General features: G+C 42.1%; 4 protein-coding genes, 2 long non-coding RNA genes and 1 pseudogene across 21 annotated transcripts; 1 reads left to right on the top strand and 6 right to left on the bottom strand.

Annotated features, from left to right (window-relative positions):
• Positions 1-1087: 1087 nt before the first annotated feature.
• Positions 1088-9659, bottom strand: LOC109892697 (uncharacterized). 7 transcript variants are annotated; one of them, XR_004211322.1, is made up of 15 exons: positions 9219-9659; positions 8849-8875; positions 8217-8528; positions 7374-7682; positions 6723-6785; positions 6530-6583; positions 6263-6310; positions 4627-4719; positions 4446-4464; positions 4306-4337; positions 4091-4195; positions 3749-3777; positions 3575-3631; positions 3286-3326; positions 1088-3141 (listed from the first exon to the last, which is right to left on the bottom strand). XR_004211322.1 is itself a non-coding variant. In XM_031834567.1 (15 exons), exons 3-15 carry the CDS (start codon positions 8496-8498, stop codon positions 3049-3051), a joined length of 1125 nt encoding a protein of 374 aa, XP_031690427.1. In that variant the 5' UTR covers positions 8499-8528; positions 8849-8875; positions 9219-9659; the 3' UTR covers positions 1088-3048. The 7 variants fall into 7 exon arrangements, 6 of the variants coding, with proteins under 6 accessions (XP_031690427.1, XP_031690422.1, XP_031690423.1 ...); XM_031834567.1 differs by lacking the exon at positions 3749-3777 and having other exon boundaries at positions 8217-8311; positions 8383-8528; XM_031834562.1 differs by lacking the exon at positions 3749-3777 and having other exon boundaries at positions 8217-8311; positions 8383-8528; positions 8717-9659.
• Positions 9660-10597: 938 nt separating this feature from the next.
• Positions 10598-54786, bottom strand: LOC109888117 (uncharacterized). 6 transcript variants are annotated; one of them, XM_031834436.1, is made up of 18 exons: positions 54603-54780; positions 54241-54267; positions 51085-51372; positions 18434-18715; positions 16672-16983; positions 16474-16530; positions 15916-15978; positions 15723-15776; positions 14538-14585; positions 14293-14346; positions 14046-14102; positions 13838-13930; positions 13658-13676; positions 13516-13547; positions 13369-13409; positions 12594-12660; positions 12175-12215; positions 10598-11933 (listed from the first exon to the last, which is right to left on the bottom strand). In XM_031834436.1, exons 1-18 carry the CDS (start codon positions 54658-54660, stop codon positions 11844-11846), a joined length of 1683 nt encoding a protein of 560 aa, XP_031690296.1. In that variant the 5' UTR covers positions 54661-54780; the 3' UTR covers positions 10598-11843. The 6 variants fall into 6 exon arrangements, with proteins under 6 accessions (XP_031690296.1, XP_031690315.1, XP_031690304.1 ...); XM_031834455.1 differs by lacking the exon at positions 14538-14585 and having other exon boundaries at positions 15723-15746; XM_031834444.1 differs by lacking the exon at positions 14538-14585 and having other exon boundaries at positions 54603-54779.
• LOC109892739 (uncharacterized) lies at positions 23426-26533 on the top strand. The gene is made up of 3 exons (XR_004211348.1): positions 23426-23918; positions 25624-25741; positions 26217-26533. It is a non-coding gene; the product is annotated as an uncharacterized LOC109892739 (long non-coding RNA).
• LOC109892728 (uncharacterized) lies at positions 32914-43752 on the bottom strand. 2 transcript variants are annotated; one of them, XR_002255678.2, is made up of 7 exons: positions 43293-43752; positions 42923-42949; positions 42421-42602; positions 41646-41699; positions 41019-41412; positions 33666-33722; positions 32914-33394 (listed from the first exon to the last, which is right to left on the bottom strand). It is a non-coding gene; the product is annotated as an uncharacterized LOC109892728 (long non-coding RNA). The 2 variants fall into 2 exon arrangements; XR_004211345.1 differs by having other exon boundaries at positions 42923-43752.
• An 11471-nt stretch (positions 54787-66257) lies between the features above and the next one.
• tmcc1b (transmembrane and coiled-coil domain family 1b) lies at positions 66258-84157 on the bottom strand. Of its 3 annotated transcripts, none has more exons than XM_020485503.2 (8): positions 84046-84157; positions 81212-81386; positions 77538-77581; positions 74980-75772; positions 71513-71938; positions 69688-70169; positions 67627-67762; positions 66258-67526 (listed from the first exon to the last, which is right to left on the bottom strand). In XM_020485503.2, the coding sequence occupies exons 4-8, from the start codon at positions 75589-75591 to the stop codon at positions 67212-67214; spliced, it is 1971 nt and encodes a 656-aa protein (XP_020341092.1). In that variant the 5' UTR covers positions 75592-75772; positions 77538-77581; positions 81212-81386; positions 84046-84157; the 3' UTR covers positions 66258-67211. The 3 variants fall into 3 exon arrangements, with proteins under 3 accessions (XP_020341092.1, XP_020341110.1, XP_020341102.1); XM_020485521.2 differs by having other exon boundaries at positions 74980-75248; XM_020485513.2 differs by lacking the exon at positions 84046-84157 and adding an exon at positions 83082-83156.
• Positions 84158-96406: 12249 nt separating this feature from the next.
• Positions 96407-102226, bottom strand: LOC109869500 (proline-rich transmembrane protein 3-like). 2 transcript variants are annotated; one of them, XM_031834084.1, is made up of 5 exons: positions 102021-102226; positions 99958-99969; positions 98950-99782; positions 98729-98830; positions 96407-98602 (listed from the first exon to the last, which is right to left on the bottom strand). In XM_031834084.1, exons 3-5 carry the CDS (start codon positions 99767-99769, stop codon positions 96750-96752), a joined length of 2775 nt encoding a protein of 924 aa, XP_031689944.1. In that variant the 5' UTR covers positions 99770-99782; positions 99958-99969; positions 102021-102226; the 3' UTR covers positions 96407-96749. The 2 variants fall into 2 exon arrangements, with proteins under 2 accessions (XP_031689944.1, XP_020315317.1); XM_020459728.2 differs by having other exon boundaries at positions 98950-99969.
• An 821-nt stretch (positions 102227-103047) lies between these two features.
• On the bottom strand, positions 103048-105069 carry LOC116376193 (uncharacterized; annotated as a pseudogene).
• Between the last annotated feature and the right edge of the window lie 3709 nt (positions 105070-108778).

Here is a 108778-nt window from a genome sequence, read left to right as displayed (position 1 = left end):
TCACTCTGACAGAGCACCAGAGTTCCTCTGTGGAAATGGGAGAACCATCCAGAAGGACAAGCATCTCTGCAGTACTCCACCAATCAGGCTTTTATGGTAGTGGCCAGATGGAAGCCACGGCTCAGTAAAAGGCACATGACAGCCCGCTTAGAGTTTGACAAACGGCACCTTAACGACTCTCAGACCATGAGAAACAATATTCTCTGGTCTGATGAAACCAAGATTGAAGTCTTTGGCCTGAATACCAAGCATCACGTCTGGAGGAAACCTTGCACAATCCCTATGGTGAAGCATGGTGCTGGCAACATCATGCTGTGGGGATGTTTTCAGCAGCAGGGACTGGGAGACATGTCAGGATCGAGGGAATGATGAACAGAGCAAAGTACAGAGAGATCCTTGATGAAAACCTGCTACAGAGCACTCAGGACCTCAGACTGGGGCGAAGGTTTACCTTCCAATAGGATAATGACCCTAAGCACACAGCGAAGACAACACAGGAGTGGTTTTCAGACAACTCTTTTGAAAGTTCTTATTGTGGCCCTTCCAGAACCCGGACTTGAACCCGATCAAACATCTCTGGAGAGACCTGGAAATAGCTGTGCAGCAATGTTCCACCTCCAACCTGACAGAGCTTGAGAGGTTCTGCAGAGAAGAATGGGAGAAACTCCCCAAATACAGTTGCGCCAAGCTTGTAGCATCATACCCAAGAAGACTTGAGGCTGTAATTGCTGCCAAAGGTGCTTCAGCAAAGTACGAGTAATGGGTCTGAATACGTATTTAAATATCAGTTTCAGTGTTGATGTCTAAAAATCGGTTTTTGTTTTGTCATTATGGGGCATTGTATGTAGATTAATGGTGGGGGGGGGACTATTTCATCCATTTTAGAGAGGCTTTAACGTAACAAAATGTGGAAAAAGTCAAGGTGTCTGAATACTTTCTGAATGCGCTCTATATGGACTGAAAGAAACATTTAAGGAAAATAGCACCTTGATCTTCACCAATGGCCAGAAAAAGGTGACATAGACAACCATAGTTTTTGCATTATCTTGAAAAATCAAGATCAAATAATGTAAAATACTAACAAAGATGAGGGAATGGTCAAAGTCAATTTATTCTGCTTAATTTTTAGTTTTACAGAAGAGAGCATTTCAAACAGAGAAAAGAAACATTTGTATTTGCTGTACCTTAAAGGTCTTATAGAAGAGGGATTTATTTATTTATTTTATTTCACCTTTATTTAACCAGGTAGGCCAGTTGAGAACAAGTTCTCTTTTACAACTGCGACCTGGCCAAGATAAAGCAAAGCAGTGCGACAAAAACTACAACACAGAGTTACACATAAACAAACGTACAGTCAATAACACAATAGAAAGATATATGTACAGTGTGTATATGGGAGGTGAGCGGGGACCCACCCCTTTTCAACAAACAAAGCCATCCCCCATAGCATAATCGACCACCCTGACCGCTGGGCTCAAGTGTGCATCAAAACAGAATGTAAGCTCATATTAACTGGAAGAAAATGTAATGAAGTTGTGTTCTCACACCATTTACATCTGAACCACTCCGCAGTCATTGGACTTCAACACTACACATTGTAGGAGCGACTGAGGTGCTGAGTAAGTTTAAATTAAACTGGGAACTTGGAAAATAACAAGTTAACATGGAGAAATGTTGAGATTTGAATAACATTTGGAAATCTATATTTTTCAGTTTTGATGATCTGATGTTGCCAACAATGTAAACATTTTTTTTAAACGAAATGTTATATTTTGTAGCTTGTAACAACGTATGTGGGCAATATCAATACTTTTGCTATAAGATCAGGCTTTTGGGATTTGCTAACCTTTGCTGCAAAAAAATTTCAAATAACATGAGACATTTCCCCCAGATTTTTTGGGTGCATCTGGTTTATATTATAAGCATATTTCAACACACGATGAATTTCACCAAGAAAAATGTCTTAGCAATACCACTTTGGATCTTAATGACTTCATTTTAATTAATTAATCTTAATTGCCTATTTACCTGTTTTTTGCATTATGTGTGAATATGTTATATATTTCTTGATTTTTAATTGTCTGTAACTATCGATTTTGATCAAAATATATTTTATTTAGTAAACTGTATCAAACTGTTTTATGGAAGGAGATATCACACAGATGACAGAATAGATATAAATACAATATATATTTACTTGGGCATTTACTGAAAAATATTTAAAGGGGAGTATGCCCCGGACCCCTCCAAACTCCAGGCCAGGTGTCAATGTGTGATACAGTAAATTACGGCAGTTCCAAGCATTTTGGGGACCCTAAACGAGATTTGCCCACCTCACCGACAAAACATTTTAATGGCCCCGCTCATGGCGGCAAAGAGAAACATTTGGAGCTTTAAAGTTAATGTCCTGCAATTCTACTCATTTTGCCATGGGGCGGAGAGAACTTAATGTCCTGCAATTCTACTCATTCTGCCATGGGGCGGAGAGAACTTTGCAGTTATTAAGCAAATTTCCTGAAATTCAACACGTTGTGCCATTGTCGTTGAAATAATAAAATTCAGTTTAAAGCTAATATCCTGCAATTCTACACATTTTGCCATGACTTATGCCATGTTCATTTGATATCTGAGTGTGAGTGACTAACACAATCATTGGGGGCCCCCTAGAAGTCAGGGCCCCTGGGCAGTAATTTGGCCATTACGACAAGACTTAGATAGCTGGCTAGACTAACTTGCCTAGCAATCTATAAAATCTTAGCTGACATGGGATAACTGAGTGACTGTCAGTGACTGAAATAACAAGAGAAAAACTTCTGATGTAGAACCACATTTCGAAACTGCACGTTGTGTATTCTACTATCCTACGGTTGTTTTTGGAGGGGGGAGGGGCCTCTAGCGGCTGCTTACTGTATGTCGCTTATAAATAGAAACGGTACTGTAGTAGATGTTTTAGCTACTTATTTAAAGTAACATGATGTGTGATAAATAAAGGACATCCTGAAAGAAACAGTATTTCTGTGAGACACACAGAGAGCCAGTGGTGTAGTTTCAGTGTGTCTGTAGAAGCCTGTAAAACCCATCCGGCTGGGCTGAGGTTGCTGGTCTGTCGGGGATTGAGCTGTATATGTGGTACGTATCAGACTAGAGAAAAGAAACAGACAGTTTAACTTCAGTCCTTTAATTCTACAGTACTGTAAATGTAATGTAATTTAAAAGGATGTAAAATCAATCTGAAACTGAGAGCCATTCACAATCACCAAACACACTGGGCTATTCTGAACTTACATTGTCGTTTTCAGATGACTTTCCATTTTCTTCAAAAGGACCTGCTCAACACAGAAGGAGCCTGCGTGTGTGTGTGTCACTTTGCTGTGCTTAATGTCCCTTCACACTTCTCCTCCTGACTGAAACCATCCAGTAGACCTACAGCTCTATTCTCATGCTCTAACACATTATCTGATGTATAACTTACTGATATGACTACCTCAGACCAACATACAAGCCTAAACAACTTTGAGTCCTATAAAAAGCCCTACATGATATGGATCTATGGGATAGAGTTAAATAGACAAACCTGGTGGTACAGATGTGGATGGTACAGAAGTGATCAGGATGTAGATCCCTGCATTCTCTGAATCAGGAGGAAAGAGAGAGAAGAAAGATCTTTATTATCCTTCAGACTGTCTGTCTTTTTGTACGAAAACAAGTTTGTATCTATATCCAAGGCTATTATTTTTGCTCTACTCACATCTTAATTTGAAGATACCTGCACAGGACCTGCATCTCAAAGAGAGAGGCAAAGCTACAAGTAAGAGGCTGTGTGTCTGTGTGTGTGTGTGTGGGGGGGGGGGTCAGAAGAAGTGAAAATAACAGGGCTTGATGTCACTTCACACTTCTCCTCCTGACTCAAACCACCCTGGAGACTTACAGCTCTGTTCTCACGCTTACAAGATGCTCTGATTTCAAAATGTATGTTTGTAAGGTTGGCATTGAGTGATTAAGCGTTATTAAGCGTTATTGTGCTGAGGGTCCCAAATTCACATCCAAGGTCAGGAAGACAGAGACAGAAGACATTCTGTTACGAACTCACCTGAGTGCAAAAACGTGGACGGTACAAAGGTGATGAGAGAATAGATCCCAGCATCCCTTGAATCCAACATGCCTGCACTACTCATAGCTCCCATCACCAAATCATCTAGAACAGAAAGAAAATGAAACTGAAATTAGATTATGTGGTTGTACATGCATGTGTGTAGTTGTGTTAGTAGTGTGTGCAGTGTTTGATGTATTTTGTTTGGAACATACATTGTCTGTGATCATCCTGTCTGGCTGTAGGTCTGTACAACACAAAAGTATCAGAAGGTTGTGGTAAGAACATATCATCATGGACAATACAGAACTAAAGGTTGATGCAATCTGCATCATATTCACAAGGGAATTCTTACCTCTGAGAACTGGTTTTCTCTGAAAAACAAATTAGGCTAAATGAATGATATTGAACATAGCCTACACTACACAATATCACCAAAAGGAGTTGAAAGATGAAACCATGTCAAAGGCACTTACATTAATATGAGAAGGAAAATGTTTGCAAACTATTTGTTATGCAGAATCAGAAGTACTCACTGGTCCTCCTGCAGAGACAGACAGCTGTCAATCCCATCCAGAACACACCCACTCCAGAAGCCATACACACTGCTGCCTGCCATAGTTGCACCACTGTTTGGTGACATGATGACATCAGGAGAGGTCATTAGCTCTTAATCCAAATGTAAATACTTCAATTGTAGACAGGTGTTAGAATACCACTTTATTGGTAAACGTTTCCGTTTTCATAGATGTGAGAAAAGACAGCTAGTCAGTTAAGCTTTTTACATTTGAGTCTGTGAAGGAAAATGTTATGTATGTGCTTTTCTAATAACCAATTTGACTGGGTCCATGCAACTGACTGATTGATTGTGACTGGGAGGAATCCTCACTATCAGTATAAGCAATTTGGCAGTGTGCCAAGAACATTGTTTTGTAAACCGAAAGGGGTGTCTCAGTTTCAAGGTCTCAGCTTGAAGAGAAGAAGCCTTGTGAGGTATTGGTTGGTCACATGCATGAACCAAATATTAATGATGACTTAATTATGAATAATGAATAAGCTAAATCTTGCAAATATAACTTGTCTGTTTAAGCACTAAATAAGAGAACTAATGGGACTTCCCGGAAGATTTCCCGACCAACGTGTACTATGGTACATTAAGATTGTTGGAACCTCTCCAGCTTGCTGATAATAAATAATGATGAATTTAATATTGACTTCAGATGTCCCTGATGGACATTTCCATGACAAGTCCATGACAATTTAGCAGAGGCTCTTTTTCAGAGTGACTTACATCAGTGCATTCATTCAAAGATAGCTTGGTGAGGCAACAACATATCACAATCACAACAAGTTCATTTTCCCTCAACAAAGTAGTTATCAGTAAAGTCAGTGCTAACAGGAAAAGACAAGTGCATTTTTGCTGTGGAATTACTAAATAAGGATACTTACCCAAAACTATTTTTCGACTGTTTGAATTCACAATGCTGAAATTGAACTGTTTGGTCATAATGACCATCGTTTTGCACATGCGCAGAATACAATAGGTGTTACAATACAACCTTACCATGAAACACTTACTATCAACAATGTATTTTTTTTTTATGTAAGAAAATATTTGCTACCTAATTTTTAAAATAAATAATTAAAAATGAAAAGACTTTTAAAAAAACAACACAATAAAATAACAATAGCGAGGCAATATAAAGGAGGAAATTCAGGTAATATGTATATGTAGGAAGGTGTAAAGTGACTATGTATAGGTAATAAACAAAGAGTAGCAGCAGAATTAAAAAAGAAGCTGTTAAGGAGCCTTTTGGACCTGGACTTGGCAATCCAGTACCACTTGCCATGCAGTAGCAGAGAGAACAGTTCATGACTTGGGTGGCTGGAGTCTTTGACAATTTTAAGGACCTTCCTCTGACCCCGCCTGATATGGATGTCCTGGATGTCAGGAATCTTGTCCCAAGAGATGTACTGGGCCGTACACACTAACCTCTGTGGTCAGATGGCGAGAAGTTGCCAAACTAAGCGGTGATCAATCAGTCAGGATGCTCTCTATGGTGCAGCTGTATAACTTATTGAGGATCTGAGGACCCATGCCAAATCTTTTCGGTCTCCTGAGAGGGGATAGGCATTGTCATGCCTTCTTCATGATAAAGATGACCAACACACCTGATGTAGGATTCACTGCCGTGCTGGGGGTCAAAGGAGAGGTCAAACCTGGTGAGAGGAGATTACACAAGAACAAATGTAAATTATTTTAGTATCTAAGGTCATTCAAAAAGCAGAAAGCACATTTTCTACAAATCAGATGGACTAAAAATACACAAATCTGGACTGAAATTACAAGCATGGGTCAATTCATAAATCGGATGGAGCTTTAGTGAATTATTGTAATAAAAAATATACATGTAAGTTAAAATTAGTGGATCTACTTACTGGTAGTTGGTGTCACTGTGGTGTCTCGGGTCGAAGTAGAAGTAACAGTCGAAACTAGTGGGAAGCAATATGATTGCACAAGAATAAGGTGTTACATTAAAATGTTGTTCACTTAATTTTACAGGCCTGTAATCTAAACCATTGACTGTATAATTGGTATTTGCAGAGATGGTCATTTAGAGACCCAACACACCTTCTGTAGGACTCACTGTCGTGCTGGGAGGCAAAGTAGATCTAGGACCTGGAGTTAAAACCACTGAGAAAACACATATTAATGAAATTAGCATTTTATTAATGATTGTATTAATGATCATCATGGGGTTGTTGTCCTTTTGAAATACCTTCATGACTTGTCTATTCAAAGTGGGAAAAGTAGGACTATAAAATCACTACGGACAGATTGCTTCCTGCCCTGGTAGATTATATTTCTCCTCATTATAGAGACGATAAGACCAGTTCATAAGGTGATCGAGTCTTTCAGGACAGATAAGGTGTTGATTGTTGTCGACAGCTTCCTAGAATAAGGTCACCATGTGTCTAACAGCTGAAGCACAACAGCGCATAGATACAATCTAAACGCTGAACCAGTTCAACAAAGAAATTAAACTTCTCATCCTGGGACTCAACACCAGATCAGCCTGGGATCTGGCCCAGATTAAGACAGTGTGGAGATCCATATGTCAAAGTGCTATGCTCCAAGGAGCGAGCAACAATTAGTGAGTCATTGAGTTAGTGGGGGAGGGAGGGTCAGAATTAATATAGTCCTATTACACAAATCAAAGGGTAGTCAGACCATGAAGACCTGCAGCACTGATAGATTCTTACTGTATAGATAATGACTCACCTGCAAAGCTGTACCCATCACTGCGTGGTGAGAGAGAGTTTGGTCCTGAGCTCACTCTGTAGTCACAGCTCACCTCCTTATGGCTCACTGACTGTAGACTTCTGATAAGATTTTTCTCATCCACAGAGAATTGACAGAACCAGCATTTGGAATCTGTGTGTTTCTTCTTCCTGATGTGTGCTCTTATGAGACACTTACTCTTCTCTCCAACATACAGGTTACAGGTGGTGTCATTACTGACAGAGCCAGGAATTAAACAGGTGATGATGAGGTTCCCTTTCAGACTGACTGTAATATTTGGTTTCTGACCTGTTGGGAGAGGACAACGACTTAATGAAGTACAAGGCACACTATTCAGCATATAAAAATATATAAAAGAGCCTATAGTATTTAACAATGCAAGTTCAAATCATGATGGTCATAAACATGACATGGACTTTTTTTTTTGTATAACTACTTTGAATTAACTTGGACTGTGATTTAAAAACATGTTAAGTTAGCAATAAATTAAGCATTTGCCCAATGAGCACAGACATCAGTTCCACACCTAGTTTTGATTTACATTAGATTGAGTTGTCGACTAATGTGAATTCAAAGTGAAATCAACAACATTTCAGCCATGTCAATGGATTTAGGTTCAAGTTGGGTGAAGAAAAGACCAACATTCCCTAAATTATTTTGGCATATCCAATACATTTTCCACACTGATTTAATGTCATCAGAAGGGTAAACTATTTTTTGTTGAAAAGACGTATAAACAACCAGTTTTTGCCCATACCATTCTACACTTAAAAAATGTACATATAATACATATTTCTGCATTTGTTTATGTAAGTATCTTACCTGTAATTATGTATTTATTACTGCGGGGAGACAGAGAGTGTGATCCTGTGTTCACTCTATAGTCACAGCTCACATCTCTCTCCAACTGCAGATGCCTGAACAGATCATTCTTAGTAACACTGAAGGTACAGAATAGTTTGGATGATGCTGCGTTAAATCTCCTCACCCAAGCCTCTTTGTAGGCCTGAGGCTGGTCTCCAGTGTACAGGTTACAGCTATGACCATCACTGACAGACTCAGGAAGTACACAGGCAATAGTGATGTCATGAGATGATTCGTCATTGACACTAATGTCTGGTTTCTGCATTTTACCTGTGAGGAGAACACATCAATAACTGTCCATACTGTAGGTTAATGAGAATACACACCTCTTTCTGTACCAGATAACGAAAAGAGTAAGAACTAAATAGTCTGTATATGTTAGCATGACATTACATATTCCAATCTGATTACAGTGAGCCAATCAGATCAGTGTATTCATAATAATAATACTATTTTACCAAGAATAGTGATAGGCGCAGGATGACTGTGCATCGATGGATAGTGAGTCTCTACTGTGAAAAAACATCTCATACCATGATTATTATTATATTTTTACTGGGTAACTAAAAACTCATAATAATGATACTGACCTTGGGCTTTCATGGATTGGAACGTATCTAGAAATTATAAAATAGATTATCATCATCTGCCATTCAAAAAGTATGTTTTAACAGGAGACACCTGAACACTTCACACAAGTTGGTAAAGTAGCGTAATCTACTGTAATGCATTAATGGGGATCAAGCAGTGGTCATTCTTAACTCAACAAATTGTAAAATAATGATAGAGAGAAATAAATAAGATGATTAATGGAATAAGATACAAGACACTCATCATAGCCATGAGATTCAGAAATATCAAGAGTTCCTCAATTAAAAGACAAAAAGAGGGGAGAGAAGAAGAGGAATATCCTGTAGCACAAACAGATGATGAAACTGTAGAAATGTAGAAATAACTCACCAAAAAGGAGGATGACCAAGAACAGATGACCAGCCATATCAGGGATGAACAATGCCATTTGTCAGTCAGCTACATACTGTTAGTCTGACTTCACAGTAAGGTGTGTGACTGAGTCAGAGGATTGTTTGAATAGAGACGTAAATGTGGAGCTTGTGCACAGCAAAACCACAGAGAGCAGAAACCTAAACAACAGTCTCATACAGCAAGTGTGAGCTAATGTTGCAGGGGTAAGGGTATCTGAACAATCAGAATCATTTATCGGTCATACACTCCCCTCCATATGCATTTGGACAGTGAAGCCCAAAAAATATGTATGGCTCTATACTCCAGTATTTTAGATTTAAGATAGATTTAAGACTATCCTACCGATCCTCGACTTCGGCGATGTCATCTACAAAATGGCTTCCAACACTCTACTCAGCAAACTGGATGCAGTCTATCACAGTGCCATCCGTTTCGTCACTAAAGCACCTTATACCACCCACCACTGCGACTTGTATGCTCTAGTCGGCTGGCCCTCGCTACATATTCGTCGCCAGACCCACTGGCTCCAGGTCATCTACAAGTCCATGCTAGGTAAAGCTCCGCCTTATCTCAGCTCACTGGTCACGATGGCAACACCCATCCGTAGCACGCGCTCCAGCAGGTGTATCTCACTGATCATCCCTAAAGCCAACACCTCATTTGGCCGCCTTTCGTTCCAGTACTCTGCTGCCTGTGACTGGAACGAATTGCAAAAATCGCTGAAGTTGGAGACTTTTATCTCCCTCACCAACTTCAAACATCAGCTATCTGAGCGGCTAACCGATCGCTGCAGCTGTACATAGTCTATTGGTAAATAGCCCACCCTTTCTCACCTACCTCATCCCCATACTGTTTTTATTTATTTACTTTTCTGCTCTTTTGCACACCAATATCTCTACCTGTACATGACCATCTGATCATTCATCACTCCAGTGTTAATCTGCAAAATTTTAATTATTTGCCTACCTCCTCATGCCTTTTGCACACATTGTATATAGACTCCCCCTTTGGTTTCTACTGTGTTATTGACTTGTTAATTGTTTACTCCATGTGTAACTCTTTGTTGTCTGATCACACTGCTATGCTTTATCTTGGCCAGGTCGCAGTTGCAAATGAGAACTTGTTCTCAACTAGCCTACCTGGTTAAATAAAGGTGAAATAAAATAAATAAATAAATAAAATAGAATGTTTTATATAAGGCGACAGTACAGAATTTCCCCTTAATTTGAGGGTATTTTCATAAAGTACTCAAACCCCTTGACTTATCACACATTATGTTGTGTTACAGCCTGAATTCAAAATGTACTAAATAAATAAACAATCTCACCAATCTACACACAATACAATACACAATACAAATTGAAAACATGTTTTTTGTAATTTTTTGCTACATTTTTGAAAATGAAATACAGAAATATTTCATTTAGATAAGTCTTTACATCACTGAGTCAATACTTTGTATTAGCACCTTTGGGAGCGATTACAGCTGTGAGTCTTTCTGCGTCTCTAAAAACGTTCAACACCTGGATTGTGCAACATTTGGCCATTATTATTTTCAAATTTCTTCAAGCTCTGTCCAATTGGTTGTTGATCATTGCTAGACAACCATTTTCAGGTCTTGCCATAGATTTTCAAGTAGATTAAAGTCAAAACTGTAACTCTGCCATCAGGAACATTCACTGTATTCTTGGTAAGCAACTCCAGTGTATATTTAGCCTTGTGTTTTAGGTTATTATCCTGCTGAAAGGTGAATTCATCTCCTAGTGTCTGGTGGAAAGCAGACTCGACCAGGTTTTCCTCTAGTACTTTGCCTGTGTTTAGCTCCATTACATTTATTTTCTATCCTGAAAATCTCCCCAGTCCCTTAATGATTACAAGTATACCCATAACAAGATGCAGCCATCACTGTGCATGAAAATATGGAGAATGGTACTCAGTAATGTGTTGTATCCTATTTGCCCCAAACATAACATTTTGTATTCAGGACAAAAAGTGAATTGCTTTGCCACAGTATTTGCAGTATTACTTTAGTGCCTTGCTGCAAACAGGTACAAGCTTCCTTCTTTTCACTCCGTCATTTAGGTTAGTTTGGTAGATTAACTACAATTAAAGTAGTCAAGCATGATGTATTTTGGTCCTATATTCTTTGCACCCAATAAATGCATCAAGCTTGTGACTCAACAAACTTGAGTTTGTATGCATTTGCAGTTTGTTTTGGTTGTGTTTTGGATTATGTTTTGCCCAATAGGAAATTAATTGTATCCAACTGTTATGGAAGAAGGTATCAAACAGTCAACATAATATACTTAAATACAGTAGATTTAGCATTTACTAGGGAGAAGAAATAAGAAAAATGCTCAAAGGGGAGTATGCCCCGGACCCCTCCAAAATCCCCAAAATATAAATATTAACACAGTAAGAGATATTATGGATAGACATGTAACAGAAACCAGTTGTCCATGTGTAATACAGTAGACATATTACCTGTTAATCAACTTATTTACAGTAACTGGATGAGTGATAATAAAGGATGTCATGTGAGAAAGAATGTTTTTGTGTGAGATGTGTGAGACATAGATACAGAAAGCCAGAGGTGTAGTTTCAGTGTGTCTGCAGACTGTACAACCCATCCGGCTGGGCTGAGGTTGCTGGTCTGTCGGGGATTGAGCTGTATACGTGGTACGTATCAGACTAGAGAAAAGAAACAGATTCAGTTAAGGGCTTTGAATCTACAGTACAGTAAATGTAATTCATAAGTGGTATTTTATGAGGATGTAAGACCAATCATAAACTGAAAGTCAAAACACAGTGAGAGAAAGAGAGATACTTTTATCCTCGAGTCAGTCTGCCTGTGAAAACAATGCTATATATAATTATAATAATATAACAATATAATATAATACAATGAATAGGACATTTGTGCTGTACTTACATGTTTATTTGCAAATGCCTGTGAATCCACATCAACGGGACCTGCACATCACAGAGAGACAATTCCATGAGTAAGAGGTTGCATGTATGTATGTATGTGTGTTTGAGGGGGATCATGTGTATATTACATGTCTACATTGCATGTGTGTTATTTAGTCGAGTTTGCCCTATTCCATTAGTAACAGCCAAACAGAAGAAGTGCAAGTAACAAGGCTTGATGTAATTTCACACTTCTCCTCATGTCTCAAACCCCCCTGCAGATCTACAGATCTATTCTCACACTGCTGATGCTCTGACACGTTCATCTCTGTTTTAAGTGTTATATATGCATTTTGATAAGGTTGATAAGGTTAGGCCCAAAGTTTAAGCATGTACAGCAGCTGTGCACTTGCAGATGGTCCCGAGATCTGAGGGACAAACCTGAGGGCATGAACGTGGACAGTACAGAAGTGATCTGAGAATCGATTCCAGCATCTCCTGAATCCACCTGTAGTAGAGAGAGAGGGAGAAGAAGAGAAAGAAGAGAGAGACTTTTTATCCTCCAGTCTAAAAACTGTATGTCTATTCTACTCTCTAACTCGTGACATGAACGGCACCCTCCTTTGTATCACAGGAAGTGTTAGTCGGATTTGTGTAATTTGGAGGTCTACACGTCATTCTGAAGTCTACACATGTCCAATGCAATCAAAAATAGTTTATATGACTAAACTCTGTACCTACTTAGGAACACATTTACAAGGTTTAACATGAATTAATGCATTAAGATATTATTTCTGGTGAAGAACATCTTATTTGGTAATAAATACAAATACAAATATAAATAATAAATCCATCTTTATATAGTAATTATAAATATTACCATATAAATACCGCTGTTAGTTTGATACTTTGAACATTCATATGTTGAAGCACTACTAATGTAACATTAAGGTCTTGATCCTCAGATCAGACAGACAAAGGGCAGAGGATGCTGGTGAGAGGAGTTATAGGAGGACGGGCTCATTGTAATTGTTGAAATGGAATGAAGAGAATGGAGTCAAACACATAGTTTTGATGTGTGTGATGTGTTTGACTCTGTTCCGTTAATTCCATTCCAGCCATTACAATGAACCCATTCTCCTATAACTCATCCCACCAGCCTCCTCTGTCAGAGGGGTCCATGTGTACAGATTCCACTGTAATGTAGAATAATCACCATGACTCCGCTGCTCACCGCTCCCATAGACACCAAATCATCTACAACAGAAACACAATGAAAATGGGATTACAGTGTTTGTACATGCATGTGTGTAGTTGTGTTAGTAGTGTGTGCAGTGTTTGATGTATTTTGTTTGGAACGTACATTGTCTGTGATCATCCTGTCTGGCTGTAGGTCTGTACAACATAAAAGTATATAAGAAGGTTGTGGTAAGAACATCTCATCATGGACAATACAGAACTAAAGGTTGATACAATCTGCATCATATTCACAAGGGAATTCTTACCTCTGAGAATTGGTTTTCTCTGAAAAACAAATGAGGCTAAATTAATTATATTGAATATAGTCGAACCTATACAATATGATCAACATGAGTTGATAAATTAACCCATTCCAAAGGCACTTACATTGATGTTAGCACGGTACATTTTCAAATGATTTGTTTTGCATAATCAAATGTACTCCCTGGTCCTCCTGCAGAGACAGACAGCTGTCAATCCTACCAGGAACACACCCACTCCAGAAGCCACACCCACTGCTGCCTGCCATAATTGCCCCACTATTTGGTGACATGATGACATAAGGAGAGGTCATCAGCTCTTGTTCTTCTAAGAAAATGTGCACAGTTCTGTTTTCAAATGTGTGAGAAAAGACAACTAGACAAGGATACTTACACAGAATGCTTTCTTGACTGTTTGATTCCACTTCACTTTCTGTGGAGCTTTGACCTCCTGGTCACATGTAAGAGAGAAGGACAACTTAATAACAGAGTTATTTAAATAGTTCTAAGAAGAGACAAATTGTTTGATTAATCCTAATGCCTTGACTGAATTTACATTTGGCTATATTTGCAAAATTGGTTTATGCTTTAAAAGACAAAAATATTTAGCAAACTTAATTAAACCAATTGGCTAAACTTACTTTCAGTTGGACTTGCTGGGGTGTCAGTGGTCAAAGTACAGCAAATAGTCGACCCTGATGCAAAGCAAATCATTGATTTGATTATACAAAAATACATTTAAATGGGTTGATTTTAAACAATCAAATATCAACCTCTTTTTGTAATGAGGCAATTTTGTGATGTGGAAAAAAACAAAACATGGAGAAGATAAAGCTACTCTATTTGTTTTACTTATATTTGCTAACTAGAAAGATGACTAAGAGACCTGATGAAGGATTCACTGCCCTGCTAGGGGTCAAAGGGGAGGTCAAACCTGGTGAGAAGATATTACTCATATTACACAAGAACAAATTAAAGTTATATCCTTCCTGTTTTGCCCTGTCCGGGGGTGTCCTCGGATGGGGCCACAGTGTCTCCTGACCCCTCCTGTCTCAGCCTCCAGTATTTATGCTGCAGTAGTTTATGTGTCGGGGGGCTAGGGTCAGTTTGTTATATCTGGAGTACCTCTCCTGTCCTATTCGGTGTCCTGTGTGAATCTAAGTGTGCGTTCTCTAATTCTCTCTTTCTCTCTCTCTCTCTCTCTCTCGGAGGACCTGAGCCCTAGGACCATGCTCCAGGACTACCTGACATGATGACTCCTTGCTGTCCCCAGTCCACCTGGCCGTGCTGCTGCTCCAGTTTCAACTGTTCTGCCTTATTATTATTCGACCATGCTGGTCATTTATGAACATTTGAACATCTTGGCCATGTTCTGTTATAATCTCCACCCGGCACAGCCAGAAGAGGACTGTCCACCCCACATATGCTCTCTCTAATTCTCTCTTTCTTTCTCTCTCTCGGAGGACCTGAGCCCTAGGACCATGCCCCAGGACTACCTGACATGATGACTCCTTGCTGTCCCCAGTCCACCTGACCGTGCTGCTGCTCCAGTTTCAACTGTTCTGCCTTATTATTATACGACCATGCTGGTCATTTATGAACATTTGAACATCTTGGCCATGTTCTGTTATAATCTCCACCCGGCACAACCAGAAGAGGACTGGCGACCCCACATAGCCTGGTTCCTCTCTAGGTTTCTTCCTAGGTTTTGGCCTTTCTAGGGAGTTTTTCCTAGCCACCGTACTTCTACACCTGCATTGCTTGCTGTTTGGGGTTTTAGGCTGGGTTTCTGTACAGCACTTTGAGATATCAGCTGATGTACGAAGGGCTATATAAATTGATTTGATTTGATTTGATAATGTAATATCTAAGGTATTTCAATAAGCATGAAGAGAGAAGTACACTACACATTACCTACTAATCAGATGGACTAAAAGTGGTTAAAAATCTGGACTGAAATTACAAGCAGCTATGAATACATCTATTAGTTAACCGGTCAGAGCTTTAGTGAATGAATGTGAACAAAGATATTGTATTTGCAAACTAAGTTAAAATTGGTGGATCTACTTACTGGTAGCTGGTGTCACTGTGGTGTCTGGGGTAAAGGTACAAGTAACAGTGGAAACTAGTGGGAAGCAATATGATTACACAAGAATAAGGTTTTACATTCACATTTGGGTCACTTAATTTTACAGGCCCGTAATCTAAACTCTTGACTGTATAATTACTCTTTGCAAAGATGGTCATTTAGAGGCCCAACACACCTTCTGTAGGACTCACTGTCGTGCTGGGCGGCAAAGTAGACCCAGGACCTGGAGTCAAACCCACTGAGAAAACACATGAAAATGAATTTAGCATTTTTTTAATTACTGTTGTTGGCCTTTTGAAATACCTTCATGACTTGTCTATTCAAAGTGGGAAAAGTAGGACTATAAAATCACTACGGACAGATTGCTTCCTGCCCTGGAAGATTATATTTCTCCTCATTATAGAGATGATAAGACCAATTCATAAGGTGATCAAGTCTTTCAGGACAGATAAGGTGTTGATTGTTGTTGACAGCTTCCTAGAATAAAGTCACCATGTTATCTAACAGCAGAAGCCTAACGGCGTATAGATACGATCTAAACACTCGACTAGATGAGCACAGACATTATAATACTTGTGCTGATGATCCCAGGCGTTGGTGTTGAGGCTGGTGTCATATCTATAGAACAGCTTCATTATCTAACAGAACAGCTTCATTTACACATTAACACAACTATTCTTATTGCTATAAAATAACAGCAGTGACACCTTAAAAGCACAAATGTGTAGTCTACCTGCTATAGAAGGTGTCTGTATAGTTGTTGGATCGCTGATGTGAACTCCCACCAGATCTAAAATCATTTGGGATTGAAATGTGGTATTTAGTTTGTTGGTCAGAATTAATATAGTCATTCTAAGAAGATGCTAAAATCAAACTGAGTCAGATCATGAAGACCTGCAGCACTGATAGATTTGTTTAGATAATGACTCACGTGTAAAGCTGTACCCATCACTGCGTGGAGAGAGAGAGTTTGGTCCTGAGCTCAATCTGTAGTCACAGCTCACCTCCTTACGCCTCACTGACTGTAGACGACTGATCAGATCACTATGTTTTGGAGTGAATTGACAGAACTGCTGTCCAGATGCTGAGGTGGCTTTTCTCTTCTTGATCGGTGCTGTGAAGGATGGCTGACTCTCCTCTCCAACATACAGGTTACAGGTGGTGTCAGGACTGACGGATCCAGGAATCAAACAGATGATGTTGAAGTCCTCATCTAAATGGACTGTAATGTCTGGTTTTGGATCTGTTGGGAAAGGACAGAGACTCATTTTTGCATCACTCTATTTGAATGTAATGTATATGTCACAAGTGACACTCTTACTAAACTAGAGCCTGCCATTCTCTTTATAATACGTATCAGCATGTCTTATTTGATATCATTCCTATTTATGAGTGCCATTTTAATTTATCTTTATTTAACTAGGCAAGTCAGTTAAGAAAAAAAATCTTATTTTCAATGACGGCCTAGGAACAGTGGGTTAACTGCCTGTTCAGGGGCAGACAGACAGATTTGTACCTTGTCGGCTGGGAGATTTGAACTTGCAACCTTTAGGTTACTAGTCCAACGCTCTAACCACCATGCTACCCTACCGCTCCTGCAGTGGTGCTGTGTGCTGTGTGTTTTTCAACGATTGCCTTTCTCTTAATTCCTTAACATTCTCACATGTGAAATCAAATTGAATCAAATTGAATCGCATGGACAATTTTGCTTGCTTGTATGGTGTGCAGTCATTCCACAGATCTCCCTCTCCCTGCTCGGGAGGAAGAGCCGAACCCTGTTCGGGTAGAGCCAAACTAATCCTGTTCGGGTAGAAAGGAATGAACAAACCCTGCTCGGAAGGACCCGAATGAACATTGGCCACCGATCGGGAATCAACTGCTGTGTTAGTTTGGCCCGTTGCTTCTAGTTAGCCTACAGCCGTAAATCCCAGCCTATTTATACATTTCTAATAGGACCGTAGTGATACTGTGTATTACTGAGTTGATAAAGAACCTTTGATTGTACTTTTGCCTCTCTGTGGTTGTTTGCTGTGGGATCTTAGAACTCTACTTTTGACATTTACATTTCAAATATTTATTGTCTTCACAACAACTATTTTGAAATTACATAGGATGAGATTGTGACTTAAACAGAATCATTCAAGATAATCTGAATATAACATTTCTTACAAAGAATAGTAAGAGAGACAGAACCACTGTGCATCGATGGATAGTAAGTTTCTACTGTGTAAAAACATCTCAGTTTGATCTCAGCAGATGAACTTTGACCTGCCAATGAGAGCAGCTCAGTCCCCGTGAGTGACTTTGTACAGGGTGAGTGTTTAGGATTTTTCACCTCTGTGTAGAAGTAACACTGAGACACAGAGCCAGATGGAGGAGTCTGAAGGCTCAGCCGAACTGAGTCTCTCTCTCTGATGACTGTAGAACTGACTGTCAGCCTGGGAGGAGGTGGGTCTCGTTGAACGTTGCATTTAAAAAACATTACAGGTAATCCATCCATACTAACAGTATGGAAAATCCATTAATAAAATGTTCAACTATGTCAGCATTTATGTTTGTATAAAGTACAGTAATTAATATCATTATGTGCAATGAAGACGTTTCAGAAATACGACAGAAGATCTCATTTTCAGAACGAGCATAATTAATACGGTATAACAGTGAAGTGTATCATTGTTAAACCACCTACTTACCCAGAACAGTGACTGAGACAGGGTCACTAAAAGGAGATGTGTGAGACTTCCATACAGTGTAGTAACACGTCACTTTGACCACAGCTGGAAATGTTGGACCAGACCTCTTGAGCAGCTCAGTTCCTGTTATTGTCTGAGTACACAATGAGTCTGGAAGATTCTTCCTCCCCTCTATGTTGAAGTAACAGTGAGACACAGGCAGAGATGGAGGAGTCTCACAACTCAGCTGAACTGATTCTGTTTCTCTGATGACTGTAGAACTCACTGTCAGCTGAGGAAGGTCTGTGAGAATAGGGGAATTTAGCATTTAGCATTTTGTGGTTTTGAGAAATGTACTGACAGACTAATCCCTCCTTGTTATTTCAGGCTTAAGGATCTTGAGTCAATATCTTTATGCAGCGACAGTATGGGAAATTAAGGAGATATAATATATTGCTTGATTGTTTCACGTAATAGATTATGAGAACACACAGTATGATAACATATCACAAGAGGAACGTGGTAATGATGGCACATCAGTACATTGTTTACAACCATTCAAATAGTCTTCTTACCCTGAATTGTGACTGTTGAAGGCTCACTGTATATGGATCTAACCTGTGAACCTGTAGCACTATACTGACATTGGATTTTGACCTCAGCTGGTGAACTCTGACCTGTCCACCTCACCAGTAGTGTTCCTGTGAGTGTCTGTTGACAGGGTGATGGAAGGGTGAATTCCACTTGCCCAGCCATTTTGAAGTAACACTCAGAGACAGATGGAGGAGTCTGACAGTTCAGCTGAACTGAGTCTCTCTCTTTGATGACTGCAGGAATCACTGTTAGACTGGGCTGAGGAGGATCTGTGAGATCAGTGGGATGATGGAGTGTTTTTTAAAATTGAATTATAAATTCCTTTTCAATGTTTTAATGTACAACTTAATATTATATGAGTTTGAAAGAGAAAACAATTCAGACACTGTTGTCTATTTAAGCAATAAATAATGAGAGCCCATGCTAGGAACAGCCCTTAGGAGGGAGTTATCACACAATAATCCTCGGCTTCGATGGCCATTTTGATTTTGTAAAACGGTTGCCAACATTTAAACTAAACTAATGATTAAGGACCTGTCTTTCATTCAAGACGTATTATTGTTCTGAGTAAATGTGTTTTATTTACATCCTTCCACCAGGACATTTGCTCATTTTGGAACGTTGCTAAATGGACACAGCCAAACAACAGAAGTGATGGATTTCTTTCTGACCAGAACTGTCCCAGAGCTTGGGGAGGTGTGTCTGCGCTTGTGCTGCAGCGACAGGTGCACAAGACAAAACTTTACCAGCATCACACATATCGGTGAATCACTGTGACATATGAAATACAAGTGATAGTGTAATCAATCTGCAATAACTACGTAAAAAAGTAACAGACGTGTTAATTTATTATGTGACGTACAGTCATATCTAGGTCCTGATTGGTCAACAAGCTTATTTGACGCATCAAACAGTGTTATTTCATGTGTATCTTTTTGGAAATGCAACGACCCAAATGGCGTTCCATACTTTTACAGATGCACAATCGAGAGCATCCTGTCGGGCTGTATCACCGCCTGGTACGGCAACTGCTCTGACAACTACTGTAAAGTTCTCCAGAAAGTAGTGAGGTCTGCACAACGCATCACCGGGGGGCAAACTACCTGCTTTCCAGGACACCTATACCACCCGATGTCACAGGAAGGCCATAAAGATCATCAAGGACAACAACCACCCGAGCCACTGCCTGTTCACCCCCCTATCATCCAGAAGGCGAGGTCAGTACAGGTGCATCAAAGCAGGGACCGAGAGACTGAAAACAGCTTCTATCTCAAGGCCATCAGACTGCTAAACAGCCACCACTAACATTGAGTGGCTGCTGCCAACATACTGACTCAACTCCAGCCACTTTAATAATGGAAAATTGATGTAAAAAATGTATCACTAGCCACTTTAAACAATGCCACTTAATATAATGTTTACATACCTTACATTACTCATCTCATATGTATATACTGTACTCTATAACCCTACATTACTCATCTCATATGTATGTACTGTACTCTATAACATCTACTGCATCTTGCCATCTTTATGTAATACATGTATCAATAGCCACTTTAAACAATGTCACTTAATATAATGTTTACATACCCTACATTACTCATCTCATAAGTATATACTGTACTCTATAACCCTACATTACTCATCTCATATGTATATACTGTACTCGATACCATCTACTGCATCTTGCCTATGCCATTCTGTACCATCACTCATTCATATAGCTTTATGTACATATTCTTTATCCCTTTACACTTGTGTGTATAAGGTAGTAGTTTTGGAATTGTTAGTTAGATTACTCGTTGGTTATTACTGCATTGTCGGAACTAGAAGCACAAGCATTTCGCTACAATCGCATTAACATCTGCTAACCATGTGTATGTGACAAATAAAATTTGATACTTTCCAGTGAACGACACACTGACATCACGTACAGATGCGCGTGACTCTTGGCTGCAGTAAGAAAGCCATGCCATCTGCTCACATTCAACATAGCCTAGATTTAAATTTTTATTATTCTAAACAAAATAACTTTTGGGGGGCTCTCCTAACGCTTACAATGATGTGTTGATTCTTGCTTGAACAGTCACTAAGATTATATTTTGGTTGTGATCTTTGTAAAATAACTATTTTGGATGCAGCAAGTTGTTAGCTAGAATGCTAAACACTCACTGACATGGCCATAGGCTGCAGCAAAAGATAGCCAAAGAGACATTTTACTGGTTGAAGTTGAAGTTATTTTTAAGTATAATGCATTTGATTTGCAATGATGACACAAACATTATATTAAGCAGGACATTCGTACGAGCCTTAAACTCCAATTATAATCCAAAAGTAGTGTGAAATTCACTCATAGGCAACATGTAAATAGAGGCTATTTTTGTTGGCGTTCTGTTCTCTCACCATAGTAGATTGAGCAGTCAAATGGCATAGTGAATAGACCATTTTTTTGTGTTTGTAAACGTTGCCGCAGGAGGGCGATGCGCGCAACGTTTGCAAACACTAAAAAAATGATCTATTCACTATTCCATTTGACTGCTCAATCTACTATCTCATCAGCCCAGCCAGGCAATTTATTATCTTGATCTCCACTGTAAAAAGCATTTAGATATTATATCCCATATATTTTAGACTGGCATTTGGTTTTCAACAGCGGAGATTTGGATTAATCTTGCTGTCTGTCTCATTCCACAGGGATGCTGACCCATGTTGACTCCAATCCTTCCCACAGTTGTGTCAAGTTGGCAGGATGTCCTTAGGGTGGTGGACCATTCTTGATACACACAGGAAACTGTTGAGTGTGAAAAAGCCAGCACTGATGCAGTTCTGGCACCTTCTACCATTCCCCGTTCAAAGGCACTTAAATATTGTGCCTTGCCCTTTCCCCCTCTAAATGGCACACATACACAATCCATGTCTTTAAACTGTCTCTTCCCCTTCATCTATTTACTGATTTAAGTGGCTTTAACAAGTGACATCAATAAGGGATCATAGCTTTCATCTGGATTTGCCTGATCAGTCTATGTCATGTTAATGTTTTGTATACCCAGTGTATACAGCAGCTCATGGAAGGATGAAATCGTATGGATGAATTCATCAAAATTACGTTTTTATTGAAAATATTTCAATCATTATTTGAATATTTTGGTAACCCGTTGTTTTGTCTGGTAGCCCAAAAAGTTACATATTGCAGCTTAAAGTCCATAATAATGATACTGACCTTTGGCTTTGAGGAACTGGAAGGTATCTAGACATAACAAAATGGGTCATTATCATGCTCTTTTTGCCATTATGAAAAATAAGAAAACATGAGATGGGAACACTTTACACAAGCTGGCGAAGCAGAACAGTCTGTAATGCATTCACAGCCATGTTATCAAGCAGTGGTCATTCTTATCTGTACAAAATGTAAAATAATGACAGAGAAATTAAAAATCAATAGGATGATCAATGGAATAAGACACACTTATTATAACCATAACATGTTGAAATATTAAGAGTTCCTAAAGTAAAAGACTAAAAGAGGGGAAAGAATAATGGAATATCCTGTCGCACAAACAGGTGATGGAAAGGAGAAATAACTCACCGAAAAGGAGGATGAGCAAAAACAGACGACCAGCCATATCAGGGATGAACAATGTCATTTTTTAGACAGCTACATACATACTGTTAGTCTGACATCACAGTAGATGGTGGCAGTGACTGGGACAAAGATGAAATGTTTCAATAGAAAAGCAGATGTGGAGCTTGTTCACAGGAAAACCACAGATGTCTCATATGGCAACTGTGGGCTAATGTCATGTTGCAGAGGACGAGGCTGAACATTCAGAATCATTCATCTGTAATTATTTTTAGGTTCTAAAGCTACCTGTCTTCAACAAAATGTGTTTTGTATCATTATTGCAGGCAATTCCATTTCTAAAACAAACTAACTAACTTGTCTTTCTGAGAAAAATATTTATCTTCGACCTTTTGTTTTAAGTTTTTAACAGCACAATGTTTAACTACAAAAACCCTGCATTTGTGGTTGAGAGTTTTAGAATCTCTAAAATGTAGAAGGGTTTTCATATTTCATTTATGTTTGGGCGAGTCACGTTTAATAATATGCCAGAGCAGTGACGGTAAACTGATAAGCGCAGTAAAGGAAAGGATGGATGGAAGGAAGGAACGGAGGAGAGAAGAAAATGCGAGTTCACACTACTGTTTGAATGTTAAATGACGAGACAGAGGCATTGATGCGAGTAACCAGTCTTGTTCGGTACATCACAACACATCCAGGTATCTCAAGCACCCCGGTAAAACACAAGAGTTGCAGTAATGAACATTTACCAACAGATGGAATCAGTGTGCCATTTTACACCCATAACTACTGCTCAGACTGATCAGTTAACCTTTAATGCTCTGTCTGGTACCTACATTTCAGCTCCCGTTCAGATAAACCGCGTGCTTTGCTTGAAGTGCATAAACATTGAACGTGTGTAGGCTGAGAATGCAGTTGCTGTTTTTAAACGAAGGTTTTTATATAGCCTAACTTTGATATTAACCATTTGATCATGACACCTTAAGAAAGCAGCAGCCGCCAAAGAAGTAGCGGCTATTTGGTTAGATTACGGTTGGTTGATACATTTGTCAATTTCATTGTTAGAATCCAGCAAAGCACCTGCTGTGGCACGAAAAACTCCTCTTCATCCACCCACGATGGTGTTGGTTAATGAAGCGCTGAAGGAGTTGGACTCTCGATTCGTCTCTCATCTCAGGCCATCCGTGGCGACAAAACAGGGAAATATCCATCTGTGGACCTGATGAGGTTGAAGTACATGACACGCAAGACCCTGAAAATAGGAATCGAGGGCGGGGTATTGGTGAGGACATCAACTCGATAGCAAACGGCGGACAGGGGAGGTTTCGGGTAAGTGACCCATGCATGTCTAAATCTTATTAAAGTACTCACATAATGATGAAGCCACCATGGACTTCTACTCACGGTGATGGCCAATGCGCTCCTCTTGGCAATAGCCTCTCTCAAGATGAGCTACTTTGAAAAACAGTGCTGCTGGTCACAAAAAAATGGGAGTTGAGAATTATATTGGTTCTAGAGACAGTCTTCTATTTTCAGCAGTAGACATTTGCTTTCCAAACTATTTTTTTCCCGCAATTTTTATATTTAAATATGCAAACAGACAGCTGCAACCAACTACATATCATCCATGGATGGCAGTTCCAGTTCAGATCAGAACTGGCAGCCATTGCTAGTGTACCCATGAGTTTCCACTCAAAATGCCAGGATAAGAGGATCCAAAAATCGATGTATTATGTCTATGGCCACAACACAACAAGCTGTACATTTGGCATGTATGCTGCCCAAATTGCAGCCTTCCAGACTGTAGGCAACCTGTAACTACCAAAATCTATGCCAAGGCGCATTGAAGCTGTTCTTGCTGCTGGTGGAGGCCAAACACAAACACTGCATGCTCTTGTGATTACATTTAATCCAATTATTTTTGAGAAGCTATTGAACCTCTGTGGCTAAATATGTTCTCTGGTGTATTTTGAACATTGAGAACAGGTTCCCTTGGTTGGTTAAAAAATAATTCATTTGTTGTTTTGCCTCTTGGGCCCAGCCCCTGACTCACATAATTGACCAGTCACATTTAGTTATTATGCAGTTTATTTTTTCAGTTACCCAATCAAGGCAGGGCCCCCCATTTACCCAAACCTCTCCTCCCCCCATCTGAAGATTAGCAGAGTGGCAGTAGGAAGCTGTCTACACTCATTGAGAGCAGGCTCCTGAATCCTTCTGTGGTTTGCGGTTGCAGTAAAAAATATATACTACAAATCTAATATGTACTGTAAAATGTATGTATACATTTGTGACCTTTTTTCTGCCTTCTGGGCCCAGGGGCTTCAGCCAAGGGAAGCACCTTTGTTAATCTTGCCCAGGGCGTACCCCAACAATAGAATGGTGTGGGCATATACCTGTTACAAAAAATATTAAATCAAGTATTCTGTTGATTGGCCAGCTCAGCCAATATGATATCATGTTCAATGAGGAAATGGCAAGCATTATCGAAACAGCCTGTTTTGTGTTACAAGTTTAAGTGTTTTTTTTGTTTTTGTTTTTTCAAGTTATGCTTTGGCTACAAATACAAGTATAGGATTAGTGATGGGGAAACAAAGCTTCCTGGAGCGTTGAGATTTTCCAGCTAATTGTCTGAAATAGGTTAATTACTCAAGGCTTTGATCAAGTGCACATCAAACATAACATCACTATACCGGATGAGTCCACAACATTATTTGGGTACAAATTAACAGAATATACTTTTTTTTTTAAGTGAGATCTCCACCGGACAGTTACTTTAATAGGCTCCTTGTGGCAACTAGGCTTTGTTAACCCAAGTAATTAAATCAAGAATAATGTGATCCAAGGCGAATGGACTTCATTTTCTGAATGTGGTTGTAGCTTATCTGGAAAATGAGCCAAACTTCATGGTACCAGTTTTGAATTTAAAGTGGTGTGTTTATTAGATAAGTCAACATTATATGACAAACATATTGAACATGGGTTTGCTGTTCAATATAATGTAGCTCAATATGTGTTCACTCTTCCTTGCCAGCTGGCAGTCAAGGGTAGGGTCAAGGAGCCAAAGGCCACTGAGAACACTGATCCCAATGTGGAGAAGGCTCCAAAGGCTGCCAAGGTTGGAGCCAAGAAGACTAAGGACAAGGAAGCCGGTAAACTGAATCCACTGAATTGATTGTGCTCATCACTCCTAGGATTTAGACATCACCCTATAATCTGCCCAATTGTATGGGATCATTGTTATTGAGCTACACCCATTGCAATGGAGGACATTTAACATTGCTCATTCAATGACTTGTATGGGTATCTCTCTTCACCTCATTGTGTCCATGACTGCATGCATACACACACATCACTAACTCTTGTCTCTAGAAGCTGAGAAGAAAAAGGCTACAGCCAAAAAGCAGAAGGAGAAACCTTCAGAGACAAGTGTGGTTTCAGTTATGTTCTGACTATTGGCATTGTTCAAGTGGTTTTGGGTTATAGGGACTTTTTTTACACTTTTGTCATGGGTACTGTTCCCTATTTGGGCTTTACCATGGTTGAATTGAATCTCAAATTGAATCTCATGTTTTAAATACTACCACAAACTAGCAGCATTGCAAACCTGTCATTTTCATCTTTCAGGATGAAAACTCAGGAAGTCCGCAAAAGCATCTGCTTCCAAGGTGGCCCCTGCTAAGAAGCCCAAGTCAAAGAGGACAAAGGGGCAGAGAGGACAGCTGAGGATCAACCCAAAGGACAGAAGACTACCAAGGGTGAAGGGGCAGCCAAGAAGGGTGCAAAGGCCAAAGCTTTCCAGAAGCCTGCAGAGGGTGATGAAGGGGACACTGCTGCTCCTGAAGCTAAAACCACAGGGAAATGAGACACGAGGGCAGCAGCAGAGTGACTGCACTCCTTTTATCCACATTGTATGTTTTTAAATAAAGCAGTTTTTTGTACTACATGTTTGTGGCATTTAAGTGTAGACCGAGCTGCTGTAAAATGTCATCTCCACTTTTCCTGTAGAGAAGTGTTGGTGGTAGCTAAGGCTTTGTAAAGATGTTTAATGATTCACTGATGCAAGTTTATATAATATATATAGATATACACAGTATGTTAAGTTCTTGTTTCTTGCACCTGCTTAATCAGTACCCTCTTCTGCCAGATTAGTTGTATCACTAGTACAGTGACTACCCTGTTCCTGGAAAATATTGATGGTTGATGGTTGTTTTCTACACAGTCAGGACTTTGTTGTTCATCCATCATAGGTTGATGACCATGGCACGATTCGTTGGGGAAATCTGGTACAGTGAGTGTGCAGATGGTTGAGATCCATCTGAGCCTGGAACACACTGGACATGATATCTTGGTACCAGTCTCCTGAGGGACGACCCTGATACTGGTCTTTCACTGTTCTCTCCACCAAGGAATTTTTGATGCTGCTGGTTTGTGGTAGCAGTCTTTCTATACAGTTAGAACTAGCCATCTCAAAACAAACATTTCCCATAACTATGAAGCTATGGGAAGTTATTCAAAACTTTTCTGTTATGGGTCAGTGCCCACAATTGTGCAATGCAACATGTTGTACCACTTCAGTTTGTCTACAAGGGGGTGCAATAACTAATTGGGTCTTCAGTTTGGTATTCAAAGGTACCCAACCCAGAGCATTGCTGTCCGCTCGTGCTCCTTGTTCTTTATTCCCTGGAAGTTTAACCAGCTTTTACTCAACCACCCCTAAGGAGAAGAATAAATCATTAATGCTGTGGACCTCAAGGCCTGGATTTGAAAAAGGATACACATGAAGAGAGCATAGGCAACGCCATTGAATGTGGGGTCTATCTTTTATTTTTTATTTTTTTATTTCACCTTTATTTAACCAGGTATGGTAGTTGAGAAGAAGTTCTCATTTACAACTGTGACCTGGCCAAGATAAAGCAAAGCAGTGCAACAGAAACAACAACACAGAGTTACACATGGAATAAACAAGCGTACAGTCAATAACACAATAGAAAAAAAGAAAGTCTATTTACAGTGTGCGCAAATGGCATGAGGAGGTATGGCAATAAATAGGCCATAGTAGCAGTGTAATTACAATATAGCAGATTACCACTGGAGTGATAGATGAGCAGATGATGGTGTGTAACTAATGATATTGGTGTGCAAAAGAGCATAAAGGTAAATAAAAACAATATGGGGATGAGGTAGGTAGATTGGGTGGGCTATTTACAGATGGTCTATGTACAGCTGCAGCGAACAGTTAGCTGCTCAGATAGCTGATGTTTAAAGTTAGTGAGGGAAATGTAAGTCTCCAGATTACGCCATTTTTGCAATTCGTTCCAGTCACTGGCAGCAGAGAACTGGAAGGAAAGGCGGCCAAAGTAGGTGTTGGCTTTGGGGATTACCAATGAGATGTACCTGCTGGAGCACGTGTTATGGGTGGGTGTTGTTATCGTGACCAGTGAGCTGAGATAAGGCAGAGCTTTACCTAGCATAGACTTGTAGATGACCTGGAGCCAGTGGGTCTGGCGACGAATATGTAGTAAGGGCCAGCCAACTAGAGCATACAGTTCGCAGTGGTGGGTGGTATAAGGTGAGTTGGTAACACAACTGATGGCACTGTGATAGACTGCATCCAATTTGCTGAGTAGAGTATTGGAAGCTATTTTGTAGATGACATCGCCAAAGTCGAGGATTGGTAGGATAGTCAGTTTTACTAGGGTAAGTTTGGTGGCGTGAGTGAAGGAGGCTTTGTTGTGAAATAGAAAGGCAATTCTAGATTTGATTTTGGATTGGGAGATGTTTGATATGAGCCTGGAAGGAGAGTTTACAGTCTAGCCAGACACCTAGGTATTTGTAGTTGTCCACGTATTCTAGGTCAAAACCGTCTAGAGTAGTGATGCTAGTCGGGCGGGCGAGTGCAGGCAGCGAATGGTTGAAAAGCATGCATTTGGTTTTGCTAGCGTTTAAGAGCAGTTGTAGGCCCCGGAAGGGGTGTTGTATGGCATTGAAGCTCATTTGGAGGTTAGTTAACACAGTGTCCAAAGAAGGGCCAGATGTATACAGAATGGTGTCGTCTGCGTAGAGGCGGATCAGGGAATCACCCGCAGCAAGAGAAATCGATGATATATACAGAGAAAAGAGTCGGCCCGAGAATTGAACCCTTTGGTACCCCCATGGACACTGCCATCCGGACAACATTTTACACACTGTACTCTATCTGCGAAGTAGTTGGTGAACCAGGCGAGGCACTCATTTGAGAAACCAAGGCTATTGAGTCTACCAATAAGAATACAGTGATTGACAGAGTCGAAAGCCTTGGCGCGGTCGATGAAGACGGCTGCACAAAACTGTCTTTTATCGATGGCGGTTATGATATTGTTTAGTACCTTGAGCGTGGCTGAGGTAACCCGTGACCAGCTCGGAAACCGGATTGCATAGCGGAGAAGGTACGGTGGAATTCGAAATGGTCAGTAATCTGTTTATTAACTTGGCTTTCAAAGACTTTAGAAAGGCAGGGCAGGATGGATATAGGTCTGTAACAGTTTGGGTCTAGAGTGTCATCGCCTTTGAAGAGGGGGATGACCGCGACAGCTTACCAATCTTTAGGGATCTCGGACGAAACGAAAGAGAGGTTGAACAGACTGGTAATAGGGGTTGCAACAATGGCGGTGGATAGTTTTAGAAAGAGAGGGTCCAGATTGTCTAGCCCAGCTGATTTGTACGGGTCCAGGTTTTGCAGCTCTTTCAGAACATCTGAGATCTGGATTTGGGTGAAGGAGAAGCTGGGGAGGATCGGGCAAGTAGTTGCGAGGGATGTGGAGCTGTTGGCCGGGGTTGGGGTAGCCAGGAGGATAGCATGGCCAGCCGTAGAGAAATGCTTATTGAAATTTTATTGATGAATTAGATTATCATGGATTTATCGGTGGTGACCTTGTCGCCTAGCCTCAGTGCAGTGGACAGCTGGGAGGAGGTGCTCTTGTTCTCCATGGACTTCACAGTGTCTCAAAACTTTTGGGAGTTAGATCTCAAAATTCTGTTTGAAAAAGCTAGCCTTTGCTTTCCTGACTGACTGTGTGTATTGGTTCCTGACTTCCCTGAACAGTTGCATATCGCGGGGACTATTCGATGCTATTGCAGTCCGCTACAGGATGTTTTTGCAAGAAAATGTCTTCCGTGTGTAAACAATTTCACTGGCTCCTCATCATCCTCCTCCTTTCCGCTAAGCCCTCCCTGTGTTGGCCTGGCTCCACCACATGCATCAGAGGCAGAGTACGGGTGTGTTAGTCAGTCGTCCCCCGCCCCTCACACCAGGCCCCGCCTCTGTCCCTCATTGTTCCGGTGAGCCCCGCCGTCGCCTCCCTTCGTCACTCATTGAGAGAGCCCCACCCCTGTAGGTCAACTCGGGACATCAGGAAGCAACCCAGTTACTGCGAGATGACCTCCCAGTTCCTCCACAGGAAGGCGAGGAGGACGACGAAGAGCAGCATGGAGAAGGTGTGGCTGCGCGTCATTAAACTCTGTTTTAAAGTCACCATTGGCCTCATGGTAAAATCTCTGAGCGGGTTTCTTTCTCTCCAGCAACTAAGTTAGGAATGATTCCAGTATATTTGTTGTGACTGTTTATATTGACACCCCATCCAAAGTGTAATTGTGTAATTTTACCAATAAGTGTCCTTCTTTGTGAGGCATTAGACAACCTCCCTGGTATTGTTGTTCGAATATGTGTTTGAAATTCACAACGCGACTGACCGACTTTTCAGATAATTGCATGTGTGGGGTACAGAGATCAGATAGTCATTAAAATCATGTTAAACACTATTATTGCACACAGAGGGAGTCCATGCAAAGTATTATGAGACTTGTTTAGCAAAATTTTACTTATTTTGGATTTCCATAACAAAGGTGTTGAATACTCATTCACACTTTTGTTGTTGACATTATTCCACTTTGACATTATTTATTTTAATGTTTTATTTGACCTTTATTTAACTAGGCAAATCAGTTAATAACAATTTCTTATTTACAATGACAGCCTAGGAACAGTGGGTTAACTGCCTTGTTCAGGGGCAGAACAACAGATTTTTACCTTGTCAGATCGGGGATTTGATCTAGCAACCTTTCGATTACTGGCCCAACGCTCTAACCAATGATGAGTCAGACCACAGAGTGAAGGAAAAGCAGCCAACAAGTGCTCAGCATATGTGGGAACTCCTTCAAGACTGTTAGAAAAGCATTCCAGGTGAAGCTGGTTGACATAATGCCAAGAGTGTGCAAAGCTGTCATCAAGGCAAAGGGTGGCTATTTGAAGAATCTCAAATATAAAATATATTTTGATTTGATTAACACTTTCTTGGTTACTACATGATTCCATATGTGTTATTTCATAGTTTTGATGCTTTCACTATTATTCTACAATGTAGAAAATAGTAAAAATAAAGAAAAACCCTTAAATGAGTAGGTGTTACACTACACCGGTAGTGTATACAAATCATTTACTTTGCAATCTCATGGTAATTTGTTATAATTAGTATTACCCTATGGCATTCTTCTACCATGTTCCAATGCATCATTATATATTACAAGATAGGTAATCATTTAATGTAATTCAAACAATTGCAGTGCTGCTTTTCACATGTATTCTTATAACAAGACATGGGCTAGTTGTAAAACACAGTATGTAATGTGACTGACGCAGAACCAACATTTCCATGCAAATGCAACTGGTATCTTAGTGGAAGACACACAAAGAATGCAGTTTGATCTCTGCTTCACTGTCAGGAATTACACTGCTCTTTAATTAATAATATACATGAGAAGAATAGTAAACTAACAAATGAAAATGGCAGACACTGCTCTTTGCTTTGGTATTACCCTGCCATTTGCAACATATCATGCCAAGGAAGAAGGCAGTAACTGCTGTTTAAGGGTCAACGGTCATGTCAGAGGTCATATTCAACATGAATATAATATTAACTAATAGTAAGGCAACAGATCACCACATCTCAAATGATCTCCCCAGAATTCATTTGACTCAATACCAACGATATATCTGTACACAGTGTATATATACTAGTGCAAGAGTTGGATCAGAGGAATAACTCACAGCAAAGGAGGATGATCAAAAACAGATAACGAGCCAGATCAGGGGTGAATAATGCAATGTTTCAGAGAAACAGACTATCACAAACTACATAATAAGTACTGTGTCTGTGACTGAGAGAATTCTATTAATAGAGAGGAAGACGAGGAGCCTACTCACAGGAAACCACAAAGAAAGTCCATCAACTGGTGTGATTAGAGGTAAATATCTCCTGCTCCTAACATGAGCCAAAACCACTTGCTTATCTGTCAGAGGAAATAACTATATTTTATTCAGGATTTCTTTTTAACTACACTGCACAATAAAAAGCAGGTTTCATGTACAACTACAGTATATATTGCCAACATCCAAAAGTAAGAAACAAGAAACAGTCTTGCTGTGTCTTCATATGACTCTCCACATTGTGCATTAGAGGCAATATTTTTCCTATCTACTGTAGTTATTATCTTAATAAGATAGAGGTGCAGATACATAAGCAGTAAACTACAACACTGAACATTTCCATGGAAATATAACATGACAAGTGGTGCTTGTTGTAATGGTCAGAAGCATGAATACATTTCTCAGAATGGTGATTTTGGGGTATGAATTTAGTTGAGTTTTTTTTTATATCTTGCTAAAATTGTCAGGTAAAGTGGTTGAATAGTTTCAGTTAGATGTATCTGAGGTTTGGTTCAACAGTACTTCTGTCAATCTCCTCAACACAACTAGTCTCTGAAATGTGATGGGCTGAAGTTTCAGAAGGACAGGATGTGGCAAGAGTCTCGTCTAACTTTCCACCCTACTGTGGTGTGTGTGTGTGGGTGCGTGTGCATGTGTGCACTCGTGCACCTGATTGCAGGTGTGGATACGTGGCAGCACACACTTACTGGTTGGTATGTGATCTGTAGACTGTGTGACTGCTGCAGGAGAATGCAGGCCAATTTGCCTCCCTCGCAGTAGAACCAAACCACAGTACACATAATCTATAAATTGTCCTTTGAATAATATTTTTAGTCCAGGACTAAGCATTATCTGTCTCTGGGAAAATCAGGGGAAAAGGGCCTTGGTCCGAGAGGTGACCAAGTACCTGATGGTCACTCTGACAGAGCACCAGAGTTCCTCTGTGGAGATGGGAGAACCATCCAGACAGACAACCATCTTTGCAGCACTCCACCAATTAGGCCTTTATGGTAGAGTAGCTAGACAGAAGCCACTGCTCAGTAAAAGGCACATGACAGCCAGCTTAGAGTTTGCCAAAAAGACAGCACCTAAAGGACTCTCAGACCACGAGAAACAAGACTCTCTGGTCTGATGAACCCAAGATTGAAGTCTTTGGCATGAATGCCAAGAATCACGTCTGGAGGAGACCTTGCACAATACCTATGGTGAAGCATGGTGGTGGCAACATCATGCCGTGGGGATGTTTTTCAGCAACAGGGACTGGGACACTAGTCAGGATCGAGGGAAAGATGAACAGAGCAAAGTACAGAGAGATTATTGGCGAAAACCTCCTCCAGAGTACTCAGGACCTCAGACTGGGGCGATGGTTTACCTTCCACTAGGATAAGGACCTTAAGCACACAGCCAAGACAGGGCAGGAGTGGCTTTGGGACAAGTCTCTGAATGTCCTTGAGCGGCCCAGCCAGAACCCGGACTTGAACCCGATCAAACATCTCTGGAGAGATCTGATAATAGCTGTGCAGCGACGCTCCACATCCAGCCTAACAGAGCATGAGATGTTCTGGAAAGAATGGGAGAAACTCCCCAGAATTATTCATTTAATATTGACTTCAGGTGTCCCTGATGGTAATTTCCGTGACAAGTAATTTAGCAGAGGCTCTTATCCAGAGCGACTTATGTGCATTAATCTGAAGATAGCTTGGTGAGGCAACAACATATCACAATCACAACAAGAAAATTTTCCCTCAACAAAGTAGTTATCAGCAAAGTCAGAGCTAGCAGAAAAAGACAAGTGCATTTTTGCTGTGGAATTACTAAATAAGGACACTTACCCCAAACTATTTTTTGACTGTTTGAATTCACAATGCTGTCTGTGGAGCTTTGACCTCCTGTGCACATGCAAGATAGAGACAGTTTGTTAACACACATTACAACTTAAGCTACACCAATAAACAAAAATTTCAGTTGGACTCTTTGGTGTGTCAGTTGTCAAAGTAGGACTAACAGTCAAATATAGCGCAAAGCAAAGTCATTGGATCTGGTTATACAATAAGGTATCTTAATGGGATGTTTTAATCAATTCAATATCAACCTCACTTCTAGAAATTAGGCACATTTGTGATTAAAAAAATTCATACAAAGACCTGGGTCTGACAATAAGACAATAAGTGGCAGCTAATAGGCCGGTGACGATGACCGCCGAGCGCCACCCGACCGGGAAGGGAAACCACCCTCGGTCGGACTCGTGACAACAACCTTACCATGAAACACTTACCTTTAAAACACTGCATTGCTGAAAGTAAGAAAATATTTGCTAAAAAACTCTAAATAAACAAATAAAAAAACATTTAAATAAGTAACAATAAAATAACAATAGCGAGGCTATATACTGGAGGTAACTCAGGTAAAATGTGTATGTAAGAAGGTGTATGTGACTATGCATACAGTTGTAGTCAGAAGTTTACATACTTCTGTTTACATACTTCTGACTTCAACTGTATGTTGGAGTCATTAAAACTTGTTTTTCAACCACTCCACAAATGTCTTGTTAACAAACTATAGTTTTGGCAAGTCGGTAAGGGCATCCATCTACTTTTCCAAAAATTGTTCACAGACAGATTATTTCACTTATAATTAACTGTATCACATTTCAAGTGGGTCAGAAGTTTACATACACTAAGTTGACTGCGCCTTTAAACAGTTTGGAAAATTCCAGAAAATTATGCAATGGCTTTAGAAGCTTCTGATAAGCTAATTGACATCATCTGAGTCAATTGGCGGTGTACCTGTGGATGTATTTCAAGGACTACCTTCGAACTCAGTGCCTCTTTGCTTGACATGGGAAAATCAAAAGAAATCAGCCAAGACCCCCCCAAAAATTGTAGACCTTCACAAGTCTGGTTCATCCTTGGGAGCAATTTCCAAACCCCTGAAGGTACCACGTTCATCTGTACAAATAATAGTACGCAAGTATAAACACCATGGGACCACGCAGCCGTCATACCGCTCAGGAAGGAGACACATTCGGTCTCCTGGAGATGAACGTACTTTGGTGAGAAAAGTGCAAATCAATCCCAGAACAGCAGCAAAGGACCTTGTGAAGATGATGGAGGAAACAGGTACAAAAGTATCTATATCCACAGTAAAATGAGTCCTATATCGACATATCAGCTCAGCAAGGAAGAAGCCATTGCTCCAATAACGCCATAAAAAAGCCAGACTATGGTTTGCAACTGCACATGGGGACAAAGATCATACTTTTTGGAGAAATATCCTCTGGTCTGATGAAAGAAACATTGAACTGTTTGGCCAAAATGACCATCGTTATATGCACATGCGCCGAATACAACAGGTGTTACAATACAACCTTACCATGAAACACTTACTATCAACAATGCATTTTTTTTAAATGTAAGAAAATATTTGCTACCTTTGTTACATTTTTTTAATAAATAATTCAATAATTATTATTTTTTAAACTTTTAAAAAAGCAACACAATAAAATAACAATAGCAAGGCCATATAAAGGAGGAAATTCAGGTAATATGTGTCACGACTCTGACCGAAGGTGGCTCCCCTTCCCGTTCGGGTGGGGCTCGGCGGTACTAGCTGCCACTGATTATTTTCTGACGCTCCTTATGTGTTTATTGAGTACACCTGTTTTGAGTTGGTTATAATTAGTGAGGCTTTATTAGTCAGCCGGCCCGCCTGGTTCTTTGTGCGGGATTGATTATTGTTACCCTGGTGTTTGCATTAGATGTACATGTTCGTGTATTTAGTGCTAGACTGTTTTCGTTTCTCTGTGTCTGGGGCATTTGGTTTGAGCACCCGTAAATGGGTTGAACGTAGTTCACCGTGTGTGCATTAAAGTAGCACTTTATTGAACTCTGCTTTCCTGCGCCTGATTTCACCCTCACGACACCCAGGACCTTACAATATGTATACAGTGCCTTGCGAAAGTATTCGGCCCCCTTGAACCTTGCGACCTTTTGCCACATTTCAGGCTTCAAACATAAAGATATAAGACTGTATTTTTTTTTAAGAATCAACAACAAGTGGGACACAATCATGAAGTGGAACGACATTTATTGGATATTTCAAACTTTTTTAACAAATCACAAACTGAAAAATTGGGCGTGCAAAATTATTCAGCCCCCTTAAGTTAATACTTTGTAGCGCCACCTTTTGCTGCGATTACAGCTGTAAGTCGCTTGGGGTATGTCTCTATCAGTTTTGCACATCGAGAGACTGACATTTTTTCCCATTCCTCCATGCAAAACAGCTCGAGCTCAGTGAGGTTGGATGGAGAGCATTTGTGAACAGCAGTTTTCAGTTCTTTCCACAGATTCTCGATTGGATTCAGGTCTGGACTTTGACTTGGCCATTCTAACACCTGGATATGTTTATTTTTGAACCATTCCATTGTAGATTTTGCTTTATGTTTTGGATCATTGTCTTGTTGGAAGACAAATCTCCGTCCCAGTCTCAGGTCTTTTGCAGACTCCATCAGGTTTTCTTCCAGAATGGTCCTGTATTTGGCTCCATCCATCTTCCCATCAATTTTAACCATCTTCCCTGTCCCTGCTGAAGAAAAGCAGGCCCAAACCATGATGCTGCCACCACCATGTTTGACAGTGGGGATAGGGTGTTCAGGGTGATGAGCTGTGTTGCTTTTACGCCAAACATAACGTTTTGCATTGTTGCCAAAAAGTTCAATTTTGGTTTCATCTGACCAGAGCACCTTCTTCCACATGTTTGGTGTGTCTCCCAGGTGGCTTGTGGCAAACTTTAAATGACACTTTTTATGGATATCTTTAAGAAATGGCTTTGTTCTTGCCACTCTTCCATAAAGGCCAGATTTGTGCAATATACGACTGATTGTTGTCCTATGGACAGAGTCTCCCACCTCAGCTGTAGATCTCTGCAGTTCATCCAGAGTGATCATGGGCCTCTTGGCTGCATCTCTGATCAGTCTTCTCCTTGTATGAGCTGAAAGTTTAGAGGGACGGCCAGGTCTTGGTAGATTTGCAGTGGTCTGATACTCCTTCCATTTCAATATTATCGCTTGCACAGTGCTCCTTGGGATGTTTAAAGCTTGGGAAATATTTTTGTATCCAAATACGGCTTTAAACTTCTTCACAACAGTATCTTGGACCTGCCTGGTGTGTTCCTTGTTCTTCATGATGCTCTCTGCGCTTTTAACGGACCTCTGAGACTATCACAGTGCAGGTGCATTTATACGGAGACTTGATTACACACAAGTGGATTGTATTTATCATCATTAGTCATTTAGGTCAACATTGGATCATTCAGAGATCCTCACTGAACTTCTGGAGAGAGTTTGCTGCACTGAAAGTAAAGGGGCTGAATCATTTGCACGTCCAATTTTTCAGTTTTTGATTTGTTAAAAAAGTTTGAAATATCCAATAAATGTCGTTCCACTTCATGATTGTGTCCCACTTGTTGTTGATTCTTCACAAAAAATACAGTTTTATATCTTTATGTTTGAAGCCTGAAATGTGGCAAAAGGTCGCAAAGTTCAAGGGGGCCGAATACTTTCACAAGGCACTGTATGTAGGAAGGTGTAAAGTGACTGTGTATAGGTAATAAACAAAGTGTAGCAGCAGAATAAAAAAGGAGGTCAATGCAAATAGTCTGGTTAGCCATTTCATTAACTCTTCAGCAGTCTTATAGCTTGGGGGTAGAAGCTGTGAAGGAGCCATTTGGACCTGGACTTGGCAATCCAGTACCACTTGCCATGCAGTAGCAAAGAGAACAGTTCATGACTTGGGTGGCTGGAGTCTTTGACAATTTTAAGGGCCTTCCTCTGGCCCCACCTGGTATAGATGTCCTGGATGGCAGGAAGCTTGTCCCAAATGATGTACTGGGCCGTACACACTAACCTCTGCGGTCGGATGCCGAGAAGTTGCCAAACCAAGCGGTGATCAATCAGTCAATGCTCTCTATGGTGCAGCTGTATAACTTTTTGAGGATCTGAGGACCCATGCCAAATCTTTTCGGTCTCCTGAGAGGGGATAGGCATCATGCCTTCTTCACGACTGTCTTGCTGTGTTTGGACCATGATAGTTTGTTAGTGATGTGGACACCAAGGAAGTTGAAGCTCTCGAACTACAGCCCCGTTGATGTGAATGGGGGGGGGGGGGGGGGGGGGGGGGGGTTGTGCTGAGGAAGCGCTTGTTGTCTTGGCATCACACTGCCAGGTCTCTGACCTCCTCCCTATAGGCTGTCTCATCTTTGTCAGTGATCAGGCCTACCACCATTGTGTCGTCTTCAAACTTCATGATGGTGTTGGAGACGTGCATGACCACGCAGACGTGGGTGAACAGGTAGTACATGAGGGGACTCAACACGCACCTTTGACTTCCCCCTGTGTTGAGGATCAATGAGGGAGATTCTTTTGTTGCCTACCCTTACAACCTGGGGGCGGCTCGTCAGGAAGTCCAGGATCCAGTTGCAGAGGGAGGATTTTAAGCTCTGGGTACTTAGCTTAGTGATGAGCTTTAAGGGGAACTATGGTGTTGAACGCTGAGCTGTAGTCAACAAACAGCATTCTCACGTAGGTGTTCCTATTGTCCAAGTGGGAAAATGCAGTGTGGAGACGGTGGGATGATGGTGTTGATGTGAGCCATGACCAGCTTTTGAAAGCACGTCATGGCTACCGATGTGAGTGCTATGGGCCAGTAGTCATTTCTGTACAGCACTTTGAGATATCAGCTGATGTACGAAGAGCTACATAAATACATTTGACTTGATTTGATTTGATTTAGCAGATTACCTTGGCATTCTTGGGCACAGGGTGGTCTGCTTGAACATGTCGTTATTACAGACTCGGTCAGGGAGAGGTTGAAAATGTCAGTGAAGACACTTGCCAGTTGGTCAGTGCATGTTCTCAATATGCCTCCTGGAAATCCGTGTGGCCCTGCAGCCTTGTGAATGTTGACCTGTTTAAAGGTCTTACTCACATCAGCTACGGAGAGCGTGATCTCACAGTTGTCCGAAACAGCTGGCGATCTCATACATGGTTCAGTGTTGCTTGCCTTGAAGCAAGGTGCGGCAGTGTAGCCTAGTGGTTAGAGCGTTGGACTAGTAACCGGAAGGTTGTGATTTCAAACCCCCGAGCTGACAAGGTACAAATCTGTCGTTCTGCCCCTGAACAGGCAGTTAACCCACTGTTCCCAGGCCGTCATTGAAAATAAGAATGTGTTCTTAACTGACTTGCCTGGTTAAATAAAGGTAAAATAAAAAAATATATAAAAAAATAGAAGGGATTTAGCTCGTTTGGTAGGCTTTCGTCACTGGGCAGCTCACAGTCGGATTTCCCTTTGTAATCCGTAGTAGTTCGCAAGCCTGCCTTTTCCGATGAGCATCAGAGCCAGTGTAGTTGGATTCAATCTTAGCCCTGTATTAATGCTTTGCCTGTTTGGTGGTTCGTCGGAGGGCATAGCGGGATTTCTTATAAGCATCCGGATTAGTGTCCCGCTCCTTGAAAGCGGCAAGCTCTAGCTTTTTGCTCAGTGCGGATGTTGCCTGTAATCCATGGCTTCTGGTTGGCATATGTACAATCAGATGAAGTCGGTGATTGATGTGGTATACTCCACAATGCCATCAGATGAATCCCAAAGCATATTCCAGTCTGTGCTAGAAAAACAGTCCTGTAGCTTAGTATGCGTGTCATCTGACCACTTCCGTATGGAGCGAGTCACTGGTAAGTCCTGATTGAGTTATTTGTTTTGCTTGTTAGCAGGAATCAGGAGGATAGAATAATGGTCAGATTTGCCAAATGGAGGGCGAGGAAGTGATTTGTTCACATCTCTGTGTGTGGAATAAAGGTGGTCTAGAGATTTTTTTCCTCTGGTTGCACATTTGACATGCTGGTAGAAATGGGAAAAGTCCCCAGCCACTAGGAGCGCCACTTCTTGATTAGCATTCTCTTGTTTGCTTATGGCCTTATACAGCTCGTTGAGTGCTGTCTTAATGCCTGCATCGGTTTGTGGTGGTAAATAGACAGCTACGAAAAATATAGATGATCTCTCTTGGTAAATAGTGTGGTCTACAGCTTGTCATGAGATAATCTACATCAGGCGAGCAAAACCTCTAGACTTCCTTAATATTAGAGATTGCGCACCAGTTGTTATTGACAAATAGACACCGACCACCATCTTACTGGAGGTTTATTGTTCTGTCTTGCCGATTCACGGAAAACCCAGCCAACTGTATATGATCCATGTCCTCGTTCAGCCATGACTCGGTGAAGCATAAGATAAGGATGGTAAAGCAGGATTATCCACTTGCAGACGAATTCTCACCAAGCATCAGGATCTGCGGCCCCTGTATCGGTCGTCTCCTCTTCATGCGAATGACGGGGCTTTGGGCATGGTCCGTGAAATGACGTAAATCTTTCTCCTTCAATTCATAAAAAAAAAATCTGATGTCCAGAAGCTCATTTCGGTCATAAGAGACAGTGGCAGAAACATTACGTAAAAAACAGGTCACAAAAAACACCCAGAATAGCACAATTGGTTAGGAACCCTGATTACACAAATAGAAAGGTATTTGTTATTTCTGTTAGAGTACAACACAACTCAGTCAGTAGAAAGATTCACAATTTCATAATTTGGCATATTATTGTTAAAACCCAGAACCTTAAAAGTTTATGGTGTACCATGGGATGCCCCGTTAACATCCCAAATAATGCTTACATGGTTATTCCCTTCATTAACTTCTAGAATGGTCTCTGCCACTTATGATTGCCTGCTGTCTGTTAAATGCTCTACATTGGGTTTCACTCTAGTATGGAACTGTGAAATGCAGAGATTGGGGCACAACCTGAACTGTGAGTTAACAGCAGCAAAAAAGGTTATCCTTAGTGGATTACCCCTACAATCCTCTTGCCTCAAACATGGTTATCATATTTTCAAGATATTGTTCGTATAGAGCGATCAGCGGCCATGATAAACAAAGCTCGGGTAAATACAATTGAGGTATGGGATGTATTAACCAAAACGATCAGATATCAGCACCTCTTGAACAAGCAATGGACCTACATGGTAAGGGAGTTGGGGGACAACATTTTATTTTCTGAGAATAATATAGAATATGTTTTATTGTAAACTTGTAAATTTGTCTGAGAAAAGACAGGTAGTCAGGTAGAGATGGATGCTTACCCAGAACGCTTTCTGTGGAGCTTTGACCTCCTGGGCACATGCAAGAGAGAGAGACTGTTTAATAACAGTTAACACACAACACAACTTATTACGCTACTAAACTAAAATCATGTGGACTCTTAGGGGTGTCAGTTGTCAAAGTAGAACTAGAAGTCAAACCCGGTGCAAAGCAAAGTCATTGGATCTGATTATACAATAATAAAGGTATCTAAATGGGTTGATTTAATTAGTGAAATATCAATGTTTTTTTAATCAGGGGAAATTTGTGCATAAAAACCTAGGTTCAATAAAGCTAGTCTATTTGTTTAGGTCCTATCTGCTAACTAGAGAAAGATGACCAATACACCTGATGTAGGATTCACTGCCGTGCTGGGGGTCAAAGGAGAGGTCAAACCTGGTGAGAGGAGATTACACAAGAACAAATGTAAATTAATTTAGTATCTAAGGTCATTCAATAAGCAGAAAGAGAGAAGTATACTACACATTTTCTACAAATCAGATGGACTAAAAGTACACAAATCTGGACTGAAATTACAAGCATGGGTCAATTCATAAATCGGATGGAGCTTTAGTGAATTATTGTAATCAAAAATATACATGTAAGTTAAAATTAGTGGATCTACTTACTGGTAGTTGGTGTCACCGTGGTGTCTCGGGTCGAAGTAGAAGTAACAGTCGAAACTAGAGGGAAGCAATATGATTACACAAGAATAAGGTGTTACATTAAAATGTTGTTCACTTAATTTTACAGGCCTGTAATCTAAACCATTGACTGTATAATTGGTATTTACAGAGATGGTCATTTAGAGGCCCAACACACCTTCTGTAGGACTCACTGTCGTGCAGGGAGGCAAAGTAGATCTAGTATTTTATTCAGGTGGTTGTTGTCCTTTTGAAATACCTTCATGACTTGTCTTTTCAAAGTGGGAAAAGTAGGACTATAAAATCACTACGGACAGATTGCTTCCTGCCCTGGTAGATTATATTTCTCCTCATTATAGAGATGATAAGACCAGTTCATAAGGTGATGATAATGATCAGGACAGATAAGGTGTTGATTGTTGTTATCAGCTTCCTAGAATAAGGTCACCATGTATCTAACAGCTGAAGCACAACAGTGCATAGATACAATCTAAACGCTGAACCAGTTCAACAAAGAAATTAAACTTCTCATCCTGGGACTCAACACCAGATCAGCCTGGGATCTGGCCCAGATTAAGACAGTGTGGAGATCCATATGTCAAAGTGCTATGCTCCAAGGAGCGAGCAACAATTAGTGAGTGATTGAGTTAGTGGGGGAGGGTGTCAGAATTAATATAGTCATATTAAACTAATCAAAGCGTAGTCAGATCATGAAGACCTGCAGCACTGATAGATTCTTACTGTATAGATAATGACTCACCTGCAAAACTGTATCGATCACTGCGTGGTGAGAGAGAGTTTGGTCCTGAGCTCACTCTGGCTTGTCTCCAGTGTACAGGTTACAACTATGACCATCACTGACAGACTCAGGAAGTACACAGGCAATAGTGATGTCATGAGATGATTCGTCATTGACACTAATGTCTGGTTTCTGCAGTTTACCTGTGAGGAGAACACATCAATAACTGTCCATACTGTAGGTTAATGAGAATACACACCTCTTTCTGTACCAGATAACGAAAAGAGTAAGAACTAAATAGTCTGTATATGTTAGCATGACATTACATATTCCAATCTGATTACAGTGAGCCAATCAGATCAGTGTATTCATAATAATAATACTATTTTACCAAGAATAGTGATAGGCGCAGGATGACTGTGCATCGATGGATAGTGAGTCTCTACTGTGAAAAAACATCTCATACCATGATTATTATTATATTTTTACTGGGTAACTAAAAACTCATAATAATGATACTGACCTTGGGCTTTGATGGATTGGAACGTATCTAGAAATGATAAAATAGATTATCATCATCTGCCATTCAAAAAGTATGTTTTAACAGGAGACACCTGAACACTTCACACAAGTTGGTAAAGTAGCGTAATCTACTGTAATGCATTAATGGGGATCAAGCAGTGGTCATTCTTATCTGAACAAATTGTAAAATAATGATAGAGAGAAATAAATAAGATGATTAATGGAATAAGATACAAGACACTCATCATAGCCATGAGATTCAGAAATATCAAGAGTTCCTCAATTAAAAGACAAAAAGAGGGGAGAGAAGAAGAGGAATATCCTGTAGCACAAACAGATGATGAAACTGTAGAAATGTAGAAATAACTCACCAAAAAGGAGGATGACCAAGAACAGATGACCAGCCATATCAGGGATGAACAATGCCATTTGTCAGTCAGCTACATACTGTTAGTCTGACTTCACAGTAAGGTGTGTGACTGAGTCAGAGGATTGTTTGAATAGAGACGTAAATGTGGAGCTTGTGCACAGCAAAACCACAGAGAGCAGAAACCTAAACAACAGTCTCATACAGCAAGTGTGAGCTAATGTTGCAGGGGTAAGGGTATCTGAACAATCAGAATCATTTATCGGTCATACACTCCCCTCCATATGCATTTGGACAGTGAAGCCCAAAAAATATGTATGGCTCTATACTCCAGTATTTTAGATTTAAGATAGAATGTTTTATATAAGGCGACAGTACAGAATTTCCCCTTAATTTGAGGGTATTTTCATAAAGTACTCAAACCCCTTGACTTATCACACATTATGTTGTGTTACAGCCTGAATTCAAAATGTACTAAATAAATAAACAATCTCACCAATCTACACACAATACAATACACAATACAAATTGAAAACATGTTTTTTGTAATTTGTTGCTACATTTTTGAAAATGAAATACAGAAATATTTCATTTAGATAAGTCTTTACATCACTGAGTCAATACTTTGTATTAGCACCTTTGGGAGCGATTACAGCTGTGAGTCTTTCTGCGTCTCTAAAAACGTTCAACACCTGGATTGTGCAACATTTGGCCATTATTATTTTCACATTTCTTCAAGCTCTGTCCAATTGGTTGTTGATCATTGCTAGACAACCATTTTCAGGTCTTGCCATAGATTTTCAAGTAGATTAAAGTCAAAACTGTAACTCTGCCATCAGGAACATTCACTGTATTCTTGGTAAGCAACTCCAGTGTATATTTAGCCTTGTGTTTTAGGTTATTATCCTGCTGAAAGGTGAATTCATCTCCTAGTGTCTGGTGGAAAGCAGACTCAACCAGGTTTTCCTCTAGTACTTTGCCTGTGTTTAGCTCCATTACATTTATTTTCTATCCTGAAAATCTCCCCAGTCCCTTAATGATTACAAGTATACCCATAACAAGATGCAGCCATCACTGTGCATGAAAATATGGAGAATGGTACTCAGTAATGTGTTGTATCCTATTTGCCCCAAACATAACATTTTGTATTCAGGATAAAAAGTGAATTGCTTTGCCACAGTATTTGCAGTATTACTTTAGTGCCTTGCTGCAAACAGGTACAAGCTTCCTTCTTTTCACTCCGTCATTTAGGTTAGTTTGGTAGATTAACTACAATTAAAGTAGTCAAGCATGATGTATTTTGGTCCTATATTCTTTGCACCCAATAAATGCATCAAGCTTGTGACTCAACAAACTTGAGTTTGTATGCATTTGCAGTTTGTTTTGGTTGTGTTTTGGATTATGTTTTGCCCAATAGGAAATTAATTGTATCCAACTGTTATGGAAGAAGGTATCAAACAGTCAACATAATATACTTAAATACAGTAGATTTAGCATTTACTAGGGAGAAGAAATAAGAAAAATGCTCAAAGGGGAGTATGCCCCGGACCCCTCCAAAATCCCCAAAATATAAATATTAACACAGTAAGAGATATTATGGATAGACATGTAACAGAAACCAGTTGTCCATGTGTAATACAGTAGACATATTACCTGTTAATCAACTTATTTACAGTAACTGGATGAGTGATAATAAAGGATGTCATGTGAGAAATAATGTTTTTGTGTGAGATGTGTGAGACATAGATACAGAAAGCCAGAGGTGTAGTTTCAGTGTGTCTGCAGACTGTACAACCCATCCGGCTGGGCTGAGGTTGCTGGTCTGTCGGGGATTGAGCTGTATACGTGGTACGTATCAGACTAGAGAAAAGAAACAGATTCAGTTTAGGGCTTTGAATCTACTGTACAGTAAATGTAATTCATAAGGGGTATTTTATGAGGATGATTTAAGACCAATCTTAAACTGAAAGTCAAAACACAGTGAGAGAAAGAGAGATACTTTTATCCTCGAGTCAGTCTGTCTGTGAAAACAATGCTATATATAATTATAATAATATAACAATATAATATAATACAATGAATAGGACATTTGTGCTGTACTTACATGTTCATTTGCAAATGCCTGTGAATCCACATCAATGGGACCTGCACATCACAGAGAGACAATTCCATGTGTATGTTTGTATGAGTGTGTGTTTGAGGGGGATCATGTGTATATTACATGTCTACATTGCATGTGTGTTATTTAGTCGAGTTTGCCCTATTCCATTAGTAACAGCCAAACAGAAGAAGTGCAAGTAACAAGGCTTGATGTAATTTCACACTTCTCCTCATGTCTCAAACCCCCCTGCAGATCTACAGATCTATTCTCACGCTGCTGATGCTCTGACACGTTCATCTCTGTTTTAAGTGTTATATATGCATTTTGATAAGGTTGATAAGGTTAGGCCCAAAGTTTAAGCATGTACAGCAGCTGTGCACTTGCAGATGGTCCCGAGATCTGAGGGACAAACCTGAGGGCATGAACATGGACAGTACAGAAGTGATCTGAGAATCGTTTCCAGCATCTCCTGAATCCACCTGTAGTAGAGAGAGAGGGAGAAGAAGAGAGAGGAGAGACTTTTTATCCTCCAGTCTAAAAACTGTCTGTCTATTCTACTCTCTAACTCGTGACATGAACGGCACCCTCCTTTGTATCACAGGAAGTGTTAGTCGGATTTGTGTAATTTGGAGGTCTACACGTCATTCTGAAGTCTACACATGTCCAATGCAATCATAAATAGTTTATATGACTAAACTCTGTACCTACTTAGGAACACATTTACAAGGTTTAACATGAATTAATGCATTAAGATATTATTTCTGGTGAAGAACATCTTATTTGGTAATAAATACAAATACAAATATAAATAATAAATCCATCTTTATATAGTAATTATAAATATTACCATATAAATACAGCTGTTAGTTTGATACTTTGAACATTCATATGTTGAAGCACTACTAATGTAACATTAAGGTCTTGATCCTCAGATCAGACAGTCAGAGGGCAGAGGATGCTGGTGAGAGGAGTTATAGGAGGACAGGCTCATTGTAATTGTTGAAATGGAATGAAGAGAATGGAGTCAAACACATAGTTTTGATGTGTGTGATGTGTTTGACTCTGTTCCGTTAATTCCATTCCAGCCATTACAATGAACCCATTCTCCTATAACTCATCCCACCAGCCTCCTCTGTCAGAGGGGTCCATGTGTACAGATTCCACTGTAATGTAGAATAATCACCATGACTCCGCTGCTCACCGCTCCCATAGACACCAAATCATCTACAACAGAAACACAATGAAAATGGGATTACAGTGTTTGTACATGCATGTGTGTAGTTGTGTTAGTAGTGTGTGCAGTGTTTGATGTATTTTGTTTGGAACATACATTGTCTGTGATCATCCTGTCTGGCTGTAGGTCTGTACAACATAAAAGTATCAGAAGGTTGTGGTAAGAACATATCATCATGGACAATACAGAACTAAAGGTTGATACAATCTGCATCATATTCACAAGGGAATTCTTACCTCTGAGAATTGGTTTTCTCTGAAAAACAAATGAGGCTAAATTAATTATATTGAATATAGTCGAACCTATACAATATGATCAACATGAGTTGATAAATTAACCCATTCCAAAGGCACTTACATTGATGTTAGCACGGTACATTTTCAAATGATTTGTTTTGCATAATCAAATGTACTCACTGGTCCTCCTGCAGAGACAGACAGCTGTCAATCCTACCAGGAACACACCCACTCCAGAAGCCACACCCACTGCTGCCTGCCATAATTGCCCCACTATTTGGTGACATGATGACATAAGTAGAGGTCATCAGCTCTTGTTCTTCTAAGAAAATGTGCACAGTTCTGTTTTCAAATGTGTGAGAAAAGACAACTAGACAAGGATACTTACACAGAATGCTTTCTTGACTGTTTGATTCCACTTCACTTTCTGTGGAGCTTTGACCTCCTGGTCACATGCAAGAGAGAAGGACAACTTAATAACAGAGTTATTTAAATAGTTCTAAGAAGAGACAAATTGTTTGATTAATCCTAAAGCCTTGACTGAATTTACATTTGGCTATATTTGCAAAATTGGTTTATGCTTTAAAAGACAAAAATATTTAGCAAACTTAATTAAACCAATTGGCTAAACTTACTTTCAGTTGGACTTGCTGGGGTGTCAGTGGTCAAAGTAGAGCAAACAGTCGACCCTGATGCAAAGCAAATCATTGATTTGATTATACAAAAATACATTTAAATGGGTTGATTTTAAAAGGGGAGGTCAAACATGGTGAGATGATATTACTCATATTACACAAGAACAAATGAAAGTTATATCCTTCCTATTTTGCCCTGTCCGGGGGTGTCCTCGGATGGGGCCACAGTGTCTCCTGACCCCTCCTGTCTCAGCCTCCAGTATTTATGCTGCAGTAGTTTATGTGTCGGGGGCTAGGGTCAGTTTGTTATATCTGGAGTACCTCTCCTGTCCTATTCGGTGTCCTGTGTGAATCTAAGTGTGCGTTCTCTAATTCTCTCTTTCTCTCTCTCTCTCGGAGGACCTGAGCCCTAGGACCATGCTCCAGGACTACCTGACATGATGACTCCTTGCTGTCCCCAGTCCACCTGGCCGTGCTGCTGCTCCAGTTTCAACTGTTCTGCCTTATTATTATTCGACCATGCTGGTCATTTATGAACATTTGAACATCTTGGCCATGTTCTGTTATAATCTCCACCCGGCACAGCCAGAAGAGGACTGTCCACCCCACATATGCTCTCTCTAATTCTCTCTTTCTTTCTCTCTCTCGGAGGACCTGAGCCCTAGGACCATGCCCCAGGACTACCTGACATGATGACTCCTTGCTGTCCCCAGTCCACCTGACCGTGCTGCTGCTCCAGTTTCAACTGTTCTGCCTTATTATTATACGACCATGCTGGTCATTTATGAACATTTGAACATCTTGGCCATGTTCTGTTATAATCTCCACCCGGCACAACCAGAAGAGGACTGGCGACCCCACATAGCCTGGTTCCTCTCTAGGTTTCTTCCTAGGTTTTGGCCTTTCTAGGGAGTTTTTCCTAGCCACCGTACTTCTACACCTGCATTGCTTGCTGTTTGGGGTTTTAGGCTGGGTTTCTGTACAGCACTTTGAGATATCAGCTGATGTACGAAGGGCTATATAAATTGATTTGATTTGATAATGTAATATCTAAGGTATTTCAATAAGCATGAAGAGAGAAGTACACTACACATTACCTACTAATCAGATGGACTAAAAGTGGTTAAAAATCTGGACTGAAATTACAAGCAGCTATGAATACATCTATTAGTTAACCGGTCAGAGCTTTAGTGAATGAATGTGAACAAAGATATTGTATTTGCAAACTAAGTTAAAATTGGTGGATCTACTTACTGGTAGCTGGTGTCACTGTGGTGTCTGGGGTAAAGGTACAAGTAACAGTGGAAACTAGTGGGAAGCAATATGATTACACAAGAATAAGGTTTTACATTCACATTTGGGTCACTTAATTTTACAGGCCCGTAATCTAAACTCTTGACTGTATAATTACTCTTTGCAAAGATGGTCATTTAGAGGCCCAGCACACCTTCTGTAGGACTCACTGTCGTGCTGGGCGGCAAAGTAGACCCAGGACCTGGAGTCAAACCCACTGAGAAAACACATAAAAATGAATTTAGCATTTTTAAAATTACTGTATTAATGATCATCATGGTGTTGTTGGCCTTTTGAAATACCTTCATGACTTGTCTATTCAAAGTGGGAAAAGTAGGACTATAAAATCACTACGGACAGATTGCTTCCTGCCCTGGAAGATTATATTTCTCCTCATTATAGAGATGATAAGACCAATTCATAAGGTGATCAAGTCTTTCAGGACAGATAAGGTGTTGATTGTTGTTGACAGCTTCCTAGAATAAAGTCACCATGTTATCTAACAGCAGAAGCCTAACAGAGTATAGATACGATCTAAACACTCGACTAGATGAACACAGACATTATAATACTGGTGCTGATGATCCCAGACGTTGGTGTTGAGGCTGGTGTCATATCTATAGAACAGCTTCATTATCTAACAGAACAGCTTCATTTACACATTAACACAACTATTCTTATTGCTGAAACTTGTGTTGCTATAAAATAACAGCAGTGACACTTTAAAAGCACAAATATGTGGACTACCTGCTATAGAAGGTGTCTGTATAGGTGTTGGATCGCTGATGTGAACTCCCACCAGATCTGAAATCATTTGGGATTGAAATGTGGTATTTAGTTTGTTGGTCAGAATGAATATAGTCATTCTAAGAAGATGCTAAAATCAAAGTGAGTCAGATCATGAAGACCTGCAGCACTGATAGATTCGTTTAGATAATTGCTTCTAGTTAGCCTACAGCCCTAAATCCCAGCCTATTTATACGTTTCTAATAGGACCGTAATGATACTGTGTATTGCTGTGTAAAGCTGAGTTTATAAAGAACCTTTGATTGTACGTTGGCCACCTCTGTGGTTGTTTGCGTGGGATCTTAGAACTCTACTTTTGACATTTACATTTAAAATATTTATTGTCTTCACAACAACTATTTTGAAATGACATTGGATGAGATTGTGATTTAAACAGAATCATCCAAGACAATCTGAATATATAATTTCTTACCAAGAATAGTAACAGAGACTGAACCACTGTGCATCGATGGATAGTGAGTTTCTATAGTGTAAAAACATCTCAGTTTGAGCTCAGCAGATGAACTTTGACCTGCCCACGAGAGCAGCTCAGTCCCCGTGAGTGATTGCGTACAGGGTGAGGGTTTAGGATCTCTCCCCTCTGTGTAGAAGTAACACTGAGACACAGAGACAGATGGAGGAGTCTGACAGCTCAGCTGAACTGAGTCTCTCTCTCTGATGACTGTAGAACTGACCATCAGCCTGGGAGGAGGGGGGTCTCTTTGAAAGTTGTATTTCAAAAACATGACAGGTAATCCATACATACTAACAGTATGGAAAATCCATTAATCAAATGTTCAACTATGTCAGCATTTATGTTTGTACAAAGTACAGTAATTCCTATCATTATGTGAAATTTAGACTTCTGAAAATAAGACAGAAGATCTCATTTTCAGAACGAGCATAATTACTACGGTATAACAGTGACGTGTATAATTGTATAAACCACCTACTTACCCAGAACAGTGACTGAGACAGGGTCACTAAAAGGAGATGTGTGAGACCTCATTACAGCATAGTAACACGTCACTTTGACCACATCTGGAAACGTTTGATCTGCCCTCTTGAGCAGCTCTGTTCCTGTTATTGTCTGAGTACAGGATGAGTCTGGAGGATTCTCTCCCCCCTCTATGTTGAAGTAACAGTGAGACACAGGGAGAGATGGAGGAGTCTCACAACTCAGCTGAACTGATTCTGTCTCTCTGATGACTGTAGAATTCACTGTCAGCTGAGGAAGGTCTGTGAGAATAGGGGAATTAAGCATTTAGCATTGTGTGGTTTTGAGAAATTTACTGATAGCCTAATCCCTCCTTGTTATTTCAGACTTAATGATCTTGCGTCAATTACTTTATGCAGCGACAGTATGGGAAATTAAGGAGATATAATATATTGCTTGATTGTTTCACGTAATAGATTATGAGAACACACAGTATGATAACATATCACAAGAGGAACATGGTAATGATGGCACAAAAGTTCATTGTTTACAACCATTCAAATAGTCTTCTTACCCGTAATTGTGACTGTTGAAGACTCACTGTATATGGATCTAAACTGTGAACCTGTAGCACTGTACTGACATTGGATTTTGACCTCAGCTGGTGAACTCTGACCTGTCCACCTCACCAGTAGTGTTCCTGTGAGTGTCTGTTGACAGGGTGATGGAAGGGTGAATTCCACTTGCCCTTCCATTTTGAAGTAACAATCAGAGCCAGATGGAGGAGTCTGACAGTTCAGCTGAACTGAGTCTCTCTCTTTGATGACTGCAGGAATCACTGTTAGACTGGGTTGAGGAGGATCTGTGAGATCAGTGGGATGATGGAGTGTCTTTATTAATTGAATTATAAATTAATGTTCCATGTTTAACTACTCATACAGATAATGTACAACTTAATATTATATGAGTTTGACAGAGAAAACAATTCAGACACTGTTGTCTATTTAAGCAATAAACAATGAGAACCCATGTCAGGAACAGTCCTTAGGAGGGAGTTATCACAAAATAATCCTCGGCTTCGATGGACATTTTGCTTTTGTAAAACGGTTGCCAACATTTAAACTAAACTAATGATTAAGGACCTGTCTTTCATTAAAGACGTATTATTGTTCTGAGTAAATGCGTTTATTTACATCCTTCCACCAGGACATTTGCTCATTTTGGAACGTTGCTAAATGGGCACAGCCAAACAACGGAAGTGATGGATTTCTTTCTGACCAGAACTGTCCCAGAGCTTGGGGAGGTGTGTCTGCGCTTGTGCTGCAGCGGCAGGTGCACAAGACAAAACTTTACCAGCATCACACATATCGGTGAATCACTGTGACATATGAAATACAAGTGATCATGTAATCAATCTGTAATAACTATGTAAAAAAGTAACAAACGTGTTAAATTATTATGTGACGTACAGTCATATCTAGGTCCTGATTGGTCAACAAGCTTATTTGACACATCAAACAGTGTTATTTCACGTATCTTTTTTGAAGTGCAAAGACCCAAATGGAGTTCCATACATTTACAGATGCACAATCGAGAGCATCCTGTCGGGCTGTACAGCAACTGCTCTGCCCCCAATCGTAAGGTTCTCCAGAGGGTAGTGAGGTCTGCACAACGCATCACTGGGGACAAACTAACTGCCCTCCAGGACACCTACACCACCCGATGTCACAGGAAGGCCATAAAGATCATCAAGGACAACAACCACCCGAGCCACTGCCTGTTCACCCCCCTATCATCCAGAAGGCGAGGTCAGTACAGGTGCGTCAAAGCAGGGACCGAGAGACTGAAAACAGCTTCTATCTCAAGGCCATCAGACTGTTAAACAGCCACCACTAACATTGAGTGGCTGCTGCCAACATACTGACTCAACTCCAGCCAATTTAATAATGGAAAATTGTATCACTAGACACTTTAAACAATGCAACTTAATAAAATGTTTACATACCCTACATTACTCATCTCATATGTATATACTGTACTCTATACCATCTACTGCATCTTGCCATCTTGATGTAATACATGTATCACTAGCCACTTTAAACAATGCCACTTTTATATGTTTACATACCTAACATTACTCATCTCATATGCATATACTGTACTCGATAACATCTACTGCATCTTGCCTATGCCATTCTGTACCATCACTCATTCATATATCTTTATGTACATATTCTTTATCCCTTTACGCTTGTGTGTATAAGGTAGTTGTTGTGGAATTGTTAGGTCAGATTACTCGTTGGTTATTACTGCATTGTCGGAACTAGAAGCACAAGCATTTCACTACACTCGCATTAACATCTGCTAACCATGTGTATGTGACAAATACAATTGGATTTGATTTGATACTTTCCAATGCACGACACACTGACATCACGTACAGATGCGCATGACTCTTGGCTGCAGTAAGAAAGCCACTCCATCTGCTCACAGTCAACATAGCCTAGATGTACGTTTTTATTAGTTCTAAACAAAATAACTTTTGGGGGGGGGCTCTCCTAACGCTTACAATGATGTGTTGATTCTTGCTTGAACAGTCACTAAGAATATAATTTGGTGTTGATCTTTGTAAATTAACTATTTTGGATGCATCAAGTTGTTAGCTAGAATGCTAAACACTCACTGACATGGCCATAGGCTGCAGCAAAAGATAGCCAAAGAGACATTTTACTGGTTGAAGTTGAAGTTATTTTTAAGTATAATGCATTTGATTTACAATGATGACACAAACATTATATTAAGCAGGACTTTCGTACGACCCTTAAACTCCAATTATAATCCAAAAGTAGTGTGAAATGCACTCATATGCAACATGTAAATAGAGGCTTTTTTTTGTTGGCATTCTGTTCTGTCACCATAGTGGATTGAGCAGTCAAATGGAATGGTGAATAGACCATTTTATTGTGTTTGTAAACGTTGCCACACGAGGGCGATGCGCGCAACGTTTGCAAACACAAAAAAGAGTCTATTCACTATTCTATTTGACTGCTCAATCTACTATCTCATCAGCCCAGCCAGGCAATTTATTATCTTGATCTCCACTGTAAAAAGCATTTAGATATTATATCCCATTTATTTTAGACTAGCATTTGGTTTTCAACAGTGGAGATTTGGATTAATCTTGCTGTCTGTCTCATTCCACGGGGATGCGGACCTATGTTGACTCCAATCCTTCCCACAGTTGTATCAAGTTGTCAGGATGTCCTTAGGGTGGTGGACCATTCTTGATATGCACAGGAAACTGTTGAGAGTGAAAAACCCAGCACTGTTTAGGTTCTGGCACCTAGTAGCATACCCCGTTCAAAGGCACTTAAATATTGTGTCTTGCCCTTTCCCCCTCTGAATGGCACACATACACAATCCACGTCTTTAACCTGTCTCCTCCCCTTAATCTATTTACTGATTTAAGTGGCTTTAACAAGTGACATCAATAAGGGATCATAGCTTTCATCTGGATTTGCCTGATCAGTCTATGTCATGTTAATGTTTTGTATACCCAGTGTATACAGCATCTCATGGAAGGATGAAATCATATGGATGAATTCATCCAAATAACATTTTTATTGAAAATATGTCAATCATTATTTGAATATTTTGGTAACCCGTTGTTTTGTCTGGAAGCCCAAAAAGTTACATATTGCAGCTTAAAATCCATAATAATGATACTGACCTTTGCCTTTGAGGTACTGGAAGGTATCTAGACATAACAAAATGGGTCATTATCATGCTCTTTTTGACATTATGAAAAATAAGAAAACATGAGATGGGATCACTTTACACAAGCTGGCGAAGCAGAACAGTCTGTAATGCATTCACAGCCATGTTATCAAGCAGTGGTCATTCTTATCTGTACAAAATGTAAAATAATGACAGAGAAATTAAAAATCAATAGGATGATCAATGGAATAAGACACTTATTATAACCATAACATGTTGAAATATTAAGAGTTCCTAAAGTAAAAGACTAAAAGAGGGGAAAGAATAATGGAATATCCTGTAGCACAAACATGATGGAACAGAAAAATAACTCACCGAAAAGGAGGATGAGCAAAAACAGACGACCAGCCATATCAGGGATGAACAATGTCATTTTTTAGACAGCTACATACATACTGTTAGTCTGACATCACAGTAGATGGTGGCAGTGACTGGGACAAAGATGAAATGTTTCAATAGAAAAGCAGATGTGGAGCTTGTTCACAGGAAAACCACAGATGTCTCATATGGCAACTGTGGGCTAATGTCATGTTGCAGAGGACGAGGCTGTACACTCAGAATCATGTATCAGTAATTATTTTTAGGTTCTAAAGCTGTCTGTCTTTATTTTTTAAACCAACAAACTAACTTGTCTTTCTGAGAAAAATATTTATCTTCGACTTTTTGTTTTAAGTTTTTCACAGCTGCACAAAGTTTAACTACAAAAGCCTTGCATTTGTGGTTGAGAGTTTGATGATCTTGATGATCCGTGCTTCTACACCTGCATTGCTTGCTGTTTGGGGTGTTAGGCTGGGTTTCTGTACAGCACTTTGAGATATCAGCCGATGTACGAAGGGCTATATAAATACATTTGATTTGATCTCTAAAATGTAGAAGGGTTTTCATATTTCATTTATGTTTGGGTGAGTCATGTTTAATAATATGCCAGAGCAGTGAAGGTAAACTGATAAGCGCAGTAAAGGAAAGGATGGGTGGAAGGAAGGAACGGAGGAGAGAAGAAAAAGCGAGTTCACACTACTCGGACTGATCAGTTTACCTTTAATGCTCTGTCTGGTACCTACATTTCAGCGCCCGTTCAGATAAACCGCGTGCTTTGTTTGAAGTGCATAACATTGAATGTGTGACTGGCTGAGAATGCAGTTACTGTTTTTAAACGAACGTTTTTATATAGCCTAACTTTGAGATGAACCGTTTGATCATACCACCTAAAGAAAAAGCAGCAGGCGCCGAAGAAGTAACTTCACTTTCTGACGTGCCCAAAAAATATGGAAAAGTGTCAGGAAAAGCTAAATCGGGTTTGTAAAACCATGTGCGGTTTAGGCCAATTTGAGTAGCCTAATTTTACAGCTATTTGGTTATATTACGGTTGATACATTTGTTTATTTCATTGTTAGAATCCAGCAAAGCACCTGCTGTGGCACGAAAACTCCTCTTCATCCACCTACGATGGTGTTGGTTAAAGAAGCATTGAAGGAGTTGGACTCGTGAAAAGGGGTCTCCTCACAGGCCATTCGCGGCTACGCAACAGAGAAATAATCATCTGTGGACCTGGTGAGGTTGAAGTACATGACATGCAAGACCCTGAAAAAAAGGAATCGAGGGCGGGGTATTGGTGAGGACATCAACTCGGTAGCAAACGGCTAAATCTTCTTAAAGTAAATGCCCAATGTTTCCAGATTTCTATGAAATATGACCTATAATTTACAATATTAGTGAAATGGTTTTCCTTCCCAAAAATTGTAATTGAGTATGTTAATGTTGTAACTACCCATCCCGGATCCGGGAGCGTAATCATCAACTGACACTAATTAGCATAACGCAACGGACATAAATATTACTAGAAAATATTCATATTCATGAAATCACAAGTGAAATATATTGAAACACAGCTTAGCCTTTTGTTAATCACCCTGTCATCTCAGATTTTGAAAATATGCTTTACAGCCAAAGCAAGACAAGCATTTGTGTAAGTTTATCGATAGCCTAGCATAGTATTATGCCTAGCTAGCAGCAGGCAACCTGGGGCCTGTTGCACAAAAGTAGAATTAAGACATCCGGGATAAATGACTCAGCTGAGCTCAATGAAGCCAAAACATGTGCGTCCAGGCTTAATTGGTTGCACAAAGACCAAGCCAGGATGAGCAGACACGGATTCATTAAGCCAGGTGAAACCAATCCTGGATAGGTGCGCGCTCACGGCTCACTCAAATAGACCCCGCCACAGATCACAGATTAACTGATTTACCATGGCAACTAGAGCCGCGTACTTTTCCCCGTCGGAAGCACAAATCCTCATGGAGGCATACGAGGAGGTAAAAGATATAATTAAGAAGAAAGGCAACACCGCCACAGTGATAAAGCAAAGAGAAAAAGCGTGGCAAAGTATTGCAGACCGCCTGAATGCGTAAGTAGTGCACAATTACACACTCACCGCTCCGCTGAAACATCACAATTACAATTCAAATATTTAATTCACATCTCCAAAAATGCAGTTGTACTGTAATTATGAAACGGTTAAATTTTTTATTGAAATGCACTGCAGATATGAGTGAAATTGTGTAAAGTAACTCCATCACACTGTATAAAGCTATGATACATTTTTTGATATTTTTACTGAAAACAAGACAAAAATACCAAGTAATTTTTTGCAGTGTGACTCCATTAAATGTGTGTGTGTGTGTGTGTGTGTGTGTGTGTGTGTGTGTGTGTGTGTGTGTGTGTGTGTGTGTGTGTGTGTGTGTGTGTGTGTGTGTGTGTGTGTGTAGATTAAACATGAACGGGCCAAAACGGACATGGCAGCAGGTCAAAATCAAATACAAGAACATTCTGCAGAATGGTATGGTCCCTGACTAATATTTAACAAAGCACAAGCATATATTGTACCCAGAAGGTGCCTGCTCACACATTGTCTGTACTGTTTTAGCAGTGAAAAAGAATACCCACAGACAAGGCACGGGTGGTGAGTCACCAAAGGCTGACCTTACCCCAGCAGAGGACATGGCCTTGGAGCTAAATAAAGGCAGGCCCGTCTTAGAGGGGATCCCTGGGGGGAAAGAGACGAGCATAGGTTCCTCCCAAGATGCCACCCGCTTCATTCAAGGTATGTCCTTCCATCTCTACATGGGATACAACCACATTCATATTGAATCAATTTGGACTGTCTGACTTTGGTTTACCTATTGCCTTGCAGTGTCTGGCAGCACTGTGTTCCTGTTAGAGCCACCAGCACAAGCACCAGACGATGCTGATCCAGTGAGTACTCCATCAAAGGCATACTGTAGGCCTGGCATGTCTTGTCTACTAGCTTCAATATGAATCCGATTAAATGTGATAGGGTGAAGGCCCCAGTGCAGCAGCAACAGCACATGATGGAGACGATGATGAGGAGGAGACCATCTCTCTGGATTCCAGAAGGCATGAGGTATCATGTTAAGACTGTGAAAGTACTATTTACTCTACAATGGTGAGGAGGCCTCATCAAAATCAAAAAATCTAATTTCTTTTACAGGACCCAGATGCTATACAGTGGGAAAACCAGCCTGGCAACATAGTGCGTATTAATAAAAGGACACCACATCCTGCCAAATTCCAGCTGCGCTAATTGTATTGTGTTCACAGAGCTCACAAGCTATCAGAAAGTTGTATGGCAACCACCTCCGGCACCAAATAGAACTGGCAGACATAGACATTCAGTACAAGAAGAAAAAGATGGAAAATCTTGCACTGGAGTTCGAAATAAAAAAGAGGACAATTAGGAAACTGGACCTTGAAATAAAAAAACTTGAGAGGGAGGTGAGATATGCCTTCAATGTACACTGTATGCTAACTGTAACACAAATGTATTAATCATTATTTTTCTTTCCTCCCCCAGCTCCAAGAAGATGACGCAGCTCAAAATAAAAATTAGGTATATTCTCGTAAAGTCAAGTGAGCCATGACATATGAGCTCTTATTGTGAGCACACAGGACGGTGGCATCTTTCTAAGGTTTTTTTTATTTTCCCAGCAATCAGTACAACCAAGTCATCGTTATAAGGCATCGCCCTCTTTTGCCCACCCCCCCAGCACCAGGTGTGGCCACTAGCCTATATGAAGGCCCAAAATTGTGTGTTCCTTTCTGCTCTGACAATGGCATGCCCATTCGTGCGAGATGTGGTGGATGAAGAAGCACTTGTGCTGAGGAGAGCCTTCAGGCGAGAAAGGGTCTTCAGGGACCGGTTGGACCCACTGGCCTTCCCTGATGACCATCTATATGAAAGATACAGGTTTTCTGCAGATGGCATCAGGTATCTATGCAGACTACTGGGTCCCAGGATTAAGCACCGCACTGCACGGAGCCATGCACTGAGTGTGGAGCAAATGGTTTGTGTGGCCTTGCGCTTTTTTGCTAGTGGAGCCTTCCTGTACTCAGTGGGGGATGCAGAACAGCTGAACAAGGCCACAATTTGCCGCACAATAAGGAGTGTGTGTCTGGCTATCAAAGCATTAGCAGATGTCTTCATCTCCTTCCCTGGCCACAGAAGACTCTGTGACATCAAAGAGGAGTTCTATAGGATTGCAGGTAAGAGGATCTACAAATTACAGGACAACTGTTAACACATAGTAGGATACTCATTACTTTGTGTGACAGGTTTCCCCAATGTCATTGGTGCAGTGGACTGCACACACATAAGTATAAAAGCCCCCTCAGGTGCCCATGAGGCTGATTTTGTGAATAGGAAATCCTTTCACAGCATTAATGTTCAGGTGAACATAACTTTTTGATATTGTCCATTGACGAACACTCTGCATTGCCAGTGATGTGCATTGATTGGTGTAATATTCCTCATCTTATGATTTCAGATGGTCTGCAATGCTGACTGTGTGATCAGCAATGTTGTGGCAAAATGGCCTGGCTCAGTCCATGACTCCAGAATCTTTCAGGCCTCTGAAATCTATCAGTGCCTATCACAAGGTAAGCCACACAACCCCTATTTATAACCATCATGGCTGTGTCAAGAATATCACTGTGTTTATGAGGTAGTAATGATGAGATTTTGTGTTGACAGGTGAATTCTCTGGTGTGTTGCTGGGAGACAGGGGGTATGGCTGCCAGCCTTTTCTCCTGACACCTTTCACAGACCCCCAGGAAGCACAGCAGGCCTACAACCATGCCCATGCCAGGACCAGGGCCAGAGTTGAAATGACCTTTGGCCTCCTGAAGGCACGCTTTCACTGCCTTCACAAATTAAGGGTCAGCCCTGTTAGGGCATGTGATATTACTGTGGCTTGTGCTGTCCTCCACAATGTGGCCTGCCTGAGGAAGGAGAGGGCCCCCAGAGTGCCACCAGCCATGGACTGGGACAATCCGGCAATCTTCCCTGATGACGACAGTGGTCGGCTGCTGAGGGACCAATATGTGTTGAATTATTTTAGTTAGTATGTGTGCTTTCAATTTTGGTTAAATATGTCCTGCGGTGGCAGAGGAATTTGGTTTTTTTTGGGTTCGTTTTTTGACGAATTTGGCCTCTTATGATGTTTGTGCGGTATACTGTGTGTAATACAAGGCTGCAGGGAGGCTACTGCATCCATTCATTTGTCTGTTCAGTTGATGTGTATGGATTTGTCCTGCATTTATTTTAGTGTGCAGACATGCGTTATATACAGACCTTTGAATGTGTATGTATCATTTTGTATAATATGCTTGGATTCTGTGCTTTCCATCTTGTAGAGTCACTGTGACTTCAGTTTCGAAAGGAGCTGATGGTTTACCTGCTTTGTTTTGTCCTTATTCAATAAAGGAACATAATGTTACACATTGTGTTTTTATATTCATATGGAATGTGCATTTGTTTATATGACAGAGTACTAGGGCCACACTGAAGAAAAAGGATAAAGTCATAAATTTATGAGGCTGGTTCTTTCTGCAGAAAAGCTACATATTGTTTTTACAGTTTTAATACTTATGACAATGTGATACTTAATATTCTGGCACATCAGCATGTCTTTGTTTATGAAACCATACTGAAGTACAATTTCACGAAATGCCCCACATCTGTCATTTTAACTGTCCTCCTTTAAAACAACTGGTTACAATATTATGACTTGTGTTTTTTTCCCCTCTGTGGCCCTAATATTCTATCATTTTACATAGTCTATGGGAAACTGTAAATTATCTAATGATAGCAACATCTAAAAATCATTTTTTATCCAAAATCATTGAAATTAATGATCACAAACGTTTAAATAATAACAGTGGGTCTAGTTATATGTGATAACAATGTATAGTGAGCAGTGAAATAACTATTGGTTTCCATTTGTGGTGACTGCTGACTGACATTAGGGATGAGATTAAATAGATCCTGGAATTTAGCCTGGTCTGGAGCAGGCTAGCTCCACAGAATAAATCTCCATGGTAATTTATACCATAACATATCCTCCTGCCCCCTATCCATCTTTAGTGCAACCGGATTACGGATCAATTGAGCCAGGATCACCAAGATATCCTGGCTTAATCCCTTATCCTAGTTTTGTGCAACAGGCCCCTGGTCACGAAAATCAGGAAAGCAATCAAATTAAATCGTTTACCTTTGATGAGCTTCGGATGTTTTCACTCACAAGACTCCCAGTTAGATAGCAAATGTTCCTTTTTTCCAAAAATATTATTTTTGTAGCCGAAATAACTCCGGTAGTTCTTCACTTTGGCTGAGAATGAGACCGGAAATTGCATTGCGGTTACGACAAAGCCGAAAAATATTCCAAATTAGCTCCATAATATCGACAGAAACATGTCAAACGTGGTTTATAATCAATCCTCAAGGTGTTTTTCAAATATCTATTTGATAATATAGCAACCGGGACAGATGGCTTCTTAGTAGGAAAGAGAGAAACAATGGCCGCATTTGTCGCTCACGCACAAAACACTCAGAGACTCCAGCTGACCACTGACGCAATGTTGACGTTCAGGCAAATTTTTCAAAATGAAAGCCTGAAACTATGCATTGTGACACTAGACACATTAGGGAAGCCATAGAAAAAGGAATCTGGTTGATATCTCATTCACTGCTCAATAAGGACGCATAGGAACGCAGAGGTTTCTAAATAAGAGTCACTTCCTGATTGGATTTTTCTCAGGCTTTCGCCTGCAATATCAGTTCTGTTATACTGACAGCTGTCAATTATATGCATATTCTAGCATCTTGTCCTGACAAAATAGCCCGTTTACTTTGGGTGCGTTATTTTTCCAAAAATGAAAATAGTGCCCCCTAGATTCAAGAGGTTAAAACAGCTTTCCTGTTTTAATTGTGGTTTTTATTTATATATTACTACATTGGGCAATTATATACAATTTCCAGTGGCACACTGACTCACATAATGATGAAGCCACCATATGCTACCACTCACGGTGATGGCCAATGCGCTCCTCTTGGCAATAGCCTATCTCAGGGTGAGCTACTTTGACAAAATAGTGCTGCTAGTCACGAAAAAATGGGAGTTGAGAATTATATTGGTTCTAGAGACAGTCTTCTATTTTCAGCAGTAGACATTTGCTTTCCAAACTATGTTTTTCCCACGATTTGTATATTGAAATGTGCAAACAGACAGCTGCAAACAACTACATATCATCCATGGATGGCAGTTCCAGTTCAAATCAGGACTGGCAGCCATTGCTAGTGTACCCATGACATGTACCCATTCAAATTGCCAAGGTAAGAGGTTCCAAAAAAAAATCTATGTATTATGTCTATGGCCACAACACAACAAGCTGTACATTTGGCATGCATGCTGCCCAAATTGCAGCCTTCCCGACAGTAGGCAACCAGTAACTGCCAAAATCAAGGAAACAATTGAGTAAATGAGGGACAAAGTTAATGGTGTGTGTGTTTTCCTGCCACTGTTTAGGTAAATTTGTAGAATTTATGCCAAGGCGCATTGAAGCTGTTCTTGCAGCTGGTGGAGGACAAACACCCTTTTTAAGACACTTTGTTGGGGTTTTCTTTATTTTGGCAGTTACCTGCATATGCTAGTTATTACATTTAATCCAGTTATTTTTGAGAAACTATTGATCCTCTGTAGATAAATATGTTCTCTGGTGTATTTTGAACGTTGAGAACAGGTTATCTTGGTTGGTTATAGAATAAGTAATTTGTTGTTTTGCCTCTTGGGCCCAGCCCCTGACTCACATAATTGACCAGTCACATTTAGTTATTATGCAGTTTATTTTTTCAGTTACCCAATCAAGGCAGGGCCCCCCATTTACCCAAACCCCCCCCTCCAAAATTGCTGGCACCCCTGACTGGCAATGCACAAACAAATATAAACAATACAATTATAGAGATAAATTCAAAATACCAACATGTGAAAAATACTGTGCTTTATTAATGTTTCAATGGAGCCAACCAAAATAATTTGATTTAATTAAAAATCAATGTCCTCCAAATCAAGGTTTCACAATTAATGGCACCCTTAAAGATTAGTGTAAATAACATCTACCAAAATTAAACCACAAATTAAGTTCCACTTATTTAAGTCTTAAGGAACTATATTGAGCCATTACATAACTTCCTTTTTATAAAAATGAGGTAACACACATGCAATTTCCCGCTGTCATCCAACACCATGAAAACAAAAGAACTAGCAGTTCAAAAGAAACAGATGGTCATAGACCTTCATAAATCTGGTAATGGCTACAAGATCCACAAACGATTGAATATACCACAGAGCACTGTCAGAGCAAATAGTCATAGCAGATAATATTCTAATCTTTGGTGACTTTAATATTCACATGGAAGAGTCCACAGACCCACTCCAAAAGGCTTTCGGAGCCATCATCAACTCAGTGGGTTTTGTCCAACATGTCTCTGGACCTACTCACTGTCACAGTCATACTCTGGACCTAGTTTTGTCCCATGGAATAAATGTTGTGGATCTTATTGTTTTTCCTCATAATCCTGGACTATCGGACCACCATTTTATTACATTTGCAATTGCAACAAATAATCTGCTCAGACCCCAACCAAGGAACATCAAAAGTCGTGCTATAAATTCACAGACAACACAAAGATTCCTTGATGTCCTTCCAGACTCCCTCTGTCTACCCAAGGACGTCAGAGGACAAATCAGTTAACCACCTAACTGAGGAACTCAATTTAACCTTGCGCAATACCCTAGATGCAGTTGCACCCCTAAAAACAAAAAAACATTTCTCATAAGAAACTAGCTCCCTGGTATACAGAAAATACCCGAGCTCTGAAGCAAGCTTCCAGAAAATTGGAACGGAAATGGCGCCACACCAAACTGGAAGTCTTCCGACTAGCTTGGAAAGACAGTACCGTACAGTATCGAAGAGCCCTTACTGCTGCTCGATCAAGCTATTTTTCCAACTTAATTGAGGAAAGTAAGAACAATCCGAAATTCCTTTTTGATACTGTCGCAAAGCTGGAATGGTCTGCTTACCCATGTGAGAGACGCAAACTCGGTCTCAACCTTTAAGTCTTTACTGAAGACTTATCTCTTCAGTGGGTCATATGATTGAGTGTAGTCTGGCCCAGGAGTGTGAAGGTGAACGGAAAGGCTCTGGAGCAACGAACCGCCCTTGCTGTCTCTGCCTGGCCGGTTCCCCTCTTTCCACTGGGATTCTCTGCCTCTAACCCTATTACAGAGGCTGAGTCACTGGCTTACTGGTGCTCTTTCATGCCGTCCCTAGGAGGGGTGCGTCACTTGAGTGGGTTGAGTCACTGATGTGATCTTCCTGTCTGGGTTGGCACCCCCCCTTGGGTTGTGCCGTGGCGGAGATCTTTGTGGGCTATACTCGGCCTTGTCTCAGGATGGCAAGTTGGTGGTTGAAGATATCCCTCTAGTGGTGTGGGGACTGTGCTTTGGCAAAGTGGGTGGGGTTATATCCTTCCTGTTTGGCCCTGTCCAGGGGTATCATCGGATGGGGCCACAGTGTCTCCTGACCCCTCCTGTTTCAGCCTCCAGTATTTATGCTGCAGTAGTTTGTGTCGGGGGGCTAGGGTCAGTTTGTTATATCTGGAGTACTTCTCCTGTCCTATACGGTGTCCTGTGTGAATTTAAGTATGCTCTCTCTAACCCCTCATAGCCTGGTTCCTCTCTAGGTTTCTTCCTTGGTTTTGGCCTTTCTAGGGAGTTTTTCCTAGCCACCGTGCTTCTACACCTGCATTGCTTGCGGTTTCGGGTTTCTGTACAGCACTTTGAGATATCAGCTGATGTACGAAGGGCTATATAAATACATTTGATTTGATCATGGTTAAATTGAATCTCTCATTTTAAATGCGTGATTGGTATTGTAAACCTGTCATTTTCATCTTTCAGGATGAAAAACTTAGGAAGGCCGCAAAAGCATCTGCTTCCAAGGTGGCCCCTGCTAAGAAGCCCAAGTCAAAGAGGACAACGGGGCAGAGGGGACAGCTGAGGATCAACCCAAAGCACAGAAGACAACCAAGGGTGAAGGGGCAGCCAAAGCTTTCCAGAAGCCTGCAGAGGGTGATGAGGGGGACACTGCTGCTCCTGAAGCTAAAACCACAGGGAAACGAGGCAGCAGCAGAGTGACTGCACTCCTTTTATCCACATTGTATGTTTTTAAATAAAGCAGTTTTTTGTACTACATGTTTGTGGCATTTAAGTGTAGACCGAGCTGCTGTAAAATGTAATCTCCACTTTTCCTGTAGAGAAGTGTTGGTGGTAGCTAGGGGTTTGTAAAGATGTTTAATGATTCACTGATGCAAGTTTATAAATACATATATTTTTTTTTAAATATATAAATAAAAAGCTGTTAAGTTTTGTTTCTTGTTTCTTACACCTGCTTAAATCAGTACCCTCTTCTGCCAGATTAATTGTATCACTAGTACAGTGACGTCCCGGTTCCTGGAAAATATTGATGGCTAAGGGTTTTTCTATACAGTCAGGACTTTGTTCGTCCATCATAGGTTGGTGACCATGGCAGTGAGTGTGCAGATGGTTGAGACCAATCTGAGCCTGGAACACTTCGGCACACTGGACATGACGTCTTGGTACCAGTCTCCTGAGGGACGACCCTGATACTGGTCTTTCACTGTTCTCTCCACCATGGAATTTTTGATGCTGCTGGTTTGTGGTAGAAGTCTTTCTATACAGTTAGAACTAGCCATCTCAAAACAAACATTTCCCATAACTATTAATCTATGGGAAGTTATTCAAAACTAGGCTGTTATGGGTCCGTGCACACAATGGTGCAATGCAACATGTACCACTTCAGTTTGTCCACAAGGGGGAGCAAGAACTAATTGGGTCTTCAGTTTGGTATTCAAAAGGTACCCGAAGCATTGCTGTCCGCTGGTGCTCCTGGTTCTTTATTCCCTGGGAGTTTAACCAGCTTTTACTCAACCACCCCCAAGGAGAAAACAATTAAATAATTAACCAGACCTCAAGGCCTGGATTTGAAAAAGGATACACGGGAAGAAGCGAAGCAAGTTTTTACTCTGCCCAGAATCTGTCCACGACTTGAGCAATTCATATAGAGTTCAATGAGTTGAATTTGGTCAACAAATATTTGCCAATTATCCATGTGGGGGTTATTTGATCGAATCCAAGTTTTATAATTGTTAGGTTGTGGACACATGTGGCATTTCTGCAACTGAAAATACTACTTAATATTAGAGTTGTGCCTGTTGTGATACTTAAGGATAACCCATTTTAGCATAGACATTGCCATGGAGGGCTTACACTATTTTAACATAGTCAACTGGGTGGGAATTCTTAAGAGTCAGGAGACATCTGCCATTGAAGGAAATTGAATACTTTAAAATGGAGTGTATAAACAACGCCATTGAAGCTGTCACAGATGTGGCCTATGACCCAGTCACACTTATCTGCCCTCATTGGCTTGAAAGGTCTAGCCTGCCTTCCATCTTTGAGGACATTGTTAGAGCTCGACTAGCTTGTCAATATAGGCAACATTTGCAACACGTCAAAAACTTGAGGTTGAAAGGGATGTGTTGACTCAATCCTTTATTTTTAAAACCGCATGTTTATTTGTTTTAAAAAATAAAAAGTTTACATTTCATTGTCACTAATAGAAACAGTACGGAAGCACTGAAAGACTGAGAAGCTTCACAGCTCTTCAAGTATGTTCATTCAGTTTATAGATTAGTTTATAGTCTCAGCAGGGGCGGATCCAACAGGCCAGGCCAAGAGTGCTGGGCTTAAGCTGAGCATATTCCGACTCAGTCCTGATCCAATCAGGCCCAACGTCGCGTTTAGCTCGTCCAATAGAAACAAGTCAAGAACCCATCACTTGCTTGATCCAGTGATAAATTTGATTTTGTCCACAGCAGTGCACTGTAGCTAGTCACATCAAACCTCCCAAAAAGAAGAGCGATTTGGTGAAATGGGCAAAGACTGGGGTGATTGAGAAGAGGGGCAGAGGAAGACAAACTCGGAAGAGAACATATTGGGAGTAAGGAGAGATTTTAGGGTTAAAGAGAGAAAAGGAAGAGAGATTTTGGATGTAGAGAAAAGGAGAAGGGAAAAAGGGTAAAGTCACTAGCCATGTGGATCATCAACATGCCAGCTGTTTACCTTCCCAATCCTGCCACAAGAGAAAGCCCTCAAGCATCTGCATGAATGACTGCAATAACAAGAAGAAAAATTCAATACCACTTGAATCAATTCTAAAAGCAAGAAAACATCTTCAACGTGTAAACAATTTCACTGCTTGGAGAGAGCGAGAGAAGTAAGTGTGCAGATCTCCTGGCTCCTCATCCTCCTTTCCGCAAAACCTGCCCTTTGTGCTGGCCTGGTTCCACCACATGCATCAGAGGCAGAGTGGAGGTTTGTTAGTTAGTCACCCCCCACCTCACACCAGGCCTGTCCCTCATTGTTCAGGGAGCCCCGCCCCACCGTCGCCTCCCTTCGTCACTCATTAAGAGAGCCCCACCCCTGTAGGTCAACTAGGGGACAGCAGGAAGCGATCCAGGTACTGCGAGATGACCTCCCAGTTCCTCCACAGGAAGGCGAGGAGGACGACAAAGAGCAGCGTGGAGAAGGTGCGGCTGCGCGTCTTCATCAGGGGCACCACGCAGTTGGCCACGGTGGAGACGAATACCAGGAGCACGGCCATGACGGCTAGCAGTACGTTGATGAGCTTGCCCAGCAAGGTCCTGGCCGTGGCGTTCTCTAGGCCCTCTAGCTGGACCACCTGCTGCTGTTGTTGCTGCAGCTCCATCTTGGAGATACGCGTCTGGCACACCTCCAGAGCCTCCTACATATGGTGGGAGGGGGGAGAACAAATGGAGTTCACAGGAGCTAAAAATGATGAGGTAAAAAAAGAATCCTTATTTCAATTGTTGACAAAAACCCACCTGAATGTCTCTAGCTCTCTCGTAAGACTGATAGGCGATCTTCTCCTCCATGCTGGCCAGCTCCTGCTTCAGGTTCAGGATCTCATTCTGGTGCAGCTCTGTTAAGTCATTCAGCTGCTCCTCCAAACGCTCACACCTGAACACACACACACACGGTACCGATCAAACACTTCCTTTCATTAACCCCTCCCCACCCTCTGAGGACAAAAAATATTTTTGAATATTTTTTTTACAGCTTTTGCTACATATACATATGTATTATTTTTATTTATTATAAAATGTGTCATGAAAGGAAGTGTTAGTGGAAATGTTTGCTGGTGCTGAGTGATAAGAGTTATTTTGAACTGAGAAAGTATACCGGTATTCAAAATTTAGTAACAAGGGGATTTTGCATCTCTTAGCAACTTGAGTAACTGCCGAGTTCAGTGAGTATGTACTCTGCCTTCAGAAAGTATTCATACCCCTTGATTTATTCCACATGTTGTGTTACAGCCTAAATTCAAAATGGATTAAATAGATTGTTCTCATGCATCTATCTATACACAATACCCCATAATGGCAAAGTGAAAACATGTTTAGTTTTTTGCAAATATATTGAAAATTAAATATCTCGATTTACATACGTATTCACACCCCGAAGTCAATACATGTTAGAAGCACCTTTGCCCGTGATTACAGCTGCGAGTCTTTCTGGGTATGTCTAAGAGCTTTGCACACTTGGATTGTACCATTTTTCCCCATTATTCTTTTCAGATTTCTTCAAGCTCTGTCAAATTGGTTGTTGATCATTGCTAGACAACCATTTTCAGGTTTTGCCATAGATTTTCAAGCAGATTTAAATCCAAACTGTAAAGAACATTCACTGTCTTCTTGGTAAGCAACTCCAGTGTATATGTGGCCTTATGTTTTAGGTTATTATCCTGCTGAAAGGTGAATTCATCTCCCAGTGTCTGGTGGAAAGCAGACTGAGCCAGGTTTTCCTCTAGGATTTTACATGTTCTTAGCTCTATTCTGTTTATTTTTTATCCTGAAAACTCCCCAGTCCTTAATGATTACATGAATACCCATTACAATTCAGCCACCAACTGCATTAAAATATGGAGATAAGAAGTCTAATCTAATGTGTTGTATTAGATTTGCACCAAACATAACAGTTCAAATTTCAGGACAACAAGTTGTAAACAGGATGAATGTTTTGGAATATTTTAATTCTGTACAGGCTTCCTTTCCACTCCGTCAATTAAGCTAGGTTAGTACTTTTTGAGTAACTACAATGTTTTTCCTATCACAACTATTAAACTCAGTTTTAAAAGTCACCATTGGCCACATTGTGAAATCCCTGAGCGGTTTCCTTCCTCTCTGGCAACTGAGTGAGGAAGGACGCCTGTGTCTTTGTATTGGCCATGCAACTTATGACTTCTTAAAGCACATTTTTACTCAACTAATTTAGGCTTGCCATAACAAAAGCGGTTGAATACTTACAGTGCCTTGCGAAAGTATTCGGCCCCCTTGAACTTTGCGACCTTTTGCCACATTTCAGGCTTCAAACATAAAGATATAAAACTATTTTTTTGTGAAGAATCAACAACAAGTGGGACACAATCATGAAGTGGAATGACATTTATTGGATATTTCAAACTTTTTTAACAAATCAAAAACTGAAGAATTGGCCGTGCAAAATTATTTGAAATACTTTCGCAAGGCACTGTATATATAAGCACAAGGCTTTATCATTTTTACATTTGAGTCATTTAGCAGACATTCTTTTACAGAGCAACTAACAGCAGCAATTAGGATTAAATGTCTTGCTCAAGGGCACATCGACATATCTTTCAACAAGTCGGCTCTGGGATGCGAACCCGTGACCTTTCAGTTACTGGCCTTACCCTTTTAACCGCTAGGCTACCTGCCACCCAGGTAGCCTTTTCTACAGAAATGTTTGATCAACTAAAAATGCCTTGAAGGTCACACAGTCGATCGACTGGTCTAGTCTATTTAATACTGGTCTAGTCTATTTAATACCGGTTGCGTTGTCGGTTGTGTGTGGCATGCAGTGGCTACCTGTATCTCTCCTCCTGCAGGGCCTGCATGATCATGGTGTAGTCTCTCTGGTAATGGCTTTTCAGGCTGTCAAACGACTCATCCAGCCGACCTTGGCTGTCCCGGAGCTCCTGGACCTCGTGGAGCAGCGTATCCAAGCCCAAGCTCTGGCCGTGCTCCAGTGTGTTCAAGCCCTTAGAGCTGGGCGGGCCCCCGGGGGCCCCTGTGATGCTGTTGGCCCCAGCCGAGCCGGAGGTGGCACTGGAGCAGTCGTCCTCGCTGCCATACTTGGGGCTAGAAGCCCCCCCCAGGGTCCTGGACCCCCCAGTCCCCAGAACGTGACCATCTTCCTGGGGCTCGTCCAGGGAGTCCTTCAGGGCAGAGATGTTGTCTGCGCTGCCAAACTTGTTGCGGATGAGGGAGGCGATCTCTCGAGGCTTGGACACCACGGCCCCGGCCGCCGAGTGAGTGGCGTGGGAGAAGCTGGAGAGGCCACCGGTGACCTGTTGGGGGAGATGGGTCAGTTACTAACTAGGGAGGGAGGGGGGACTACGGTGGTAGTGAAAACACGTGGGACAGAGATACCAGACCTGGGTTCAACTTAGGGATGTGACAAATGGACAATTTTGATTAACGTTTCAACTGCCATTTTCTTTTTACGATTTATCAGAATAAATCTGGTCCTAATGCATGACCGCTGGGCCGGGCAATGAAATTAATACTTCTGCAGTCATATACCCTTAAAGGTGCCTCAGCCACGGCATGTTTGTCTGTAAGGGTACGTTTAAGCTTTTGAAAATGTCGACACAAAAACTCTGGATAGTTTCGAAGCACGACTGAACGGGCATTTTACTTGTCTGGAAAGGAATACCACTTAAGTGGTACTAACTACCAGAAGTGTCACTCAAATAATCAAGAACTGACTGCGCGCAACTTTAGGTCTAAAATTACTTAAATACCTTAAAACATTTAGTAGAAAGAACATTTCTTCGATAGGAATCGACTTGTAAGATTATTTTTTTAAATAAACGTTTTTTTTAAACGGAGGAGACCGATTAGTTGCCATGCTTCGCAAACGCTTGCATCTTTCTTAGCGAGCGACAGAGAGAGAGGGGACGGGCAGAGTATAGGCAGGTCGGCCACCAGGCAGAACTGTGCACTAGGCCTATCTGTCGGCAATCAGAAGCTGTACCACGCAATGTACTTCGCAATTTCTTAACTTATAATGTCTCTCAACTTCAGTAAACCAATGAACAGGCTAGGAAATTCTACATGCAACAGACCAAAGACTGAACACACACACACGCATCATTAGCGAAGAGAAAGAGCAGGCGAGCCACCTGCACTTTGATTTTCATATTGTGTGTGGGGGAGGAAATACTTTTTCCATTTGGGATTATTCTTAACGTTAGGGATCCCGATTTAGTTTAAAACGTTTCACACCCCTAGTTCAAATACCACTTACTCTTTCAAATACTTTTAGCATTTGATTTAGTCTGCCTGGAGTGACTGATGGGTACGGTTTGCGACTCTTCTATAAGTTATTGCACCAGTCAAGTCCAGCTAAAGTAGGAAATTATTTCGAATAGTATTTAGGAACCCAGGTCTGAGACATACATATTCTACACACAATCTATTGAATTCGGTTCGAAACTGTGTGCTGCTAATTACTCTGAAAAGGACAGGTGGCTAAAACCAGACAAACTAGATTTTGATGGTGGCGGTGGTAGTACTCACATTAACAGTTGCAGTGGCACACTAGTGGTAGAAATAACACTGGTGAAAAATAAGTGGGATGACCTCATAAGGAAAGTACATGTGATGTTAAAATGTTCATAACACTAACCTTAGCGCCCACGCCCTTGAGGCCTTGGTGCATGTCTCGGAGCACGTCTTTGGGCTGACGGGGGATACCGTTGTGCTCCACCTCTCTCAGTTTGCGGTGGTAGTGCTCCAGCTTCCTCTGCAGCTGCTGGATGGTCTGGGCCGACTTCTGGTTCTTCTTCTCAAACACCTGTTTGATGCGGGCACTCTGCTGCTTGTCCGCGTTGTTGGCCAGCTTCAGGTACTCAGCCACGTTGTCGTCTCTGGCCGTCTGCTCAATCTTGATCTGTTCTGTGAGCTTGAGGATCTTCTGCTGCAGCTGGGCGATGGCCTGTTTTGTGCGCTGGGGGTCGGGGGTGGTGTCGACCGAGTCCAGCCCGTAACCGTCGGCTCCGCAGGAGAGGGCGTTGGGCGATACGGCCGGGCCGGAACCGTCCAGACAATCCAGCTGACTCAGGTAAGACAGAGAAACGAGGAGGAAGAGAAGATAGGAGGAGAGAAGGATAGATCAGACTGTCGTGTAAGATTGAGGAAGAGCATTAAAAGTAGCCTAAATGGAGGTGAAAGTAACTATAAGGCAAACATGATCAAATCAACCAACACCATATAATCATAATACAGGGTCTCCAATCAAAAACACATTTTGACCAATGTGTAAAATAATGTTAATTGTGAAGATAATCACCCAAGAAAACCCAGTGATCCAAACCTCATGTCTCTATCATATCATTATGAAGGCTATTCCATGCGAGAAATTGCCAAGAAACTGATAACCATTTTGCCTAGAAGGCCAGCATCCCGGAGTCGCCTCTTCACTGTTGACGTTGAGACTGGTGTTTTTGCGGGTACTATTTAATGATGCTCCCAGTTGAGGACTTGGGAGGCGGCTGTTTCTTGAACTAGGCACACTAATGTACTTGTCCTCTTGCTCAGTTGTGCACCAGGTCCTCCGACTCATTATTTTCTGGTTAGAGCCAGTTTTCGCTGTTCTGTGAAGGGAGTAGTACACAGCGTTGTATGAGATCTTCAGTTTCTTGGCAATTTCTCGCATGGAATAGCCTTCATTTCTCAGAACAAGAATAGACTGACGAGATTCAAAAGAAAGTTCTTTGTTTCTGGCAATTTTGAGCCTGTAATCAAACTCACAAATGCTGACGCTCCAGATACTCATCTAGTCTAAAGAAGGCCAGTTTTATTGCTTATTTAAGCAGAACAACAGTTTTCAGCTGTGCTAACATAATTGAATAAGGGTTTTCTAATGATTAAATAGCCTTTTAAAATGATAAACTTGGATTAGCTAACATAACGTGCCATTGGAACACAGGACTGATGGTTGCTGGTAATGGACCTCTGTAGATATTCCATAACATTAAAATAAATCAGTTTCCAGCTACAATAGTCATTTACAACATTAACAATGTCTACACTGCATTTCTGATCAATTTGATGTTTTATAATTTTGTCCATTTTAAAATAACAAGGACATTTCTGCGTGACCCCAAACTTTTAAACCGTAGGGTATATCTCTATCGCGTCAGCTAGGCTGGATTCTGTGAAAGGAAGCCCGTAGCCTTAATTCTGACAGGCTCACTTTCCCATTGAACTAGTCGTCATTCTCAAATCCGCAGGACATAAAACAAGAGGTCAGATGGATATCGATTGAGACATGAAATATACGCTTTTCATATTAAGTCGAAATTCCTCTTTCGAAGATTTCTCATAAAAACAAGCGTTGCTCTGTGAAATGGCAATGGATTACTGAGCATGTTCCAAGCTTTTTATTGTCAAAGCCTTTTACATTTAATGACATTTGTGAAATGCTCCTTTTGTGACCCGCGGAAACAACTGACGACAACAACAAAATTGTAAACCCTCAAAAGTTATGAGATGCCTGCACCGCTATATCAGAGCTCTGTGCTTATTATCGGATATATTAAGATAGAAAAACCTGACCTTTTTGGACATAACGTTAATGACACATTAGAGAAAGACCCCACTGAACGATTCAGAACACGAATAATCAGATGTCTTGGCAAAATGTGTTTTATAACATAAGGAAGCTTTGGGTTTGTGGTAGATTCTGCCTATTATAACATACAGAAGTGACATTTTCCCCCCCTCTGGGCAGTGGCTGGACACCCTACATAATGTTACCTCAGACTGACTTACCACAAAGGAGCATGTTAATAATTTGTAAAAACAGCCAAGTCGTACCTTCCATAAATAATCTCCAGAGGAATCCATGTCTATATACTGAGCAGTAATCCATCAGACAGGGATGCCATACACAGTGTGTGTGTAACTTCCCTACTCACAGTAAATGAGGTGGCTTAACTGAATAAGCTAAAGCTTTATTCTCAAACAAAAAAAAGTAAATGTTATGTTCTCAAATCTATTTTCTACACAGAGAGGTGGGATTCTAGAATGTCGGTGCTGGAGATCGGACCATAAATCATTCATTCTGGCCTGTTCTGGGGGGTTGGGCCAGGCAAAGGCGACTAACTACAGTGGAGTTGCACTCCCATCCCACCTTCCATCACTGTCAGTTAAGACAGCTTATGTAACAGACAGCCAGTGGGGGTGGACAGGACTTTTGCTTTCTCAAAGACCGACAGACTGTGTCGCTCAACTACAGACACATCCAGATGCTACTGTAGCTAGCCACGAGCCTGTTAGCTGCTCATGTAACACGAGTTAATTACAGTTCACACAGTAGGTCTGCTGTTGGTGGAACAGACTGCTCAGGTTGGTTATCCTACTGCCCGATTCATACCCTTCCTGCTCAAAAGGCTTGGTGGTGTCATCAAGCATTGTGAGGTGACTGCTAGGGTTATGCACTGTGCATGATGGGTATACCTCAGACACAATGATGGGCTAGTTGTACTAGTTGTCTAGGAGTTCAACACTCCCAACAGTGTGAAGGATATAGAAATGCACTGTCCTGCTACTAAGTCAGTCAGTATTCGTTCATTGGCAAAATATTGTTAATACAGTGTACTCAATTTCTATGGATTTGAGCAATTCCAGTGAGGACCAGTCTACATCTAAAATGTTGGAGGACAGTGTCAGAGATGTCAGGGAACCATCCGCTTTTCAGCTTGTTTTGGCCTGCAAGTCAAGCCTTCGCTGGCTGACCTGAAGTACTCTTGGAGACAGCCACAGCTAAATATAGAAAGGCTTAGAGCACATAGTGACCAACACACACACACACTGACCTGCCAGTAACTTTTACTCCTTCATCCAAGAACATCCAGAGGAAGGCAAGTCAGTTAGCCCAATATGATCAATTTCATTTCACAGTAAATTATCATTAATTTCTGACCTTCCAATACTGCGCTTCCATTTAGAAATGCGTTTTCTCTAGCAGCAGCTGCTTGTTTATTACATGTTTTGTTTTAAATACAGGTGAAAAGCTTGCAGTGGCCAGTCTGCACCAGTGGGTAGGTTTTACAGGGGACCAACCCCTGCAGGGCCCTAGTTTCAACTCACCCTGTCAGGTTCCTCAGTGGAGTGGTACCCGGAAGTGAGCAGCATGTCGGCCAGGGCGGGGCTGGTGGGCGTGTCCGTGGTGGATGAGGAGCGCGGGCGGCCAGCCTGCAGCAGCATAACCTCCTGGGTACTCCTCCGGTGGATCTGGGGGCTGCCTTTCTGGGGGGGGTCCCCGGTCCCCCCCGCCTTAGTGCGGCGGCTCTGCAGACTGGTCCCTCGCTTCATTATGGGGGGCGCGCCACGGATTTGCTGCAGAACGCGGCTCAGAGCTGCAGGGGGAGCGGAGGAAGTAGTGTGGGGGTCAGAGTCCGGACCGGGTGCCGAGTGGGCGTCCCCAACCTCTGGCCCCCCACCGTCAGGGGGCTCAAGGGCGGGGCCACCTGAGGAGGAGGCGGCGGCGTCGTGCGGGGAGACGGACGAGCGGCGGCGCTGCGGCTGGAAAAGCTGCTTCAGGCCGTGGCCAAGCGCGCCCATGTTCTCCAGTGCATTGTGGGTGATTTTGGACAGGCCGTGCTCCGACTCAGATGCCCTTCGGCCCACCTCCTGCTCCGCCCGACCTCCCGCATCCGCATCCGGCTCCTCAGGACTCTGCTCACTACTAGCTTGATCCATCAGGGGGCGCCAGGCTGATGCTCAGCCACAGGGTTAACTCTGGGGGTGCGGGGGTCTAGCTACGCCCCAACACCACACCCCCTTTGAGAGGCAGCTTCAAAAGTCGGGAAGTAAGGAGTATGGCGCTCACTCACTCGGGCCCTGTGCGCGTGCATGCGGATTGGCTCAAAGACATGCTTGTCTAACACAAAAAGGAAAATAAAATGGATTATGACATGCAACAGTGAGTGGATGGGACAAAAGAAAGCACCAGAATTAAAACAATGATTACAAAAAGCAGCAGAGTTTGAACTCGTGTCAGCTGTGAGACATTGAGGCTTGAGTTTAGTTGACTCGATATATATATTTGTATGTTCAAATATTCTTTTTTTATTACAAGATTACACTGAACAAAAATATAAAAACGCAGCATGTAAAGTTTTGGTTCCATGTTTCATGAGCTGAAATATAAAATCCCAGAAATGTTCCATACGCACAAAAAGCTTCTCTCAAATTGTGTGCACAAATTAGTTTACGTCCCTGTTAGTGAGCATTTCTCCTTTGACAAGACAATCCATCCACCTGACAGATTTGGCATATCAAGAAGCTGATTAAACAGGATGATCATTACACCGGTGCACCTTGTGCTGGGACAATAAAAGCCCACTCAAAACTGTGCAGTTGTCACAATACAATGCCACAGATGTCTCAAGTTGAGGCAGCGTGCAATTAGCATGCTGACTGCAGGAATGTCCAGCAGAGCGGTCACCAGAGAAGGCAATGTTAATTTCTCTACCATAAGCCGCCTCCTGCCAAATTCTCTCAAATTACGTTGTAGGTCCAACCAGCCTCACAACCACAGACCACGTGTATGGCCTCGTGTGGGCGAGCGGTTTGCTGATGTCAACGTTGTGAAAAGACTGCCCCATGGTGGCTGTGGGGTTATGGTATGGGCAGGAATAAGCTATGGACAATGAACACAATTGCATTTTAAATCGATGCCAATTTGAATGCACAAAGACACCATGACGAGATCCTGAGGTGCCCAGCATCTGTATTCCCAGTCATGTGAAATCCATAGAGTCGGGTCTAATGAATAGATTTAAATTGACTGATTACCTTACACGAACTGTAACTAAAATCTTTGAAATTGTTGCATTTATATTTTTGTTCAGTATGGTAAATCCATGAGCCAAACCACAACGTCTGTGATGTCCAAACCCACTTATAAAACAACTCCACTAAAGAAAGCAGTCTTCTACAGCAATGACGGGGGTCGTGCTAAACAAAATACTTTCCAAAAACAATTTCTGAAATGCTGGGGTTTTATTGTACAGTTTCCATAGATAGTGGCACTTTAGTGTGTCATATTGCAAATGCAATTTTAGAGGAAGAAAGCATGTCACAGGACCTGGGATAACTAGCCTAATCTGACTGTGGTTTCCTTGTCAGGCAGAGGTTAACAAACACTGCCTTAATTTGTTATTTACTTAGACAGTCGTTTGTAGTCTAATATAAGATACACAGCATTTCAGAAACTATTTATTTACTAAAATGGGTGCCAAAAAAAACATCCTTTGAGGATTTCGAATGAGTTTAAAGTAAATAGTATGAAAAAGATGAGTAATAATGAAACAAAATATAAATTAATATAATGGAATCTTCTGGTGGTTTCTTATCTGGCTGAGGCACCCAGAGTTGCGCCATGATATCCCTGTAGAGAGCCTGGACCTCAGAGACCAGGTCAAGCATGGAGCCGTGAGCGGAGATGGCTAAGGCTAAATCCACATCGTCTGAGAGTTGAGCTTCAGGAAAGCACTTTATATAAAGACTGTATTTTACTTAGCACAGCATAGAAAGGGGGAAGAGATATGGAGGAAGAGAGCACGAGGGAAAAGGAGAGAGCAAGAAGAAACAGGTGGCAAGAAAGAGGGGGAAAAAGAAAGAGCCAGGGAGATAGATCTTACCCTCCGTCCAGCTTCTCCTCTTCCGGCTTACAGCTCAGGGTTGGCTGCAGAGGAAGAAGTCAACATCAGAGGGAAATCACTATCAAAATGGAACCAATGACGAGATACAAATAAATGACGCTGGCAACGGCGGCACACGGACCCGTGCTCAAATCAGCCGTGTACAAACTGCACAGAATCAACCAGACCTGTACACACTCACACTTTGAGGGGCTTCAGGGACTCCTCCAAGAATACATTTTGAGAAGTCTTCATCTTAACAGCAAATATCTCCACTGCCCTGTGCACACTCAAAATATGAGACCATGACATGAAGGTGTGTGGAACACCTCACAGTGATGACTCCATACAGATTACTCAGGAGTAGAGGTCGGCCGATTAATCGGAATGGCCGATTAATTAGGGCCGATTTCAAGTTATCACAATCGGAAATCTGTATTTTTGGGCACAGATTTGCTTTTTGTTTTGTTTATGTAACTAGGCAAGTCAGTTAAGAACACATTCTTATTTTCAATGACGGCCTAGGAATGGTGGGTTAACTGCCTTGTTCAGGGTCAGAACGACAGATTTTCACCTTGTCGGCCCGGGGGATCCAATCTTTCAACCTTACAGTTAACTAGTCCAACGCAATAACGACAGGCCTCTCTCTCGTTGCACTCCACAAGGAGACTGCCTGTTACGCGAATGCAGTAAGCCAAGGTAAGTTGTTAGCTAGCATTAAACTTATCTTATAAAAAAACAATCAATCATAATCACTAGTTAACTACACATGGTTGATGATATTACGAGATATTATCTAGTGTGTCCTGCGTTGCATATAATCTGACTGTGCATACAAGTATCTAAGTATCTGACTGAGCGGTGGTAGGCAGAAGCAGGCGCGTAAACATTCATTCAAACAGCACTTTCGTGCGTTTTGCCAGCAGCTCTTCGTTGTTCGTCAAGCATTGCACTGTTTATGACTTCAAGCCTATCAACTCCCGAGATGAGGCTGGTGTAACAGAAGTGAAATGTAACAGAAGTGAAATAGCTAGTTAGCGCGCGCTAATAGCATTTCAAACGTCACTCGCTCTGAGCCTTTTAGTAGTTGTTCCCCTTGCTCTGCATGGGTAACGCTGCTTTGATGGGGGCTGTTGTCGTTGTGTCCCTGGTTCGAGCCCAGGGAGGAGTGAGGAGAGGGACCGAAACTATACTGTTACACTGGAAATACTAAAGTGCCTATAAGAACATCCAATAGTCAAAGGTTAATTATAGAGGGAAATAGTCCTATAATTCCTATAATAACTACAACCTAAAACTTCTTACCTGGAAATATTGAAGACTCATGTTAAAAGGAACCACCAGCTTTCATATGTTCTCATGTTCTGAGCAAGGAACTGAAACATTAGCTTTCTTACATAGCACATATTGCACTTTTACTTTCTTCTCCAACACTTTGTTTTTGCATTATTTAAACCAAATTGAACATGTTTCATTATTTACTTGAGGCTAAATTGATTTTATTGATGTATTATATTAAGTTAAAATAAGTGTTCAAAGCTTTGACTCAAAGCTTGAGAGACGCTGACCAGCAGAGCTCCTTTTGTGCAGTGAGCAAAGAACCTGCTTTTGAGTCAAAGCCTTCATCCCAAATGGAACCAAATCCCCCTACATAGTACACTACTTTTGATGGGCTCTGGTCAAAAAGTAGTGCACTATACATGGGACAGGGTGCCGCTTCGGACAGAGTGAGTGCCTGTCAGTGGAACCCACCAACCACACCAGTCGCCCAATCCGCACAAAACCAAAGGAAGAGGAAAAGGGAAAGAATTCAGTCACCACCAGTTTACTGGCACCAGCAGGACACGATGCCTCCCACAAAACTCCCTACCCACTCGCAAATTATGATACATCACCAGAATTTCCCCTCACATCAGCAGATTGGAGGACGCAGAAAGAAACCGCCTGCAAAGCGCAATGCCCAAATACACCATAGAAAAACACACTACTAATGACAGAGTGAAAGTATCCCAAATGGATAGGATTGAGAGATTGTTTCATTTGAGTAAGTCCCTTCCTCATAGCTGGAACACTAAGCCTGTAACATTAACCCAACACTGAGGTAACACTCAGGTAACACTGAGGTAACACTATGGCTAATCTCGCCCAGAAGCGCTGCACACTTAGCCGTAACTAACACTTGACCTCACCAAATAGGCTAAAGTAGATGTCAACAACAGGCATATCTGCATACTCCTCATCTATCAGTGGAAATCCCCTAACGCTCTTACCCGTTCCCCTCCTCATTTCACCCCATGTTTAACTTATTGCATGCGAGACTGAAAGGTCCGGCTATATATAGGCCCATTTGCAGGCCTGAATTCACTGAGGGGACACAGTGGTTAACAAGTGAGCAGGTAGGCTACACACAAACGAAACAAAAGCACACACAGTGACATGCATGTTCCACAGAGTGATTAGGGAGTCTAATGGCATTATGAATGCATTATTAAATAGACAGGAGTGACTCCAAGACTAGGCACAGCTATTGTATGTCACTGTCAACAAGCAGGCACCCCAAACCATCTTATGGATAAAACACCCTCTGCCACAATCAGGCTCATAGAAATATGGAACACAAGACCTAATGCTGTAATATCAGACTACCTACTGCCACAGATTTAGTCCAAAATGCACATCCACTGTTGCAGTTTCAAACATCCATTTTATTTATCTAGGCAAGTCAGTTAAGGACAAATTCTTATTTACAATGACAGCCTAGGAACAGTGGTTTAATTGCCTTGTTCACGGGCAGAACGACAGATTTTGACCTTGTCGGCTCGGGGATTCGATCTGGAAACCTTTCGGTTACTGGCCCAACGCTCTAACCACTAGGCTACCTGCTGCCCCGATCTACAAGTACATGGACAAGTGTACTAACAGACATTCACACAGTGAAGCACACCATGACACCCCCAGTCTCTTTTCCTCCTTTATAGGGTGCTACATTATCTCTGTCTGAAGTGAGTCAGCCAACACTCTCCTATCACTGGGAAGATCTCAATTGCATCCTCCCTCCTTCTCAAAACCCATTGGATGAGAAAGCCAGAGGGCACTTCCCTCTGACCTTCTCCTCCAATGGGTTTTGAAAAGGAGATGAGGAGAGGACGCGAGGAGTATGCAATTGAGATCACCCCCCTGTTTCCCTCTGCTGCCTCATGCACTGCAGCCTTCCAAGGTCACACCAGCATGTGTGTAATATGTGTGTGTGTGTGTCTCTCTATAGTCTATTCTGCATGTGCCTACATGGAGAAGATACTTCATGCAAATGTATCTACCACATTTGCAACCATATCTGTACTTGTGTCCATTCACTGTAACTGTCTACTTTCACATGGCATCTACAGCAGGGCCCTTTGTCCAGGAGTACAATGTCTTAATGAGCTGTGTCTGCCTGCATCCATCTTCTCATCTATTTTTACCACTGTTCATCTACCAAAAGCTATTCTTCATTCTGATGAAAGCCAACATGGCTGTAACATTAATGCCACAACTATTTCAGGCTCCATTTTTTAAAGCTCAAAAGCAGCCTTCTTTTTCACAAAAATAGCTCTCGGAAAGGTGCAATTGGCAATTAGTCTAGGATCCTTTTAGTTTGGCCAGCTACTTTAGTTTGGCTTTACTGGGAAGCATACCTTGAGTTCCGGACATCAGCAGGCCTATTGGGATTTCACTGCATAGAAAAAGCCTAAGTATTCCAAGGAAATTTCCAAAACCCACTTCCTTTGAACACTCTTTCAAAGTACAAGAGCTGGGATGTTCTTTCCTCTTCGGTCAACAGTTTCCACTGATGTTTCGGGATGTCACATGCTGAAAATGAAAGAGGGTAGAAATATGTCAGGGCAGGTTTTCAAACATCTTTACCATTAACCCAATGAGTCCCACCATATCGCTGGTGCGTTTTGGACTTCTAAACCAATTTAAACATTGTGTTTGAGCTTCTGGTTTGTACAATTGAATTGGTCTATTTCTTCTGCATCCGTAGATTCTATTAGTCTGTGTGCTTAGTGGGGGCTGAGCTAGAGCGGTGTTTGTGAGACAAGGGCGTAGAGTCCAAAGAGCTCTTCTACATAGAAGATAATTGGAAATCCCAGGACAGAGTCTATAATAAGCTCACAGTTTCTGTCAAACTCCACACAATTAATTCTGTACTTAAAGCATTCATCATGTTTTTTGCTTTGGTGGACCTTATTTTATTGACAACGCACCGGTTTTATGACAAATTGTTGTGTTCTACTTGTAATCCTGGTTGTCCTATAAAGAAAATGGTTGTAAACAAAATTGTATTTGTGAAGCTAATGTAAGGGCTGAACATGCAGACAAAAGAAAGTCAGATATGATTTTTGCTGGGATCTCAGGACTGATAGGGTTAAGATCATGGTTCATCCATGGCCTACAAATGTACTTAAAAATATGATCATAATGCTTTTGAGAAAGTCCCTGGAATTCAATTACACATTTCATAACTGTGGTTAAGTATCAAAAGTAAAAGTATAAATTATATATATTATATTAAAGCAAACCAGATGGCACCATTTTCTTGTATTGTTAATTTACAGAAAGCCATGGGCACACTCCAACATTCAGACATAATTTACAAACGAAGCATGTGTGTTTAGTGAGTCCGCCAGATCAGAGGCAGTAGGGATGACCAGGGATGTTCGGTTGACAAGTGCGTGAATTTGACTGTTTTCCTGTCATGCTAAGCATTCAAAATGTAACGACTACTTATGGGTGTCAAGGAAAATGTATGGAGTGAAAAGTATATTATTTTCTTAAGGAATGTAGTGAAGTAAAAGTAGTCAAAAATATAAATAGTAAAGTAAAGTGCAGGTAACCCCCAAAAAACTACTTAAGTAGTACTTTCAAGTATTTTTACTTAAGTACTTTACACCACTGGACTTAGAGTACATTCTCCAGATCCAGTGCTATTGCACTGCATATCCTTCTGTCTAGTCCAGTGGGCTGTCATAAACACTAAGACAAAACAGGTGCACAGACACTGGCCTGGGATAGGCAAACCAATGCCAACATCTTCAAGGGATGTGATGGGCCTACCTGTCAACGCAAAGCACTAGAATAGCTAGGCCTAATACAATCCTGGCTAAATCGTGTGAGATTAGTTCAACTGCCACAATCAGTCGGCTACCTAGATAGCTAACTTTGCCTCCACTGAGTAGCCTATTTCTGTGAGCTTGCTATTTCTTAGCTAACTGACTGAAATCGATTTTCCAATCAATGAACTAATAGTTGTGTGGGGGTTGTTTTTACAATAGGAGACATTAGCTAGTTGACTACCGAGCTAAACGCAGAGCTGTTAGCGCAATTAATCCGATAAACGTAATCAGACAGATAGCAGTTGATAAATGTGTTTGCTGCAAGATATGTGGAGGTGTCCACGCCCAAAACCGGCCTGGGCGTAATTAGCTAGCGATAAAACACCTAGCTAATTACAATCACACTTCAATCTAACGGCAAGGTATTGCTAAGCAAATGACTACATACCTTAACTACCGAGATTATAAAGTGGAAAAGAACAATTATCCCATCCCATTTCAGAATAGAAAATGACAGCCGCGCAAACGTCACCGTCAGTGGCCAAACACTACCGCCAGCATCATCAATATGAGCATGCTATGAGCATTTAGCTAGCTATTAGCATAGGTGTGGATTTTTTTAAATCGAGGCTAGCTAATGTTACATCCACTATCGTGGACAGGCCTAATTAAAATGCTAACCCGGCAATAGACAAAACATGAAAAAGATGCTTTGCTTTCAGACACACTTTTGTTGTTGCGTATGGCTAATGATCTCACAGACAGCCTGAAAACATCCACCCACCCGGTGTTTTGTAGGATGTAACGACATAGCTAGCTAACGTTAGCTAGCAGGTTTGTGACCGTGGATTTCCACCGCAGCACATCCCGACGTTACACAGGCTGAGTGGCGTCCATGCTACTCCCTCCCTGACAGACACCACACTGAATAACAAGTTACACCTATTTACTAACTTAGCCAATATTAATAGCAAACATTAGCTAGTTTAATTCAACGACAATGTAGCTAGCGCGCATATGTTTATTGGAAATGTGTGATAGGGCATGGTTGATCATATATGAATGCTGACACACCCCAACACAAACCGTAATCAGCTCATGCCCAAACAGTAACGACACATTAAAGTAAATCACTTGCACCCACACAACTAGCTAACGCTTATCTAGTAAGATAGCTAACGTTACTCCCAACCAACCTGTTCTAACGGTGGCTAGATAGGTTTAGCGATAGCCAGCTAAATCGAGCTAGCCAGCCTGCTACTACACAGCTAGCTTAGCTAACACCAGGTTAAACACAAGTTGATAAACAATACACCTCTTTCGAGAATAAAAAAATGAGCAATTCTATACTCGACATTGATATTACAGTTGTCCAATCAAACTATATTGTGTATTTGTATATTACAACTTACATGGGCGCTGAGAGGATTGTGTTGATGAACGTTCATTTCTCCCGATGGAACACTCCCACGATGACGTCATAGAGCGTTTTCAACGTAGGTGGTGATAGGGCCACTCATCTGACATTTATTTTGATACGGAGAAGACGGAGAAGATACTTCAATATTATAATGTAAAAGGTTAAAATCTATATATATATGTATGGGCTCTGGAGCGGCACAGCGGTCTAAGGCAATGTACTACAGTCCCTGGTTCGAATCCAGGCTGTGTCACATCCGGCCTTGATTGGGAGTCTCATAGGACAGCTCATAATTGGCCCAGCGTCGTCCGGGTTTGTCCAGGGTAGGCAGTCTGAATTGGCCCAGCGTCGTCCGGGTTTGTCCAGGGTAGGCAGTCTGAAGGCCGCCTTCATTGCAAATAAGAATTTGTTCTTAACTGCCTTGCCTAGTTAAATAAACGTTAAATAAATCAAATATAAAACACATGTAGGAAGGGATAAGGAGAAAGTGACTGGTAGTAGGATTAATAATAATATTAATATATAGCAGTGTAAACAGGGCTGAAAAGTGACTGGTAACAGGGATATATAAATACTATGGTAATATACTAATGGTATTTTTTATATATTTTTTATTTATTTCACCTTTATTTAACCAGGTAGGCTAGTTGAGAACAAGCTCTCATTTGCAACTGCGACCTGGCCAAGATAAAGCATAGCAGTGTGAACAGACAACAACACAGAGTTACACATGGAGTAAACAATAAACAAGTCAATAACATAGTAGAAAGAAAATAATCTATATACACTGTGTGCAAAAGGCATGAGGAGGTAGGCAATAAATAGGCATGAGCAGTGAATAATTACAATTTAGCAGATTAACACTGGAGTGATAAATCATCAGATGAACATGTGCAGGTAGAGATACTGGTGTGCAAAAGAGCAGAAAAGTAAATAAAATAAAAACAGTATGGGGATGAGGTAGGTAAATTGGGTGGGCTATATACCGATGGACTATGTACAGCTGCAGCGATCGGTTAGCTGCTCAGATAGCAGATGTTTAAAGTTGGTGAGGGATATAAAAGTCTCCAACTTCAGAGATTTTTGCAATTCGTTCCAGTCGCAGGCAGCAGAGAACTGGAAGGAAAGGCGGCCAAATGAGGTTTTGGCTTTAGGGATGATCAGTGAGATACACCTGCTGGAGCGCGTGCTATGGGTGGGTGTTGCCATCGTGACCAGTGAACTGAGATAAGGCGGTGCTTTACCTAGCATAGACTTGTAGATGACCTGGAGCCAATGGGTCTGGCGACGAACATGTAATATATAATATATACAGTGCATTCAGAAAGCATTCAGACCCCTTGACTTTTTCCAAAAATGTTTATGTTACAGCCTTATTCTAAAATCGTATTTTTCCCGTTGATCAATCTAAACACAATACCCCATAATGAAGAAGCAAGAACAGGTTTGTAGACATTTTTGCAAATTTATATGAAATATGACGTTTACATAAATATTCAGACCCTCAGTGCTTTGTTGAAGCACCTTTGGCACCGATTACCACCGAGTCTTCTTGGGTATGATGCTACAAGCTTGGCACACCTGTATTTAGGGAGATTCTCCCATTCTTCTCTGCAGATCCTCTCAAGCTCTGTCAGGTTGGATTGGGAGCACCGCTACACAGCTATTTTCAGGTAGATAGGGTTCAAGTCCAAGCTCTGGCTGGGCCACTCAAGGACATTCAGAGACTTGTCCCGAAACCACTCCTGCGTTGTTTTGACTGTGTGCTTAGGGTCATTGTCCTGTTGGAAGGTGAGCCTTCGCCCCAGTTTTAAAGTCCTGAGTGCTCCGGAGCAGGTTTTCATCAAGGATCACTCTGTACTTTGCTCCATTTATCTTTCCCTGCCGCTGAAAAACATCCCCACAGCATGATGCTGCCACCACCATGCTCCACTGTAGGGATGGTGCCAGGTTTCCTCCAGACGTGACGCTTGTCAGTCAGGCCAAAGAGTTCAATCTTGGTTTCATCAGACCAGAGAATCATGTTTCTCATTGTCTGGGAGTTCTTTAGGTGCCTTTTGGCAAACTCCGAGTGGGCTGTCATGTGCCTTTTACTGAGGAGTGACTTCCGTCTGTCCACTCTACTATAAAGGCCTCAATGGTGGAGTGCTGCAGAGATGATTGTCCTTCTAGAAGGTTCTCCCATCTCCAGAGGAACTCTGGACCTCTGTCAGAGTGACCATCGGGTTCTTGGTCACCTCCCTGACCAATGCCCTTCTCACCCGAATGCTCAGTTTGGCCGGGAAGCCAACACTAGGAAGAATCTTGGTGGTTCCAAACTGCTTCCATTTAAGAATGATGGAGGTCACTGGGTTCTTGGGGACCTTCAATGCTGCAGGAATTTTGTGGTACCCTTCCCCAGATCTGTGCCTTGACACAATCTTGGAGCTCTACAAACAATTCCTTTGACCTCATGGCTTGGTTTTACGTCTGACATGCACTGTCAACTGTGGGAGCTTATATAGACAATTGTCGTTGAAATTACCATCAGGGACACCTGAAGTCAATCTTAAATTAATCATTCTTTATTATCAGCAAGCTGGAGAGGTTCCAACAAACTTAATGCACCAAGTAGTACACATCTGTCAGGAGCTCCGCCGGGGCAGTCCCATTAGTTCTCTTATATACTGCTTCAACAGACAAGTTATATTTGCATGATTTAGCTTATTCATTATTCATCATTTGGTTTATGTATGTGACCGACCAATACCTCATGAGGCTTCTTCTCTCCAAGCTGAGACCTTTGAAACTGAAACACCATTTTCAGTTCTCAAAACAATGCTCTGGGCATACTGCCAAATTGCTTATACTGATAGAAAGGATTCCTCCCAGGCACGATCAACCAGTCACATGCATGAACTCAGTCTAATTGGTTATTAGAAAAGCACAAACATAAAATGTTCCTTCACACAGGTGTGTGCCTTTCCAAATCATGCCCAATCATTTGAATTTACCACAGGTGGACTCCAATCAAGTTGTAGAAACATCTCAAGGATGATAAATGGAAACAGGATGCACCTGAGCTCAATTTTGAGTCTCATAGCAAAGGGTCTGAAAACTTGTAAAAAATGCATTTCTGTTTTTCATTTTTAATAAATGTGCAAACATTTCTACTAACCTGTTTTCACTTTGTCATTATGGGGTATTGTGTGTAGATTATTTAATCAATTTTAGAATACGGCTGCAATGTAACAAAATGTGGAAACAGTCAGGGGATCTGAGTACTTTCCGAATGCACTGCACATGTAAACATGAGTAATAGTGACCAGCAGCAGGATAAATCAATAGATACTAATTAGCAGAAGCATAGATATGTGCATGTGTGTGTGTGGTGTCAGTAATGAGTGTGTGAGTGAGGGTGTGTGTGTGTGTGTGTGTGTATGTGTGTGTGTGTGTGTGTGTGTGTGTGTGTGTGTGTGTGTGTGTGTGTGTGTGTGTGTGTGTGTGTGTGTGTGTGTGTGTGTGTGTGTGTGTGTGTGTGTGTGTGTGTGTGTGTGTGTGTGTGTGTGTGTGTGTGTGTGACAATGAAAGTGTGTGTCTGAGTGGGTAGAGACTTGTGGTTCGGCATAGTCAGTGTGGATAGTCTGTGGGAGAGGGAGAGCAGTAGTTGTTAGCCATTTAACAGTCTTATGGCCAGGGGATAGAAGCTGCTTAGGAGTCTGTTAGTCTGAACCTTGATGTACTGGTACTGCCTGCTGGATGGGAGCATGGAGAATAGTCAATTTCTTTGGTGGCTGGAGTCTTGGGCAATTTCTCAGGCCTTTCTCAGACACCGCCTGACGTGAATGAGTGTGTTTAGGAGTGGTACTTGTGGTTGGAACTGCAGTTGAAATAGTGGTTGGGGTTGTTGTTGGGACAGAGTGTTGTTGAAGGGGACACTGAGGGAAATGGTACTGGGGAAATAGGCCATAATGGTATCCCTGGTAGCCGTATGGGTATCCAGGTGTTAGTGGTCTATAACAGGTGCAGGTGCCTGGGTCGTGAGTTCAGGGATTATATGGTTTAGGGGTAGGAGGAGTAAGAGTGGGTTCAATAGGAGATGTTGACACAGGCACGGCTTTCTGGTCAGGGTGATGAGAATATACATGGTATTTGGGGTAACTGGGCTGCTGAGGGAGGAGCCTTGCTGTCAGCAGGAGAGGATGGAGAGGGAGGGAGTGTAGTAGCTGCAGTGGTGGTTGGTGCAGTGATGGTTTGAGGGTGGCCTGCAGGGCAGGATACTGTGAGCTCCCCATCAACTGAAGGCATAGACCAGCAAACACTCATCATCTTGAGGGGGAAAAAACTGTGGTGTAAAGTAACAAAGTAAAAATACTTTTTAAGTACTACTTAAAAATTTTACATCGTTTTTGGTGGGTATCTGTACTTTCCTTTACTATTTGTATTTATTTATTTAACTTTTATTTAGTCAGGGGAAACCCATTGAGACCAGGGTCTCATTTTCAAAGGTGCCCTGAGCACAGCAGTACAACAGTACAACAACTTTCAACATTACACCCACACCAATCTCTTCATCGCTGGCATACCGGACCCCGACGAGCTCTGGGGGCCCATGCATCGGTCATTGCTTTTTTTGTTTATGTCATAAATAATTTTGACAGTAACGCTCAAAAGTAATTCATTCATAAACCTTTTTAATTTCCATATCTACTAGGAAGCTAAGTGTTTGTTTCTTCGGCTTCAGGAATGTGACTGAAAAAGCGCCCCCGGACTTTAAAAAAAAGTTAACTCATTCAAATTATAAGGGGGATATCGGCTTACAAATGCCGTGGTCAAGGCTGAAACGACTCCAATGCAATGAGTGGAGCTTACTTGGGTGTTCAAAAAGCTCTCATCAGACGGAGAGCCTTATGCTTCTTATGTAGTTCTTTATGAGTTTTAGTTTAGAAAACGATCTCTTCGCAGAAACGAAAGTTACAGCTTGATTGTCGATGCAACATCAGGGAATCTGTGCAGAAGGGAGGAGTGCTTCAAATACAGCAGTTCTGCAACATCTTTAATTGAGCCTCTCAGGCTCAACACGTTACAGAAATAGTTTAATTAACTGTATAGGAAGCTCTGGGGACAGGTTGTCTAGATACTGGACAGCCAATAAATTGGCAGATGCAAAACAGATTATAATATTTAGTGGACAATAGTTATTGAGTGCTTGAACAAAAAAAGCGGTTTGCGATTTTCATTCATGCTGGTAAACCGGCGTTTGAGTTGTGTGGTTACAATATCAACAGTCCATTATCTCTGGTATATCTTGGCATGCATCATTCAAGCCTACATTTAAAGACAACGTCTCAGGCAAGATTGTCTGGGTTGGCAATACTCAGTATAGAAAACAGTCGGGCATGCAACCTGGACCTACAGACCGTGGTGAAAACATTTGCACACAAAAAAAAGAGGACTTCAGGAGACCAGGGGAGTCACTCAAGTTGGATTTCATTTGATTCAGGCCTAATTTAATTTACCTTGAATATTGCAGCCCATTTGTGTAGGCTATTAGATAGACAAAACCAGCTGAGTTCAACAATAAATAGAGGTTGAATTTATCCTCAAGCCGACTAGGCTACTTGTTTCCTCATTGTTAGGCTATTTGATATGTACTTTTTATTAAATGTTTATAAATAGCACCTAAATCGCAGCTAAAGACGGTATTTAGCTATAGATAGTACGCGGTACAATGAAACAATCCCTAGTGAGCTAGTGTTTTGAGGGTGGGCAGACTGTATTATTTGTCATTAATAGACTGGTTTTAAGCACAATAACTTTCTATCCAAGCTGGGAGGGAGTGCGAGGACGGCTCATGTCATGCAGGTTCAGGTAGCCTATACAGGACAGCTGTATATTGTAAAATATCAGTTGGTAGCTGGTTATTATTCTGGTTAATATTTGACAATGTGCAATGTTTGCATTTTCAACTTTAACTACTGAAAAAAAGTAATTGCGTTAATGCCACCAGTCAGCAGGCTAAAAGTGCAGCATTGCGACACCGTGTATAACTTCGTAAAATGTTAGGCTTAACATGAGAAAATGACTACCAAATAGCCCTACCAATAAACATTTCTCCATTAGCTAAAGCAAATCTATGCCCCGGCACCATAAAAAGCCTATCATCTATTCGATAGGCAAACAGCCGCATTGACATTGAATGTCAGCACCATGGACAGCGACCAGTAGTTTACTTTTTGAGTGGCTGTCTGGCTGACATATTCAACTATTATAATACAGTTTTTTCCAACTGCTTACACACGTTTTCAAAACTGTCTCCTTTTTTCAAAACTCTACACACAATTCCCCAAACTGCACACACAAAATGCAGAATGCCTCACATCTCCTTCAAAATGTAACACTGCATTCAAAATGCCATAAACACATGTCAGAATTAAGCATTTGCATCAAATGGCAAACACTGCTTTCATAATAGTAAATTTTTGGATATACCATGTAAACACTGTTGTTCTAAATCTAAAGCTCATTGGTCTTTCATAGGCTTATATCTACATTTCAATACAATGTTCTACAGTGAAATTAATCTGCTGAGAGGGGTAACAAGTACACTGTAAACACCAATGCAATGTAGAAACAGAAAATATTTATTAGGCCAAACATTACTGTTGTATACAGTAGCATACAACAAAACCATAAACATATGTAAACCAAAAGTATATTCTTTAGAATACAGTAAAGAACACAATTGTGTGTGGGGGGTCCCGGGGGGGGCAGTCCAGGAATTGGGGGGGGGGGGGGGGGGGGGGGGGGCAGTCACCAGTGCTAAGCTACGCTTCATTTCTTCTCCGGCCTGGGTCTGGCCACGATACTTCGTCCACATCACAAGATATGTTTTCTCTTGTAAAACAACCTTGGACAGAGGCAACCTCTATGTCCCCACATGCGTCCTCCATTGCCTGGAGAAGCGGCATGCGGGCATAGGGTTGGAGATCATACACTTTCCAACGCCAGGCTGAGAAGAATTCCTCTATGGGATTTACAAAAGGTGAATATGGGGGTAGGTACAAAACTACAAATTGTGGATGGGTGGCAAACCAGTTTTGGACCAGAACAGCCCAGTGAAAACTAACATTGTCCCATAAAACCACAAATCTAGCAGGCTCCTGATCTGGATCAGGGACAAGCATTGCGTAAATTGCATCCAGAAAAGTGAGCATATGGCCGGTGTTGTACGGACCCAGTGTGGCATTGTGATGGAGGACCCCGTTTTGAGTGATGGCAGCACACATAGTTATGTTACCCACACGCTGTCCAGGGACATTGGTAATTGCCCTCTGTCCCTGCCTGGGTTTGGTGAGGTTGAAGCCAACCTCATCAACATAAGTAAATTCACGGCGAATTACATGGGCATCCAGCTCCAATACTCTCTGTAACAGACAAAAAGATATACAGATGAGTAAATATGGTATGTCTGAAGTACTGGAAGTAGTGTTGCATACATACCTCTACAAAGTCATGTTGCATATTCTTGACTCAGTCAGAGTTTCTCTCAAATGGCACCTTGTAAAGTTGTTTCATCGTCACTCAGTGCTGTTGGAGGATGCGTTGTATGCTCGACAGGCTTACAGCTTTGTCTTTGCCTTTCCACTCTGTACAGAATTCAAACACAGACATAGTGTTAAGCATAGGAACTGTAAACAATGTACAAAAAATGTAGTACAGCATGATAACCAACCTCATTTATTCAATGCAGTGCAGTAAATTGATGGCTTAGAGTTACAAATGTTTTTGCAATACTATGCAGTCATACGTATTTTACAGTACATTACTGTAATGCTAAAATAGTCATTAGATAGTTGCATACCTGTTCTCATTTCTGAAGGTTCGAATTATGGACGCCACTGTAAATCGACTCAAGTTGGGCTGGACTCTCAGTCCAGCCTCTCTCATGGTCAAACCGTGGTTGATCACATGATCAACAAGTGCCCTAATCTCATCAGAGATGGCTCTCCTTCCTTCTCTTCCTCTCCCTCCTACTCCTCTTGCTCTCTGTCCATTGTTGGCATCCATTGTTCAAAACAGGTCATCTGACCTTTGACCTATGTGTAGGCCTATACTACAGTAAAGCAGTGATTGGTTAGTGATCAGTTAAGCTATTAGTGTTTGCACATGTGAGGAGTGTGTGTGTGACCTGGTGAATAAGTGTAGCATTTTGATTGGTTGTGTTTGGAAAAGTCACTTCCTGTTAGATTTTTGTGTTTTAGATAGAAAATTGTGTGTAGTGTTTTGAAAAAAGTGTTTTATGCAATTGACAACGAAGTCAAAGGCTGAGAAATAGCTTATGGTTTTGGATATTTGGTGTGTAGTTTTGCACTTTGAGTGAGAGGTTTCAAAAATCGTGTGACATGAAAAGATTTTGTGTGTAAGCAGTTGGAAAAAACTGTAATCGCTGACCTTGACGGCAACAGGTAATCAAGTTGCAAGGAGTTCTGCAGACTATTCCAAGAATGGCTTGCATCAACACTGAAAGCCGATCTACCTAGATCGGTAGGCTACGGACCAGTGGAACCTGGAGAGTTAACCATCCCTGTGAACGGGTTTGGTGTCTCATATTTGTACATTTTAAAAGTGAAGTGAGGGAGCTTTGTTTGGAGAAATGTAAACAAAAGGGGAATAAGGAAGTGATCTACGGTACTTTAGTAGCCGACATTCTGATACAGGATGCAGTGATGAGTATTAAACCTATTCATATTAATATTAATATTTTTATTCCACAACATTCCTAAAGAAAATGTGCACTCGTTACATTTCGAATGCTTAGGAAAAAATAGTCAAATTCACCAAGAGAATGCGCTGTGGCGGGCGCTTTATTTAACTAGGCAAGTCAGTTAAGAACAAATTCTTATTTACAATGACGGCCTACCCTGGCCAAACCCGGACGACGCTGGGACAATTGCGCAGCCTGTATCACAACCGGCTATCCAGAAATAAAACAAAACAACATTTTAAAAAGACAATAACGGCCAGTTGTGATACAGGCTGGAATTGAACCAAGGTCTGTAGTGACACCTTTAGCACTGAAATGCAGTGCCTTAGACCACTGTGCCATTCGGGAGCCCCTAAAGACAAATGATTAATTTGTAAATTATGTCTGAGTGTTAGTGTCCCCAGCTACCCAGAAATAAAACAAAGAAAATTAAAAAAGACAATCTCGCTGTCTGGCTTTCTTAATATAAGGAACTTTAAATTATATATAGCATTTACTTATGTGTATTTTATCAAATACAATTACTTTTGATATATTTACAACCAAATACGTTTAGATTTTTACTCAAGTAGTATTTTACTGGGTGACTTTATTTTTACTTGAGTCCTTTTCTATTAAGGTATCTTTAATCTTACTCAAGTATGCCAATTGGGTACTTTTTCCACCACTGTAAACTGGTGATCATCACTTACTCTTACTCCGGAGAATGGGAGCGTTCAAGTGGATCCCTTTTGTCAAGTCGGTGACCAACATCTTTCAGAGTTTGTTGGACTATGGGGATAAAAATTGTCTGACTTGCGCCTACGTGAACTTTACATCAATCATGTGATCAAAAGGTCATGATGTTTTGACTGCAGTCGCTCCTCACCAGCTGCAACAAGTGGCCATCGTCTGCATTGTGGGAGGCATTATTTGGCACAACTAATCATTCTAATGTTTTCGTTTGACCCAAGCGAACGGGACCAAAGACATGACTAATCAGGAAGCAACTTTGCCGCGAATAATATGTATACGGTGGCTACAGAAGCAGTGGCAGGACATAGAATAAAGCATTTGAGTGGCATTATGCCAGTCCTGTGAATGTGGTATAATGGCCAATGTGAATAGAGGCTCATTTTTTAAATAAGTAAAAGTTAGTGAGCTTCTGTTGGAGGAAATTATAGTTGAAATGATTCATTATGTATACATTTAAATTAGAACCATTAATTTTGATACTATTATGTTGTGGTATGAAATGTATGGGTTTTTGCTTAAACTAGGACTGAAAATGTAGGTAAAATGAATGAATTGTCTGTACCTTGCCGATTTAAGGGAGAAGGAGGGTATATCTCTTTAGACAGATAAGAATGTTCTTTGATGTTCCATTAGTGGAGAAGAGTATATCTTTTAGACAGATTGGAATGTTTGCTTTATGGGGGGAGTAGGAGACAATCTCCAGACCTGAAGACACTGCGCTATTGTGTGGATCGGAGAAAGTGTGAGAACTGATGACGTCATTTTGATCTTCTCTTTAAAATGTAATGTTCTTTGTATTTTGGGTCAGTACTCATCAAGAATAAATGCTGAACTTGTTTTTAAGACTGGTCTCTCGCTACTTCATGCAAATGATAAATCTTACAACTTATTATGAAATAGATAGAGTGTGAATTTGGTTTTGGTGACAAAACATATAGGAATTTAGAATTCCTCTAACAGCTTCCATGGAGGAAACGTCACCTGTTGTGTGACATGGCAGCCTTGGTATGGTACAACAAACATCACATCTCTGCGTGACCTATTCACAGAGAAGCCACAGTGAGTTGGCATCCGGAACAGGGGAAGAACAGGAGACCAATCACCTGCACAAGACAGAAATACCTCAGACTCACCCCCAACTCATTTGGGACTCAGAATTTACCTGCATCAGCTAGATCAGTGTTTAATATATATATATATATAATGTGGAGCTCTCCCCCGTTGACCTTAAAGGTCATTTCTTCACTGCTGTTACTGATGGCCCCATGCCCTGGAGTTTAGCATCCAACTGGTGCCATTCTGGGAAAGAAAACGAATAAACAGGATCTGTCAAGGCTCAAACGTTTTCCTTCTTTAAAGGGGCAATCTGTGATTCAAACAACAAAGTGTCACCTTGCCACTTTCTTGGTAAACAGCTGAGGTATGGCAAGGGACCAGGGCTGGATTACCAAACAGGCACATAGGGCACGTGCCGTGGGGCCTCCTGGGCCTGGGTTCCCGACCTCTGAGAGATCCCCAGATAGCATATGAATACATCCGTTGAGGGCCCCCTGGATGTTGGGTCTTAAGCCCTGGCAACAAAATGTGTAGAATTGGAGGAAATTTGCTTTAAACTGCACAATTTTCTCTCTGCTTCATAGCAAAATGTGTATAATACCATGAGATTAGCTATAAAACCGCCCATGGCAAAATACTGTATGTAGAATTGCAGGAAGTTAATTCCTACAAAGTAAAAAAATATGTTTTAACCAGTTGTGGGTGACACTTCGAAAATACATTTTTCTAATGTTATTTATTTGAAATTTAGCAGGAGAAACTCTTGAGATGCATCATCTCTTTTTCAAGTGTCCCACATTTAAAACATCTAAACAAAAAATACTTAGTGACAAGAATAATATGACTGACCATCCATCTAATGACTGACCATCCATCTAATGACTGACCATCCATCTAATGACTGACCATCCATCTAATGACTGACCATCCATGAGATCAAAATGATAGTTCTAACCAGGTGTTGAAGCTTTACAGCATTTTAGTATTAGGCTACATGATTTACAAACAAATCGAGTAAAACAAGCATATATTTTTGGTTCTGATGGGGTCTAAGCTCATGTATCAATTCCAGATTGCCCTTTCATTTGGAACACAATTATTTTCGTGAAAAAAATGTGGCCTTGTGACTTACCTTGAGATGCAGGTTGGTCGGCCTGATAACCAGCCTCAAATGCAAATGTCAGCGATCCGTTTTAAGTCTTAATGCTGTTAGATTCGTCCGATTCATCGTTGGTGCTACCAAGGCCTACACTTCTCAGTTGGACTTTATTACCAACTGTAAGCCTCCCGGGATGGACATTCAATTTTGGCATCTTTTGGCACGGGAATGCTTGCGTCTTGTGGGTCCGGCTTAGAACAGAGCTCAGTGTCGCTGTCACCATAGAGTACAATAAAGGTTGTCTCCACGACATCCCACTTGTTATCGTTTTTCACATGCTGGCGCACACAAAATTCGGTGTAATTAAGCTAGTTTGTATGAACAGACTGAGGGCTCTGCTAGAAGTTGCCCCACCTTTAAACCGCTTTCCTAATTTATGTTGTTGTGCCCTTGAGCAAGGCACTTAACCCCCACAAAAACAGCTCCCCGGGAGCCCAGTGTGGCAGACCCCGCACCTCTCCAAAACCTGTATAGTATGTGTTTCCTTCGTAGGGGTTGGGTTAAAAGCAGAAATTAAATTTTGGGTTGGCCTTTGTGTGCAATTGACCAATACAGTGATCTTAATCGTACTCTTTTACTGAAATTCATAATGAGATGGTAAAAACATCACAATGAACATTATAACTTTATAATACAAAAAAAGAGTAATAAGTAGACTTCTTTAACTGAAATATTTATTAAGAGAACATCGAGTTAAAGTACAGTAAGTGAATTTAAACATAGAGAGCTGATAAACAACACTGAATATGTTTATATCTTATATATGACTTTATTAAACTTCTGATGAGTGGTGCTGTTCCCTGGCCAAGTGTTCACTGTGGAACCACTCAAGCCCCTTTGTACTGATATGAAGTGACATGGGCATTTGGATGAGGTGATGATGACGTCACGGTCAGCTCATAGATCTGTAACATCATCATTAAAGCCCACACTGGACTAGTCATCCTCCTGAGGGACCCCTGGCTTCTTCACCTTGTTTGGAACAATAAACATGTATATATCATTGTCTGGAACATCCTCCTGGTGTTTCAGGGTTTGGAGATGGCTGAAGGATCTGGTTATCAGAAGCCTCCAGTGGCTGTGGCTGGGGGTCCGGCTGTAGCTGCGGCTGGGGGTCCGGCTGTAGCTGCGGCTGGGGGTCCGGCTGTAGCTGCGGCTGGGGGTCCGGCTGTAGCTGCGGCTGTGGGTCCGGCTGTAGCTGCGGCTGTGGGTGCGGCTGTAGCTGAGGCTGTGGGTCCGGCTGTAGCTGCGGCTGTGGGTCCGGCTGTAGCTGCGGCTGTGGGTCCGGTTGTAGCTGTGGCTCTAACTTAGGCTCTGCCTCAGGCAGTGCCTGCCCGTTGGCTCTGAAATGATCAGAAGTTGCAGGCCTGGAGCCAGCCTCCACCTCCCACCTACAGCCAACATTAGAGGTGGGAGAGGTGGGAGAGGTGAGAGAGGGTGGCGTGATTTCACTGTCCGCCAGTGAGGTGTCAGTGTCAACACCAGCTTGGTGGGTCCAGGTGGAAGAAGGTGGGGCTGTGAAGAGGCTGCCTACCCCTAGCAGGTGTCCATTGTCATGGTGGAGCGCATTGTCGATGCTGCGGCTGAGGTTGATCGGCGACTGGGGGAGCATGTCAAACTCTATGAGGGAGAGGATACACTCGCGCTCACCCACCCGCTGCCACAGTAGGTGGGTATCACCACTGCTGCTGGTAGTGGGTTCTCCACCCTTGTGATGAGATGGTGACATGGTGTCCCTCAAGCTGTGTGTGGTGGGGGGATTGTCATAGACACGTATGGAGTCACTGTCTGCTCCTGAGTGATGCTGCCCCGCCCAGTTTTTCGGTATGAGCTCTGCCCAGTTTTTCTCAAAACTCCTGAAAGGCCCTATCCGCAGGATTTTCCAAAACGATGATCTCTCTGGCATCCCTTGGGCATGGTCGCTCCTGGCACGGCTCCTCCGAGGGGTCCAGAACACCCAGGAGCCCAGCACCAGCATAGAGAAGCCCCAGAACAGCTCCAGCACCCGTGCCCAGAACTGCCCCAGCCACCAGCCCCAGCCAAAGCGCCTCCAGTCCCCCAGCAGCCCATAGAGCCAGAGCAGGCTGTGGATCTGCAGGCCGGAGCACAGCACCCCCAGGAGGGCACACACTGCCGTCACGCGTCTTGCCCGCTCCTCAATCCTCTGAGGGGCCCCCCACTGGTGTATGGGAGTCTTGGAGAAGGGCTGCAGGTGGGAGAGTGACTGAGTGAGAATGCCCAGGCAGAGAGTCAGGCCCCAGCAGAGAGAGAGGCTCTGTAGAACCAAAGGAAAGGCATGGGACAGTGTTGGGGAGAGCAGGTCGGCTGCCAGCAGCAGGGTACAGTGTAAGACTGCCAGACTTCCCACCACACGAGGGCGCTGCATCGTTGGGGACAGCAGAATCATCGCCAGGGCAACCTGTGCCCACAGCAGCAGCAGCAGAGGCAGATTATAGAGGGCAGTGAGGACCGGCCGAGACAGGATCCGGCGTGTGCCATACGGGTCAGTGAGGAGGAGGACAGCACGCAGAGCCCCGGTCAGCAGCAACAGCCTATTGGCCAGGGTTAGTACATCACAGAGGGGGTGAAGCATATTAGACCGTCCAACCATTCCCAACACAGCCACACAGGACAGCAGCAGGAAGAGTCCAGCAGAGCCATAGACGTGGAGCTCCCAGGCGAAGGCCAGTGTGCGGCTCAGGTCCTCCCAAAGAAGGAGGGTGCCGTTGGTGCCAGTAGGGAACACACAGCTGCCAAGACCCAGCACACAGGGGCCTCCATTCAGGTTCTGATGTGTTACGGGACCAAACACACCGTAGCGGACAGAGGGCACAGGCCAGAGTTGACCCTTAGCTGAGAAAGTGAGGAAGGTGTGTGAGAAAAATAGAATAGTTTATAATCTCATCAAGTAATATAGAAAGCATATTAAGAGAAAGAGAAATTGCCCGACTTAGAACAACAACAAAAAGGGCCATTTACTGTTTTCTTCGCGTTGATGGATTATGTGTTTCACGTCAGGTGATGATTGTGCCGGCAACTCAGTTGATTGTATGTCAGGAAAGGATTGAGTTTGTTCCTTTTCTGAAAAACAAAATAATCATACACATAGAACTTCTAGTAGAGGAAACACTTGGATATTTTGTGAGTGATTAGAAATATAAACAGAATTACAAAATAGTCAACTCTTGTGCCACTCTTACCTCTTTGAAACTGTCCTGTCACAATGGGTGCTTGTTTGGGATTGGCTGATGACAGGGTGGAGGAGTGGGACGGTTTTCCCCGAGTGTCTCTGCTTATGGGAACCGCTGAGTCAATCACAAAAATGTATTTTAACACAACCACATCTTCTTCCTCATTCTCCTCCAGTGCTCCAAGCCCTTCTTCTTCTTCGAGAGTGGCCTCTGTAATTGTGTCTTTAGGGGATTGGTGGGAGCTGTGATGAGTTAATGGGTTTGGAGAATTGTTTATTTCTGATGTCGAGTTGACAGTTGGCTCCGATTGTTTTGAGATCTCTACAATAGAATACGCAGGTTCCAGATTGAGTCCGCTGTCATCGTCCCCTATGGGTGGCAAAGATAATTTAGACGTAGCTCTAAGTGTAAGCTTGGTCAGTGGGCTCTTGGCCGGTGAACGCACATCCTCTGACGTTTGTAAGCCAGCTGGTCCTGCTGTGCTGACGCTGTCTTGGGTCTGTTTTTGGGGCGTGGGAGGGGGGTAGAGAGAAGTAGGGATGGAGGAATGCACTTCAAGCTCCTTCGCTTTCTTCTCCTCATTTCCAGGCGCAGAATTGATAACAAGTGTGCTGGCAGTTGTCTCTTGTTGACTTTCTATTATATCTGTGTCCCCAAGTCCACTATCATCCATAGACTCATCACTGCCATATGATGTGCCAACCAATGCCCCATCTAAGTCCTCCATACTGGTCATCCTGTTTCCTGGCACCTGCATACCGCTGGCGGGCAGAAGGATGTCTGTCCCTGTCTGTTGTGTTGTGGTAAGCTTGGGGGTTGTTGTACCCATGTTGGAGGTGGTGCTGAGGGAGTTAGAGAATAAAGGGAGTGGGACATGGTCAGAGTTGATGGATGAGGGTGAGGTGGAGGTGGCCCTGATAATGTTTCCAGGTGAACAGTGAAACAGTGTGGCCAGCACCAAGGAGAGAGATAAGAGCCACACCATTGCTCAATGTAACGTTGAAGCAGCAATCATACCTTATAGAAGACCTGCAGAACAACAGAAAGGAAAACGTAAGTGAGGTGGCTAGAAGCTATAGGACATAGCAGCAGGCAGACAGGCATAGCACTCCATTTGGACAAAGTAACTATAATGGATAACATTCACTATCTGTGACACACTAACTATGAGTCTGGGAGTTGTTGTTCATGCTTAGGTAATGTGGTTTTCCAGGGAAATTTGCAGGTAAAGGGGTTAGTAGCATGACGTTTGTCAGGGTGAGCAGCAGGGCTGTTAAGTAGCAGCTTGTAAAGGTAAGCTAAGGGTAAAGTGTAAAACAGCTTCCCTCCTGATTATTAATCTGCACTTCCAATCCATTAAGAACCAATAAATCCCCTCTGTAATCCTGTGTGTGTGTGTGTGTGTGTGTGTAACCGATGTGAAATGGCTAGCTAGTTAGCGGTGGTGCGCGCTAATAGCGTTTCAATCGGTGGCATCACTGGCTCTGAGACCTTGAAGTAGTTATTCCCCTTGCTTTACAAGGGCCGCTGCTTTTGCGGCGCGATGAATAATGATGCTTCGTGGGACGCAGTTGTTGATGTGTGCAGATGGTCCCTGGTTCGAGCCCAGGTAGGGGTGTTTTTTGCTTAACCTTCTCCCCAAGTTATTGCACAGGGAGGAAGTGTTTGGTGCACAATATTAGTGTTTGGTGCAATCTGACACCATCATAAAAATATGATGCCTAATTTCACTGGGATTTATATGAGGCATATGCAGACTGTGCATCTCTCAACAGACACACACAATACTAATATCCTCCTGTCTTACATATCGTCACATAATTTACTATTAGTTCATCAAATTAAAGTTGAAAAACGTGCCCTTTGAGTTGACAAAATGTAGCTAAACTTACACAGTTGGGTCATTTCACAAATGTTTTGAGAAGTGTAACTTGCTATAAAAAACAACAACATTGATTTCACCTAATTCTAACGTTCTGTCATAAAGAGCGCATGTTCAACCTCATTAAAAAAAATGTTTTCCCGTTTCAAAAGGTTAAGTAAAATAAAGTAGTATAGTAAGTTCCTATTAAGTGCCAAATGAAGTAACAGGGTTGACCGTAACAGGGTAGACCGTAACAGGGTAGACCATAATAGGGTTGACCGTAACAGGGTACACTGTAATAGGGTTGACAAATTCTTAAATAAGCCATAAATCCCCTCGTGACAGGGGGAATGGAAGCTTGTTGTGTGCAACAGGGAGGGGTAATTGAATGCAAGCTTCACAAAAATACAAATAAAAGTTACAACATTTCTAGCCTAACTATGGGTAGCAGGGTTGATGTCTTATGCTGCTCCCACTCAGTGTTACACACCACAAAACACCAGAAAATGGCCAGAGAGACTAGAACCACCTGACCTGCTTTTACATTATGACTTGACTACTAGATGTTCAATGTTAATTTTGAAAAAAATAAAAAGGAATAGTTTCACCGTATTAAAATGAGAGGTCATGTCACGTAACAGGGTTGACCTTGAAATGAGGGACAGGCGTAAATGAATCACTAATCACATGAAATAAATAATTATCTTAAGAAATAACTTTGTGAAAGTAACAAAATAACTAGGGCTTTGCAATGATGGTGAAAACTTCGATACATTTTCAGGTTAAGAATGTTCAAATCTTCCTAGAAGTCAGAGAGGGTGCATGGAGGGCCATGACAAAATGCTGAATTTTGGCACTTTAGCAAGTCTTTAGTCATATTTAAGATGTATTGAATTGTCCATGTGGTCTATACTAAATGGAAGTTCATTGAATTAAAATGCAATGGTGCACAATTTCTACTTAAAATATCAAAGGGACGCACAAATGGCGCACATTTCGTGGATCAACACAGTTGTAACGATTAATGGTACTTCACACACTCTTTTCCTCTCTGCACTTGCAGCATCTCTACCTCAATGCATGGTATGCCTGTTCTGTTCTCTGAGAACGTCTAGGCCTCTTTCAGTAACTTTGAGGCACAGTAACAGATGCTTTAATGTGCCAATTGAATTTCCCTCAAAAGCAATAAAAAAAAGACAATCCTTTTAAAGCCTACCTGTGATTCTTTAGACCTCTGCTTCACATTTGTTGTGTTGTTGGGTAGCATACTGGCTTGCCCTTTTCTCCTGTTGGTCTCATGGGTCAAGTGTAGCCATTTGTAGTTGTCCTGTTTGGATTTGTTAGAGTGATGCTCAGAGTCTCTTGCTCCTATACAATATCACAGCTGTGTTCTGTAATCTCATTAGTCAAGGATTACATTAAGATCATTAGATTGACACAAAGCTACCAGCAGTGCACGAGGACAGTAGAGAACAAAACACACACAGACACAGGTGCATAAATGTATAGAGAAATAAGGTTAGTTAGATTTGTGTATTATTTACTGTATTTCAGTGTAGTGGGAGGGTTTGGGATAATGTAAGCAGAAGACGGATGTATGCACAGTTTACTTCACAGTATATGTAAATATGAGAAAATACTCATAAGAGTGTAATACCGAGTTAGGGTGGTTATAAGAGTGTAGAGTTTTCCACTAATGTCTAGGTGTGTTTGAGAATGTTTGTATGTACAGTACCAGACAAAAGTTTGGACATGCCTACTCATTCCAGGGTTTTTCTTTATTTTTACTATTTTCGACATTGTAGAATAATAGTGAAGACAGTGAATGAATAGTGAATCATGTAGTAACTAAAAAAGTGTTAAATCAAAATATATTTTATATTTGAGATTGTTCAAAGTAGCCACCCTTTGCTTTGATGACAGCTTTGCACACTCTTGGCATTCTCTCAACCAGCATTATGAGGTAGTCACCTGGAATGCATTTCAATTAACAGATGTGCCTTGTTGAAAGTTAAGTTGTGGAATTTATTTTCTTCTTAATGCTTTTGAGCCAAATGGGTGGTATACAAAAGATAGCCCTATTTGGTAAAAGACCAAGTCATAAATAAGTAAAGAAAAACGACAGTCCATCATTACTTTAAGACATGAAGGTCAGTCAATCTGGAAAATTTCAAGAACTTTTCAAGTTTCTTTAAGTGCAGTCGCAAAAACTATCAAGCGCTATGATGAAACTGTCTCTCATGAGAACAGCCACAGGAAAGAAAGACTGAAGGTTACGTATGTAACCATGGTTATGTGAGCTATTTGGATCACTTCAATATATTGGTTTCACTAGGCGACGAACCCCCTTCATAAACCTGGAGACCAAGGGATGGCGCCCCACTGGCCTGTCCATCCACCCCACATGGCAGGCAGATATAGTGGCCAAATACTCTCGCAGTGTAGAGGCTGTCAAGTCCTCTTCCATGCAAGACTGCAGGTATTAGAGGACATATTGCACCCCACATGACTCGGGCACAACCAAATACCAGTGAACCAAGAGCAGAACAACCGCCAGCGCAACTGTTATACCACGGTTGTAGCCGGCGCCCTTGCGCTCTGCATGGTGTTCATTACACCCTCCTGTAGTCCTAACATGGACCATTGGTGCCGTTCAGTGGCCAAGCCCACAGACTGAGGCGGTGCGGCCTCGGATGCCACAGAGTTCCCCCGGCCTGAGACAGCAGGTCCGGTCTCAGGGGAAGTTGCCAAGGTGTCCCAGACAACAGTGACAGGAGAAGGCTGAACCAGGGTTGTCTGGGCCAGTATGGGGCCACCAGAAGCAGACGATGCTCTGCCAACCTGGTCCTGTCCAGCATAGCCTGGATCAGGGGAAAAGGAGGGAATGCGTAAAGATCCAGCCCTGGCCAATCCTGAGCCAGAGCATCCAAGCCCAGAGGCCCTGGTGGCTCCGACATGGAGTACCACAGGGGGCAGTGCACATTGTCCAGGGAGGCAAACAGGTCCACCTGCACCCTCCAAAACTTGTCCCACAGGTGCTGCACCACCTGGGGATGTAGGCTCCAGTCCGAGGGTGGCGGGCCCTCCTTTGATAGCATATCCGCTGCCACATTCAGGATGCCAGGTATGTGTGCTACACGTAGAGACACTAGACATCCCTGAGCCCAGAGAAGGAGCTCCAATAACATAACATGGAGGTGGTGCGACCGCAAGTCCACCCTGAAGGTGATTGTAAGCCACCACTGTGGTGATGTCCGTTCTCACCAGGACATGTCTTCCCTTCAGATGTGGAAGGAAAGACTGCAGGGCCAGCAGTATAGCTCAGAGCTCTAATGTATTGATGTGCCTTCCGCTCCAAGGGGGTAGCCAACAGCCGCTGGCCGACCTGCCCTTGGTCACCCCCCCCCCCCCCCCCCCCCCCCCCCCCCACATCCTCAGCGTCTCCACCCCACCTGAGAGAAAGGAGTGTCAGCGCCACCTCAACAATGCCAGGAGGCACTGTGCAGTCACCCGCAGCTGGCAGAGACGGTGGTGCTTCGGGTGCAGTGTGTGGAAGTTGAACCACCGTTGAAGAGACCAGAGATGGAGCAGGCCCAGGGGAATCAACAGGTGTTGGCAGGTTGAGGCAAGATAAGATCGCCTGAACCCTCTGGGTTGGCGTCAGACGACTCTTCTTGTCATTTACAGTAATGCCAGCCAGGAGCATGTCTCTGTCTGACAGGACCTGGGTCCTGGTTGGGGCACTAATCAGCCAATCGTCCAGGTAATTGAGAATCAACAACCCTCGGGACGTGAGAGGTGCCACTTTGTGAAAGTGCGGGATGCCAAGGAGAGGACGAAGGAAGAATCATGAATTCGTAAGCCCTCTCTTCGAAAGCGAATCGCAGGTACTGCCAATGAGCTGGGTGAACAGGAACATGGAAATATGCATCCCTGAGCATCACAAACCACTGGTCCCTGGACATGGCCTGCAACACGCGGGCTGGGGACAGCATGTGGAACCTCAGTACCTTTAAGTACCCATTGAGGTTGCGGAGGTCCAGAATCGGTCAAAACCCTCCATCTCTTTTTGGCACCACAAAATAAGTGGAGGAGAACTCACCTAGATGTTCTGAACTCTCGATCCTGTGGATGGTACCCTTGTCCATGAGTGAGGAGATCTCCAGCCGGAGGGCTTTCTTCAGGGGGTCGACCACCGTGGTGACACGAAGAACCCTGAAGGACCGGGTCCGGCGCCGGAATTGGAGTTGGTACCCCTCGAGCATTGTGGACAACACCCATGGGGACTCTACACACTCCTCCCACTTTGCCCTTTGTGACCAGGAGAAGCGGCCGAGGCCGGGGAAGGGTATGTCAGGGGTCCTGCTGGGGCTCGCCTTTCCTCTGGCGCCCAGAGTCCCCCCTGGGTCCCCCAGGCACGTCCCTTTGGCAGTGATGGTTGACAGGTTGTTGTTCCACCGCAGACTGTTCCATCGCTGTCATTCCTCAGCATGAGGCATGGGGCAGGAGAGGGACCCCACAGTCTTTCGGGTGCTGGTGGGTGGATTGTCTCAGGGTCTCCCGGTCCCTGCGAACCTTATCGGTCTGCTCCAGAATGTCATTAACCCCTATGCCAAAGGTCAGCCCTGGGGTGATGGCGAGAGTGGCAGACGGGATTGGGCCAGCCAGAGATGGCGTCGGGAGGTAACCACCTACGCCATGGCCCGTCCTTTGGAGTGGGCCACATCCCTCTGGAGCAGGGAAAGCAGGCGAGACACCTCCATTGCTTCCTGGAGGAGCTCCTCTGTGCCCCCTTGGATCTGGGGCAACAGAGTCTGCAGGTAGGTAAGGCGGCCAAGAGAGCAGAGGGACCCACATGTGGCTTTCAAGTCCGCATCAAAGACTCTGGGGGGGTCCCGGCTTCAGTTGCGGGTTCCGCCCTATAATCGCCCGGTCCGGGAGGACCATGGCAGCTATCATGGTATCCACGGTCGGGTACTCCCGGAAGATGAGTGACTCTGCATCCGCCACAAAACTCCATGGTCCAGTCCCTGCTGTGAGTCAGAAGCTCACAGCCTGCAAGGCCTCGCGGAACTCAGCAGAGATGGGGACAGATGGAGAGTCATCACTGTTCACCAGTTTGATGTCCAGTGCAGTGGCTACCCGAGTGAGTAGGCCCCTCATAGCCCCTCAAGCTGCTGGGGGCGATGAAGCCCCACCGCCGGCTTCTGATGGCCTGTCTGCCTGGTAGCCCTGCTCACGGTGGTGAACAGTGCCAGTATCGTCCCCCAGAAACAGCCTATCACTGGCCAACAGGGAACAGCTGTCATCACCATCGAAGCTATCAACCTCCTGACGCAGGGCATGCGCCCTCCGTTCAAGGTGGTCCCAGCGGTCCGACTTCTGCCCCCGTCCAGGACTGGCAGCAGATGGGCTCTGCTCCGGCACGCTTCCTGGGAGGGCTAGTGGGCCCAGTAGAGGGACTAACAGCTCGCAGGCACACCACTCCTGAGGGAGGGAGTTCGTCCCCAGCCTGAGCCCGAGCCTGGCCAACCCACTCGCGCATGGCCCCCAATCGCGCCAGGCGCAGGCTTTCTGAGAACACCACACAAAACGGGCATCCAGTAGGGCGCTCCACTGCCCTCCCCGCATGGCTCAAACCCAGGCAGTGCATACACGAGGTATGCGGATCTCCAGGGGGGACCCCACCATCACACCTGTCACAAAGGGAAGCTATAAACTCAGTCAAGCCAGCAAGGCCACGGAGCAAGGGTCCGACGCCCTGGGAGAGCTTGTCATGACCCGCTTGGAGGAATAGGAACCCGGTGAGGGATCAATTACCCAGTTCCTCTGCAAATACAGGGAAGACCCGTGTGGGAAAAACAGGCAGACAAACAGCAACCAGGTAATGGATTTGATTGTGGTTTTTTGTGGGGGTTTTTTACACCAACTGCAATATTACCTAGCTGGTTTAATATCCAAGCAGTAAATACCGCACCATATGATGGAGTAACTCCAAAGTTAATGTCTCAATGTAGTGGAGCCCACCACGATACTCTTACATTCTGCAGGGGAAAGAATAAGAAACAAAACTTGTAGAGTAATTAGCAGAGAACCCGCGCCACAGCAATTCACAACACACACAGAACAAGCCAGTCGGCAAGTTGTGTAAGGTAAATACAGTTTGTGGCAGCAAGAGCCACCAATATATAAAGGATGCACACTGAGTCGTAGTGTACCGCTAACAAAACACAAGCACGACAAACCACGGGCGGAAGATACAGATCAACCGTGAGCAGCGAGTGGAGCACTCAAGAGGAGGGGCTGGCCAAGTGGCCAGCTGCTCCACTGCAAACGGGCCAGTGAGTATACTTCCACGCAAGATATTACACTTACCAGTGACTTACCAAGCGAACTTCAGAAAGTTTGTAACTCAAACCGTACGGACGGTCTATATATAGGGGCGGACCCCAGCCGTGACACAGGTGTACATGGGAGTAAATCTGTAAATCCTCACCTCGGATGTATCCCTCCGCCGCGGAGTGATCCAATATAGTGAAACATAACCAGAGTTTTCTCTGCTGCAAAGGATAAGTTCATTAAAGTTAACTGCACTGCACCTCAGATTGCAGCCCAAATAAATGCTTCACAGAGTTCAAGTAACAGACACATCTCAACATCAACTGTTCAGAGGAGACTGTGTGAATCTGGCCTTCATGGTCGAATTGCTGGAAGAAAAAAAAACAATACTAAAGGACACCACTAAGAAGAAGAGACTTGCTTGGACCAAAATATGTGGCAGTGAATTGCCCACGTTTGAGTTTCAGCATTGTCAAAAAGGAGAGTTAGCCACGTGCGACATGCACACGCAGTTACAAATCTGCCAGAGTAAGCGGCATGCTGACAAGCGATATCCACCGTTGTAGTATGGATGAAGCCTGAGCTGGAATGGGAAGCTAACTGAAGATGACTATCTTTAGACACCCCTGTAGATCCAGCTTCACTCGAAGTATACCGCTCTGGTGACACTGTCAGCCAACAAACACAGACTAGCTTACAGAAAATAAGACATACTCTTTTACACTCCCACGCGCAATAAACTGTACACACTAAAATTATTATATGCTACAAACTTATACAAACTAAGCAGCAATATTCCATGAGAAGGACTCTTCATTCCACAATCGTAACATAGTGCCCTTTGTTCTGTATGCTGTGAACAGTTCAAAACAGGTTGGCATCATGTAATTGTGTACAACTTGTGATAAAAGAAACATCCCACCTCTCATCATACACACCTCGTGAATTAACTTGAGTATGAGTGGTGCGATGTGTGTGTCACAGGAGGTTGGTGGCACCTTAATTGGGGAGGACACGTCGGCTTGTGGTAATAGCTGGAGCGGAATAGGTGGAATGGTATCAAATACATCAAACACATAGTTTCCATGTGTTTGATGCCATTCCATTCGCTCTGTTCTGGCCATTATTATGAGCCACCCTCCCCTCAGCAGCCTCCTGTGGTATGTGTACCATATTATTAGGTGTGATGAGGTCTATTACAAGTGTTCTGGGGAATGGAGCCATGAACATATCCACTTGACAGCCCTCCATGGGATCATAGAGAGGCTAGAGGAGAGACCGTGGGAATTAACTCTTTCCTGTCCACTGTCCCAGCAAGGTACTATACACATGCAGCACATCTCTTCTGGTCCACCTTAAGAGAGCGGAGAGGCAGCCTGTTGTGGGTAGAGCAGGGGTAGGCCCTCACTGGCACATGCCTGGCTCTTTAAGGCAGACTGGGGCAGTTGTATTCCTGTTTAAAGGCACATACACACAAAAAGTTATACTTCCAAATGAACCTTGAATATTAACCTCTAATCTAAATGAACCTTTATGCAGAAAACAGTGTGTAAGCATCCAAATTAAGTTCTTTACCTTAACAGTAAGTTTAACACTCATTTCGACATTAAAACATAGGCTTTTTAAACATATGGA

The sequence above is a fragment of the Oncorhynchus kisutch genome, linkage group LG1 (genome assembly GCF_002021735.2).
Source record: "Oncorhynchus kisutch isolate 150728-3 linkage group LG1, Okis_V2, whole genome shotgun sequence".
In the NCBI taxonomy this organism is placed as follows: Eukaryota; Metazoa; Chordata; class Actinopteri; order Salmoniformes; family Salmonidae; genus Oncorhynchus; species Oncorhynchus kisutch.
This window is presented reverse-complemented; position numbering and strand designations above follow the sequence as displayed.

Bases quoted from the DNA above. Each gene is read 5' to 3' on its own strand.
- LOC109892697 (XM_031834541.1), bottom strand. From the start codon at position 9,276: ATGGCATTGTTCATCCCTGATATGGCTGGTCATCTGTTCTTGGTCATC. The intron at 3,632-4,090 runs GTGAGTTCGTAA...CTCCTGATTCAG, and splicing joins GTCCACGTTTTTGCACTCAG to AGAATGCAGGGATCTACATC. The intron at 3,327-3,574 runs GTTTGTCTATTT...TGTGTTGAGCAG, and splicing joins ATCCACATCTGTACCACCAG to GTCCTTTTGAAGAAAATGGA.
- LOC109888117 (XM_031834436.1), bottom strand. From the start codon at position 54,660: ATGACATTGTTCATCCCTGATATGGCTGGTCGTCTGTTTTTGCTCATC. The intron at 16,984-18,433 runs GTAAGTAGGTGG...CTTTCCCAACAG, and splicing joins TGTCTCAGTCACTGTTCTGG to ATCCAAAACCAGACATTACA. The intron at 12,661-13,368 runs GTGATTATTCTA...TCTCTACTACAG, and splicing joins CGGTGAGCAGCGGAGTCATG to GTGGATTCAGGAGATGCTGG.
- tmcc1b (XM_020485503.2), bottom strand. From the start codon at position 75,591: ATGGATCAAGCTAGTAGTGAGCAGAGTCCTGAGGAGCCGGATGCGGAT. The intron at 71,939-74,979 runs GTGAGTTGAAAC...TACCTGAGTCAG, and splicing joins CCACTGAGGAACCTGACAGG to CTGGATTGTCTGGACGGTTC. The intron at 67,527-67,626 runs GTGGGTTTTTGT...CACCATATGTAG, and splicing joins AGAGAGCTAGAGACATTCAG to GAGGCTCTGGAGGTGTGCCA.
- LOC109869500 (XM_020459728.2), bottom strand. From the start codon at position 99,925: ATGGTGTGGCTCTTATCTCTCTCCTTGGTGCTGGCCACACTGTTTCAC. The intron at 98,831-98,949 runs GTAAGAGTGGCA...TTTGTTTTTCAG, and splicing joins GACAGGACAGTTTCAAAGAG to AAAAGGAACAAACTCAATCC. The intron at 98,603-98,728 runs GTAAATGGCCCT...TCACTTTCTCAG, and splicing joins CCATCAACGCGAAGAAAACA to CTAAGGGTCAACTCTGGCCT.